This window comes from Anticarsia gemmatalis, chromosome 23 (assembly GCF_050436995.1).
Source record: "Anticarsia gemmatalis isolate Benzon Research Colony breed Stoneville strain chromosome 23, ilAntGemm2 primary, whole genome shotgun sequence".
In the NCBI taxonomy this organism is placed as follows: Eukaryota; Metazoa; Arthropoda; class Insecta; order Lepidoptera; family Erebidae; genus Anticarsia; species Anticarsia gemmatalis.
Window position 1 is genome coordinate 3,509,962 of NC_134767.1, and position 144,179 is coordinate 3,654,140.

General features: G+C 34.3%; 1 protein-coding gene and 1 non-coding gene across 2 annotated transcripts; one reads left to right on the top strand and one right to left on the bottom strand.

Annotated features, from left to right (window-relative positions):
* The first annotated feature begins 1,637 nt into the window (after positions 1 to 1,637).
* On the top strand, positions 1,638 to 95,332 carry LOC142983173 (cell adhesion molecule Dscam2-like). Its single transcript, XM_076130055.1, has 32 exons — positions 1,638 to 1,824; positions 11,747 to 11,804; positions 20,621 to 20,685; positions 23,302 to 23,387; positions 24,270 to 24,361; positions 25,800 to 25,951; positions 27,235 to 27,325; positions 29,932 to 30,352; positions 30,615 to 30,750; positions 37,849 to 37,968; positions 42,654 to 42,830; positions 46,973 to 47,117; positions 47,459 to 47,607; positions 48,916 to 49,081; positions 50,797 to 50,933; positions 52,183 to 52,335; positions 54,517 to 54,607; positions 54,988 to 55,070; positions 60,238 to 60,372; positions 60,922 to 61,074; positions 65,155 to 65,284; positions 66,313 to 66,497; positions 67,924 to 68,103; positions 69,165 to 69,362; positions 70,494 to 70,694; positions 72,841 to 73,001; positions 73,380 to 73,572; positions 80,318 to 80,435; positions 80,796 to 80,950; positions 81,517 to 81,630; positions 88,320 to 88,397; positions 92,751 to 95,332. The coding sequence occupies exons 1-32, from the start codon at positions 1,785 to 1,787 to the stop codon at positions 92,777 to 92,779; spliced, it is 4,392 nt and encodes a 1,463-aa protein (XP_075986170.1). The 5' UTR covers positions 1,638 to 1,784; the 3' UTR covers positions 92,780 to 95,332.
* Positions 95,333 to 130,919: 35,587 nt separating this feature from the next.
* On the bottom strand, positions 130,920 to 130,991 carry TRNAD-GUC (transfer RNA aspartic acid (anticodon GUC)). The gene has a single exon. It is a non-coding gene; the product is annotated as a tRNA-Asp (tRNA).
* Between the last annotated feature and the right edge of the window lie 13,188 nt (positions 130,992 to 144,179).

The window sequence follows — 144,179 nt, forward strand, 5'->3', positions numbered from 1 at the left end:
TGGTTGAGGAGTTTTATTTCTTTATACTAATCTAAACTAACCTCCGATCTTGTACTCTTACTACCTCCATGATACTCCGTTGAACCTCGACTAAATTTATACAGTAAAATTGGTTAAGCAGTTTTTGGTGTAAAAATGTAACAAACTGACAGACTATGGAGTAGATATTTTGTACACCACGATACCAAAGAACTCTAAAGAAGAACAATATTTTGTTCTTGCATTGCAGAACAGAACGCAATTATTGAACCTATATAAATAGCAGGGATTCTTCCACACACTTCTTTTGAATGATTTACCTTTACGAAACCAAATTCACCCATTCCCGGAATACGAAAGTATTTTATAGCATTCATGAATGAATGGCTTTAGTTCATATTTTAAAAGCACACAGCGTTGATTTCCAAGAAAACTAACGATCATAAATTAAAACTGTGTACGAATAAAGAGATTTTGGTTTCCAGATAAAAATAAATCTGTCTTTTGCTATCTCTTGGCAAAGAAACAATTTTAAAAAGGGCTTTGACAACATATGTATTTATGTGTGAAGAATTCCCAGAATAAAATGCTTCTGACAACATTCTAATGAATGGACATTAATTGAAGAATTTTGATCTGAATACTGAATTCTATGTTTGGAAGTTATCTTTTGAGCATTTTTATCCAACAACGTAAATATGTTTCTCGGAAAGCCTATTCCCAGTACGATTTCAAGGCTTAAAAAGTTACAGTAGCTGTATCTTTGTATCTATGTAAAATAAGAGAGCGACACCAATTATTCAGGAAAGCACTTTTTTTTTCTTTTATATTACAAACTCAAAACAGCTTAACTTTTACCAGCATTCCATGGTCTTTTTCAAAGGAAATATCAGAACTTTGAAAAAATCTAATTCTACATCTTTACAACAAAGGTGAACCTAAACATAAACATCAAAGTCGGTTAAAAACATTTTACGCGATGGCGTCCTTTGCTAAAGCAAGTCTAATATGAATAATTCTTATTACTGGATGCCAACTGTCTTGTCCATTGTGTAGGCGTATGGGCGGAGCAACTGTATGGGACATTCCATTGTACAGGACCCATGTCGAAAAGTGGGGCACTATGGGATTCCTTGATAGATTTATTGGTAAGGGATTTTTGGGCCCACAATGCCGAATTTATTAACAGTTGTTCTCAGTATTTCATTGATAATAAAACTATTGTTACTCTTTTTAATTCTTTTTCCACAATATATACTGGCTTTTTCACCACAAATATTTTTTAGGAGTGCAGCTAAGGTAAAGTGCAAAACCGCATTAATGACATACATTTTTTAACTCTGGAACTAAGCAAAAACACGTCAAAAAGAAAACTCTTCAACCATCAATACTTTCTGATGAAAACTTTCAAAAATCACACTTTTATCGTATTAACAAAGGCAGTACAAATTGCAATAACGATTTTGATTACCAATTTTCGAACCGAAACCACTAAACCAGAATCTCCTATCGTACACACCTATTCCTCTCCATTTTCGCTGCACTAAATACTGGCTCACATCCGAGCACTATCACTTCATTAACCACAATATTCCATAAAGCATCGTCCGTAGTAGAAGCCCGCCCACCCTCAGTTGCCGTAAGACCACTGACGAGAGCAGACGTACGCTCTCCACACCGCGAAAGCCCGCGAACTTAATCTCGCGACTTTGACGAACTGTGTTGCGCAAAATGACTTTACGTTTTCAAGTGACTTCTTTGTGACTTTTAGTCGATTTGTTTTTTGTTGAGTGAGATTCTCGAAAATGGATTTGTTGAAGCGAACTTTTTTGTTGTTTTTTATTGGTGAGTACATCATCATTGTTTTACGTTTAGAAATATTTCTTTATACATTTTCATTGAACATAATTGCAGTAATAAACGTTTTTATTTATCGCACCCTGGTACATCCTGCATAGTTTTATTTTTATTTTCAAGACAAATTTTTGAATCAGTTGTTTCTAATAGAGCTTTATTTGTGTCTGTAAAACGAAATCAAAATGAACCAATATAAAAAAGCAGACTACAAATTATTTCAAGCACTATTACCTTGGAAATTATTAGAGAAAGCATACCTAAAATCACATAATATACAAAAAGGATATTTACTTCATTCATCATACAATCATCCTACTTTTATTATTCTTCCAAACAATTTCTATACTTCTAAGAAGTCTTTAAATTAAGATAAATATCATCCACGTGTCTATCGTATCAATAAGGTAAATCATAGAAAATTACTCTCGTTATCATCAATACATTATATCTTATTACTAAAAATTTTATGATATCGGCTAGAGTACTTTGATTTCTGATATAACTAGTTTACTCTTATATTCGCCAACAATAACATAATGTCTTTAAATAAAAATATTTTGTGATTGAAACGGTTTATCGGCCCAAATAAATATTTTAATCACATGTTTAAAATTGTTTGTCCAGATCTTTGAAGAGATGTACCTACGAGTTTTATTGCAATTATAGACATAAATTTGTAGGTTGCTTTTTGCGCAAGTTGCTTAAATAAAATCTAGCATGAACATATTATTATGTAAAAATAATTGTGCTTATTATGTGTTTTTGTTCAAAACAACTTGTTATTTATTGCACGTGACAAAAACTGTGAATAAAACTTAAATATTGACAAAAATAAAAACTTAATTTTTCAAGAAATATTCAAGAAAAGCTTTTTGTTTTCCGTTTTGAATTATAAGTAAGAGTGAAGTGTTTGTACAATAACATTTCACAAAAATGCTGTCACAGCAATGTGAAACCTGTATGCCTGAAATCTTGAAAGAATGCCAAATACGCGTCGAAAACAAATGGTTATTCCTACTATAACTGTCAGCTATCAGCACTTATTACAGAACGTTTGTATGTAATCCGTTACTGTTCTCACTATACAGGCACTAGGCAGTTGTTCCATGTAAAATACTGGTATTCAGTCATCTGGTGAAACTAGAAGCCAACTTCAACATAGTTGGAAGAAAGGCTAGGCTGATGATTGTCACCACTATTCAGCATGAGTTTTAATATAAATAATGATTTTCATTACATAGTCACAATTATTATTATACCAGTCATATTATTATATCTGACTCTGACTTTGTCCGCGTGAAAAAATATAACAGCTTTCGAATATATAATACTAGCTGACCCGCGCAACTTCGTCTTGCGTCCAATAAGAGAAAATGGGTGAAATTTTTCCCCGTTTTTTAAATATTAATTACTCTACTCTTTTTGGTCGTAGCGTGTTGATATATAGTCTATGTCCTTTCTCTGGTATCAAAATATCTCCATACCAAATTTCATGAAAATTGGTTCAGTAGTTTAGGCGTGATTGAGTAGCAGACAGACAGACAGACAGACAGTCAGACAGACAGAGTTACTTTCGCATTTATAATATTAGTATGGAAGTATGGATATAGTAAAGATACTATTGCGTAATCCCGTAATAGTCCCATGGGACAAGTTTTTCAGTCCCGTAGTCCCATTGCCGTCAACACTACGGGTCCTTACTAAAGACTCTTTTGGGACAGACCCAGAGAATGGACGTGCTTTAGTCAATCACTTTCGTATTATTTTTTGTACTATATCGAATAGCTTAAGCATTCCGAGGTATTTACTTTTTGTTCGATAAGAATTGATATAAGTTATTAGCGGCCGTTTATCTTTGCTGCTTCAGTCTTATAAGTCAAAGTAAATAGTGTATTATCATTATATTTCTTCTATTTGAATCAGTAGTTCCTAAGAGAAGCGCGTTCAAAGAAACAAACTCTTCAGCTTTATATAATTAAGTTTTTACAACTTGTTTTTACAATTGTATTTGTGTTCTTTGTCTTCTTAACATTATTAATATCGACGAAATTGTTCCTGCCCACCCTTACAGGAAAAGATGATTTTGATATTGTATGTGCATAAAATCGTACAATTGAGCACGTTTCTAGCTTCCCTTGACTTATTAATATTATCAAATTACCAAAATCAATTTCTAAGGTATCATTAATTCATTTCTAATTGACATATGACCTAGTATTTTAGCTAACGTTATATTATTTCCTTTTCGTTTAATCAAACAAAATTCCTATAACAACTATTTTTAGTCTACGTAGGAAGTTATAAGTTAGCTATCATCGCGTGGGAGTTGCAAATAACGGATAGATTACGTCGCTTCAGACAAAACGTTTATTGAAAACTATATTTAACTTGTTTACTAATATTATATGAGATTGATGTTTGACGTAGATATACTAGCAATTATAATGGTTTAGAAGAAGCAGTTATGGCCAAGTGGTCTAACGAAGTGGACGATTCGGACCCGAGGTAACACAAAAATGACATCAAAGTTACATAATATGTCATAACTTTTAAAATCTCGCGTTGCATTTTGTATAATAGAAGACGGCAAATTAACGCGAACAGGCATTTTAAAGTTAAAAGCGTGTTCGCGTAAGTTACGTGTGTTTTAGAAAAAATAAAATAATTCAAGTTTTGCATCTTTATGTTATAAACATACAAGCTACTTTCCGCGATGTTGATCGCCTCGAATTATATCTTGGGAAACAAAGTATTTAATGTGTTTGTAGCAAAATATCTGCATGTATCAAAACTTGTTCAGTAGTATTTGCATGAAAGAAAAACAATAACCAACCGAACATCCAAAATCTTATAATATTAAAAGGACATTTAAAAAATTGTAATGCCAAAATGTGGGTGTATTTTAAACACAGGCAGAGTCTACACCTGCGGATATAAAAGGCAGGCAAGACAATAATATAATAAGGCTAACTTCCTTATTTATCGTGAATCACAACCTACACCAGAATAGCAGTATCAAACCCGACATTTCTAATGCATCTTACGCACAGTCAAATATCAAATTACTTACCATAATTTGTCCGAATTCCCCGAACCTTTCTAGTTACATGAGAACATTTTATACTATTTCAAAGGAACAACAAATATGTACTCTACTCATATTATACAAGATACTTTTTGACATTTGATATAATACGTATTCACAGAAAAATCTGTATCTGTTAGAAAACTCTCCTTGTTATTTCATAGAAAATACAGTGTACTAATGGTTTGAGTTATATGCTAATGTTTTCTGCATTTTCTTTGAGAATACGAACGTTTTGTCAAACTACTATTCTAGATCGTATTTCTTTATTTAACAGGAAAGGCTTAACCTTAAAAATAAAAAAATGGACAATTTACACACGGTCAGTTTGGAATTATATGATTCCAAACGGAACAAAGCTTGTATTATAGTAACCAAATAACTAATAAACATACTTTTAAACGTCTAAATAAATACTTATATAGATATATTTACAATAGATTCCGTCTATTGTCATCTGCTATACCTAATCCGCATCACATTAGGCTAATAATAATAAAACAGTTTCAAATTACATCGAAAATAGCCACCTAAAATACTAACCAATTTATTTCAACTCCCACAATCGAAATCGAACACGGAAAGGATTAGCATTCAAGCAATTCCTTTTCAATTCCAAAATAAAATAGTCGACAACAAAACTCATTTGGAAACTCATAAAATCCGAAAACAATCTTGAATCACTATTTTCGAAAACATTCAAAAGCGATTCGACGAAAACGAAAAAGAAAAACTTATCTGGAGCCATCAAAAACGCGAAAAAAATAACTATAAACTTTTAGTATTATTGTGTTTCTGCCTGGCTATTGTGAGTTCTCCAAATGATATTCATAGCCCTGCGGGGTCGATTTGGCTAAACATCGGCTAAACGTCTGTGGGGCTATAAAATCTTGGTCGGATTTTAAGATTGTATGAACAAAAGTATTTGGGTAATCTTTTTTTTCTTCTACTTTTATTCGCCAAACCTTTTTATCATATCAAAAGGGATAAGATTTGAGGATAAAACTTTGTAATACAATCATCTTTACGCCGTCAACTTTTTAGAAGCAACGTTTTATATATTATTTTGTTGTAAGCGACATACTCTGTGACGCAGTGGTTCAATTTACACCTTGGTGCAATTACGGCGCCCGTTTTTGTGAATTCAATACCTATTATTTTAGTTACAAAAATGCACGATTTATAAATTGTTATATCGGGTTGAAGTGTAAATTTTTGTAGTCCTAAAATTGATTTCGAAAGGAATTATACTATACCAGCGTACCGTACCCGTCTATGAAGAAAATATAGAGAATAACAAAAAACAACCATTTTTTTAATCCATCAATCACGAGTTTAAAAATCTCATTACCAAATTCCTAGTATCACAAGATTTTCGGCAATACATCTCAACAGCTCATATTTGCGTGAAACGGTGAAGGCTTTTAAGGTTCTAAGAGCACTTTTCAATGAAGCACGAGAGATGTAACCTAGATAACGGTATTCAGAAAACCCTTTGAGACGGAGGGGCGACGTCAGTTTTGGTACAAAGAGGAAGCCTTCCTAGTTGGGTGAATTGGTTTGAAACTGTGACGGCGATGCATGGAGGTATAGTATGTACGAAAAGTAGGACATAGACTATTTGAAGTTTGTGTTCTATCGAATATCGATCGTGATGTTTAACATTATCATCTAAGGAGGAAGGCTTTGTTTGGAATATTATTACAGAGCCAAGTTGTTGAGAGTATGTGACGTGTATCAATTTTGCTTGTAGACAATTCTATTCATGTAGCTATTACATCACGACATAGAAATAAGTGTATGAGATAATAATATACACTCACGTTTTGTCTAGACTATTTCAGTTCCATTTAAAACTGTTGTCATATGACAACAGCTTAGAATGGAACTTGGTGGTCGTGGCAACGTGCCCTGTATATACAGAACACGTAACCAAACTTCGGGTTACTGTTTAGAATATTCCAAGATAATTGAAAAAACCTAGCAATGCAACCACGGGAATGAGCAAAAGATATCCAAACATTTGTATTTCTTGTAAAGTTTACAACAGCTGTACAGTTTACATGCAAGAGTTCAAATCCCTTTGCAGACAACACAAATAGTTCTTCTTACTCGAAATCGAACGTCATCTAATGAAAAAACGATGTATAGAACTGTCCAAAATCATATTTTCTACTCGACTGAATACGTCATAATTTCCCACATTATTATCTAAAAGTGGCCACGTATCGTATTAATACATTTGCAATGAGATCACAACATCTAGGTCAGTGAAGTTTGACGGAAATTCCTAGTACCGTGTATAATAGTTTGAGTTTCAACTAGTTTGTTTCGGAAATATGATGTAGAAGTATTTTCTGGACGAAAAATGTAGCCTTGAAATAAAATTTTAGTTATAAGTTTGACATGATATGCATAATCATATTTATTTTTGACATGAGACTGTATGAAATATATGGAACATTGGTTAAAACGACCATAACAATGAGTGTTTGATTCTCACTTGTGCATACCTCTATCAGCATATTTTTTTCAGCGCCCACGATTTTTGCACTAAATGTCTTGCTTAGGCTGCTGAAAATTTACTTCTAAAAGAGGAATATTCCTCTTTTGATCTGGTCAAAGATTGTAACTTATTAATTCCGAGATTCAAAAACTTAAGAAGTATTTCAGTTCGATTACCTATAAAATAAATCATAAATATTTATATTTGCTGCTGCACATTAAAACTTAAAAATATATTCGTAAAAAAAATGATAAATATGACCACACGATTTTGACGACATTAACATGCGTGGCATAAGCAAGCTAACCATCGGAGGAACAGTTATCTTATAAAAAAAAACTCGTAACTTCTGAAATATCTACATCACTCTAATAAATTTGTTCAAGGTGAGAATCAAATCCGTTTTTGCCGTCTAGATCTGCCTCAAAAAGACTTATTCGTCATTTATTCACTGTCCACATCATGTCAGGCACAGCTTTTCCTCAGAAATATTCAGAATATACTTCGTTCGTCAGGACTTGAGACAATTCATGCATATACAAATGCTATACATATTTATATTTTATTTTCTTTGTTCTTGAAACTGTGCTAGATTTTCTTGTATTTCGTGTTGTAGTCGTAGCTTTTTTATTGTTTACAAAAAGATTTTATCAAAAGTATTTGTTTTCTGGTCAAAATGAATCTTGAGAATTTAATCAATTTCTAAATCATGCTTACGACCAACGGACAGGTCTTCGAGTCTGTTTTACTTCAAGCAAAAAGTTTTACCAAATATTATAATTTTATTTTGGTACTCAAAATATCAGGCAAACTTTTCAATTAAGTTACACTGCTAAAACTAAATCCTTACTTTTTTATTAATCCCTACCTACCGTTATATACGTTAGTATGTTTATCCATCTTTCCTTCACGTTCGAACGGCTGAACCTTAAATGGTTCACAATTAACGGCACGATAAAATTTGGTACGTACATTGATTATGGACCGGAAAATACCATACTACATTTTAAAGCCAAAACAACACCAGTAATTCGTAAACTAGTTAGTCATACATTATCCCTATCTGTAATTTTATCCGATAATATTACCAACAAATTATTTACAAAACACACTGTGCTAATTGATATCCAAACCGAGTGAAAACCGGACCATATCGATTATGACAATATTTACTTCATTTAAATCATCCCGTATCGGAAATACACTGAGGTTCGTTATAATTAAGCCGCCCACACACTGTCCACGATATTACTGTGTCAATACTCCTAACTACGTAGGTTTCAAGCGGTAGAGTATCAACAGCAGGTTTGATTTCCAAGATAGGACAATCTACAAATTTTTCAATTTTTCTCTCGGTTTAAGTTATGTTCCCGGTAGATATTTTGTGAGACCAAGAACGTAAACGCGGATCGAGAGTATATATATTTCTGTCTACTCCTCCGGCTATCACAAGTGTGATATTATACGAAAGATTAAATCGCAACTAGCCTCGAAAGTATCATATTTACTAATAACTGCACCGCGTATGGTGGGTTCGAGTCCCACATAGGACAAATCTTTGTATGATGAGCAGCACGATTATTTGTTTTGAGCCTGGTTGTCAATTTATCTATATAAGTTTATATTTAGAAGTATATAAATATGTTTATCAGTTATTTGGTTACCATAGTACAAGCTCTGCTTAGTTTGGAATCAAATGACCGTGTGTGAGTTGTCCAATAATAATATATTTCTCAAAAGCCTTCAAAATCTATTGAAATCGCGGCATCAAAACTGCTGCCCTATTTTCGATATCGACATCAATATACGAAATCTCTAGTGCAACTGCACATGATTGATGAATATGACGCAACAGAACTGTGACGTCACGTGCCTGTGACGTCATTAAAACAAGGTTTATTATCGAGAGTTGTTATTAACTGGGTATATGGTGTTTGTTGGCAGTAACTGATAGCTTATAAGCTCTATTGACAAGCGGTTGGAATTCAAAGTGAGTTTAAAGAATTTAATGTAATTAAAATGAGATTGAGGGTTGGTGTGACGCAATCTGCAATTTATAGTATAATTCTTTGTTTTTTACGAGTATTATATGGTTCCAATATGAAACTTTAATCTGTACTAAAATACTGCTTCTTTTGTAGTTATTGATCGTTTAGTGGTCTACCAACATCTGACATAAATATCAAGCCACCTGAAGGTCTTTCAAATTACTATTTTAATTACACCATGCCCTCCGAAGTACGTAGACACTAAGATTAAACTCTTAGCGACTATTCATGGGCTGTTTGGGGTTTACCAACTGGCTTAGCGCCTTAAGATATAAAATAAAGAATAAGAAAAAGACCATGTTAAAAATAGCTTGTCAGAAAAAACAGGACTTAGACGCTAATACTTAAAAGCGGAGAAGATGTTTATTAATTTTGGATGACGTAGGTTTTATTAAAAAAAAGACAGCTCACGCACTAAATATGTACGTCCTTATGTCGCGGGGATTTTACAAACATACAAACAACGGACACAAAGTACAACCAAACCCGAAACAAAAATTTCAATGATCGCACAACCCACGACCTCTCTACGCAATTGTAGCAGCGTTCACCACTGCGCCACAGAGTTATTTTTATAATATTTACATTTATTTTCATTTCTTTTATAATATCTCTCAAAAATTACGAACACAACTTTTCGAACAACACAATCTCAACTCATAACCAGTTCCTATCGCACATAACCAGTTGTGCTCATCGGTCCTTAAACGATCTGTGGGTTAAGCAACCGTTGGCGCGGTCATTCTATAGATGGGTGACCGCATAGTGGTATTTGAACTGAGCGTCTCCGTGCTTCGGAGGGCACGTAAAAAGTCGGCCTCGGTTGTTGTCAATTAAGATAACAGTCGTTAAGCCACGTCAAAGGCTTTCGGGCGGCTTGAACAACTTTGACACTAGGTTGACCACTAACCATACGATAAGAGAGAGAGAGAATAATTCTTCCAAATATTACGAACACAAGATCTCGAACAACAATCTCAATCCCAACTCATAACCAGTTCATATCGCAGTGACGCAACAACGCGCATGACGTCACGATGCGAGTCGTTAAAACTTCGACAATTGTGATCAAGTTGTCTCGCTTGAAGCTGTTGGCTGGAACTCGAAGATGGTGTTCAGAACTTAGTACAGTCCGCTTTTAGTTTTAATCTTTATACTTTGGGCTACAAGGAGCTTGTGGAGATTTTGTTATTAGTTGAAATTGGTTTGACAATATAAGTAAGAGGAATGAATCTGCAATCAGAATCAAATTTTGATACTGATTGATTGTGATTATGATTATGATTCTGAAAGTGAGTATTGTTTTTCGGTTCTCAATGATAGCATGTTTTTTATGAACAGCTATTATCAGATAAAAAGGGTCAAGTTAAACATAATTTTCAAATAGCGTTGAATTGGTTAGCTAGTGTTCCGTACTCATAATTCATATGATAGAATATTAATTTTCTGTACGACATCGCAATAAGCTCGTATTACATGAGGCTAACGTTGGTAAGGCAAAAACTGAATGTAATTCATACAGTACTACATACACCTTCGGGTATAACAGGCGATCTTATGCATTACTTGGACACTATGAAAAAAGTATTTCACAGTAGGTGGAGTTCCATGAAACTGACCGCCGAAACCAAATATCGGTCAGAAAGACATTATGCATATTCCTCCAATTCCACATCTTCTCAAGCAAAACTAAAACGGTTCGACTACTAATATCTAGAAATTAAAGTGTGGTCGTTATAACTTGGTCAATTAAGACGGCAGTCACAGCCGCATGTCATCTGTTCGAACACTTCAAACTTTACCATTTGTTTCTGCTAGTTCTAGTGGTTCTAGGTTTACTAACATCTGCTTAGATAGTTTGATGTAATCGTAGTTAGGAATTACGATAATTTTGAGGGTTGTGATCGGAATTCTCGATTCGATTATAGAGGCCTTGATTTATCCAATCAATTCTATAATTCTGACCACAAGACCTAAATTATTTTTTAGCATATCTTTTTCATTAAAATAAGCACTTATAATAAAGACAATTAATAATTCCAAAAGCACCACTCCGTTTAAGAAGCAAAGTGCTACAAAATTCACAGAAAAAATACTTACATATTAAAAAGCATTACTTGTTTCAAGAAAAACAATGACACTTACTCAAAATTGCACCATACTTTCTTAACCCTTTGACACTTCTTACAGAGAGTTTCCATCCATACATCGTACATTCAAAATCCTTTACGTAACAGAAATGATTCTAATTCAGTAATTTCCTTGTTTCAGTCGCGTTCCGAGATTCGGACGGAGTTCGATTTCCTGAAGCCGCTCAATCTTATAAACGGTAAGAAAATAACATCACAGTGCTTTGAGAATATTCCGGAATAATTTAGAACTAGCTTATGACCGCGACTTCGCCTGCGTGGGGGGTTTTCCTGCATGCGTATTGTGTATATCAGTTGACAACTAGTGTATGTTAATTTTTTAACCACTATGCAATACATTGCTGCTTTGATATTAGGTATTACTTGCCATCATTCTAGGAAAGACACAATGTACAGAATTATGACAATTGAATTGTTCTAAACTGGTTTACACAATAGCCGATGGAATAAAATACATGTAGTTTTCCGGGCTTGTGTATGCTAATTTTCATCGAAATCTTATCAGTAATTATATAGACGGAGTAACAAACATAGGTACATCCTCACAAATTTTGAAATATTCCGGAATATTTGGCAAGTTTGTTTGAAGGTCAGGAAAGTTTTGTAAGCATTTAATAATTCATATAGAGTAATGGGTTCAATTCTCAAGGTGTTAAAGGTATACTAGATAGAATTATGACAAAATAGACCTGTGAACGATGATTGTAAATTAACTTATATGAAGTTTAGAATAGAGAATAAAGGTTTTCTAATAATAACGTTGAATGCTTAAAATTTTAGAGATTTATAGGACACTTATTAGTCTTGACATAGTGACGTCTTGCAATGATTTCGAGATTTATGGAATGTGTTTTTTTTACATGAGAAAATTATGCCAAGTTTCGAAAGACTAACATTCAGTTTTTTTTTATATTGCACAAATAATTGTTCAATATGCGTAAAGTAGTATCAAACGTACATCGTCCAGTGCAGTAAAAGTGACTCGAAAATACATTTTTCGGTGTATTGCCTTATTATAGTCCGAGCCTTGGCGCGCATGATTCACCTCGAGTAATTAATAATTCAGTGTATACCCAAAATTAAGTAGTTGTAGCATACAGACAAACGTCCACTGCGAAGCCTCGTCTTCGCCGCTATCTTCTTTCTTGATCACAACACTACGTTGTTGGAATATTTCAACTTTTGTTAATGCGAATCTACGTCATATAATTTTCCAACCATGGTTTTTGCTTAAAGCTGTGTAGAGGAACATATTACAAGAAAAAACTGTAGCATTATATAAACGAAATCACGTTGTTTGAGCAAGGTAGGCGCTTTCGTGCTTTGTTAGAAAGACACGTAACGCTGCGTCCCCAGAAAATGATCGTAAAAACGATTACGTGTGAATGACAGTCTCCACCGAGCTACTTTCATTTAACTTTTATAATGGAAAAGTACAATGTTCAAGTTCTAAACTAGTATTATTTCTGATTGAGTACTTCGTGACGGCTGAAGTTACGTCTTGGATTCGATTTAGAGATTCACTGAAGTTATTCTTGTTGGAAACTTTAAAATTAAGATTTTTTCTTCTTTCTGCCGGTTATGTGCCAGTTATTGTATATTGCTGGATAACCTCAATAACCGGCATTTAATGCTTTTCACTTCTTTTTTACATTTAGTTTATCGGCATTTATATAATGATAAGCTAATTTGAAAGACGAAACAAAGTAGCCGCTACTCCGTCCAAGCAATGAGGCGAAAAGTATAATCAAACTCGTAATCGTAATAAAAATAAACCATACCTTTTTAGAATGTATTAATAAAATAAAATATTTAAATGTACTCTTTCAAGCTACGTACTTTACATTACGGTATTATCAAATTCCACTAAAACATCGTCATATTACATCATATCCCACATTCACTCATTCAACTAGCATGTCCACCATTCCAAGAATTTCAAAGCTGTACAGCAAACTCATATAATATTTTACATAAGTACACCAACAAACAGGCGCAGTGGTCACTCGTAGCCACAACGCCTGGAGCTACGGTAAAAGCGGTTTCAGACTAACGTTTTATACGCGCGTCTAATGCGATACAAGTCAGAGCTTATACAGCCTACCGTGTATGCGGTAAAACAGTAGCGCGATTTTAATTTCAATATTCGACAGTACCGTCTGTAGAGGTACTGTCGAATATTGAAAGTTTGACATTTAAAAGAACTGCCAAAATAGTTCCTACTACGCCTTCTAGAGGCACTGAAGATTGCACTTACTATTTATAGCACAAGAATGTAAAAAAGTTATATCTTATGTAGACGCGTTTTGGCTAGCCTTTTGCGCTTAGAAATGCGTAAAATTCATATTTATACTGATTTACCAATATCGGTTTAAGCGAACATGTGCAAATGTCCCTAAAACGAGCTATATGAAGGACGTTATGTATATTCAAGCAGAAGCGAGCGTACGCGCGCGGAAAAAAAGCTCTGGTCTGAGCTGGCTTTTACCGACGTTACAGAAACGTCTCCTCTCATTCATAATGCACTGAAAAACATTAAAAACCTTGTGTATTTTTAGAATTAATGGAACAGGTCGTATTTTATGGCGGGTAGGCGTAAATATTGTTGCCATGTATGCAGTTTTGAGGGTACTTTTTGCTGTTTTGGTGTTTAAAAAGGGGGTTAAAATCATGTGTTATATGTGCCACGTTCTAAGCTGATTATGATCAGAAGGCCTTCATGACATGCAATATGAATAAAATACTGCTAAATTCGTCTTTACTTGATATAATTTTATCAATTGCTAAGAGTGAGTAAGAACTTGCGACAGAGTGTGTGTGGAAAGGAGGCTATTGACCGAAGACGATTTTTTTCTGGTTTGGAATAAATTATGATGTTCGAAGCGTGACAAGCCAGTCGCGTCACTACGGTACTTTTAATTCGATTAATTTATAGTTAACTGTGATTTATAGCTTATCAAAGACACGCTGTTTTCAATTAAAGTATCATAATGTTTGCATCAATCTGGTATTATTCCTTGATAACTTTGTAATATATAAAATAGAATTGCCGTGTGTTTCTTACTAGCTTTAAGCTCTTGTTATGAGGCTCTATTCCTTTATTACGAGCAAGTGGTAGATTCAGTAATTGTAACGACATTAAAAATTAAAATTTGTAAAAGGTATAATTTTGATTTATTTTGTTTTGATCAAAAAAATACTATGTCATTGGTATACCTCTGATTCGGGAAAAAACATGTTACGAAAAATAACATTATTTTTCACCTGACGAAAACCAAACAGGAGATGTCAAGACCATCATAGTCTGACATATAAAAACCTCCTTCCCCATTACGTCACTCAAGAGAGGTAATAAAGCGGATTCCTATATATAACGCGAGAGGACGCATTATAACAAGTGGTAGCGAAAGTGGGAGCACTCTAAACATCAGCAGGAAGAGGCCCTACTATGTGTTTCTAAGATTGTTCGAGTTTAAGTGAGATTGTCGCTGTAAAGGTGCTAGATGACGACCGTCGATTTGATCTTAAACGGTAACTTTGGCATAAATGTTTTTAGGTATACGAGTATGTATAGTAAGATGTCAAATAAATTGTATGAACTTTATAATGAGCATTTATCAGAAGGTTTAAAAAAGCCAAAACAACATCCATTTTGACACAAATATGAAAGCAAATTCATCTCACAACTCACTTGGAACACTAATATTAATGTGTATGAAATGGTCCTAGAAAATGAATTATGAATTTGTTATAATTTATTACTAATAATAAATTAATGTATTTGTTAGTTTTGTTACCAATGATTTTCTAAACTAAATATATTTTTATAGTGAACACATAAACAGATAAACCTGTTATTTATTATCGTTCCTTGTTCATTTATTACGAGAAAATGGATTCACGGTTCTTGGAATAGAAAAGAACCCAACTTTATAAGAAACAATCAATCAAATATTTACATCTCAAATCTATTAGTATTTTTTATAATAAATTCCTGAAACTCATTAGAATGTTTTCACACGGTAAAAGTTTGTTCAGTCCTTATATTTTTATAGGTCATTGAACTCGACTTTTTTTTTATTTCGCTTGAGTACTTTAATACAATTCTTTACATGCTTTTCATTCCACGTCACAAAAACATTTTTTTTCGGTAATAACTTAAACCATTTGTATTTAACCTTTATCGTCCAAAAGAAAACTGAGATCTTTATAAATTGCATTCCTCTTTGTTTAATATTTTACAATTCTGTTTTTAAAGTCTAAAACGTCTAATAACTGAAAATACCAAGCGTCACGAAATTTTTAACTCGAAAAACAAACTCACTCTCTAAACTCGACTCACTTCTTTTTCTTCTTAGCGTGTCGATGGCAAACAAATTATAGTATTAATATTTAGTAACTCGACTCACTTTGAACTCCTTAGTAGTGGTCCAAGAAGGAACCTCAGTGAGTTTTATAACAACAATAAAACAAGTGACATACATTCACGGCTGTGCTTACACCACCTTACACACAGATAAAACTTGCACACTTAGCACGAGACAAAGTAATATTGATGGCCGCCATTGTTGAACGCGATTGTCGTGGAATGTGTTTTACTTGTTGTTTTGAGATTACGAAATTTAGGAGTATTTTGCGAAATTTCTAAAGTTTTTTTTTGATAGGCCTGATTGAAATCTGTACAATGCTAGAATTTGTTAGCATGATATTAAAGTTTGTTAGGAATTTTGAAAAACAAGATTTTTTTGTTTTATTGCGGAGAAACCCTTAATATAATAAAATAAATAAAGACACAGTAAGTTATTTTATATAATTAATTCGGTATTTTTCATATGACCATGTTTTCCTGACAAAAAATATGCAAGCATCTTAATTTCATATTGTTTTGCGACAAATGACTATCAAGGCTATCAACGTAGTAAGCGTTAAAAAATCTAAACAGTCTTGTTCATAGTAAATACCAGAGAAGAATAAGAATAAAAATATATAAATAAATAAGAAGAATCCGCTAGCAGACTGTCGATAAGTTTTGTATAAAACTTATCGACAGTCTTATCTATACTTAATATCTTATATACGCCTCTAGCGGGCGTTGAAGCAACCAATATTTAGTTATATAAGTTTTGTACTGTATAATCTATACTAATATAATAAAGCTGAAGAGTTTGTTTGTTTGTTTGTTTGTTTGTTTGAACGCGCTAATCTCAGGAACTACTGGTCCGATTTGAAAAATTATTTCAGTGTTCGATAGCCCATTTATCGAGGAAGGCTATAAGCTATATAACATCACGCTACGGTCATTAGGAGCGGAGTAGCAACGAAAAATGTTACAAAAACGGGGAAAATTTTGACCCATTCTCTTAGGTGACGCAAGCGAAGTTGCGCGGGTCAGCTAGTATGTAATAAAATTCTATAATAAAGTAGCAACCAATTTTAAATTACGTTTTTTATGTCAAACTCTTGGAACTCAATAGCACAGACTATAAAAAATCGCGCTACAATAACAATATCCTACCAAAAGACCTCCTTATCGTCTTTTACACCTAATAAAGTTATATTAATATAAACCATTGTTCTCAAATCTCGACACCCACGGTATAATGTGTTCTCGTCGACAAGTTTACCAGTTGTTTGAGGTGTACGTTCTTGTACGGCAATAAAAACGATTCTTAAGTATGAGTTGTGGAAGTGACGTTGAAACTTGTTGTGTTAAATACGCAATAAAAAGGCTCTTGAGTGAGAATTGTGTTAACATAGTTGGGTATTGCGTAAGATAGTAAGATTAAGTACCGGCATTATTCTTACAAATAGTACTCCTTCAATAATACTACACAGCGCTATCAGTTATTTGGTTACCATAGTGCAAGCTCTGCTAAGTTTGGGATCAAATGACCGTGTGTGAGTTGTCCAATAAAAAAAATAAAGAAAATAGGAGGTTATATAGCATAGAGACGATATAAAAGTATCTACAAAAATATACAGACGTACATAATATCACGCCATTTTCACATGGGGGTAGGCGGAGACCAAAGAACGCCATTTGGAACGGTCCTTACAAACTTCCCTTGCTTCGTTCACATTGATACATCTCGTCAAAAAAGACTGCTGCTTACGAGTATTACGCACCTGACCTTTTTTTGAAGACTTTGTCGATGTGATCTAATACTAAAACAAACATACAAATACGTGCTCTGAACTAATTTATGATACAAACAAATATTTGTTCCGTGTGGGAGTCAAACCCACGAATAGGACCTTAACTGCTGTGCCTTGGAGACAAGTGTGTTTATATGTCCCACTTATACTCGATCTGTATATAAATCGAACCCACACTTTGAGATAGGGATAATCTAATAGACATCAAAGCTTTAGTGCTCATTATTTTACCTCACCTACATGAAATACTTAAAATTTACAAAGCTAATGAAACAAAACAAGGCACCGTATCGTAATTCAATATTATTCTAAAATTTGAAAACATACCTACTCAACTCATATGGAGTGATGTAGACCCTATTTTTAAGGCTTCAGAGGTCTATAATTTCATTACATGCCATCCGATAGTAGAGGCTTCCTAGGCTTTCCAATTTACCACCTCTTTAATGAAATTTCAAACGGTGCTTTTAGCCGCTAAAAGTGAGCTCATAGGGACCTGAAAATGGGACACGTGGAAATTGTCAATAACTTTTTTTTTACGCTTTTAGAACGGAATTTTTATTTTTTCATGATACTTTATCAGTTTTCTTATTCTGTGCCAGAAAAGTTTTTCAATTTTTAATACGTAATTTATAGTAGGACTAGACAATCGTATAGGTTTTGATACTCGTAATTTATCGGAAAATATCTATTCTATACTATACTAATATTATAAAGCTAAAGAGTTTGTTTGTTTGTTTGAACGCGCTAATCTCGGGAACTACTGGTCCGATTTGAAAATTTCTTTCAGTGTTAGATAGCCCATTTATCGAGGAAGGCTATAGGCTATATATCATCACGCTACAACCAATAGGAGCAGAGTACCAGTGAAAAATGTTACAAAAACGGGGAAAATTATGATTCTCTTATGTGACGCAAGCGAAGTTGCGCGGGTCAGCTAGGTTTGAATATACGTAAAAACCACGCTTTACTTTGTGACGTAACATTTGTAGAGTTATCCCTTAAACGTTATGTTATTGAAACGATCTGTGCTATTTCAACTACGTGGTATGGAATATACATTTATGGTATGAAATAAGTTTACTTCATTTGTATATTAATAAGTAGAGTTCATTTCTTGGAATGTTTGAAGTGATGAATGATCGTAATCAAGCATCACGACAGAATAATTTTCTATTTTCTTTGATTTTCTACCACTATCACCCATCAAAACACGGCAAGCTATCAACAAATTTCAAAGATGATGTCCAGACTAATCTAAACTAATATTATAAAGCTGAAGAGTTTGTTTGTTTGATTGTTTGTTTGTTTGAACGCGCTAATCTCGGGAATTACTGGTCCGATTTGAAAAATTCTTTCAGTGTTAGATAGCCCATTTATCGAGGAAGGCTATAGGCTATATATCATCACGCTACAACCAATAGGAGCAGAGTACCAGTAAAGAATGTTACAAAAACGGGGAAAGCTATGATTCTCTTATGTGACGCAAGCGAAGTTGCGCGGGTCAGCTATTTTAAATACAAGTACATTTTAAATCTAAACTAATATTATAAAGCTGAAGAGTTTGTTTGTTTGATTGTTTGTTTGTTTGTTTGTTTGAACGCGCTAATCTCGGGAACTACTGGTCCGATTTGAAAAATTCTTTCAGTGTTAACCCATTTTAACCGTATTGTTTGCAATGCAACATTGTGTGTAAAATAATCAAATTAGAAAGAAGAGTCATTATATTAATATATTAATGAACGTAGTTGAACTAAATAAACACGGGTAGAGTTTAAATTCAAATACAACCGCTCTGAAATAGTAGTTGTTTATAAATTACTAGCTTTTACTCGCGACTTCGTCCGCCACCTGAGTTTTCCCATGGGAATGCGTCATTTTCCCGGGGTAAAAAGTAACCTATGTCCTTTCTCGGGCATCGAAATATCTTCATACCAAATTTCATGCAAATTGGTTCAGTAGTTTAGATGTCATTGAGTAACAGACAGACAGACAGACAGAGTTACTTTCGCATTTATAATATTAATAGTATGGATAAAATAATAAATAAATTATTTATAGTATGGATAGAATAGATAAAATAGAATATAGTATGCAAAAAGTTTTGATCTACCTAATATACAGTTTCTAGAAGTAAATGTTTACCATAACACCATTTTTATACATACATTAATAAGTGTGTTTTTATTGTCTATTACTCTAATGAATAAGGTATAGCCACTATAACTGTATAGAGCACAGGATGTTATGAATGTGAGTGCCTTTTATGGCTAGGTTCTTTAAGATGTGTAGGTGCCTAGTTATAATACAAAATTGCTAACGGGTCTTAGAGCCTTGCCTCACTAGGACGTCATGGCGTCGTCGCTGGCTACTTATCCAAGCAGTTAATATCGAAATGAATGTCATTTAACTCACGTGGTGACGGTGTGGCAAGGTGACATTAAAATTTCAATATTAATGCTATTATACTTGGATAAGTAGCCAGATACGCCTAGTGAGGCAGGGCTCTTAATCTCGACACAATGCCACTATTTTCAATGTGTACATTAATACGTTACGCAACATTTCCTTTTAAAATATGTGTACAGTGTTTTGTTTTTTCAATTTAATAGACAAATATCTACGAAGCCAATTTTAGTCCAAGTCCCTATTAGAAAATTATTTCACGAAATTCTATCTTTAACATAATATCGTCGATATTGATTTCGTTCATTCAATATACTACTAATTCATAAATCTCAAATAATAGCCAAAATTTCACGTTCATTATGTTAAAATTTAAGTAACAGGTCGTTAAAAATAATTGGAGTCGAATGCTGACGTGTTGTTTTTTTTACAGATCGAGTTTCGGCGAAGATAATACACTTGGGGTTAGGGAATATCGATTCAATAATATATATGATGGTAAGTAAATACATTTTTCACTTTTGTAGTGAGTAGTGACTAATACCTAAACCTCCGTGGCGCAGTGGTTTAGGTCACCACGCCAACACCACTGCGTCGGGAGGTCGTGATTTCGATTCCCACACGAAGCAATTATTTGTGCGATCCACAAATAATTGTTTCCGGTCTGGTTATGCTTTGTGTCCGTTGTTTGTATGTTCGTAAAAGTCCCCGCGACACAAGAGCTATTCTTAGTGCGGGAGTTGTCTTTGAAAAAAAAAGGAATAACTGCGGTGCTTGCCTCTGTTGTATTTTTAATGAGTAAATTGCGTTACCATTTTCCGAAGAACCACGCAGTTTCTAACGTTATTCACTACGTACAGTAATGTAATTCTTCACCACTATTTACTATTGACAAGCAGCAAGCTATAAAACAATCTTGTAAGCACCTCTAGCGAGAGCCATAAGAACTATTTTCGTAGTATATTTTAAACTAGCTTTTACCCGCGACTTCGTCCGCCACCTTAATTTTCCCATAATGCCCAATTTTTTCGGGTAAAAAGTAGCCTATGTCTTTTGACGGGTATCGAAATATCTCCATACCAAATATCATGCAAATTGGTTCAGTAGTTTAGGCGTGATTGAGTAACAGACAGACAGACAGAGTTACTTTCGCATTTATAATATTAGTATGGATGACAAACTCTCGATACTCGATAGCACCGACTACATTGGACTACTGAGGTCACCGCAAAATTTATGAGATTTCATATTTTTAAAACATTGTATTGTAACATAAAAATGGTCAACTTTGTTAAAGTTTATATGTCACATTAATTTATGCTAGTTTTCTAATACCTGTATTAAATTCAACTAGTAAAGCTTACTAGGACTTTGTCACATCGTAAGCTGTCTTTATAACTTCGTACTGACTTTCTAATAAACGTCATGTCAGCTTTGATTAGTTATACAGTGTTTGTATTTTTCATTCATTTTTTTTTAACCCACTATTGTCCCACTGTTAGGCAAGGGTTTCCTCCCTACCGAATAAGGGTTTAGTTCACCACGTTTGCTAAGTGCTGGGGACTTTTCATTTGCCCTAAAGAAACGTATTAAAAAAAATTAGGCCTACAAGGTTTCGTCACATTGTTTTTCTTTACTGTTAGAGCAATTGATAATTATACCTACAGTTGTCATCACTTGCTCTAACACTGCGACGCAAAATCGATTTATTGAAATGACCAGACGACTTAAATTATTTGAGTGACAAGACACCGTACAACTCAAAGCTTACACTACGTTTATTAGTAAGACGCAATATTTTACTAGAGAACTTTCCACTAAAATATAATACTGAAATATGAAATTCCCGATAATGTTGTATGATATAGTGCCAATAAATATTAAAGAGAATATTTAATTTTAACGACTCCCATTTCAATTAAATTGAAAATTTATATTCATTTCTCATATTCCTTGCGAAACTTCTTGGAAAATAGTACAAAACTTTTGCGATAAATATTATTTGGTTCTTCATATATTTCTTGGTGACTAAATTCTAGGTACAAACGAATGAATTTGGAATAAATATAAACGTCACTTAATTTGGAATAGCTTTTTTTACTTATTCGATAATTATTTTTAATTAGTAATTTTTACTTTTGTGTGGTAACACTTTTACTTTCAAATTTAATTAATTTGAAATATATTAAATTTTAATATTAAAAAGGAAGTTTAACTCAAGGAGTGAAATAATGTACATAGATAAATTGTAGTGACACAGAAAGAATCATGATGGATGATTATTATAATTGAGTGACAATTTTAGTTAGTTATCATTCAATATGATTCAGTCAAAACTAGTACTTGTTTCACCAATAATGCTTCGTTGAATTAGTTGCAATTAACGAAATTTTGGAGCAGATATTCTATGAAATTGCATGAAAAACCTCATGATTGAATTTATCCGGTTTCAGTGGTTTTAATAGTCGAATTAGTAGTAAGTTGAAAATTTTTTGTTGTGTTGTTGTGATGTTGATATCGAACGAAATTTTAATAAACAATGGTATTTTTTATATATTACCTAGCAGTTCTTTTATTATAATTCGTATAATGTTGGTCAGGTGCTATCCTTTTTAGTAAAATTATGAATACTGTGTTTTTCTTAAACTCAGAAATATTTTTTGGCATATTTTTATTTGCTCTTAGAGCATCTTTGTATCGTTTCCAATATAATGATGGCTAAGATATCAAGCCATACACGACATGTTATTATCGACATTGTTTCAAGCTTTTTAAAATTAATTTAATAATCAAGGCTAGTTTCACAATTTATAAATAAGTGTCACTATCTACTAAAAAAAGTGGCAGCAAATGTACAAAAACAACTGTTAAAATTTCATCATATAAGCTATTCAATAGATGTTTAGAATTGACGAAACTGTGCCTTAATCTTTTAAAAATAATCTACTTTAAAATAACTTAGAATTATTAAGGAGATTACATTAAATCTACTACAAATAACAATAACTAATTATTAAGTAGATTATTTATATAAGAAGCGTTAATTGTATCAACAGTCAAACGTAAAAACATCTTCCATTTAACAAGAATTCTGATGCTCTTCTATACTTCCAGATACGTATGTGGTCCGCAACAAAAGGAGCTTACAAATGATCATATCACAACACTTTAGCGAAACAACCGTGATGCCCGGAGTTGATGTGAGTATACGTTTAAAAGGATAAGATTTATTTTGAAATATTATAAAGAATTAGAGAGGACGGGTGAGAAATGAAAGAGTAGGTTTTAATAATTAACTATACTTTTGAATTGAAGTATCTATGCGCGTATTTAATGTAGATAATTGGATGTTTTAAAAATTGTTAGATTTTTCTAATAAATAAATAAATATAAAAATAAAGTAAATAAATGATAATAATAAGTGTGAGACAACAAATTCAATTTAATTTTTTTGTAAATCGATTAATTTATGATAAGATAACTATTTGTATAATAATGTAACGTTTCCATAGATCCTCTTAAGCCTATTTCATACATATAATAAATACCTGAATACAATTACATTGAACAAAGAGAAGATGAAGCAATGATGTTTACCCGTACTTTTACAATTCTCACCATAAAATCTGTAATATGTGGTAATATAAGTGGAACAAGAAACAGTTATAACACCATAATATTTCAAATCTAAACAATGAAGACTTCTAGACTTTTAAGCTTAAAATAAACGGTACGTGGGATCGGCACTACATATTTTCTCTCAAAAACATGCTTTTCACGTTTTTACAACCAGCCACCCGCCTGACTTCAATCCTCCTTGAGAATAAGCTTAAAAGAATTAAAACAATACAACATTTTACATAGATAAAATAGTACCTATCTCGAAACCTAGAGCATAAAGCGAAATTATACAAGCAAAAGCAAACAATTTAAGCTTACGTCTTCAATTCAAGTGCCATTTTAAATTCAACATTGTATTATATTCAGGGGCTTTGTTTCCCGATTTCAATTTTATACTATTTTATTTTACAAATGAAATGTGACTGTATTTCGTTTGACATAGAGTTGATTTTTCTACGCAGGTGAGTCTACAATGTACGCTGAATGGACCACATCCAGGCAGATTTGTTTGGGAAAGGGACGGCATTGTTATATCGTCTAATACGGATTCCAGGTGAGGTATTATAAAATGTACTTTTTGTTATAATTTTATTGGGCTGTTTTAATTTCTTTTGACGTGTGTGTAGACTGAGCCAACTTAACCCTTTAAAGATCGTTATTGTGATGTCACTTGTAAATCAAAGGTTAACGTTAAGGTTTCTGAGTATATTTAGCGGTAGTTTATCTATTATATAGCGTTTCAACTCATATGAAAAACGCTAGATAAACTCCCGTTAAATGTACTCAGAATTATCGTAAAAATATTAGTTGTGTAGGAGTGTCAAATGTTGTGGGAAAACGAGCGGTGCGCCACACAAAAATTCTTGTAATGTGGACTGACTTACGAACATAGAAAGAGCGCGCTTCTTAATTAAATTTGTGCTCGTCCCGTGTTCTGCTTATACTGGGCTCCTCCATGTGTAAACGCACCTTTAGAGTGAACAGGCCAGTACTGATTGATGTTTCATCTCATTTTTTTCATTTCATTAATCTCTCTCTCTCTCTCATTAAAAAAGTGACAACTTTTTAATAATATAGTAAAAATAAGTCAAAATTGCTTACTATTTCCAATGAAAATTATCGATAATAAATTTATAACAAAACAGTGCAGCAATATATTTCAAATATAGCATTTTGTAACTCTTGCATGCATTATAGACTAAAATGTTAATAATTATTCCATGAATTTCTGAATGAAATCGACAATCTATTGCCTGAATTACGAGCACGTGAATGACTGAATATTTCAGGATTATGTTTATTCGCTTTTCAACGAAACGCTTATTAAACTGCCAAATTGTTTTCAAATTATATATAGTTGTGTGGAATAAGAGGATTACTTTAGCAATATTAATATTAAATAGTTTATATATTTTTAGGGTTTCGTACCTATAGGATATAAATGGGGCACTATTACTGAGACTTGTTGTTTGTCTGTCTGTTCGTCTGTTTGTTCGTATGTTTGTCTCCAGGCTGTATCTCATGAATCGTGATAGTTAAAAAGTTGAGTTGAATGATGAATAGTTGTATGGAATAAGAGGATTATTTTAGCAATTATGTGTAAAAAATTTAAATTATTTCACCTATGTTTTAATAACTTTTGTACGAAACTACCAAATAACAATCACTTTTCCATTGTTTTAAATTTTTACATGCATGATTATGTTTTGCAATCAAAAAGTTTGGTGGAATATTTTCAAGAATTTAACTTAATCAAATATCACAAAACCGATTGAAAGTCACTCATATTTTGTTGCGATCACTGGTCGGTAAACGTATACTAGGGTAAGCAAACTTACCGCGAACATTCTTTAGATTGGTCACCGCGTAGTTGTTTATGAGTTTAGCGTTTCCCGTTCTTCGGAGGACACGTAGTAAGTCCCGGTAGTTGTCAATTAAGCATCAGCAGATGAGGAATTCAAGCATTTTTCTAATATACCGTTTCATTTTAGGTACACCATAGGTCAGACAATGGCCCCAGATGGCGGGGTGATCACTCAACTGAACATATCACACTTGAGGGTTGATGATGGAGGTCTGTTCTCTTGCGTGGCTCATCATGGAGACAATGTGGTCGCGCATCACGACAGGCTCAATGTTTATGGTAAGTTATTAAACCAAAACTTAGTTAGAAAGAGATAGCGCTATACAGATCGTATATGTATGTATAGCTATCCGTTTCTGACGTAGAACTTGGATTGAAGCAAAAAGCGTCTTCGAATGAAAATGTTTTTGGACTCTTTAAGCTTTGCGCGAAACGTTGTTAATGATTTTCGGTATAAAGGATTGTTAGAAATGAGTTTGCTGCCCACTGCTGGGCAAGGGTTTCCTTCCGAACAAGGGAAGGGTTAGGCCTTGGATCCACCAAACTGGTCAAATGCGGGTTAGGGACTCAAATGTTAGGAAAACTTATTTCGTTTATCATTTTATACCTGCAAATATTGTAACAACATGAGAATAAAATAAAAACCATTTTTTTTACTTTCCAACGTACAAAAAATACTTTTTCTATACAAAAATATAGTCAACACCTAAAAAGCCACACAGGTTTATTTTTAGCTATGAACATTGTACAATATTTCCATAAACTCAACTCATTGTTCTCGAAGCTCAAAGAATTTAAAACGATATTGTTATAAAGGAGAATATTTTAAATATCAGAAGCTTATTAGCTTTAAATATAAGGGTTTCACGTTCGCATTACAATGATCTGGACTAACGACTTTGAGCTAATTGGGGAGAAACACGAACTTTATAAGGCAACATGAACCTTAATTATTCTTAGACTTAAAATTAAATTATAGAATTTTCTTCCTTCTTTAACCTAATTTTGTGGAGATATCTTATTTCGAGAACTTATATTTTCACTAAATTCTGGGCAAGACTAGTATAGTAACTTCTTATTGCAAGGTTTGTTTTTTGTCACGAATGGCAATACTAACTTATGAGGATGATTAAGAGTTAGTCAATCGGTTTTAAAATTAGTTAGCTAGTTATTACTTACATACAAACTGATTTTCCCATAGAGATAGAAATAAGTATAGAAAAAAAACAAAATATGTTCATTGTTTTCTACTTTGAAACTTTAGAATCATTAGGTATTTCAACTTAGTTGCAGTGGTCTTTGTATATTTGTATGCATTTTATCGTGATACGTGAAAAACCACTCCAGTCTTTGTTACACTCATTCGGAAAACGAGTTCCATTTCATTTTATAGCAAGCGACTGTTTAACTACAATGCTATCACATTGTTAACAAAATGAAGATACGATTTATTTAAAATTTACTCTTCTAAAACATTGTTCTATCTATTCCACTTCAATAAAACTGAAAGCAATCTTCGTAGAGCGTATAAAGCTGTAATATAAAATGTATTTATTGCGCAGGACCGCCGTACATCCGTTCGCTGCCACCGTTTAAAGTGCAGAGCGGACAAAGTGTTACACTGAAGTGCCCTTACTATGGATATCCTGTGAGGTAATGCTGTCAACTTAATTCCTTTATATCTAGACTAATGCATGCACAAATAGGAGAATAAGGATATGTCCTACTCTTTTTTAGACCGTAGTATATGACCTGAGTGTTTACATCAGTTCCTTTATAGTAATGGAAACATACAATAAGGAAGATATAGCAATGCCCAGTAAAGGACACATAAAGAGCTAGTAAAAAATACGTTGTGCTAAAGTGTTATACTAAGTACACTTTTTAACTAAAAAGTCAATCATTACATCACAGTTTTGAGTTTTTTCGCAAGGTTATTATTCTTTATTCTCAAATTTAAATGGTTTTTAAGAAGCCTTGCTTAATCGGACTACCTATATAAGGAGGAACTGATAGCTTATCTACAGAATAAGGGTATAACTCAGATCCTACAATTGTGTTGGAATATGATAATTCTTTAGATATGACGTGGTTTCCGAAGATTAAGCGTCATCGATGTCTTTATATAGTCATATGTCATTTCACTGCACATTAAAAAGAGAAGATGAAATAAATAGAATAATAATTTTGTAACGCTCGTACAACCTGGAGAACCAAATAAATCTTAATTTTATTAAACGATGATCGGTCTGTTTCAAACTTCGAGATAGGAAACGAACCTAAAATAACAAATCTCTCGATACAAAATTAAATCAATAAGGTAGCAATAACCTTTCATTCATAAAATAATTGGAAACGTTTTCAAATTTCTCTCCCAATAACTCAATTGAAATCAATTATTTCTTAGAAACTTCTATAACGATTAATTATTTTAGAAAACTTATTCTTGTACCTTTGTTTCTCACATTATGATGCTCTAAAATATAATTTATAAACGATAATATTCAGTACATTTACGGGAAAATACTTTTAGCTTTTGATGTCATTTTTATGATCTCTTCGGGGAACTCCATCAAAATATTTTATAGCGAATAAAGAACAGACGTGGACAATTTCCACGAATTTTTGAATAATAAAGTTTTCTTTTGTTATTTCTTATAACGTTGTAGCGAAGCACAAAAACTTGTTGTTACTTAAGACCGTGTCCAGAAGGGGCTAATTTGCCGCGAATCGATTCGCGCGTTGCCGAGATACTAGACGCCCATACATTGCGTCCACAAGCTTCGCGCAAGTTCAAATTCGCGCGAAGCTCACGCTCCTTGTGGACGGAACGTTCGAGCGAATTACTCGCGAAAAAATCGCAAATGCGCTGCTTCTGGACAAGGTCTAAATCTTGATTTCTATCTACGCTGACATCAGACACGTATGTACAAACAAGCACAATGCTTTATGGGGCACCGCACGACGCCGTTTACGTGCGTCGCAGATGTTTCTGCGGAATATGAATCCGATGTACGCGACCGACGTCAGCGTAGCAGAAATCTAGGCCTTAGTTTCAAACATTTTCTCACGTAAGAGGGAAAGTTTTTCGTGTACATTCGTCGTAGCTTTAGTATCTCCTTTGTGAGTCAATGAAGGACCAAAGCCTGTTTTGCATAGCCATATGAGTTAATGTATTTAGTTCATCGATGCACCTTTTATTTTTATAGCTAGGTTCCTACATGTATCTATATACATCCAATTAAATTCATGTACCAAAGTCAATGCATCAGTTTTCACGTTGGGGTCGAAATCGACTATTATCATATTGGTAAAACAAAAAATCGTTTAAATATCTTGAGTTTATCCTTCTAGTCCCATTGACTTGTGGGACAAGTGGGATAGACCCGACACAACCCAGAGTGTCCCACCGTGGGACAACTCAATGAGAATAATTTAAATCATCAATCTACTACTAGCTCGTGAAGGAGGTAGAGCCTTATGAGAAGAGCTAGAAAGAAACTCACGGCAAGTCTTTTTAAACGCAAAACTACTGGATATACGTATGACATTAAAAACAACGTTTCAAATGAAAATATGCAGGTCAATGATCACTACAAAAATCAATTGTAACAAATATGTCCTTTTCAACATTCGGGTCACGAATCCGTTTTTGATATAACTGGTTATTCGCCTTTATCAAAAACAGACAATATATTCTATAGAACTACTGGACTATGGAGTGATTAAAATCATACCGGGAATTGTATGAATGGTCGTGTCCGCATTGAAATGATTCCATGAATTTGAATATTGGGAATATTGAACCATTTTATGTTAGACTAAAAGCAATGATGTGATGAAATTGTAAATTTTGAGATGGGATTCACATGCATTGTTATTGTAATAGTTTCTATAATATAGTTAGCATTTGCTTATAACTTTGTTTTTTAATTTTACTTCTCTGGTGATTTTAAATATCAAAAGCTAAATATTTATTCTACTTATAATTCGTATACAAAGTTGTATACAGGGGGGATTACTAAATGATTTTTCTACCAGTCTACTTTGGAGATGAAGTAATAAATGGACTGTGTTTTATACAAAGCTAAGAAAATATTCTTTAAAATGAAGATACTCAGTATCAGTACAAATATTACCAAGATTATTTCTTTTATAGTATCTAGACAATACCGAAAGATTTGGTTAAAACAGTCTCAAACAGCTATTTCAATAGTATCTAATAAAGCCAACAGAAATTCAAATAATCATTTTCACAGGGAAATAACGTGGGAATACAAAGGGAAAGAAATAAACCCGGATATAACAACACAAGGTAATCGGTACAAACGATCTGTTAACAACACGGCCAGTATAGAAATATTTGGAAGGAAACCAAAGTTAAGAGGCAAGAGAGACATACCGATGGTTTCCAATGATGGCCTTTTGAATGTCCCGAAGGTTTCGAAGGCAGATAATGGGGCTGGTTACTCCTGTATAGTGAGAAGTCCTTCTGGGGAAATGGCTAAAAGATCTTTTGAACTGCATGTGGTAGAAGCGCCGCAACTGGAAGAGATTCTTCTCCCGACGGATCTGCAAGAAGGACAGATAGTCCAGATACATTGTAATCTGAAGAGCGGAGATTCTCCTGTTTATTACTCTTGGTTGAAGGATGGGAAGAAGATTCCTACTCATTTAAAGGTGACTGACTGTTAATTCTCGATTTATTTTCCTATTACTAGGTTGTTGTTTTCCAAGTGATATTTTTATTTCGGTGCTATATTTTTCAGAGCAACTTTTATGTAATCATGTCCATAGCCCAAGTATTTCTCCCGTGAGATTTTATACTGCTGATAATTTTAAGTTCCACTATCAAACCTTTGAAAACTTGGAAAGCATAGTTTCTACAATTTCCTTCTTAATTTCGCTTATTCGAGTGGTTTAAATAGTTGTAAATTTTCAGATTGTGGAGCGAAGTTTAGAAGTGTTCAGTGTGCTTATTATAAAGAATGTGTCTTTGGACCATTGTGGCACTTATACTTGTGTGGCTGCCAATCACGTTGCTAAAGTCAACCGGACTGTGAATTTGTATATAAAAGGTAAGATTTTAAACTGTTTTTTTATTTTTGATATAGATGTTTTACAGCTACGAGTGCTGTCACCATAATCGGAGTGCAATAAGTATTGATATAAAAAAAGAGTAAATATTGTCATTATTTGCATTGTCTGCGCCTGTGGCGCAATCATAAATGTATTCGACTGCTGATCGCGACGTCTCGCATTCGATTCCCGGGTACGGACAAAATTAATTTCACTATCATTTAGCATCATTTTTTTTGGACTTAAATTCTCATTTTTGTAGTTTTCCTGTCAACATATACGCCGAATCTAGAGGGCTATCAATATGGTGTTGTAATACATAAAATCTGTAACGAGTACAGTACGAGTATTTGCGTACATATAAATTTTATTTATTTATTTATTTATTTATTTATTTAAACTTCTTATACAATTTGTATAAAGGCGGACTTAATGCCAAAGGCATTTTCTGCCAGTCTACCTTGGGGTGATGCAGAGATTAAATGAAGTAGGTGTTTAAATTATAAAGGAGGAAAATTTAGTTGAGAAAAAGGTTTACAAATAAATAACAATGTGGTCATGTTACTACATAAATATAGATGAGTATATACATACATAATTATTTACATTTATAAAATATTAAATACGAATAATTCAATATATTATATAAATAGATTATATTAAAGACATATAATAAACTAAATATAATACTTATAATATATACATACAATACTTCATAAATACAAACTAAGATAAGTGTGACGATTCTGCAACTTGTTTTAGCAAGAGATCCCGAACTTTGCTCTTAAACGTAAGACGGTTAGTGGACATCCTGATTTCAAGAGGGAGCGCGTTCCATAATAAGACAGATTGGACAGGAAAAGAAGAGTTGACAAACCCAGAAGTGTGTGATGGACAGAGAAGAAGAAGATTATTAGAGGAACGAAGGTTACGGTTGTGATTATCACACAGATATTGAAAGTAGGGAGTTAGGTAGGCTGGGGGAGTAGAAGAAGTGAGAAAAGAGAAGAGAGTCGTGAGTGCACGTAAATTACGGCGCTCACGAATAGGCAGCCACCTAAGCTGGGAGCGATAAGTAGATATATGATCATACTTGCGGAGGTTGAAGATGAATCGAATGCAGTTGTTGAGAAGGCGGTCAAGTTTGTTGAGGAGATCTGCATTCAGGTCGAAGTAACATACATCACCATAGTCGATCAGTGGAAAAATTAAGGTCTGCACAAGCATTGCTTTAGTCGTGGATGGCAAAAAGTTTTTGAGACGATACAGAGCCCGCAGTATACCAGTGACCCTCTTGCAGACGTTAGATACTTGAGCTCTCCAGCTCAAAGTTGAGTCCAAGTAAAGGCCCAGGTCTTTCACAGTAGGGGTCAGTTCGATGATGGAGCCATTAAATACGACCGGTGGTACTGATACCTGACCTAGCCTACTGATGCTGCGATTACTGCCTACGACTATAGCCTGACATTTGTCAGGGTTAACAGCTAAACCGAACTGCCTAGACCAATACTCAATGTGCTGAAGGTCACTGTTAATCATGCCGACAACTGACGCTATACAATCCACTGTTCCTTGCGCGTAGAGTTGCAAGTCATCAGCGTACAGATGATACGCACCCTGAAGATTATCGGTTAGAGGATTAATGAAAAAAGAGAACAATAAAGGAGAGAGGATGCCGCCTTGTGGGACGCCAGAATCGAGTTCACGCCAGCTCGATGATAAGTCACCGATGTGAACCGACTGTTGGCGTCCTTTGAGATATGAGGAAAACCAATTTAGTGCACCAGAAGATATGTTAAGGTGAGAAAGGATGGAAAGAAGGATATCATGACTGACGGTATTGAAGGCGTTCGAGAAATCAACCAAAGCCACCACGGTGACTTTAGTATCTTCCATGCCCGCCCTTATATCGCCAGTCACTTTAAGGAGTGCGGATGTAGTGCTGTGACCTGGTCGGAACCCGGATTGAAGTGGGTTAAGCAAGTTGTTGTTTAACACAAACTGTGTTAATTGCTTGTGCACACAGGCCTCAAGCACTTTGGAGAGGAAAGGGAGAATTGATATGGGTCGGAAGTGGGCTGGGCTCGAAGGATTTGGGATTTTAGGTAACGGGATAATGTAGGCTTTGCGCCACAAAGAAGGAAAAGAACCAGAGGTGAGTGAGAAATTTATGATATGGGAAATGGCGGGGAGCAGGTGATCCAATGCCGTGACGATCATATGCCGACTGACATCGTCAGCGCCTACTGCATTGGACTTAATAGACAGGATTACCTTTTTAATATCTTCCGGTGTTACTGGAGCAAAACAGAAGGGATCAAAGTTGGGTCGGGGTAAATTATTTACGAAACGGACAGTGTTGCACGTGGTTTGGTGATCAAGAGGTACTGTGGAAGCAAAATGGAGATTAATGTCATCCAAACCAACAGTGCAGTCTGGAACGTTACTTCGTTGTTTGCCGATACCTAGGGTCCCTAGGAACCTCCAGATATCGGCTGGGGAAGAGGAAGAAAGATTACTGAGAATGTGTCGGCGTTTAGCGTTGCGTACCATCTGATTGCATCTGTTCCTTGCAACTTTGAACTGAACCCAGTTGTCGTCACAGCGGTCTCTGCGGAACTTTGCGAATGCCCTATCCCTACGCCGCATGGCAATGCGAACTCCCTCAGTCATCCAGGGAGCAGGCGGTCGTTTACGTCTCACCCTTCTGACTGGCGCGTGGACGTCAAACAGCCTAGTGACAGCAGTGTTAAAAATTGCGATTTTATCTTCAATCGTAGGCGCTGACTTTAGCTGCTCCCACTCGATGTTAGCAGCATCCGCACACAATTTAGCTTTGTCCATGCGCCCAAAACAGCGCCTAAACAGAACCTTAGGATGGGGTTTGGGAGGTTTGAGGATGTAGGATAGGTATATAAGGTCGTGATGAGAAAAACCGGGAGCAGGGTATTGACCAGAAAAGGAGACAAGGGCGGGAGTAGATATCATCATTAAGTCCAACCAGGTATCATCGCCATCGATATTGTGATGAGTGGCATTCAGCGGAAGAATGTGTAGACTGGCGGACTCAATGATGTCTAGGAGTTTACAGGAACGGGGTGAGCCAGAGGAAAGGAGATCGGTATTAAGATCGCCCATGATGATGTGATGTATGTAATTGGACCCTAAAGATTCCAGCACTAATTCAATACTGGAGAAATAATCGATGGATGGGGGACAGTATATTACGCCAAGGAGGATTTTTGCTCCTTTGACCCAAACCTCCAGGAAAAGAAATTCGGCCGAAGCAGAGTAGTTGGGACAAGAAGAAGTTAGAATTTGGTAAGGGAAGTCACTTCTGAGGTAGATAGCGACACCACCCCCTCTCCTGTCTATCCGATCATTACGGATGAGAGTAAATCCAGGGAGCGAGTAAGAAGTTGAGGGTAGGTGAGGTTTGAGCCACGTCTCTGAAATCAGGATGGCATGAACGTCAGCATCAGCGAATGCCTCCTGCAGGTCACTATAGTGGCTAGGGACGCTTTGCGCATTTATGTGACAAACGTTCAACAGATTATTCGTAGAGCAATCAAAAGTCCCTCGCACAAAGTCGCCAAGCGTGCCTTTCGTGGAGCAAAAGCTATCGCTCGAGGATACACTAAATTCGTCAGCAGAAACAAAAGCATCATCATCATACATAGTAAAATAATAATAAATATTATATAATATATTAAATAAATATCTTTAAATAATTATAATAATGAAAAAAGTGAAAAAAATACGGTGCAAATTGCATCTCTGCACCACCCGCCAGCTAACATTGGAAGAAAAAATTAAACAAATATTCAAGAGAAAAGAAAAGAAAAAAAAAATACAGTAATCAAAATCTCACATCCAGACACACGTTTCTGAACGAACAGTTAAAAGTCAAACGCTGTCACTTTGACAACTGGCAACCATTCGAGCCCGTCATTGTCATGTGTCAAAATGTGAGTGTAAGAAACATTACGTGTGTGCCTAAACCAAAACAATTATGATGAGGGTATACATAAAATCAGTTCCAAGCTATAAGTTACGCAACATACGGATCGTAAGCAAATACTATACCGTACAGCTCGGCACCGTTTCACAATTGACACAGTCAGCACTTAAACACTCAAACACAAATACAGTTACAACTTGCGTGTCTTGGAGTTAGCCACAGAGCCCGTGCTTGCGCTAGCGGTCTGGGAAGAATGGGAGCCAGAAACATCGGTCTTCTTTGGTTGCTTGGCCGTCAACGCGTTCAGCTCGTCGGTCGTTATTACCTTGTGGCGGCTACCGTCGGCGACTTTTACCACAATGACGCCGTCCTGGGTCCAGCAGTCTCTCATGCCGAAGTGCTGGCGTGCCTTGGCAAAAACAATTTGGCGGGTCCGCGTCAGGAACTCCTTTACGGCCATAGACGTTCCACGCAACTTCGCCTTGGCACGCCAAACAGCGTTCCGGGTATCAGCACTCGAGAAGCGCACCAAGACGGGACGATGATGCTTACCACCAGAGGCTCCAATTCGGTGGCACACTCTTATGGAGGCGGTTGATATGTCCGGCAGGCCCATCTTGCTGTTGAGAATGGCCGACACTATGTACTGCTGGTCGACCTTAACTGACTCCGGGATCCCCAGGAACAGAAGATCCTTTCTCCGGTGTCTGGTTTCAATGGAGTCAACCATTCGGGCACATTCGGTGATTTGTTGCCGGAGCAATCCAAGGACACCGTACATAAGCTCCCGGAAAGTGCGGAACTCCTCAGCAACTTTGGCCACCGTGTCTTTGGCAGCACCAGTTTGCAGTTGTGCTTCTAGTTCTGCCATCCTCCTGCTGAATGATTCCTCAAGTTTTGCCTGGGTCGTCTGTATGTCACTTAATTGAGACATAGTGTGTTTCTTACTGGTGTAGTAGTGACTTGCAGAATTTGATTTGTGGTCAGCTGGCAGGTGGTGTATAATTATACACTTAAACTACATATACTATGTACTACTTGTAGTAAGTGATAAATTTATACTTATATATATTAATAAACTTAAATAAAAACAATTAAACTGATAAAATTTCGATAAATAAAGCTAGAGTGATTTCTTGTGTGTCCACTTATTTTGACACCTACCGCCCAAAAAAACGACGCGAGCTTGGTGATAAATTTTATTTATCACCAAGCTCGCGTCGTTAAACAAATATCAGTAAGCCATTTGCTGCAGTTTCATATTTTTGTATTTCTATGTATCTATTTTGTTTAAGTATTTATGTGGGTTTAAATTTTAGTAAACCCAGGTTCACCTTTCACTACTTTATGTCTATAAATGTTAACAAACATTTTTATTTCCGCGTTTTTGTTAGATCCAATACTGAAAAATAAAAGATCCAGTTTGGATCTTGGTCCAATTTTTTGTTTTAGATTCTAGTCAATCTAGAACGAATTAATTAAAAATACATAAAACATACCTTATTCCAAACTTTTATAGAATTTATTATAAACAGTCTTTCAAATTACTTACGTTTCTTTTATATTCAAATCTTAACGAGTCTCTAATGAATATTTAGGAACACAATATTTATATATTCTCAAAGTTATGACGCGGAAAACACTTCGCAAGACTAAAACTTCTTAGAAAACCTCTTCGCATAATGAGTTTTTATTATTCAGTTATAATGGCTCTTCAAAGTAAATTATACGTCGCGATCTTAACGACTCGAATATATTAAGATATATTTTATTTTTTTATCTTCTTACGTGTATTTGAAAATAATGATAGCCGAGTGATAAAAACATCGGCGTGTAACACAAATAGGGCTCCAATGAGGTGTCCAAGCTAAAGCAACACACTTTAAAAAAAATATGAGTACCCTCTAATGTCCCACTGCTGGGCAAGGATCTACTCCTGGGACAGAGGGAATTGTTTTAAGCCATAAGTCTCCACGCTGGCCAAGTGCAATTTGAAGATAACACACTTATAAATTAATATAATTTTGTTTCGTGAATATAGGCATTCGCTCAAAACGTTAAAATCAAAATCGGAACTGAAAACAGAAATGACTTTTTGAAGATTTCTGAAAGTTTCATCCCACTAATACCTACGGAAACGATCTAAGGCGATCATCAGATTTATTTAGTTTTAAAATAAATATTTAATACTATTTGGTAATAAAAAGTTCTCTCGAAATAAATCTCAAATAAAATATACCGTAACCACGGACCGTAAAAGAGTTTATTTAAATCCACTATTTCTCCGAATTGAATTCAGAAACCAATATTGTATTAACCTTGATCCGTATTTTAAAAAATAATGTTCGGAACAAAAAACATTCATTTTAAAAAGTTCGCTTTATTCCTGCGGATATTGAATTTCATTATTCGCGAAGCTAATTAAAATTCGCCGCTTTTAATAATGGCTGTGTTATTTTTATTTTTGACGATGTTATAAAGCTTCTGGTTACTTTATAGCTTCTTTTAATGTTTTGTTATATTTTTTGTTAGTTACTTGTCGTTTTAATTCGAAGCAATTGTTGGTTCAAAGAGGACAAAGATTTTTTAAAAGACGAATATAAAATTGACTTGATTTAATTCAATTCAAATTCACAATTTTCATTGTTTTGCAAACTCCGTACAAAGGATTTGAAATACACAATCAATTTTTGATTGCTCAATAGACTAGTAAATATCTTATTTTCTTTTAAGTTAAAAGACATAATAAAATAATATAAATAGTTAACAGAATAAAAGCATTGACAGAGCACAGCCAGAATATCCTTTCATTATACACATTATAGAGGTATTAACGAAGACAGGTTAAGATTCAGCATTCATAAACATTAAAATTTCAGTTTACATATATTTTTGTTATCATAAATTACATTCAACGCGATCGTGTATTTTGACTTTGATTTGCTAGACGTTTCGGCACGGGATACACTGACCTTGTCTTTTTAGAAAGATTTTTTATTACATTACGGTATTAGATACTTAATTCTCTATTATAAGGCACTGACTATACCTTAGCCAAGATATTTTTATTACATAACGATATTGCTACATTTAATGCTTTGTAATAAGATCTAAAACATATATGTTTTGTACACAGTGGCACCTAAATGGAGCGAGGAACCGCAGAACTCGTCACTGTTGCTCGGACGAGGCGGGCACATCTCTTGCAGTGCTAACGGCTACCCGCAACCTCAGACACACTGGCTCAAGAAAGATAGTAAGTACTATTTATATCATTATAATATTAAATTGTATTAATAGTATATTACGTACCAAATAACTTTGTGTGTCATATAGTAGCAAGCCGCGACTTGTAAGGCAGACACGTGAAGATATTTGGCTTGCACTTTCTTTTATTTATAACCCCTGAATGTTGATCTCCACCCGAACGAGACGGAATAGTTCTTGAGTCCACCACACCAAGGACCCATTACTGTCCCACTGCTGGTAAAGGATCTTCTTTTGAACGAGGACCAGCCCTTAAGTCCACCACGCTGTACAAGTGTGGGTTAAGGACTTTACATGCTCTCAAAAATGTGTTATAGGACTTTTACCCCTGCAAGATTTTATCACAACGATTTTCTTAACCGTTAGAGATAGTGATAATTCTTGTTATATACAAATAATTACAAAAATACGCACATACTTGGCTATCACTGTGATTTACTGATGAGTATTGGCTCCAATAAATGATCACAAGATCCAATAAATGAGCACTTTACTACTGAGTATTAGGTAAGGTATCACTGTATCAGTACAAAACAAATCTAGAAAAGTGCAAATAAAACTAAGCACTCCACTTATAAATTACAGGCACTTTAGCGCAAGTAGCACTCATTAATTCAAAGAGAGTAACGTAGAATTGCGCAAAGAAATATTCAGTTTCAGTAAAGTAAAAAAGCATAAATAAAAATATCTTGGCTGTTCGTTGGACGCAATGGTTAATTTTCTAACATTGCTACTTAGTTACCTCTGTTGTGTGGTTATAGTGTATTCAACTACTAATCATGGGGTCCCGGGCTCAATTCCTGGATCAGCCAAAGTCTGCTTTATTTTTTACTAGCTGACCCGCGCAACTTCGCTTGCGTCACATAAGAGAGAATGGGTCTAAATTTTTCCCGTTTTTGTAACATTTTTCACTGGTACTCTGTTCCCATTGGTAGTACCATAATGATATATAGCCTATAACCTTCCTCGATAAATGAACTATCTAACACTGAAAGAATTTTTCAAATCCAAGCAGTAGTTCCTGAGATTAGCGCGTTCAAACAAACAAACAAACTAACAAACAAACTCTTCAGCTTTATAATATTAGTATAGAAGTATAGATGAGATACTTTGACATTGATGTATAAAGTGGACAATCATGTTCTTTGTTCTTCTATAGCGCGTAGGGCGTAAATTTTAGGTTGTACGTAGTAAATCAACATTGTGCAAGTTGTTTGGTTGTTACGACGCACAGTCGGTATTACAGAGTATTGTTTGGCCACAGATTGCGTGTGTAAACTTATGTTACCGACCGTATCGTCGGCTAACAACGGCTTATTGTTATGGTTAGCATAACCGCGTTGCCTAGTTACGCCTCTTGTTGCAATCATTCGCGGTTCGTGCGGTATTTCGCTTGCTACAAACAACACTGCTTCTTCGTTCACTCGAAGCTTAAATTCCTGGGAATAAGGTCGGCTTTACCAAACACTGACACTGATATTTAATTGTAAACGCAAATACCTAAAACAATTTGACGCGACAAGCAGTCTTTGTGTTGACTTGTTTACACCGCCAGTTGCCATTTTGGAATTTGGTTTGTCACTTATTTATGTACTAGCTGACCCGTGCGGCTCCGCTCGCGTGAATTTCGTACTGTTGCTTATTCGTTTGAGCACGCGAATTGCGAAGCACTCGATACACATAAAAATGCTAACAACTCTTTTGTCATCTAATGGTTATATACGAAAGGGACCCGAAGGGCACACAATGTGACACAGGCTCAGGCAGGCCTGATTTCCTGTGATTACCTTCTTTTCCGCTCTCGTCTGTATCCGTACCAGTTTACAGTGTAAAATATAATACCTTATTATAGACTGACCATTGCTTACCCGTCTGGATTCAGAATATTATAATAGGTACAGACAGACCTATCTGCGCCGGAGCTCTTCACACGCGTAATAATGTTTACTTGCGATGATACGTCCGAAACCGCGTAACCCGTAATTATTTTTTATATATCATCCGTTGTTTATTTTTTAAAACTTACCACGTAGTCTGTTTCATAGCTATACAATTTATTTCCTTAATGCAACCAATTAATTTGGTTGTGTTTCGAACAACAACGCCATCTGTTAGTTGCGGCGAACAACAAACGAAATTACTCGGTTGCCATCTAGGATATCCCGACCGCACCGGACCCACGTAAACCAACATTTTTGTGTAATATATCATACAACATTTATGTTTAAAAATCTTATAAATGTATAGCATGTTTCAAAGGTATTTTTTTACAATAAAGCCATCAAAACAAATTAATTAGAAAAAACATGCTTTGTTGCGAGCTATAACGCCATCTATTGGTTGGTGCGAACAACAGGTATCGATACGGCAGGCGCCGCGTTAACTTTATGCGAATGTTGTGAAATGGATTGTAACGCCATCTATGGTCTCTATAGGGAAACGCAGGTTCAAACGATTTCTACGTATATTTTTCAATTTTCTAATTTTTTTTAAATTTTATGCTATAAAAAGTATCCTAGGAACTGCTCCACTACTTAATCTATGCATATACCAAATTTCAGTGCATTCTATCCGGTAGTTTTTACGTGATAGCGTCACATACAGACGGAGGACAGACAGACAGACAGACAGAAAAGAAAATTATAAATTGCAGATTCGGTATCAGTATCCGTTACTAAACATCCCCCATTGGTTTTCTTTTAAATATATTCAATGTACAGAATTGACCTCTCTACAGATTTATTATAAGTATAGATTAAAATACTAGCGGACCCGGCAGACGTTGTCCTGTCTACACGTCTTTAATTTGAAAATTTTAAACTTTTTTACATTGTCCAGCGGACAAAATTGTGAATCTAAACCAGTCTCAGATCCCCTTGAACACACACAAAAAATTTCATCAAAATCGGTCCAGTCGTTTAAGAGAAGTTCAGTGACATACACACTTACAGAAGAATTATATATATAAAGATGTTCAACAGTAGTTCTGAGTTTAGTAACGTGCCCGTTTTAATAGTTATAGCGCCCCCTTAATACATGAAACTAACATTATTAATGACGAAAAGTGGGTGTATTTCATACATCTTCTGGTATAACAGGAGTGTTATTTTGTTTGCATTTGCATATTATTATGTACATCTTAAAATTCTCGTATATACTATGTATCTACTCGAATCACAAGATATCGAATGTACAAAAAATGCGATTGTAGTAAAAAAGCATTATATTTAATTCAGCTCTTTGGTGTTGAAAACACGCTTGGTTATTGTAAAATGTAATGTGTTTGTTGCGGTTGAAACATCCGAAACGTTCAACCGCATAAGTTTTTGGTCAGACTTGCGTTACAGTTTCAGATTTATTGTATTTTTTGTAGGAAATATATATTTCTTGTTTTTGTTCGTACTTTTAACAAAGTAAAATATAAACTTTTTCTTTCTCGATCAGCAATACTGTTCAAATAGTATACGCATTCACTTCCTATGCAAATGGTTTATTAAGGCTTTAAAATTAAGCCTTAAATTAATGCTTATATAACAGATATTTACTGCATTTGAACTAGACAAACGTGATGGACTCTATCCTCTATCCTTCTTCTTCTATCATTTTGGGAGGACATATTAGTGCCCATGATCAGCATTGTGATATATTTGAGATCTTGTAGATACGTGCATCTGTGAGAGTATAGAACGAACGAAAGTTTGATCGAAATGATCACACAACTCATAATCTCGAGTGTTAGCGCAGTGGTTTAAGTCGCCACACCGATACTACTGCGTCGGGAGGTCGTGGATTCGCCTCCCACACGGAGCAATTGTTTCGGGTCTGGTTGAACTTTGTGTCCGTTGGCTGTATGGTTGTAAAAGTCCCCAGACAAGAGCAATTCTTAGTGCGGGAGATGTCTTTTTTAAGAGTAAGAGTTAAAAAGTAGTGTAATGATGATTCCCACTGATTTGGCGTGCCAGATGTATCGTCACTTTTTATATTGTATTTATAACGAAGGATTAAGCATACTGAAAAACGAACGGTCCATTGTCATCGGATTAACTTTTAATCCATGAAACATTCAATATAGTATACGATGGCTTTGGCGCATTTGAGCGTAATGTTTTCATCGCTTAGAGTAAAAAAACAATTTGAATATTGTCGTAGCAATATGCAGTTTTTGATTTAGTTGTTTTAGATGCTACAGATTTTCTTTGAACCATTATTACGCCGTAAATTATTAATATTAATGCTGTGATGGCAATAGATAATATATTAACATAGCATAGGGGAAAAAAACTGATTACTATTCAAACGTTTAAAGTAATTTCAAATATTTTTTAGTGCTTAACTTCCGATCCGCTTACGTTACGTGGTTACGTAAATTAGACGATTGTTTGACGGCAGGGAGAAAGATGAGACGGACAGGATTCCACTCCGTTCCGATATGTCGGCTGTGACCTTATATTATTTCAATTCTGACTTTTAAAAATACCTATAACTAGAATTGACAGCAAACAATATTTTGCGGTGAATACGTGACAGACAGACAGGCCGACTTTCACATCCATGATTTTAATATGAATACCCACTTTACAGTACTTAAAATACGGCCACGATCTATTAACTAAATTGTGGTACTTTTTTTTCCTTTGTAGTAAAACAGCATACTCATTTATTTTTCTTTTCCAGTTGTATCAGAATCCTGGCGGCCAGTCCTCGAAGTGGCTGGTGGGGGAGTACTAAGCCTGTCTAACGGGTCTCTCATATTTGATTCAGTGGCACTATCTGATGCTGGACTATACACGTGTCATGTGGAGAATGGAGTAGGAGAAGCGCTCAGTAAGACTGTGTGGATCTCTGTTAATAGTAAGTGCCTTTGAATTTGTTAGTTTATTTTTTAATCTTGGGAATATTGTGTCCTAGACTTTTGGAAGTAAGTGAAGCTGAATCCTACACCTAGACGCCGATAACTATTTTAATTTATGAAGAGTAGCCTTTAGTATAGTAGGTTTTAAATCAAAAAAATTGAGGAGACACGATATAAACCGAATGGGGAACCGAAAAAGTAGGAGGTTAAATTATTCTTAGGACTTAGATCAAAATAAATTTTCCATAAACTTAACTAAAAGTTCACCATTTATTTAAGCTAGGTCAATTAATGAATAATAAATACAGTTATATACATAATTTTCAAACGTGCCAATGTTTTAACACAGCAACAGCAGAAGTACATAGAGATATAAATAACTTAGAATGAAAACCGTAATTTGATCACTGACGACCCATTCTAAATTACCCACTACTCGAGCACTGAATCATTAAAAAAACGCAAAATTTCACATAGCAACGAAACCTCTCTAGTCTTCTTGATTTATCACACAGCAATAAGCAGAATTGGAACCTTAAGAGCAGAGTAATTCCCCATAATTTAGTTTGGACCTCAAATAATTCCTAGTAATTCTCGGAAACTTAATTTCCTCTTGAATCGTGGAACTCCTGAATTTAATTGACATGAAGTTTGCGTACATAATCATCTCTGAATGTCGGATATGAATATATTATTACGGTTTCACTGTAAATCAAAATAATGGAGAAATTTATATTAGGCAGTGATTCTCAATCTTGTGATTATAAACTAAGTGATCGCAGGAATCAAAGAATAAATCATATGTATATAACTGACTGAATAAAATATTGGTATTCTATTTTGGTATTCCAGAAGTTTGACAAAAGATTACCAGTGGCGGTGGTATTTAATGATAGCACAGAAATCGTTTCTACTTTTAACAAAACGAATGAGATCAAATGTTACTGCACATCTTGCCTTGATTATCATAAAAAATTTAGGCTAATTTACAGTCAATTGTGAATTGACTTTAGCATTGTTTTACCTACGTTTTTAAGTAGACGGGTTCACCATCACGGATTCCATGTTTCTGTGGTTCCATTAAAAGGTACTTATTTTTGTGTTATTACACAAGTCAATTTTACTGGGCATGTTTAAGGAATAAAAAGTTTAAAGTTTGAGAACCACAACCCGTAGAGATAAACGTTGAATACATTTATCATTGTTATTACAATTATCGAGGTTCAAAAGACAGACATAAGAAAATTGGGCTCTGTTCTGTTGTACATCGTTTGATGTTATAAAATATCTGAGAAAAGGTTCGTTGCTTGAAATTTTTATAACACGCAGAAATATCATATTTATTGGACTTTTTCGGTCTGACTGTAACGCTTTCTCGTCTAAACAGACCATCTAATTTTGAGGTGCCCCTAGCCAGTTGCGCTTATCAGTCGGTAAACAATCTGAAGCAACTGTTGGTTCGTTTATTCTATGAATGGGTGACCGCTTAGTGGTATGTGAGCTGGGCGTCTCCCGTCGGTCCCGGTGTTGCTCCCGTCGGCGTCGGTCCCGGTGTTGTCTACTACGATATCAGTCGTTTAGCGATGTCGTAGGCATATGAGGCGGCTTAAATAACTTTGACCCTAGGTTGACCACTAACCATACGATAAAATAAAATCTAATAAAATTTTGATATTGCAAAGGTAGCTGAAAACTCAGGATCATAGATACGCAGGCTACTTGAAACAAATATATTCTTTCTTGAATGATTACCAGCGAATTGAGCCATGCTAGTCCGCTAAGTAATAAATAAAATACGGTAATAACTGTTTCTTGACAATAAATCCTGCAGAGACGACCAGGTACTGTGTAAAATAATCCTTGCTTCGTACTACGTATTACTTGTTCACCGGTCGCTTTTTGTGGCGCTGTTTTTCAGATTTCCACTTTTTTGTAATAATCATGAAAGTTGTTTTTCAAGTTAGTTAAAAATAGTGTGTAACTGTTACTGGTCTATAACAGTAACGCATTTTGAAGTGATTTTTAACCAGCGGTTTGCGGACGTATGTCAGAGGATCCACGGCTTTGCCTTGGAAAATAGAAACGACCTTTTTTAGTAAGCCTATCAGTAAGCTTCAGCAAGTAACGCTGACTTTTCTTAGTAGCTTATACTTTTTTTTTTATTTTTCAGTGGTCCCTTGAAATTGTGTTCGATTCTCTAAGGATCTGCGAACTGGAATAGGTTAAGAAATGCTACTGTATGTTTGTTCTTATTCTACTACATTGATTAGTATTAATCATTCGCACATGGTTTTCTTGAGTCTCTATCTGTTTCCGAAAAAGCGATACTTTTATTTTGTATTGTATGTAAGGAAAGGCCTGCTCGTAAAGTGAAAATACCTACATTTCGAAAGTAGTCTTTAATATTCCGAAAGCGTAGTGAAATTAACAACAAAGTAATAACATTGAAAGTTTACAGTTTACATAATAATATCTAACATCCTTTAATTAAATCCGTTGAGAAGAAAGATTCCTATCTTTCCAACTTTGTTTTTCTTCCATTGCTTACTTCAAGTATTTAAATATAATAATAATGAAGGCAATATTATCATGTTAGTGAAAAGATTGGTTTTACTACTTTCCTTAGTTGACCCGTTATACATGAACCGTGTGTAATATAAGATAATAAAAACTTATTTTGAAATAACTAATCAATTTTTGTGACTTAGAGTCGTCAAAAATCTCTTTGATCATTAGTCCTGCCGTCGCCGTAGTGTCGCCTGCTCTCGCGCCTATCGTCTTAGATACCGTTACAGTGGACGATAGAGACGCAACAAATTTCTGCACAGTTGACTGGTGTCACTAAAACTGGCCACCCGCGTCGCAGGCGTAGGTATATTGACCAAAGGACGTTATTATATAGGCAACGTTTTATACAAATACCTCTTTGCATTTCCAATACAGCTTCCTAATACACTATTACTAAACCAGTCATAATTAGTCATTAGTGTTTTAGGCTAATTTGTCATTAGTTTACTAATTAAAGAGCGGATATAAGCTGCTATTTCAGTGGCTCTCGGATTAGTTAATATTTTATCAGCCGGCAATCGTCACTATTAATACGATTTATTCGAACGTCCGTTTCATGACCTATATTCATTATGTAAATGGAAATTATTCTTTATTTCATCGTGTTTTTATGTCAACTCGTTCGTGTCGAGGTTAGGGTAGTCACCGCGATATTACTGCGAGTGGGGTTGCAGATTTAGAATAGGAAATATTAATATGATCCATAAAAATTGTTTGGGGTGTAGTCGCACTTTACACATTATCGTTGTCAATATATATAATTTTTTTCTGTTATTGAGTCTCTGACTGACTGATAGACAACGCAAAGCTGAACTTATTGAGCATAGTAAGTTGAAATTTGATAAAGATTCCTTAAGAAATGTAGAGGAGTACTAAGAGAGAATTTTTGGAAGTTCCACCCCAAAGCGGGTGTAACTCTATGCGGTTAAAACTGTGGTCGTGTTTTATAAAATTCCACGTGCTTTTACGACAGTTGTTTGTGATAGTCCTAAATGCAAAAGTTAAAAAAATACCTAGGCCTAATAATACGATACACAAAGTCGTTCTTAATTAAGTGTACAGAATCGTAATTATACTTTGAGGTCTGCAAATGCAAAACGAACTGCGACAAACAGGGCACTGTGCCAAACACCAAATGATACAGTCGTATTTTGCCCATTTCGGTAATTCTGATATCGTGCATTGAATATCGGCCTTATAAGGATGTAAAGATGTTTATCAATAAAACATTACTGAATTTACATAATTTTTCCTTATACCTCTGAGTAGTAGACACGGAAGATAACATATTCTGGTCACTCAATAACGGCGCTATTGATTCATTTTTAGCAATCTTAATAACATATTTGTCACTTTATCATGAATTGCTTTGATTATTTTAAAAATATTTATCATAATGAGCAAATCGACCTCTCCCGTTATAAAACTTAACGAAAATAATGTAGTTCCATTGTTTGAAAGAGTACTTTTCTCATTGCGGCAAACGTAGCAAGGCATTTGGTTTAATAATATGTTCAACAACAGTTACAAATACCACACAAATTTATTATACTAAATAAGCATTTATTTTCAGAACCAGTGACTTTCGACGTTATATCAAGGAATATGACGGCAAAACTTGGACAGCACGTGACTATAGAATGCCAAGCTAAAGGAGACGATCCTATAAGAATTATGTGGACAAGAAATTCTAAACCTATTAATCCGCTAACGCAAAGGTAAAGTCATTTGACTAGAATAAGAAAAATTTGTCTTAATCCAGAAAACTTAAAACGTTGCCTTTTTTCAGTTGAATTCTTTATTACTATATTCCGTACGTTTTGTACCGAAATATTGACTAACAATATGATTAAATTAATAACAACTGTAGCCCACTGGTTCAGACTTTTCTTACGCCAGAAGTTCCACTGAAATAATATTTCTATATTTCACCTCCTCCTAAGTATAACTCGATGGGTACACAGCGTTGCTTGAATTCTGTAATCCGCAATGATAGTAATTTTTACAATACAGAAAGTTTTAAAAATACCAAAATCATTAACAGTCTAATTTTCCTCAGGGTTAAAATATCCGAAGCTAAAACCGACGATGGTATGACAAGTATACTAGAACTACTACAGACGGAGACGAGTGACGGTGCCTTGTATCAGTGCAGAGCTGGCAATCCGTTTGGAGCTGATGTGTTTAGCGTACATCTTACTATACTGGGTGAGTCATTTTATATAGTTTACTCTATAGTGTGATGTATTTCGTATATGCAATTAGGAAACTAACTTTTACCGTTAGTCTTATTATAAAATCAAGTTTGAGGATGTACGGATGAGAAACAAGCAAGATAAGTTTGTTAGGATCGTACTAACCCCCGGTTTCTGAGGTACATTTAGTTCTATTGAATAGCGTTTAAACTCATACGAAAACAACGCTATTAGATCGATAAACTACCGCCAAATATACTCAGAAACCAGGCATAAGTAGTGTTGTCTGGTCTCTGCTTACCCCTATAAGAAACAAGCGTTATGTTATATGCGCATTTTTTTAAGAAAACCGTGCCTGTAGCGGTTTTGCTACGAGTGTTGTTGTTAAAAGATTTTGATGTTAAAATGTTGTTTTGTTGATTTTGAGATCCGTGTTGTTGTATAGTCGATTACCTCTTTCTAAGAGATTATCCAGCTCCTCTTTATTCAGCTCATTATTAGCACCCGACACATTATTCCTCTATATACATAAGAATTCATAGACTTCAATGTCCATAACGATATCAACACATCAAAACCACATTACCATAATGACGCAATCCAATCAACACTGTTTGTTCTTCCTTCAGCATTACTCGCACATATTACGTTTTGCTTCTGTTCAAGTGCGTCTTGCCAAATGTGGTAATTATGCATTCGAACTGCTCCTATATCCTCTTGGAATAATTTATGATAGTCTTCAAGTAGACTAGGTTGTTAATGGAGATTGTCGAGTAAAGTACTGTTCTTAATAACGGTTCGATACGAATGGGTGTAGTAAATTTCACCTGGTTTTGCATTAGTGTAGTTTAAATACAAAGGTAGGAACGACAATGATAAAAGTTTAGGTAACACTTTTATTGCTTTTATAAGTGAGAATTCACAATTACTGCCGCTATTAAATAAGGAATGTTATAAGAAAGTCATATTGTATTTTTTTCCGACGACTACCCAAGCCCATCTATAACTTGAATATACTATCTTAAAGTTACAAATGTACTGTATTTACCTTAGATCGAGATATAACTATTACCCTGAAGTACCGGGTACAGTAGTACAGACTTTAAACAGACATCATTTATTTTCGAAAGATAACCTTAATTTTCGAAGGATAATGGCTACTCATGATCGACTTGGTTTAGTTCAAAACTTTCTGTATACCTTAGCCTGAACTTAGCTGCAGTGACCTTCACTTCTAATCTTACCCATTATTTTAGAAGCAAGACTGAACTAGGAAGATGGCAGTATTCTTATTTTCTAATTGAATGACACTTTCTTTTAGAACCTCCTACCCCACCAACGGATTTATCGGTGGACTCCATCAAGAGCCGATCAGTGAAGCTCTCCTGGAGAGACATGGCTCGAACCCTCGCTCAGTACTACAGTCTGCAGATCTCTAACAGTCAGAGATTGTCGTGGAATAGCGCTAAAGTTATCAATATTACCAGGTAAGTTGTCTTTGCCGTGGTCTATTTAATACGCATGTAAAAATTTACTGTCTTAAGGCAAGTTCATGATCTATTGTTGCAAAAAGCTTTATCCTAAAGTCTTCTAGTCTAAAGTCTTTGTTCCATAATATAAATAAAAAGGTTGCATGAAGCTTGTTATCGGACGTTGCAGAAAAACTGAACTTTATTGAAACTTACTTTCTAATTGGCTGCAGTCTTTTATTGATTGTTGTTTTATTATCGGCTATTAAGCATATCTTTTACGGGGTTGATGTTACACTCAGCATCCTTTGATAAATATTTAGAATGTTCTGTAAATTCATAACTTTTGAGTCTTTTTTTGTTATTTTCGAACGAGCTGTAAACAGACTCCTTAACACGTAACACAGTCTCTAGAGATCGGATCTACTAAAAGACTTTATTGTAAGATTTACTTCGAAACGAAAACTACCAGTTCAACATGAAACTTTATTCCAATTTACAAGACTACACCAAAGTTTATCTTAAAATACAATTCCAAACTTCCCCGTATGAGAAAGTATCCATGAATATGCAACAGAATACTGGAGGCAAAATAATCACGGCAGCTTATTTACTCAGTTCCCAGTACAATGTTATTGTTATAATAAGTTTCTTACGCTAAATATCTTTACAAGGCATTTACTTAAGATCAAAAGAACGTTTTTATTATGTTTTTTCCTCAAGACTGTTTGTGTAGCAACACGAAACTTTTGAAAGAATGTACCGTTGAGAAAACATTTGTATATTTCATGGAATTTTTCCACGGATTGTGTATTTTTTTTGTATCGTTTTTGTATAATTATTGTTCTTCTACTTGAAAAAGCTTATTTTAGATTTTTGAGTACTCGTGATAACTGCTAAGTTTCAGCCAAAACACAATTAAGACCTATTATGTATCTCAGTTGACAAGTATTTTAAAACCAATATACTGTTCATTGTTTTCTCTCTTAGAATACAGTGATTAACACGTTACGTCAAAGCAGCAATGTACTGAATAATGACTATCAGTTTGACATACACAAGTTGTCAACTGAGATATGTGATTCACGTACTGAGCATATTTTGCTCATATTATTATTTCACTATACTACTATTTTGAAGCTACCATACATTTGTTGTACAACACAATATCAAAAATGAAAATAATATGACCCGGAAATTAAACAGCACTCTCCGGGAACAAAAATAGCTCAGTTTTTCGCATCGCATGATTACTATATGAGTCTAATATTAGACGAGACTTTACATGCTCATGTTCCCTTGCATGTTTGACAGTTCGGTCAGATTTTATTGCCGTAGTTTTAAGCTGACTAACTAATAGTGTATCCAAAAACGAAACTAGTATGATTCGTCAATAATACACTTTTAAAATTCTCGCCTGTGTTAATTATCACAAAAATCCAAAAGCGATACTTGAGGGGCTATTTTGTCGATAAAATTATGTAAGTGTGACATTATTACCAAATTCTGAGAAGAATATCATCTACAGTTAAAGTGGACCTATAAAACAAAACACCCACGGTTCGCAATAAGCAATCAAAGTGTTAGAGTCGCGTAAAAGAGAGCAAACCTATTGTGAGATAACGCGGCGGACACGTTAGCAACCCCCCAGCTTTTATTATGTAAAAAAAGCCTAATAACACTTCGACTTCGATAATCAGAAATCGTGTAAAATAATGTTCTGTATAACCCAGGTTAGACGAGATCCGTCACACAATAGAAGTGGAAGACCTGCTTCCAGCAACCAGCTACACTGCACGAGTGGCTGGCGGAAACCAGGCAGATCTCAGCCATTACTCCACGCCAGTCAGATTCACTACTACTGAAGAAGGTAAGGCGGACTTCTACTTATGCGATAAACTTACTTTGTGAAAAAAGAAGATGAATAAATGAATTCGGTTTGACATATAGTTGGATGGTAAGTGGGACGGTTAGTTCGTTGATTAGATGGATGGTTTGTTAGTTATTTGTTTACATTTTTTGTAAAAAAAACGACATTAAATATTTTTGGAAGGTATGATAGATATGTGAACAAACTTGTATATTATTTTATTCCGGGAAATCTGTCCACGTGTATAGAATTACTGGCAAAAGTTTATGAACCACAAAACATTCTAAAATTCAGCATTGCATAACTATTAACTTAAATTAGGTACACAGGAATAAACGCATTTATACGCGATTTTCTTGACGTTTCGGCCCAGCGCACTAGCATCCAGTTTCCTACAAAAAGCGGAATAGCTACAAAAAGCGAATAAACAAAAAAAATGCGTCAAATTGAGAACGTCCTCTTTTTTCCGTTGTCGGTTAAAGATACTTGCATTTCTTGCCTCGCCTCATCAAATTCTAAGATCTTGTTACACTTGATCATGAAGCTAACTATTTCACAACAATATGAAAGCCTAACAACTATTCCCATATACACCCCGGGATTACAGCGTACAATAAACCCGTATAGCCATAATTGGCAAACTTGCCAGCCAAATTATTGACCGCATAATCGTTATTGCCGTTATAGATGTTACCAATACTGTTACAGTATATTAGTTGGCAATTGTTTTGGCCATGATATTGAGTATGTGATGTGGTGTAATGAGTTTCGACGATTTTAATAACGATATACTTTAACTGGGGATTATTTTTAACAGAATTTAAGATGTTAACGTTTTAAGATGCGTCCTTGGTAATGATTTCTTTCTATTCAGTCCACTTTTACTCACTGTTGGGTATAGGCCTCCCTCTCAGTACGATATTTTTTATCGTCGCATCCACTGAATAATGACTTAATAGCCGTTGTTGTTTTAATTGAACACATTAATTTTAATCATCAATATTATCTAATAGTTTGCAAAAATAGATCGTTTTACAATTGAAGTGTCGAACATCTTTCTTCTTTTCTATGTATCGATCGTAATGTATGTAACGCTGAAAACCTGACAACATTGATTATTATTTCTTTTAGTGATAAGTGAGTGTGGAAAGTGAGACATAATAACATGCATCTTAAAGTTCATCAGCAGTTTTAGATTCCGACTATGTAGATGCTACGACCATTTGAATAATTACCTTTTTCCCTCTAGCACCATCATCCCCACCACTAGGAGTTCAACTGGAACAGACAGAGTCTCCCGGAGAGCTTCGAGTGAGGTGGCTGCCGCCCCCCGCGGACAGTCACAACGGACTCATAGTAGGGTACCGATTGAAGGCTGTACCGCAGTTGATTGGAGTTCAAGGTGAGAATTATTTATTATCTTCTAGTCCTATACAAGTACAGTCAACAAGAAAAGTCGCTAAAGATCTCGAAATGTTCAAAACCTCTTGGCAATGTGATTTTGATATTTACTTTACAAAATTACAAAACATTTCACTAGTGTTGCTGTCTCTGAGGCATTTCCAGCGGTAGTTTATATGAGCTTAATCGCCATTGTATAGGTACGTAAACTACCACTAAATGTACCTCTTTAACCAGGGATCAATCTGGGGGCACGGAAGTGCCCCCGCAAGTCGAGCAAAAAAAAGCGGCACGGCCGTACCATCTTTTCTCGAAGCAATTCGGGCTATTTTTGACACCCCTATAATTTCGTTGTAGATAAAGCTAGAAGCCTGGATTTTCAGCATCCAATAAGTCATTGTATAAACACGGTATATTTAAAATTTCAGTCAATTTGAACCAGTAGTTTAAAAATGACAACTTATTAAAATTTTGAATTTTGTCACTCACTGATTCACTGACTCACTGACTCACCGATCATCAAAAGTCTAAGGTACTTCTAGCAGACTTAGAAGCTTAAAATTTAGAATACAAATAGGGTTTAGTGTCTTAATCATGGGAAAAATTTAATATTTTCTAATTTCGGTCCAGTTTTCTAAATACACCAACTGCAACAATAACTTTGTAATCCCATATAAATGTATAAGATTACAAGGTTACATTTGCAGTTAATCAATTATTATTACTGTAGAAAATAAAATAAATAGGTGTAAATAGGTACCTACTATATGAGGCATAACGGGAGGGGGTATAGGGTGGGTAAGGGTGTTTAGCCCATGAAACTGAACAACATTCCCATAGGAAAATATGTTGAATTATGAAAAAAAAACGTCTTTCCATACAAATTGGGCTTATATTTGCTTTACAAAAAGAAGTGAGATGCCATCAAAAACATTCTGTAAAAACCTCAAGTCTCGCCGTAAAAAGTTGTGAGATCTATATAATACCAAGTCGATAATCTATTTAGTCTCTACTTAAAGGACCTTCTGTCATAAGTTATTACGTATGTTCTTATCATGCCAATAAAAAAAAATACCTTTTTAAACAAATAGATCGACTTGGTCATCGCAAGAAAACACAAATTCGCCATTAACATTTCAGGAGCATTAACTTCTCGTCGTGCTGTGTAGTGTGATACATACTAATAATTAAATCATGCGATGGCCAGGTCGGTCTATTTGTTTTAAAGGTATTTTTTTTATTGGCATGATAAGAACATACGTAATAACTTATGACAGAAGGTCCTTTAAGTAGAGACTAAATAGATTATCGACTTGGTATTATATAGATCTCACAACTTTTTACGGCGAGACTTGAGGTTTTTACAGAATGTTTTTGATGGCATCTTATATTTTTTCCTGAATATTCGATATATTGTACATTACACATAATTCAGATTGTATGGTATAAAAAAGCGCAGTTTTTCATTATCTTCGAGATCGTGTTTAAATTTTAAAATACTTCAGTTTTGAATTTGTGTAATTTGATTGATTGACCATTGCATAAACGTCTTTTATTTCAATAAGCACAATCGAATACAAATTCGACTGTTGGAAATAAAACAGCTGCCCATAGCCAACTTATTTCTAAAGCAAGTCCTTGTAACTGTACTCTCTAGTGTTAAACTTTAGTAACTTCTAAAGGACTAAGTTTGTGGTAGAGATGTCGAAAAGTAAGACTTACAGCTTAATGTTCTAAAATAACTTCAAATAATCTCGTTTCCTACAAACCAGTAGTGTACAGTTGTGAGCACAAATAAATATACACTGTCATTTCCAATAATTGTAATTGTGAAATTGTTTATTTGAAGTCACGTAATAATTTAAAAGAATAACAATGTAGTGGAAATAGTATTCGTTGGTTATTTGGATACACGTGTAATTTTTCGTAATATTATTTCGTTGCTTAGCAAGTAAGAAGTTTGGTATATTTTTTTATGTACAAGGTTTTATTATCTTATGAATGTACCTACTAGAAGATAAAACGCGTTTTGGCTTCCAACGTTACAACGCTTCACTCGGAACTGCTAGTAAGGCCTGTATACTTTGTATATTTGTGCTCACGACTGTACCACAATTTCTATCCACGTAGAAAGTAAAGAAAACTTTTTGTCGTGTGCTCAAGGCTTTCTTTTTTGTTTTAGAAACTGAAGAAACGAGTGATAAGACAATAAAAACAGCTTCACTTTACGCGAAACAAGAAACTATTGTTACTGGTCTACTAAAAGGAGTCAGGTAAAAACATCCCAAACACATTTTTTTTCATCTTATGTAATTTCGTAATTGAATCCTAGGCCTGTATACTACAAATAATATTGCATAAGACTGCTGCACAATTTTACTAAGTGTGGTCTTAGAGATATACTAAAAGACAATATTTCAAAGTTATTAATAAATCAATCGATCATCTTATAAAGGCATCGACGGATAGTGAAACTAATAAAACAATATTAATCAGTAGTTCTTATTACACCAAAAGTTCGATTAGCAGTCAAATAATAGCTTTCATTTACCTATATCTAATCGCTTTTTTCAACAATTACAAATAGCATCCTAAAATATTTGAGAATGGATTTAAATAGTCAAAGATCTTACTTGGTTTTTATTTCATTAAGGTATGCGGTATCAGTAGCTGCATTCAACAGTGCTGGATCTGGACCATATTCCGTTCCACTGTTCCAAGATACTCGGGAAGGAGGTAAGCTTTTAGTTTATTATAACATTTTTACCAAAAGTGACAAAAGTGACAATCTTACATTTTGTAGAGAAGTATAAACCCTTGTAAACTGTCGGGAAGGGAAAGATAAAGACTTATAGCATGTACTGGAACAGTAAATATGCTGACTCATTAATAATATGCAATAATAAACCACCTATAGAACAATTAATGATCGTGTAGTCCACTTAAAGTGATTTCAGTTCTGATTGCATTGCGTCTGTGACCAATAAAAGATTCCCTAACTCGAGGCGAATACGTTCATCTAATACGTTTTATTATTTTAAAGAGTAAAAGTAAAACCTTCTAAAATTATCTACCATTAAACATTCAAAGAGATTTTATCTCAATCATTTTAAAACCTTACGTAAACACATTAAAATAGATTTACATTTACACATTTTATTGTTACCATTTTGTACCCTTTCAAATTGTTTCTACTAACCAAAAATCAACTTGTACTACTAAAATAAACCTCGATAAAATCTCTAAGGTTTTTCACTCCAACTGTATTTTTTCAAGGGTACTTTCCAATTCAAATTGTAGGGTAAGTAAATAGATTTGATCTAGATTCCAATCCTTTTGGAGAATACAAGCTGATGTAAAAGTATTCTGTTCTGTTGTAGCAATTGATAAGGCACGAATTGTGTGTTTGTAAAGTTTACAATATACTATAGTCTAACAAATTAAGTCCTGAAATGAATGATTAATCTTGACTACAATCAAGAATTCTGTGTATTTAGAAAATATGCTATCTATATCAAGCAGCTTGCATGGAACTCTTCTAAGTTATTGGACTATACATTTTTTTGACAGTATTTACAGAGACGTTGTCTCCATCTAAATTTGAACCTAGTACAGACGTTGTTTTTAAAATGAAATAACTGCTTTTGGCTACACGTGCAGCCGTCATACAGAACTGAAACTGAATTGTTTTTCTTGATACGAATAAGGTTTCAATTAAACAAAAAATCGCGATGTGATAAATTATATCAAGAGTAAAAATATTTTTGTCCAAGACCCTACAAGCTAGTGTCTTATGAACAAAATTAATTCATCAACTCAATCGACTAGAGGCAAAAAATAATATCGTTCTCGAATAATCAGCCTCACTTAATCACCCAAATCCTTAATTAGCGATCTTTCTAGAACATTCCACAATTTTATCTACCATCAAGTTATCAACTATGTAAATTGGGCCGACTCGCCGTACAAACTTGTTCGCGTAAAGTTTTATCGCCTGAATTAACATCAGTTACTTGAACGTTGTTGTTATAATTAGTATCTACGTTTACACCTTCTTGAAGCTTGTTTTGAGTTTTATGGAAGGGTTAATGGAATGGTTGAGAAGATAGTATGTTTGTATTGTATTAGAGCTTATAGCACTAGGGCAAAGATAACTCATGGTTAAACTGAGAATAATCAACTCTGTGGAAATGTTGAATGGTGCTGTGTCACTTGTTATAAATAATACACATACATGATAATCGTTTGTTTCCGGTTTGGATCTGCTTGTATATCTTTTAAGTTCCTCAAAAGTACTTAGACAATCCTTCAATGAATAAAATATTTATCACTTAGCAGAACATTTAGTATTGAGGAAATAATTAAATTAAACTGAGGGTTCATCCCTGCCATATTTAAAGTTTTCAAAATTTTTTTTAATAGGCATAGCTTTCTACTTTTTGTTCAGTATCAATTAAACAGCGATAAAAATACCGATATGAAAATTTAATTATTGTAACCACATAATTCTCTATTTATTCAATAAATGAATAAAATACCACCGAAATACCAAAAGGTCAATAACATCCACTATTATATAAAATAATACAAGCTTTCCAAAAATAAAAGTTGAAAGCGGAATATTAAAAAATTCACGCACATTTTTCTTTTGTTTCATACAAAAAGCTATTTATAGAGGCGAAGGCACTCCAATAATGTTTTGGAGCCCATTCAAAAAATTACAGGTTCAAATTTTACGTAGCTCAATTATTTCGGTAACTTGATGTTTTATTTATTAACCTTTATTTATAGGCCTTGTATGAAAGTTGACGAAATGGAAAAAGATTTTTTAATTACGCTTCAGTTGTTGCTGGCAGATTTTCTTTGATAGTCCTCTTGTCGCTTCTGATAAGACAACTGACAGTTAAAAAATGTGATGTATTTACATCTATACTAATATTATAAAAGCTCATTTTACCTTATTTGTTGCTATTATAAAGAGAAAATGAGAATTTTGTACCTGTTATGAATGTAATATTAAGGTTAATCGCAAAGCCAGAGCAAGTTTCGCAAAAAAGTCTCATTATTTGGAAAAAAGTACAATAAATATATCAAATAGACTTTGTACCAAAAGTCGAGAAAAAACCAGAACTGGTTTATAGGCCCAGACCTAAAGAATGAAGAAACACCAAATAAATATCAACTTGTCCAAATAACGATTTTTTTTTAAATAAAGGTGTTTTTAAATTACATGTGGTAACAAATATTTTTTGCTTGCCAAGCTTACAAGCTTGTTTGCGAGAGTACGCTCTTAACATATTAAAAAGATAAAAAAATAATACCTACCCAACATTCATAATTACCTTTTCTTTAAATCTCACATCTTATGCCCCGTTTCTGAGTACATTTCACGGTAGTTTATCTATTCAATAGCGTTTTTTTATAATAATTATGAGTTTCTACGCTATTGAATAGATAAACTCCCGTAAAATGTACCTCAGAAACCGGGGGTTACAAACATTACTACACTCAAAGTAACTATCTATTAACTGAAACAATATATCCAGCTTATAACAGTTTCACTTGTAATGAACTAAATACCACTTATAGGCGTACTCATAAACAGGAAAATATTCAAGTACGTAGTTAAGAAGCAATTGCTCTTTCAAGTACTCGCCCTGTTTCGTATCGTCTTATTTATAAGCTTTTTGCTTGTATCTGTGTTAAAAAATACATAATTTTCTACAAAATGTAGTTAAATGGACATAATTATTACTATCGTTACTTATAATATATAGATGTAAAAGTTTGTAAATTTATTAGTTAGTTAAAAGCGGCTGGGCAGATTTGGTTGAAAGATATACGTTATATCTGCATTAACACGTATTTGCACTTATTAATTTATAAATAGTTGGCAATAATCCATGCGAATGAGTTCGTTTTAATTTTTTTTAACGCCAAACCAAGTGAACCAATTTAGATTATAGAGGTTGTTCGAAACAGTTGTAATTGAATCTGTATAACCACTGCAACAAAAATTAATAAAATTCCATAGAATTTTCCGGGAAAAAAATATTTCGAAAAATAAATAGCTCAAACGAGTTCTTGACAGTTTTCTTAACAACTCAAGATTTTTGCCGTCGGATGTTCATTCAACTTTGTTTAGAACAAAAGTTGAAAGCATTTTAACCTACGCCTGTTATTTTACGTCGCCTTTGTACGTACAGTACAACAACTTAGTAGAGAGCTTGTACAAATTTAGATTTTAATTAACTAGCTAACCACCCGCGGCTTTGCCCGCGTGGAATTTCACCCCATGTGGAATTTCCGAAAATCCCCTCTCTTTTGCACTTCCTAAGGAATCTTTATACCACATTTCAACTTCTTATACTCGGTAGTTTCAGCTGTGCCTTGACAGTCGGAAAGTTAAAAAATTTGATGATTGATAATAATTATGTGTATTTCCAAAATTAAGTAGTTGTATCAGGTCACCATCAGGTGCATAATCCTGCCGGTCGCTGAATATCTGAGTCTTGTATATTCTGCCAGCCGCGAATCTTATACACAAGGTTCACTACTAAGTTGTTAGACTATAATTCTCGTAAAATTACGGACGAATAGAAGTATTCTAGTGAAACAGAATTTTAGTTGCATATTTACTTTGACGTGAGTGAGCTGCTAATGGAGCTTGCTTTATTCGTATGTAGTTTAAAGTAAAATTCTTTCACAAGAGAGCTCCTAGAATAATGTTTTTACATTGCTCTAGAAATAATATGAGAAAAGGGTGTATATGGTAATTGTTTTTTAATTTTGTTATTTTTTGGTATAAAATAAGAAATCTTTTGAGTATCCGTGGATTCCATGATCGAGATTGATCAAATGGTTTAAAATTTGAATACAAATTTAGTTAATGTAATGATCTACACATTTCTTGAGTAGAACAGTCCCTAACCGACACTTAGCCCACGTGATAAACTCAAGGTTTAAACCCTTCCTCGTTTGAGAGGAAACCCTTGCCTAGCAGTGGAACCGTTAAGGGTTCAGTAAAGGACTTATACAATAATAGACTGCTTACATAAAACTATTTCTGGCTGAATTAAAGTTTTGGGGAAAATCTGCCACAAATTAGTTATTCCACAAAATCTCGCCTCCACCACACTTCCGTTACCACAAATTTCTTCAGTAACAAACTTTAAATAATTACTTCACTCCTTTACAAAAACACTTGAAATTTAAAGCACGCAATAACAGAATTCTCGTATTTTTGTTTAAACAAAAACTTTGTCTACAAGAGATACATTATTCGGAGCAAGCGTCATAAATTCTGAGATGTTGTTCTTGAGAGTTTGCGTTCTACACAAAAGTTTAAACTAATTACCATTGCTGTTTTGCTAGGAAACGACTCAACTGATCTCCATATGTATGAGTTAATGAAAACAGGGATTAAAGAAAATGTTTATGTTTTAACGCTTCGATTGTTTGTTATTATAATTGAGAAGAGCTGCTGCATTGCGTATTTTTAATAAATGTAGTTAATATTTTATTAAGAGTACTCACAGTAACTAAAAGATTTATGGACAATACAAACCTACTGGGTTAAGCAACTGCTGGTGTGGATAATCCATATATGGGTTGCAATAATTAAGTACCTAAATAATAGCGCTAAAAAAATATTGGAAAGCAAATAAACAATTTCGTCTTGATTTTTATTAACTAGATAACACTTCTGCAACGTCAAAAGCCTTCACAAGATTTCAACCACCTTTGGCGCTAGGTTGGACGAACTTGATAAAAAATTACTTCGTGATCCATCAATCTATGTCTTTTTAATGTCACACCTAGCAACTTGACTAAGACGCTCAAGTTTTTAACTTAAATCTTCAAATAGAATGTCTTTTCTCATTTTCCTTTTTCTTCCTCTTAGCTCCAGAAGAAGGTCCATCATCAGTAGAATGTGGTGGTGTGACGTCAACAGCGTTACGCGTGAGTTGGCAACCGATACCTCCACACAAACAAGCCGGAGCACTCATTGGATATACTGTGTTATATGCTGCTCAAGGTAACTACTAATGTAATAACTAAGATTTATTATACAGAATACGCTCCCGTGATTTTTTTGACACTTTTCTATAAAGTGACGAGAAACGAGACGACTTGATTTTATAGAAAAATTCTATGGAAGTGAAATGAACCACTGTCCCTGAATATTTTGTTTTAATTTTCAATTGTTTGGGCTTGCCTTTTATCAAATGATTAAAATAACATGTACTCTTTATTACGCACATTATAATCCTAAGTGTAATGTAGAGATATAATCATATTTGTACAAAAATACTCTACAACGTGACACAGAGTCTTACCTTAAAACACTCTCACCCAAGCATTCACTTTATTTACATAATTCAGTTACTCTCAACGAAGTTACAAACAGCCCGACAACTCAATTCACCATCTCTATTTATAGTCTCGTCTCAAACTGGAAAACAACTCTATATTAGCATTATTTCAATTCCAATGATCACATTGTCAAACAAACTCAAACTACAGAACTCTATGTAACTCTACCTTCAAAGTAATATCAGGCTCTATCATTATGCAAATCCTGCAGGTCGACAATGGTTGAACTCTACATCACTCGTGACGGAGCTACGGCTACAGGGACTCTACAAATTTACTAACTACACGGTCAAAGTGGCCGGCTTTTCTAACTACGGCCTCGGTCCCTTCTCGTTCCCTATTGTCTGCTCGACTCTACAAGATGGTAAGTTGATAGAGACGATTTTTTAAGTTCAACGAACCGTAAAATGGATTGTGTATAGCCTTATTATAAGTTCTTATTAGATTTAAAGTCCCGAGGCAAAAAAAAAGTGTTAAGTATAGATTTGAACTGTGAAATAATGCGTCAGTGTACTTTATTGTAATTTTTTTTAATGTGTATGCATCTGTGTGTTCGTGATTATCTGTAAAATTGTAACTTTCAAACTAAAATATTAATTTTGATGCAGTTTTTGTTTCCTATAGCAATGATCAGGGAAGATTTATTTCAGCCTAACTTCTAAAGAAACTTCTTGGAAGGGTCCTTAAAAAGCCTGACAAGACTGCATGTCACTTTATATTTATAGACATACTTTGCTGTTATTTCAATTATATATCTAACACAATGTTATTAAAATTTTCATTTTGTATTACTATTTATACAAACATTGACCGAACCGTGGAAATGGATTATGCACATAGCTTCATGATAAATCCTACCTGAAGTTTTTATAACTACTCGTTGCTAGAGAATAATAGAGTAATGTAAAAATGTGACCTACTTTGCAACAGCTACTGTAGAGGTAGAATACGATTACAGTGTTATTTATTCAGAATTTTACGTAATATTTTTAAAACGATTTAAGTAAAGATAATAATATGGTATCGTGTTTGAGTTGCCATTTGAAGTTTTTTTTAACTTATTACTTTTATTCTCACTGCTGGGCTAGGGTCTCCTCCCAAACGAAGCCCCTAGTGTCAGGCCTTGAGTCCACCACGCTGTCTAAGATATCAAAAGACCCAATCTTTTGATATCTTATGGATTGAAATTATAATTTTAGCAACTGCATGGAACTATTTTCCCACCAGGAGACACGGCGTTTTCATCTGACAGTTATTAAATTTTTAGGTACAATTTATAGTGGTCTAGTGTAGATGTGTTCACGATTTGAAGGATTTATTTATGAATTTAGTAACTCAGATGTAAGATTGAATTTTGATAAGTACTACATTTCAATGATGCTGGTGATCGCAGATTCTCAATAATGTTTTTAGATTTCCACTGCATTAGTAACTAGTATATTTCCAACTTATATCTATTACACTACTTATCTTTTAAAGGCCTATTTTAAACCATTGTAATATTCGCGAAAGGAAAACCAGACTAGACAAGTAATTAAACCAAAATAATATTTTTAAATTCTACAGTACTAGCTATCCGCCCACACTTTCCCCGTGTGGAATTTACTCTCTTTAGGAAGAAAATTCCAAAAATCCTTTCTTAGTGCTCCTCTACACTTCCTAAGGTATCTTCATACCAAATTTCTTTTTACGCTCAGTAGTTTCGGCTGTACGTCACCCATCAGTCAGTAACTCAGTAAATAAAGAGTTTTATATATAGTAGTTATGTTTTATCGACCATCAATGCAACTGAACACCCCATTATAATAATAACATACATTTTAGCGTACACTAGGCACGTAATTATCATGCATGACCAGTACTGACCGGCAAAATACACGGTCTCTAAATAATTACGTTCTATGCCTCCATTGTGAGCGAATTAATTACCATTTCATTTTCAATATGGCCGCTCTAATGATCGCATCATTTATGTATGTTTTTCGATTGTTTATTGAATGAGTTGTTGAAAGTTTAGTGGATGTTTTGATACCTTTTTCTATAAAAACTGTAGGCCTCCCGGGACTTTCGAGTGGGCCTTAGTTTTTTCCGTTTTCAGGTCATTTTTGTTGCTGTTCCACCCATATTAGTCGTAACGTGATGCTATAATATGGCCTATGTCCAGCAGAGGACTGCGATAGGCTGATTGAGATTGATTGAGATTGAGATATAGCCAACAAGCTTTCAATTTTTTTTTTTCATTTCATACCAATAAAAAGAAGCCAGTAGTTCCAGAGATTACCGCGTACAAACGAACTGTCAGCTGTTGGTAGATAGATAATAACAGAGTTTACAGTCAATTTTCATATTTTTGTGTGGTATAGCTATAGGTATAAGTGCACACAATGTCCGAAATGAAGAAACCACTACAAATATTATCGAATCATAAGTTGAAATAGTGATTTGGATATTCATTTTAATAAGACTTCGATTAAATTGATAAAATGAGAACGTTGTGTCTTGCGTAAAATTTCCGCGAATTCGTCGTATAGAATCTCATAGTTATAAAATCCAATCAACAGCTTTATTTTATGAAAATAGACTTTCAAATTCTCATTTACCATTTCATAACACTAATAAAAGTATATAATACTTATTATACGAGTGATTTAACGATGTTGCCCGCGTAAATAATAAACATTTTATGATATTTGGGGTCGCAAGAGTAAAATTTTAACGGTATATCGATGTTGCCGTTTGCTTCAAAAGACCCTGACAAGTTCCATTAAAATTATGAGTGTGATGTATTATTTACAAGGTTTTATTTTACTGGCAACATTGTATACTGGAATGTATGAAAATGTCGTTAATTTTGAAAAGTAATGGGTTTTTAAACAACTGTTTTGGTGGTATGCAATGAATATCGGTACTCACGATCACGTGATAAGAAAATCGTTTCCATATTAGGTAAAATGACTGTCTATTGAACTGAAGTATTGGAATTTTCCCAGTAAATTCAAATCCCAATTATGTTGGTTGGTTGTTTAAGAGTTCTCATTGAATTGAGGTCGTAATAAATAAATCAGCTTTACCAATACTAAAAGATTTTTCACTTTAAGTATTTAGCTGAGAAAAACTATTAAGATATTTTTCTTAAACTTGTTTGATACCAGTTTCAGTGCACAAAACCGTTAACAAATCTATCTAAACAATTTCATACAATTTTCTGGATGTGAATATTCAATTCCGATATTGCAAAGAACGATAATGTATTATTCAAACGAATTTATCTATACGTGTGGGTGTCAAATATATTACTTGTATGCCCAAACGTATTGAGAGCCGTAAACGTTCTCTTATTTAGTTTATATAAATAGTTCCTGAAAGGTCAGCTTCTAAGTAGTGTCAATTTACTTTATTCTAAGTAAAATAGTTCTCACATTTTATGTGCTACTTTAACACCGCCCACTAAAGACTTGAGTTATGTGTGGATTCAAAATATTTATCACTTGTTCTAATCGGTGATAAAAAACATCGAGATGATATCTTATTTACGTGTTCTGGAACATTAGCTTAACTGATTGAATCCTCTTTCGTTACGGCATAAACTTCTCTGCCTTGCGGGCTTATCATGTATCTCAGTTGACAACAAGTGTACTTCAAATTGATAGCCCCTATGAAATACATTGCTGCTTTGAAATTATGTGTTGATCACTATATTTTAAAGGAGAAAACGATGTACAGCATTGTGGTTTTCAAATCGTTGTCAACTGAGATACGTGATAGTCCCCCAGGGGACAAGAATTTCTTAGATTGCCTTCTTTTCTACTTAAAAGAGAGTCTATTAGTAAACTGTCCGTTAACTATAACTCTATTTAAACGGGTCGTTCATTAAAATATTTTACTGAAATGAAATATAAATATTAAAAGTTTATTGAATTTCCTAGAAAACGATTTATTCATTCGGAAGACTTTACCCGGTAGTCATTAACTTGCAGATTGGACGATGATAAAATGATTGATTGATTTTCGTTTATGATTAAAATATTGCAAAAATCTGGGAAACGAGTGATGGATGAATAAATACCAGAATTTCTGGAAGGACCCTTCGAATATCCCCAAAAAATATTATTTTCTTGCATTTATTTATTTTGGTACAGGAAACAAACATTAATAAAGTAAAAACAATAGTCTTATAAAATGAAGTTACTAATGATTTTACCAGTAAAGTTTATAATGTCATCAAAAACATCCTGTAAAAAACCCCAAGTCTCGCTGCTCATTCTCTCTGCCGTAAAAAATTGTGAAATCTATGTAATATCAAGTCGATTAATCTATTTAGTCTATACTTAAAGGACCTTCTGTCTTAAGTTATTACATAAGTTAATATCAGGCCAATATTCAAAATATAGATAAGTTATATGCTTCGTATTCCTCTTTTTAATGATAATTTTCTCTTCAATAGTACCAGAAGCGCCAGCAGAAATAAAGCTACTATCTCAATCTTCAACCACTTTGTTGGTCAGTTGGAAAAGACCAAGACAGCCGAACGGAAGACTCCTGCATTATACCGTCTACTGCAAACCTACGGCTAGGTAAGAATATCTTTGCTAGATTTTAGGTACATATATATTTTGCGTGTATACTACATTAGTTACCAACGGAAGGTAACAAGCCACGGTACTAAGGTAAGAGTTACATGTTGTGGTAGCAAAGCAAGAGAATTTTATGAACTATTACTATAACTTTAAAATTCAGTAGGCTGAATGGAGACGAAGGTTCTTCTATAAGTGCTGCAACTATATGCGAGTAAAAATGGTAATAATAATAACTCGTAATGTCTGTAAAATTGTTTGTGTTTTCCTAGGATTTTAACGATAAAATTAACCGACTTGAAGATAAACAACACGTATACTAACCTTATGAATCATAACTTTTAAACTGCATTGCATATTTACTATCTAATTTCAAGAATTAACGCGAACTAGTGCTCATTCGCGACGGCGAGTGTAAAGCCTAAGTTAAAATATTTGAAAAATTGATTTTTTCTGCTCATTTTGTACTGCAGTATACCAAATTGTACGTGAATAAATATTTTAGTCACTTTAAGCGTGTGAATGGCAAAGATGCCCTTCGTTGTATTTATTTAGGTTTGGTCCAAACGTTATGGTATTTTCTCACACCAAACATCAAGGGACACTTGCGAAAAGGTCATGTCGAAAGTGATCTTTTTTCAGGCGTAAAGTGTAGACCGGAGACGCTATAAATATAAAACCCGCCGTAGACATTTTATTATAGAATAATATAATAACATGTTTTTAAAATTGATATTAAAATAATATAACGAAAATGTTTGACTGCTAGCTCACGAATTACACACTCACTTTAGTCTAGTCTAGTCTAGTCTCAAAAAGAAATGGTTAATTTGCTCTTAAACAATTACTAACCGTCTTTCAGTTTACAATTAACCCTGCTATGCAGCACTTAATTGGAATTTTGAAACACCAATCTCAAAATAAGTTAAATTCTTATGTAACTAAACTACATTTACTTCTCTTGATAATCATTTGCTACTAATATTTTGCTCTACGACAAAACAGTAAAAAAGTACCATTATTCCCAGCAACGACGGGCCCCAAGCCATCAGAGTGGACGTCCAAAGTACTACAGAAGCCTACGAAAGGTCACAGACCTTAGAGCTGAAAGGTCTGAACGAAGGTCGTCAGTATGACGTGTGGGTGACAGCTAGTACTGCCGTCGGTGAAGGGCCTGAAAGTAGGAGAGTTACTAATACTAATTCTCCTAGAGGTAAGTTGTTATTAGATCAATAATCGCAATTTTATGACGTTTGTGACAGATATTTTAAGTCGTTTTATTCGCAAAGTAATGTTTTTCCAAGATAATGATAACAAATGATGAGTTAATTGTCATATTTTTTTTTTAGTTCTTTTCACATATGTATGTATATTTTGGGTCAAGTTTGTCGCAATATCTTTTTTTTCTTGACATAAAGTTAAATAATGATAAGTTAATTGCTATTTCTATTTTGTTTTTTTTTAATAAGAAGTTTTAGTAGGACTAACTTGCACATAGCGTGCAGACACCGATAGTAATATGACAATATATTATGTTTCCGTAACTTTACGTAGCACTCAGTACATAATAATATATTTATTTTGTAATTTTATACACGGATACAACTACAACAAATTATGAAAATTTATTGTGACAAATCATTAAGCAAAATTACGTAACCTAACATCATTTTGGTACCGCAAACAAACAGAAAATAAAAAGACGATAATTGTACGAAAAAGGAAGCAATATGTCATTGATATCAGCAAAATGTTGTACAAAATAATATCAAAATTCAGCAAAATTATGTTCAAAGCAACCTTTTACAAATGGATATTTAATGACGTAGGAACCTTGAACAGAATCTTGCAAATTGCTTTCTTTACAAAACATTTCGGTGTCAATGTCATGAGAAAAGGCTTCATGCTATTATTTCATTTTATCTTAAGTCAAATTAAAATAACTCCCAAGAGTAAATTCTAAAGTGAAAAATAAATATAAAAGCCCACGTAAAAGGTTCGGCTCTAATTTCAGGGCATATACTTTTAGCTTTTTATGCTTATATTTGAAATTAATTATCTCTTAAGTAAACATAATCATGACGCAAAGTAAATAAATTGCTCAAACCATTAACTATACGCGGCAAGGAGTACGGAATTTTTATTTTTTTCTTTTAAAAAGACAACTCCCGCACTAAGAATTGCTCTTGTGTCGTGGGAACTTTTACAAACATACAAACAACGGACACAAAGCACAACCAGACCCGAAACAATTATTTGTGGATCGCACAAATAATTGTCCCGTGTGGGAATCGAACCCACGACCTCCCGTTGCAGTGGTATTGGCGTGGCGACCTAAACCACTGCGCCACGGAGGCAGGCAAATAATTTAGTACTAGAAATTCCGGCTATGCCAAAACAGTTTAATCTTTTATTGATCTATACTATAAATTGTATCGCGAAATTCTTAATATTTCACAATTTAACCTATTCTAAGATTGAACAGCAATAGCAGACAACTTTCGAGTTTCATATTTAATAATATAGTAGGATTGCGTATTTGCGTTATTTCCCATATCCCTTTATAGATCTAAAAAACTTTACTACTCAGAAAACTTAAACAAAACAACAACAAAGTTATAGTTAAGGTTTTATTTCAGTGGTAGCCGGAGTAGCTTCTTTAGGTGGAGAAATTACTGTAGCCGTTCGGAACTCCTTACTGCTTGAATGCCGAAGTGTTGGTATACCACCACCGAGGACTGTGTGGTACCATAACCAGAATATCATCACGCATCATCCCAGGTTTACGAGAAACAGAGATGACAGCTTGCTGATTAAAAGTAAGTTTTATTTAATATACCTACTATACTTTTTAGTACTGCGGGTTGTTCATAATAATATGGTGGTAGATAGAGACGTGGAACTACCAAATATTGGAGCAACTAGTCGTAGCCATTAGACGCAGATAGCCTTCAAAACTGGCTTGTCACTGAATAAATATTTTGTTTTTAAAACATTTATATATAACACCGTACTAACTCATCCGATCTTTTCATTTCTTCATAGAAGTTCAAACTTTTATATTTCATTCATTCTTACCCTAGTTCACCATGACACCGTAGTCACTATACCATCTACGCCAATTAGCGTAAACAGCATGAATGCAATCTTCTTCGTCAATTAACTTAACAACCAAACACTTTAAAACAAATTATGCGTAGACTCTAAAGCGACGCATAGTAAAAAGACATTTCCAATGCATTTTTTCCATCTCTCCCCTTCCTGACACCCCGTTTAATGCAGCAGTAGCACACGTTCGTACACTTGCACTCAACTGCGACCTAGATTCTCAACAAAGTTGTACAAACCTTGTAAATATCTCCTGAGGATTGAAGGAGAAACGTTTGTAAGATTTTTACCGCACATATTTGTCCTGGAGGTTATTTCTTTTGTTTCTAAGAAACTTAACCCCTGCCGTTTGAATGGTCGTCTGCTAATCACAAAGTTTTGGGAGCGAATCTCGATTCTAAAAAAGTGCCACTTGGTTTTGTCTAGAGAGTGGTAACGTGACAATAAAATTTCCAAAAAATAAAAATCTTTACTGATATTATAAAATTGTAGAGTTTGTTTATTTGGTTGAACGCGCTACTCTCAGGAACTACTAATGCTAATTGAAAAAATATTGTAGTGTTGGATAGCCTATTTATTGAGAAAGGCTATACAACATTACGCTACAACCAATAGGAGAAGATTACCAGTAAAAAAATAACAATAACGGGGAAAATTTTAATGAGTCGTAATTTTCCCCGTTTTTATATTTTTTTTCTTATGTGACACAAGTTGCGGGGGTCAGTTAGATGTTTTATATTTAAGCTAAATTAAAATAAGATTTTTCTTCTAGGTATAGACCAGTCTTTAAGTGGAAACTACACCTGTCTTGCCAAAAACCTATACGGTTCCGACTCAGTGGTCTACACAGTCAAAGTTCTACCACTGCCTGATCCACCATCACTAAGAGCTACTCCGTACAAAGACTACATCGTTGTTGAGTGGGATGAGATCAGGTCTTACGGCAATGATTCTTTTGGATTTGGGATAAGTAAGTATTTGAGAGTAACTAGTATATTATGCTGTAATGAAATTCTGTTTAGGGATGTCTGTATCACATAGCTTCTGTTTAGGGATGTCTTTATCACATAGCTTCTAGACCCTCTCGTTACTGGACCCCCGAGTCTCCTAGACGACGATGTATTTTCTAATATTTAATAGTTAACTCAAATTTACGATAAGGGAATATGATGAAAGCTGTCTTTAGTTCAAGAATGATATTTACTAGTATCCTATGGCATGTATTTTAATGACATACTTCATAAGGCAGGGCATTCGCCACAGTCAAAAACTTATCTCTTTTATAAATTAACAAGTAAAATGTCTATAAGTGTGTAAATGTGACAAAGAGTTCCAGCAACAATGTCGCTTAATTTCAGCTTTTAACAAGTAACTATCAAACGAAGTACTGTCATAACTTTGAGTACATTTCAACAAGTATTCCTATTAACTAGTGTTATAAAAGTTGACTGAATCTTTAAACTGCAATGACCTAAAAGTGTTGCGGAAAAGTTCTACAATCTACTTCAAAACTGCATACCCGAGAGGGAATAAATATCTTTCCACGAGTTTGAGTTTCATTGAGCTTATTTTACTTGTAGTTGTGACTTTATATTAAATATTAGAGGCAATGTACTGAAGACGAACGAAGTTTGTAATTTTATTTAGTTTTGATTTATTTGGCAACTTTTTATCGTATTAGAGTTTCGATTAGTTTTGCTGCAACAACAATGTGACCGCGCTGCTGCTAATTAAGGCCGGCTATTTGTAGACAGTTTAATATTAAATCAGAGAAGCAATATCTGCCCAATCAGATTGATTATTGGATAAAAAGTAAAATTTTGTACGTCAAAACATATACGACGAGCGGGTTAGAATAATAAAATCATTTAGGGGTGTATGTATAATCTACATATCTACTATTAAGAAAAAATTTGCTCATTTATAGTCTAAGGACTTAAATAAATAAGTCCAGCTATCCATTTTGTGTTGCATCGGCACGAATAAACAAGCCGCAAATAGCAGACAATGGCAGCAAAATAGTTTATATTCAATACTGCAAGCTAGACTCGATTCTAATTGAAATTCGTCGTTCACCAAATCAATAAACAATTGTGTTCAGGTTATAATCTGACTTGGCGTGAGAACGACGGTCTTTGGCAAGAGGCATGGCCGGTTGCTCGAGAGAACCGTCTTCCTGGAATCCAGCAACATACCCTGGCTGGGCTAAAGTGCGGTACCAAGTACTCCATCAGGGTGACAGCTACTGACAGTGTTGGGACTTCGGCACCAGCTCATGTTGATGTCACTACTCTGGGCGGAGGTAAGATGGCAATTTTTGATGGTATAGTTTTAAAACCAGTAGCGCGATTCTGTACGGTTGGTACTGTCGAGTATCGAGGCGCCCGCTAGAGGCACTTATCAGATTTTCGTACAAAATTTCTCGATAGCCGATAGTGGTAGGGAACCGCGCTACAGGGTATTGACTTTTCAGTATAAAATGGTTTGAAGAACAGAAGTATACCAACTACCTTAACAGTTATAAAATGACCAACCACCTTTATTTGTTTTATAAAGTATAGTAATAATGATCTCGGTAAGTACCAAAATGCGACTGGAATAATCTGAACTAGAATTAAAATGCATTTCACCGGTAATGCCAACCGGAACTCTTACGAATATTAACTGCCGTGTGAGGTTTTAAATTTGAATATGTAGAAAAACATCGCTCTCATAATAGCGGACTACTAAAACCTGAATACATGCACCCTTGTCATTGTTAAAGCTGGGATCCTATGTGCAATAAGCCCAGATGGGGAGCGGTGGACACCTGCCGCTCCGCGTCATAATAATTCACGAACTGTCATGGCATGATGGACTCGTCTTAGGATGTAATATGTCTCATACAATTAAATGCCACAAAGTTATTCCCAGCCTGCACTGGGCCAGCGCGGTGGACTCGAGGCCTAACCCCTCCCTCGTTTGGGAGGAGAACCCTGCCCAGCAGTGGGACAGAAATTGGTTAAAAAAAAGGTATTCTGGATGCCTGCTGGCCCATTGCTCAACGGCTCGATTTTTTTAAAACTTGGAATATTCCCGGAAGTTTGCAACGTACTCTGTATATAATATTAATTATTGTTATTTCGTGTTCTGTTGTACAAAATGGGCTTAATCAACACATTTCTGACTACATCTTTGGGGTTTAAGCGGCGTGAATAGAAACATAAATGATACTCAATAAATAAAAATACTATTTACACCTAAATGGACACCCAAACCAATCGCTTATAACTCCCAATAAAGTCCCAATACTCGTATCACATACTCATAATAAAACGAGGAAACCATATTTGTACATAAACAGCTATCTCTAACATTAAATATGAGTTATTTTCGTACGTGCTAATCGTCCGGTCAGTGAAATTAGGCCAGAACGTTTATGTGTGGTCCTACATCAACATCATACACCTAATAAACGGAGAGACGAGGCTTATAACATGTCCTCTATATTAAAAAGGTGATTTGGTGCCGAGAGAAGTTTTTTTTGCAAGTTTCGTATTATTTGTACAAGTTAAATATTTTTAGCATTTTCGTATGTGATTTGGAGTTCGCGATAAAAACATACGATATTATTAATTAATCTTTGTACAAAATTACTTGGTTCTGATTTACTGATTGACTGACTAATCGTCGTATCGTTTCATATAATCATAATGCATATGAATAGACTATGCGACACATTAAAAGTATGAAAAAGCAGAAATGTATGGAAAAAGATGACCAAACTCAATCAATCAAACAATGTATCTATTCTTAGCTTGTGTTACCGGCCGCCATTTAAAAAGTGCTATTAAGTTTTTAAAATTTATTTCATAAGACATGCTGAAAAGAAAAATACTCAGCAGTATATAAAAAAAATGTATACGTATTTGTTCAGAAGATTATTGCAACCACAGACTGCTACCTAACTAAATACCTAGGTACGACTTAAGTGGCTTAACTGACAGAAAGTCACGTCCAGTAGCCAAGCAAAGCTTTAATGTAGCAAGCAAACAATTATTGCAAACCTGTCTTTATTAGAACACAGACGATATAGCGGGGGATTCGACATTTGTTTTTATAAAATCAAATGTTATTTTCTTTTTCTAATTTATGGAGTTTTATTAAACGGTAACACGAGATATTCTTTTTGTAAAAATTAACACAGAAAAACGCTCCTAGACTTCTCCACTCAATCAGGAACAAAAAGTTTTCGTACCAAGACCTCAGACAAAAGATCCAAACCTCAAAAACATTTTAGAAGCCTTCAAATTGGTTACAGAGGTGATTTTAACAAATGTCTAAATTATGTTTTTTTAATCAAAATTGTGTTTACCAAAATTATATTAGCCAATTAATAATACTATTTTCATCAAAATCGTGTAAAACCTTCAAAGAAAATGAAGACAATGTTTTTTTTATTCCCCTAGCACCAGTTTCCCCACCATCGACTGACTGGTTATGGAGCAACGCAACCCACATCTACATTCAGCTCAGTGGCTGGGATGACAGCGGGTGTGACGTCACCAGGTGGGAGGTGGAGTACAGGCTGCTTGGTTCCAGTCTTTGGCAAAGAGCTGAGAATAAAGCGGTATGTCTTTTCGAATTTGTACATTAGTACGTCTAAAATGTGTTCTATTTTATTTCCATAATATGTAGAGGATTATACCTACATAATTAATTGTCTTACCAGTTTTTGTATGTTTTATAATACACAAGTTTGTAGAAAACTGAATGTTTTCGCACTAATGAACATTTTGTAAGATTTTTTTTGAATGAAATTTTATACTGACCAGTTTTTTTTCTTACGTATTGAAGGCTTTCCGGCAATTTTCGTATGTCAGCTATTCTTGTTATCTTGTCACTCATGTTGACGGCTTTACGATACATTTTTACCATTAATTTGTTTTTTGAGCAACGTGAATAAATTTTGCAACAGCAAATTTCTACGCCATTTTTCTCTACCTAGCCCATGGACCTAAACCTCGGTTGGAGCTACATAGAAGGCCACTACCAAGCACCACCACTTCGCTCCATCCCCACATCATATGCAGTCGGATCTCTCGCTCCCGCTAATTGGTATCAGCTGAGAGTGACTGCGATAAACGATGCAGGATCTGCGTCAACTATTTATACTTACGCTACCAAGACGATGGATGGAGGTAAGCAAAATTTGGCACTTTAGTATAAAAATCTTTAAGGTTTAACGAAAATAATTACGTAGTAGACAGTTCATTGGTGGTTTTCTTTAGGTTGTAAATGTAATATTTTTGTAAGGGTACACGAAACATTTCCGATTGCTTATAAAATTATTTAATGGAGCGACTTCTTTACCCAACTGGTAAATTTTAATACAAATGTTACTCTCTTTCTGATGGACTAACGTCTTACCCGCAGTCTAAGCCAAGACAAAGTGTTACAAAATAATGAGATAAATCCTAAATTTTACGAAATTATTCAATTCAGGTCATCCAAGAAGTTATGTAGAACAGACAAACAGAAGTCTGAGCATACTTTGTGTCCATTGTTTGTAAAACTCAGTGAAATAAAAATATGTGATAATTAATAGAATTCTTAGTGCAAGAGCTGTCTCTAAAAAACTTACTGCACAATAAAAATACTCTATCAATCTTACAAGACTGCAGCGATAAAAACTGCACACGCTAATATATTGCGCTTACTACAAACATTATCCATTATTTCGTTACCCAACGACAGCGATAAACGTATGCCAAACGATTAATGGGCATTAGCTACTAAGGAATTTAGCTGGCAAACAATTTATTACTCGCTATTGGCCTATAAGTCAGTAATAAATTGCGATCGTAACTAATTGTTGCTGTCTCGCTCGCTCAATAGTTTTCCTTGTGTTTTTACTGGGATAGATCGGTTAGCTTGATTTCTAGTGAACGAGCATTAAAGTTCCGTGGAAAAGTAAATAGCAGATAACTTTACGCCTTCTACACACAAAGATGTAGAGGTGTATGAAATACAACCACGTGTCGCGTTTCGCCATTATCAACGTTAGTCCCATGCAATAGGGGACGAGCCTATTACTATTTTACACTCATTTACCGAACTCCTTGAAAATTGAAATTCTAATATAAATTAGAAAATACCAATACCGCATTACTCCACCTGGGAATCTAACCCGGGACCTTACGATCAGCAATCGGATGCCGACAGTGCTGCAGAGGCAGCAACGAAAAATTTGCAACAATACAATTTAATTATTAAACTGGACCTTATTGTCCCGCTTCTCTTTCTTACAAGTTTATCAAGAAACACAAAGTATTCTATACCCTTATCTATACTAAAATTATAAAGCTGAAGAGTTTGTTTGTTTGTTTGAACGCACTTATTTCAGGAACTACTGGTCCGATTTGAAAAATTCTACGCTACGACCAAAAGGAGCAGAGTGCCAGTAGAAAATGTTACAAAAACGGGGAAAGTTATGACCCATTCTCTCTTATGTGACGCAAGCAAAGTTGCGCGAGTCAGCTAGTATATTATGTGCTGTCAGTAATGAAACACTACTATAGTACGTATAGTATCTCATTATCAAACGACTTTTAACTTACCAACATCAAAGCCTCGACAATAAACGAAAATTACGTCGCAAATTCTTAGCAGATAACTTCCTAACAAGTATTAACAATCTATCTGAAAGTTACAGTGTAAATGATCGATAGTTTACAAGATGTCATAGTTTAGTGCTGGAGACATAATTATTAACAAATGAGTCAAGTTTGATAGCAAGTGTCGGATCACAAGTTGGTATCAAACGTACCTTATTACATGAGACTATATCTTTATATATATAATTCTTCTGTAAGTGTGTATGTCACTGAACTTCTCTTAAACGACGGGACCGATTTTGTAGAAATTTTTTGTGTGTTTTCAAGGGGATCTGAGAATGGTTTAGATTATTAAAAAAAAATTAAAATTTTCAAATTAAAGACGTGTAGACAGGACAACGTCTGTCGGGTCCGCTAGTAGACTATACAGTTAATGACGAAACGTGAAATATTTCATACAACGTTGCCTAGACCTGTTGGTAAACAGGCGTAATATTATGTGTGTATGTATGTTTGTATGTATGTTTGTATGAATGATTTTAAATATGTTTGTATGTATGTACGTAATACTAATTATAGTTAACTCATTATCATACGACTTTTAACTTACCAACATCGAACGAATATTTGTATCAAATTTGAAGCAGATGATTTCCGAACAGGTATTAACAATCTATCTGAAAGTTACAGTGTAAATGATCGATAGTTTACAAGATGTCATAGTTTAGTGCTGGAGACATAATTATTAACAAATGATTCAAGTTTGATAGGAAGTGTCGGATCACAAGTTTTGGTATCAAACGTCGCAGGCTCGAGATGAAATTGTCTTAGTCAATAGGGTTACCATGTTTCGAAGGTAGTTTATTGAACATTTTTGATTGTACGTAGGAAATTGTATAAGGATTATTACTATTTTATTATTGTTTGTGGAAAAAACTTACAAGTAGTTACTACGTGTTCTTATTGGTAGTTAAAACCTGTCAGTATGGAATCTATAAAATATAAGACCAATATTAAATTTAGTGATTCCTTTTGTAGACTTCCTACATGAAGATTTAATACCCTTTGTCAAGTATTTTACTTAAATTTTGCCTAGCCCGGGAATCAATCCCGAGATCTCAAGATCAGCAGCCGGATTCAATACAGACAGCGGCACAGTGATCCTACACATACCTATAACATTAAAAAAGCTTTCTGTTTTAACTTGTAAGACTTTAATGGTAAAACTAAAAGTTTAGGTTGTCGCCATCATGTTATCATGTAGCGGCTCGCTACATACAGCGACATCTACTGGGACCAGCGCGCAACCAACCACCACGCGCAATGTGACTGACGTCACAAGTCCTAGATCGCGCTATCGAAGTTTGCACGGCAACTGACTATATATACAAGTTCCCGACTACAACAGTCGGGCAGCCTAGGCCCACCAGGCATGATCACCTCGCCTGGTCGGAGGATCCTCCCTTTGTGTTGGAGGAACACGATCACCTCGTTCCTCCACAGTGGTGACCCCGACTTGATTGGAAGCAGCCTTCACGAAGAGCAGACCAGCAGCAGCAAACCTTCGCACCCTCATCACTCCTCACTCCTACAGCAGCAGTTGTACAACTCCAGCCAGCATCTTCGGCCACACCAGGGCACTCCACGAACATGTCGCTCACGCACATGACTGGCATACCCTACGGCCTCAGCGGCATCCAACCTGGGCATCATCGTCACGCTACTCGGACGCACCCAGGGCACCGCAACGCTTCGCCCCGACTCACTGGGGACACTTCACCGCATACCGCACACCGCACACCGCACCTCTCCGACTCACTGGAGTTAGCGGCATACAGTTCCGACTCACTGGGACTAGCGGCATACAGTTCCGACGCACTGGGACTAGCGGAATTCGAGTTCCGACTCACTGGAACTCATCAATGTATGGCACTGGAGAGACTGACTGACATGAAGAGAAGATCGACCTACGGTCTGAGGGGGAGTGATGTAGCGGCTCGCTACATACAGCGACATCTACTGGGACCAGCGCGCAACCAACCACCACGCGCAATGTGACTGACGTCACAAGTCCTAGATCGCGCTATCGAAGTTTGCACGGCAACTGACTATATATACAAGTTCCCGACTACAACAGTCGGGCAGCCTAGGCCCACCAGGCATGATCACCTCGCCTGGTCGGAGGATCCTCCCTTTGTGTTGGAGGAACACGATCACCTCGTTCCTCCACAGTGGTGACCCCGACTTGATTGGAAGCAGCCTTCACGAAGAGCAGACCAGCAGCAGCAAACCTTCGCACCCTCATCACTCCTCACTCCTACAGCAGCAGTTGTACAACTCCAGCCAGCATCTTCGGCCACACCAGGGCACTCCACGAACATGTCGCTCACGCACATGACTGGCATACCCTACGGCCTCAGCGGCATCCAACCTGGGCATCATCGTCACGCTACTCGGACGCACCCAGGGCACCGCAACGCTTCGCCCCGACTCACTGGGGACACTTCACCGCATACCGCACACCGCACACCGCACCTCTCCGACTCACTGGAGTTAGCGGCATACAGTTCCGACTCACTGGGACTAGCGGCATACAGTTCCGACGCACTGGGACTAGCGGAATTCGAGTTCCGACTCACTGGAACTCATCAATGTATGGCACTGGAGAGACTGACTGACATGAAGAGAAGATCGACCTACGGTCTGAGGGGGAGTGATGTAGCGGCTCGCTACATACAGCGACATCTACTGGGACCAGCGCGCAACCAGCCACCACGCGCAATGTGACTGACGTCACAAGTCCTAGATCGCGCTATCGAAGTTTGCACGGCAACTGACTATATATACAAGTTCCCGACTACAACAGTCGGGCAGCCTAGGCCCACCAGGCATGATCACCTCGCCTGGTCGGAGGATCCTCCCTTTGTGTTGGAGGAACACGATCACCTCGTTCCTCCACAATCACAACGCGTAAAGAAAATTACATAAATTCTATTCTAACATAGAACAAACATTTATTAGATCTACGAATTTTTGTAAGTTTGCGGTACTATAATAAGTTTCTCATTTGTATATTTGTAAGAGTCGACAATAATATTTATCTTACACTATAAAACAGTTGTCTCATAAAAAACAGGAAAGTTCATTCACCCCAATCCCATAAAAAATGTTCATCAAAATAAGCCTAGTTCTAGCTATACTTAATGTATGGTGACTATAAACGGAATTGTTTCATAGAACAAAAGTTTTAGCTTAGGGCAAAGTTTCATATGAAACTGAGCGAAAAGCGGATACGACTACTGAATTTAATATAGACATATTAATTTTGTACTATTTAATAATATTGTGTCGTGTAAGTTCTAGAGTTAGTCCTTGTTTCTTTGGACAAGTTAGTGGTAGAAAAACGTCGTATTTCAAGATTCATCGAGAAATTTGAGTTTTGAGCTAAGATACTTTAAGAATATCGGAATTTAACCTTAAAAATTGTGAATTAAACCAGAATAAACATGACTCTAAAGTTTTATTATATTTGTCATTACTATCATAACTATACACTGAAACACAGTCCTATCGTCTAAATATTAAGGTGATAATACATAAAAAGTACAAGAGTTATATTTTTATAAAGTCTTTCTAAGTCTCAGTCTAAATAATATCTTAAACTAGAATCATTGTGTACATCTTTCTCAAAATTCTAGATATCTAGAATCTAGAAACCCTATCTCGTAATAAATAAGTAAGACATTCATTAATAACCATCTACATCGTTGTAATAAAACTCTTATTGCCATTAATATTTCGTTCTTCGTATCAGAAGCAAACTCCAATACGTAAGTCATTAATCACGGTTGTTATATCAAAGATATTTAGATATCACAATTACTAGAAGGTATTGGTAAATAAAGCAATAAAGGTAAAAAAATAACGGTTTATTTTTCTCCGATATGTTGTAGATTGGATGTTAGGTAGTAATTTTGGGACTTTATTACTTTTCAGTGCGAAATGAGTTCAGTTCTGTATAATATAATTGCTTATGGATATGACTCTAGCGACTTCGCACGACTTAAACAGTTTATTTTACAAAAAAACTGTTGCAACTGTTACACAAAAACCTTCGCCTTTAATCACCCTATCTATTAAAATAAATACATACATACAGACATAGTGACAGACGTGGAAGCGATTTTGCCTTATACTATGTAGTGAAAAAGCTGCTATATGAGATAAGGACCTATCTCGTCCTATAGTAGCGTCAGAACTCTAGAAATCGTACGTCGTGGAAAATTTAGACACGTGTTGAAAGCTAAAAAACTTATTTTTTTACTAAAATCGTATAGTGAACTGAAATAATTAGTACGATACCATACACAAGCTTATGAGGCGGAATATGACCACAAAACCAAGACGGAATTTAAGACTTCCTACTTCACGAAATATTTCGTAAACCTCATTAATTTAGCAGAAAATACTTGAGTAGAAGAATTTTCTACAACATTTTATAACATTTAAAACGATCTTTAGTAATTAAGACAAAACTTAATCTTAAATGTAAATAGCTAAAGGTCTTCAATCAAGTAACACTACAATTTCGATAAGAACTTTGTCAAAGTTCGCAAGTATCTACGGAAACGTTAACGACAGTTTCTTCAGTGTAGTCGAGCCTTTAGGAAATTGTTCTCGAACTTTCTCGAATGTTCTGACGCGTCAAACATAAATTGTTTCATCAGAATTTTGTTGTAAAGCTGATTATGTTCCCTGCCTCGTGACTTCGAGCTGTTTGAATGTTTTTCACAGATTTTGTCGTTGTTTTTTTGATAAATACTTACGTATTACGTGGTTTCGTAAGAGGATTTGGTGATTTTGGTAATGAGTTCGCGTTCATACTTTGCTTTGTTTGCGAGATATTGTGTTGCTTGATTTTTTAGAGATTTGAAAAAAAAAATCTTATTATTTTAATACGTAATTAAAATTACAAGCGTTCATCAAACGCAATAGCTTATTTCTGATGCAAAATAATGCAATATGTAGGTACCTAAAAGATGTTGATATAAACAAAGTATTTTCATCAAACATCTATATCACATCTTATAAAAACACAAGGACGAAATCAATAGGCTGTGGCGTGTATTATTGTAATATAGAGTTAAGGCTAATCGATTTGGGAAATAACTTTTCTGCCCTCAGAAAATAAAGCAAACAATATTGCCCTACACAGTTTTATTTTTATTATAGCTGTCTCACTGCTGGGCTTTGAGTACCCCACGCTGGCTATACGAGTGTTGGGACCATAATTAAGTAGCAAGTACTAACGAGATTTTCATTGTTGCAGAGGAGATAGGTCCACCATCAGAGTTGTTCGACCTGAACATGTTGGTCATCGTGTGCAGTTCCGTGCTCCTCGTCATTTGTCTCATGGCCTTCTTCTGTATACTTTTCAGAAGACATCGGTAAGTCTCTTTAATCAAGCATCTTTAGTGATTTCTGAAACATTCAGTACTATTATTTAAGCCGCATCTCTGTACCGTCGCAAACATTTTAATTTTTCTTGACTTTCAACAAAGCTTTTCATATTTCTATGATAATAAGCTTTAAGAATTTAAACTGTTTCATTATGTTATGGATAAGGCTACACTAACTTTCGGAAAAACTGACTTCTTAACACAACTTCTACAATTTTGAAATACCTTAAGTTTCCTACGCTTACAATAAATATATTATTCAAAATTCAAGATCACAGTGTAACAGTAAAATCCAAAAATCTAGTTTTCTTAGTCTTACAATATTATGTTATAATATTCCTCCAACAGGCAAAACTACTCATCCCAATACCGCCACTCCATAGCCGACGAAGTAAAGTCACGCAATGAAAGCGTGGCTTCTCACTCTGAACATAAGGAGAGATACGCACACGCACCCAGGATTTACACCTCCCCTGTCCACAATAGGAAGAGCAGTAAGAATGGTGAGTTTACTCAATCAATATTTTAAACCATTTTCTTTTGTTACTGTATCAAAGAAAAATCGCATTGGATTATAAACTGCACGTGAATTAAAGACTAATCTGAACGCGCCAATCTTTCCCTACCCATTCAGTAAATGTATATTATGTATCTATCGTAACAATACGTTGTTCGATGAATTTGGTATCCAAATCGTAATTATTGCGTCTCTATATTATTAGATTAATATTGAATGTAAAACCGTTCTAATGATAGCCATTAAAATCCGTAAGTCTGAAATTAGGATTTTTAACGGAATTCCATGACTAAATAAATTTAACCCATTAATGTCCCACTGCTGGGCAAGGATCTCCTCCCTTAATGAATAAGGGGTAAGCCTTGAGTCCACCACGCTGGCCAATTGCGGGCTGGGAATTTTATGACTAGATTACCTTTTATATTTGATAGATAGATATAAATAATATTTTCACGATTGAATCCAAAACATTGTGGAGTAAACAGCTAGTCATATTACTCGACTGAAAAATATGAGGATTGTGTTATAATACTTTGATATTTTCTTTCCTAGAAATGTTCGAGATCAGTCCTTACGCGGAGTTCGCGCTGGGCTTCAGGACGTTCGATCACGTGGAGAACCAAGACCTGCCTAGTAGGCTGCCTAGCAGACCCAGGTTCGATACTGGTAAGTAAACCTAATAATAGACTTAACCAATTAATGTCCCACTGCTGGGCAAGGGTCTCCTCCCGTAATAAGGAAGGGGTTAGGCCTAGAGTCCACCGCGAGGGCCAAGTGCGGGTTGGGGACTTTTCATACCCTCAATAAATGTATTAAACAATTTTTAGGCATGCAAGGTTTCCTCACGATGTTTTCCTTCACCGTTGGAGCATGTGATAATTATTTCTAATACACACATAACTCCGAAAAGTCATTGGTGTGTTGCCTTGGGTTCGAACCTGCAACCACTTGCGTGGGAGGTATCAACTCATACCACTCGGCAATCACTGCTCTTCAACCTACTAAATTATTATTACACAATTACCAGGAAATTTTATAAACAGTTATGATGTTTTATGTTTCTTTTTTGTAGCTCTAGATTTCGCAGGTTCGATAATCCCAAAACATCGATCGTCCGGCTGAATTCGGGACCTACTCATACAAATTTAGTTAAATTACGAGAACTAAATATACAAAAGCTGTTCAATATAACATAGTATTTGTGTTAAATCATCAACGAACAATTCCTATTTGAATTTTCGTTTCGAAGAACAGGCAGTTCAACCTACTGGGGAACGCTCAGTAACTAAAATAACCAAAACACAAACATTGAGAGTATCTGATCAAATATTCATATATGTGCATAATTAGGCTTTTGAAATAATATGATTTCCGTGTCCACGGCAAACCGGCTTGTTATCGAAACGTTCCTATATGTTTACTGGTAAACAATCTAAATGAAATTTGATAATAGACTCGCAAACTGTTCTGGGAATACTGTTTCAAAGCTTTTGTTACTGAATAGTGATTTCACAATGATTGCTTTAGTTTGAATTTGCGTACGGTAATTCGATAACGCGGTAATTCTAAATGTGATCGCGACAGATGTTTGTTTTATCTGTATGATTTGTGTATACATTGTTTTGTATTGCAATACATAAATTAGTTTATGCCTCGCTCTATTGGACCCTAGCTGTAGTATATAATAGTAATATTATATCTTGCAGCTCAAACTCGAAAAAGGTACCTTTAATTTTCACACGATATTTGTGAACATCCAGACTGACCCGTCGCCAACTCATCTAATACTAATTCACAAATCTAACATCTCTAGCTAGTTTGAAAAATTTTGTTAGTAATAAAACTTTCGGTCTCAAATCCAAAACCATTGCACTAAAGTTTTAAAATAAAAGTAGTGTTTCCGACTGTTTCGTATAAAATATCTTGCAAATAAATACTACTCCCACTTTCCACTTTTGTTGAATAAACAAATGCGTCCATATATTCGTTGATATTTATATAAAGTGTGTGTTCGTTAGTTCGTTACACAACCCTCAATAAAGAGGTTTCGGAAACGACCTGCGTTCTGCGAACAGATTTATTTCATCCGGGAATAAATTATGTAACTTTAACATACCTACTATTTGCTTTTGTTTATAAAGACCTGACCTTTATACTATTATTTTGTGTGAAAGTTTGTGAAAATGTATGTTTGTTACAGTTGTGAAAAGTTTTGAAGACATTTAAAAATATATATTTTTGATTTATTTCAATTAGAAATAATATTTTCGATAAACCATAAGATTATTTAATCCGAGGATTAAAAAAAGATATATCTGCTGCTTTTTTTATTTACTTTCTCAAAAGTTTGCCTGACTCTCGAGTAGATAAAAAAAAATGACTAAATAGTTTTCCAAATTCTCTAGACCTCCCTAGACTATGACTTCACTACTGGACAAAGGCTTTTTCTTTTCAAATGTCTTTTTAAAGTTTAATTAAATTTCTGATTTACGATTTTACCAAACGTGGATTTATATTCAGCAAACAGAATCATTTTCATAGAATGTAAGATCATATAATATTCAATACTAACATAACAAAGTCATTTACATCCAATAGAACACGACCGATAATACAGATCGGATTCTCACCTGTACCTATTCAATATAACACCGTACAACATAATTCAACAATTGAAACGTATCTTGCAGTCCACCCCGTGTATTGTCACTATACATTGAGGTATTTGAACTAGATGAGCCAGTTTACTACTAAAGGAAATAACACTATTTTGAGTAATGGTTAAATCGTAACTTTTAAACTTTCGTAACTGTTACATCAATATTTATTATTTAATATTTTATAGGAATTATTTATAAACCGTGTCGAAACACCAAGAAAAATATACCAACAGAGAAAGTGGGTAAATAAAGCCTTCCCGACTTTACACACGCTCATTGCGCTGTTTTCCAATAGGATAAGGCGAAGACTAAAGAAAGCCACTTTACACAATATTATAATAATATGTACGTTTACAGTTATACAATTAATAATAATGTAATTTTTGTTTGTTTCTGTAAATTTATTCCCGCATTTATTGTTCCCGAGTCAACGATTTTAGAAACCGACTTGTTCTCAAAATCTTTCACTAACAATAAGAAGGTAATAATTAAAAAAAGAACTTTTAACGAACCCACAAGTAAACAAGACTGAACTCAGACACAGAAACTATTGATTGCCTTAAATCACTACTCAGCACTACGCTATCCTATTAAACACGTATGCACTTTCCGTGCCATAAAACTCGCACGCTAACGACCGTACTCATTGATTACACAAATTTTAATTGGTAAAATATGGACTAATTTCGGACTTTATGTCTACCTTGCTGTTTAAAATTACCTAGTTCTTCCTTTTACTGTATACGAGTTACTTACTGGTTCAATTTAGTAGTGTGATTTTCTACAGACGGTAGTCTCGAATATCGAGTGCTTGACATATCAAATGTATCGAAGAATTAGTTCACACGTCACCCGCTAGGGCCGCTGATTTGGTGTTTGTGCAAAATATGTCGATAGCTAGCCGGTTGTAATAGTCGATAGTACTAGGAAATCGTCCTTCAGATGATCCTCTGGTACGGTGCCGATGGCACATTCCGTTATACACTAGTGGAACTGCGGACTAAATATGTACTAAGTATATTAAAGCATACATAAAGAAAAAGAAATTGATATTTCAAAAATTGTCTAGTATTTAAATGTGAATGTAGATGAATAAGTCACCAGTTGTCTATTTTTTGACAATATTCCAAGACAAACGGGAATAGTATCTGAGTTTTGTGACTTATACACTACTTACTACTAAATAAAATCTAGCATAACACCAACCAAATGCGAGCACCGAGCTAAAGTTTATAGTTCATTCCTTCTTTTTGGTGTCTATTCTAGTTTCTATACAAACTGTCTCCAGTATCACGTTTCGTTTGAATTATGAGACAGCCCCCACTCGTATATTTCGGGCTGACAGCTCAAATGAACGGAGACTATTCAAATTCTAGACGTTGTTGCCATTAATTGAATTCCTCTTTAGCGATATTAGTATTTAGTTTCAATGTTTTGAGTTAAGTGTTATCGTTATAATTGATTTAAGGCAAGTCAATATATTAAATTTCAAGCTTTCGAGTTACACTACGAGTCTACCCAGAATAGTGCCAAATAAAGAACCGAAACGAATTTAATGAATTATCACCCCCGATTGCTAAGTACATACGGTAATTTATCTATTCAATAGCGTTTTTTTTATGAGTATTACGCCATTGAATAGATAACTACCGCTAATTGTACCTCAGAAACCGGGGGTAAGACGTGGCCATATTTACTTAGCTTTTATTCGTTTGAAAACAAGCGGTTATTTTTTATGCCTTTTATATAGAAATCTCGTATCGGTATCGGTGATGGTCTCTGCAATATCCTTAATATGAAAAAATACTTTTTAGACAACTAGAGGTTATACATATATTATTTCTCTATAGGTAGCCCTTTCTGAACATAGTAATAATATTATCCTGGAACTAACTCCTTCCGAAACATTATTCATAGTTGACAGGCAACTGAAATTGAACTGACTTGAAATTCAAACCAACTAATATCGTGATCATATTAAGATTGTCCTATCCCTACGAAATGTAGCCTAACCTATCCACAAGTATCATTATCTAATATAAACTGTTTTAGAACCGGTTTATATTACTGTTATTTGCAGTGGTTTAGGTCGCCACGCCGATACCACTGCAACGGGAGGTCGTGGGTTCGATTCCCACACGGAGCTATTATTTGTGCTATCCACAATCAATTGTTTCGGATCTGGTTGTGCTTTGTGTCCGTTGTTTGTGTGTTTGTAAAAGTCTCCGCGACACAAGTGCAATTCTTAGTGCGGGAGTTGTCTTTTAAAACTAAAAAAAAAAACTAACTTTCGGACAGACTTTACAACACTTTTCTTTAAGACGTTAAACAGAGCAGTAGTTCGTACTAGCTCGATTCTCCATCACTATAGACTACCGGCAAGCTAGTTATCAAAAAAAATTGCTTAAAGAAGTTATCAGCGCGAACTCCGTTTGAACTATTTTGGCCGTACATTTTAAACGTCAAAGTCTCGATACCCGACACTTTAGACTGTAGAGAATCGGGCCGTAAGGATTTGTCACTTCATATAAATATCTCTGGCAACGAAATGTCGATCCAGTGGACGCATTATGTCACAGACATTGATACAGGACCAACAAATCTTCTAAGTCCGTACGCTCCGATTCCGACGCAGCGGACGTGGAGTTTTAGTCTCATTTTTAGCACTTTTGAATAAGTATTAATTTTAACAGTTGCTTCCCATACATTTGCTGCCACTTCACGCATCAGAGAGGTTATCAAAACCGCGAACCGTGAACTCTATTTGATCATTTCTAAATAATATTAAAAATACAGCTAATCAGATGGGATTTCGACAGGTGCTTTCATACATTTGCTATCAATTTATTTAACAGATAGGTTATCCAACTCTTATCGATAAGTCATGAAAGTGGCTTAATGTTATAATTTACATAAAACACGGTTACCATTTTTCCTTCCCAGTAATAATTTTCAAGGAACATGCCCAATTTTTAACAGTCAAAACAGTTTTACCGTTTATGTTAATCAATTTCCATTGTTAAACTTCCGTCATTCTTTTTTAATTACAACGAACAAAGTTAGATTGCTTCCTAAAATTATTAATCAAAGTTCGTTGAATGTTGTGTTCTTTTTAAATTCTGTCTGTTGTGAATTAGGCACACGGTTGCAGGCGAGGGCAAGATGTCAAATTAACTTGATGATTGAATTGTGTATGATTTTATTCGTTTATTTAATCATAACATTTTTTTTAAATGGTGCCTTTTTAAAAATAAATTTTTGTATTGACCTATTTTCTAATGCCATCTGAATTAATTGTTTGCTATTCTCAGTATAGACTATTTTATTAGTGCTACGTTGATATTTAGGTTATACTTAGTGAGTATATATAAATAAGTTAAAAGCTAAAGTTGAATATAGCGAAACTTTTCAAAATTAAAAATACATTCATTTATTCACAGCTAATTAAAAAATCTGGCAACCAGTCTTACCAAAGGGTGTCGTGTTATAACCCAGGTAACTGGTATGTGAAGGTACGATAGGCAGTCGCTCCATGTAAAACACTGATATTCAGCTGCATCCGATGAGGCTGGAAGCCGACTCCAACATAGTCGGAAGAAAGGTCAGGCTGACGATGAGATACGACGACGGAATCACACTTTAACACAAGCAAACACACATGTCACCCTTTCCCAATACAAACATAGTAATTGAAATAGATTACATACAAAAACGATACAACTCGACCTTCTATAACACGACCCGAACTACTGTCACCATTAATCTTGATCTAATTTAACAGAATTGATGTTCGAAAGTATCAAGAACAATGGAACCTTCTAGAAATTTAATTGATCTGTCCCGCAGTTGTAAATGTTCGGGAAATGGCCTCTTTATCTTGCCTTGTGATTGTTTAAAGCCTTTATAGGAGTTTAAGGCTTCTAAAGTTAGTACTTTGAAGTACAATTTTAATGTGAAGTGCTTAGTAACAAGAATAGGGGACGGACATTTGAATGTTAAAGGCAATTGAACAAATAAATTAAATCTGTAATTAGTGTTTCAACTCTGTTTTGAGTTTGAATTTATATCTTCATGCTAAGTTAAAGTTATAGATTTTAATATAGTCACCTTAGCTAGACTGTTCCCGTGATTTCACTTGCGTGTTTTAAGTAAGTTGGCCAATATTACATAAAAATATCACCCGAAAGTTTTGGCAGGGGTGTATAAAATGCACCCCTGTTTCACCATTAACAATAGTGGGTGATGTTATTTACCGAGCACGTTACCACACTACTACTATTGAGAAACATTCTTTTATATAAATCAAAGAAGATTAATAACACTTTACCCGACGCGGAAATCAAATCCGATACCTCATGATCAGCAGTCGGATACACTACCGACTGCGCCACAAAGGCAGTCATTTTCCGGAATACAATTAATCATATCGAATTTCATTTAAATAGTTTTGTTCGTTAAGACTACACGGAAGAACTCATTGAGGTTGTTATTTTCTGTTAGGTAAAACCGAATATATAGACGTAAATCGAAACCAATTCGCAGAAATATACCTGAATTAATTGTTTTCCATCTCCTGTTTCTGTAAATCAATCAAGTTAGTTTCAACGAGTTCTTCAGTATTCTATTGTTATTGTTCTAGAACCTTTAATTTATTGCCAATGAATATGATTTTAAACCTTATACTGTTGTTCACAGAGACGAGTTTCCAAAACCGCTCAGAATCAGATGACAGTGACAGCACATCAAAAGCTACAGTGTCTGCGATGCCTAGACGTAAGTATTTTAGGAACTCAGTCAAATCAATAGTCCAAAATTATTTAGACTAAAGAAACAGTGAGTTTGGGTGATTGATGACTTCATACGAATGTTATAAAGGCTATAGAAGTATAAAAACAATGTCAATTGAAGTTTTACCCATTACGCGTACATTTGGGCACAGACTCCTCTCAAAGTGAGAGAGAGAGAAACGAGCTTTTGAGTTCACAGCGCTAGCAAGGTGCAGGTTACGGCCCTTGAAACCCTTCAGTTAAATTAAAAAGTATTGAATATTTTTTTACAACCCTCCGAAAAATGCAAGATTCTTCCTAAATTATTCATAATATTTTTAATTTATAATTCACACTTAATAACAACAATTTATGCGATACAATATCTCTATTTCAATATGCCGTTGAATCAGAATTATAACAAGATTAGAAACTACCGTATATTCCACCGCATTTGATATACAAACACGAGTAAAAGGGATATCCATGTTGCGTGCTAAATCCGAATCGGAACCGGACAGTCTTGACGTCATCTAATTACGTTGGACACGCGTTCAAAAAGCCCAAGCATTTCCTTTACACGTACACATTGGATATTCACATGTTTGCTACGTCACGTGCCTTGCGTGTTTGTTATTTATGTAACTGCAAAATAACTATATGTATTTCACGAATGTAGTATGAAACATTAATTGTATCGGAATATAGCAACAAGCTGCGCAGAAGGCGAAAAAGAACATCTAAGCAAGGAGTGCGTGTTACTGAATTCTCCGTAATTTAAGCGTTTATGATCAAAAAGTGGTTTTTGACTTAAACTTACAATTTAACTAAGTTTTACTAAGACTATTGATGGTTTTGATTTAACGTCATCATACTATAAAATAGAGTTCTTCAATGTTACCTGGCTTTCCTTCTTCAAAAAAGGTTTTTACCAGCTGGTTAAAACATTTCTATTACATTTGGTTGAAACCAATACGGCACGACAACGCAAACAAACTATAGTTTCGCTTACTACCTTAGTCTGGCGCTCGTAATAGTCATTTTGCTCCAAAACTTATCAAACAGTAGATACAATACCTAGCAAGTTCCATTTCATCCGTACCATGTAACATGTAGCATACATAATTAAATAAAATCCGTGCATACGATCCGTTCGTATGAATTCTGATTGGAAACTCAACACTCGCTGACGGCTTGTCAACTACGTCTGTAGCAGAAAAATACAAAATAAATTTCATTTACGAAGTGTCGAGAAACAGGACTGACGGAAGTATGATATGTGTAATATTTCGTAGAATATTTACTTAATAAATCAACAACGTGTTTGAAATAACTTGGCATTGTTTCAGAATAGGAAAACTACAGGTCCTATCGCAAAACAGTTTAACAAGCACTCAAAAAGTGTTTAGTCTTGTTTACCAGACGAAATACGCGTTGTAAATAACAATAACTAATTCACAATTTGTACTAACACCGTATAGTAAATAAATTAAAATTCATAATTCTGTGCCTTTACAAAATAAGTAGCTGTAACAGGCAAAAGTTAGCGGTCTAGCCCCCGGTTTCTGATGACATTTAATGGTAGTTTATCTATTCAATAGCGTTTTTTTATGAGTTTTGACAGTATTGAATAGATAAACTACCGCTAAATGTACCTCAGAAACGGGGGGTAAGACAGTCAGTCAATGAGATCCTCAATTCTTTTTGTACGTCTACTAAGTTGTTGAGCTGTCATACTATCATGTGTCTTCATATCTTTAGAATAGCAGATACTGTTGGTTGAGAAAGTCTGACGGTATTCTCTTATCGAGAGCTCTATTCTTTTGGGCAGTACAAGTCACTTGATATATCTATCATCATATTCCAAAACTGATATCACCGAAATCAGGTTGAGGTAAAGAGTTCGGTAATACGGTAATATAAGAGAATATCATCATCTCATCAAAAGACTAAGCCAAAATCAACACACAAAATGGTTAATCCTAACAAAGATCAGACATAATTTAAATATTAAAGCAAAAAGGAAAGACAAAAGAAAACTTTTCATTATATTTGAGCTTAATTTAATCAAAATCTTCCACTTGAACTCTGTTCCGTCAACATTACTTTGTTTCGTTAATTAATGCTAATTTTATCTTTTTACTTTTAGATTAAGCCAAGGGTAAAAGGTCAAACAATTCGTTTAATTAATATAAAAACAAAGTTGTTTGGGAATTGTGTCAAGTTAAATATTAGATTTATTTTTAAATGCTAATTTGATAAAGATAGCTCTGGTACGACCTTTTCAACTTGTAAATTGCTGGGATCTGTGGGTTACGCCCACTTTTGATGCATAAATAATTAGGTTATTTCAAGCCACTTTTTGAATATTTTATACACCAGTTTCACTTCACAATTTCTAGATAATCTATCTGACAAATAAAGTAGTTTCATCATCCGATTATTTTAAGCCTATACGACACCGTATGTGAATTACTATTAATACGAATAAGCTTCTGCGAAAGGCCTTATCCATTTCGATGGAAGCCGATATCATTTTTGTTTTATTTTTTTATTTGTCGATAGTTTTTAAAGTCCGTTTGAGTAATACTAGAGGCTTATAATAACTTGTGTTCAGATTTAAATTTGATATATTAATTTTAAAAGCACACCCAAAAACTGATCACGTTATATTTGAAACCAGACCTCACCGGATATTCGTTCCGGTCGGTATACTATACAGAATATCCGGCTAGACATCGTAAACTATCGAAGGTTGACAGTTTTACATTCATTGGATAAGCCATTTTATGAGCAAAACTCACTCTAACCTAACCTTGTGGAATAAACTTCAAAACGGTTGCAATATCTCTTTTATTTTTGTCCGAATTTTATGAAAATACTGATCCAATATTTATATAATTGAATGAAGCATATTACTCCTTTTATAAGTTTCGTAAAACAACGCTGTAGTCTAGCGGCGTTTTTGAAGCTCAGCATCACGAGGGGTATTTTGCTGAACATTTAAATTAGGTTAAAAAAATAATATCTCTCGATTAGTTAAATCAAGACCTAATCCTTTATTCCTTATATATCCTTTTTAAAAAATAAACGATTATATTAAGACGTTCCAACACACTTTGTTTTGTTTGAAGAAAAAGTCTAATAAAAGCAACCACAATTTTTCTTTCATACTACTATGCTAAAAACATACTGTTTCACAAATTCCATTCTACACAAACAATACTTCAAATCAAAAGGTTAATAATGGCCGATGTTATTAAACAAAAGCATAAACAAGTAATGGGCATGTCAATTAAACTTCAATCATTAAATGAAGACGAAACAATTATAATTGGAAGCCGAACAATATATAAGCCGAGGCCGAACAAAATGAAGGCCGAATTTAATTTGGACAATGATTTAAAACGTTATTTCATATGTTTTCGTTAAAAAGCTATTAAATGTTATAATGAGTTGATCTGTTGGTAATGTACGGTCAACAAAAACGGAAAACATTTAATGAACAGAACATTGCAATGATTTATTGTAAAAGGTATTGTATATGTAAATGAGTGTCAATGCGTAGTATTTATAATTATGACTAGATTTAACACTTCAAAAGTATCACTAACTTTTTCAAATATAATTTTGACAGTGTTTTCTTATACATTGATCACTTTGATCTAAAATGTACTGGTTGGGCTATCCAATACTTAAGACTTCTCGGCAATCATTAAGGCTTAAAACTGGTCATCTGTCTGTTTTATGATAAACACGACAACAGATAGTTGAAGACTAATGACTTAATAACTGTATTTGGACCAAGGTAAATCAAATACAGTATTTTTTATTAGTAAAACTTGAAATACAAGGAAAGCCGCGTAAATGAGCAAGTAAGAAATAAAATAGTAATTACATGAACGTTGGCAAATACTAAAACTAGTACAACCACATTACAACAGATGTTACAGGTCACTGACCTGCGTCACATTTTCCACTTTACAATTTATTTCGTAAAACAATGTAAGTTCTAACATTTAATTTTAAGGCGTCGTTACTACCAGTTGCGGTCACTGGTTAGTTAACGATCAGTAGGTTAAGCAGCCTCTGCCCCAGATGTAATTAGGGAAATCGTTAAACAATGGCAGACGCGCTGGTTAATAATAAATGTGTATGTTTGCTGTTTATTGCTTTTGTGTCTAAACTACTTAACCGATTTTGGTGAATTTAAACACAAAGACAGATAAAGACCCATTTTCAATAATCACACCTAAAAGGCTGACAAGGTGATAAAATTGATAAGGGAATAAAACTGCGAGTGGAATCACGAGAGTCAACTAGTAATAAAAATAACGTATTTTTATCTTTTTTGTTTCAGGTCATTGTCGAACCCCACACCACAGATAACAACGGAAATACTGATAAATAAAAAAATAGAATATGTATATCAAAATATTATATTGTAATTTTTACGATTTCAGTTCATATTATTAAGCATATCAATAAATTGTATCCGTAATATAAAGAAAAAACTTGTAAAAATAATTTGTAATAGATTTTAGTGATATTCTAACTGTTCAGTAAGTATTAGGTACTTATTTAAATATCCAGAAGATGATATGTTTTTTTTTTCGACGGGACATTAAAAGGTAAGCTCAGGTATCTTTGACTAGGTTGTTTCTCTCTCATTTGTATTCAATGGTACTTCATATGAAAGAATGACATGCAAGATGTTTTTAAGCTCCCCTATATTGTAAGAGGTTGAGTGTTGCTCTTCTTCAACATTAAATGAACAATTATTTTTAACTGCTAATATACTGCCAATTTCATTTTATATACGCAATCTTTCATAAAGCCTGTTTTTCTACCTACCTACATGTGTTCTACTATAAAAGTATTCAAAGCATTTTTTTTTAATTCATTTATTTTCTAACTTCGCCCAGCTTGACTTTTGGATAAATTTTCGCATCACAAGAGCTAACACATGATTATGACGAACATAGAAAATCCAAATATCGTTAAGTATTAAAACGAATATCGTCGAAAGTCCTACTTATGCCCAATGCCTCTGTAAAATAACAAAGAAGGTTCATAGTATTTATCAATTACTTTTATACTTTAACGTTACATTTTTGTAATATAATACGGGAATTAAAGCAAGCACGCATCACCTTTGAATGCAACCAGTCAGCTTGCAACCACGGCCAGTGCAACCTGCGCCGAAATTTCAGGCATTTCAAGGTAAAATGTGTGTTCGTTATTGTTGTTGTATTATAAATTAACTGGAAAATTTTGGGACAAAAATCATTGTGTCAGAAATCGAAAAAAAAACTTCGGATTTCTTATGTTCGTCTTCAAGTTTGTACTCTTTTAATTCATACTTGTATAAGAAAAGTAATTCGTCTCAAAATATATTTATTAAAAGACTGATGTTTTAATGTAGAAATAAGTTATTGTTCGAAACTAATTGTAAAACGTAGTGACATATTTTGGCACTTATTAAAACGGCTTCCATTGAAACTAATTGTGTTGCCAAAGTTTTTGCGTAACAAAAGCGGGGTCTCTACTACGAGTATTATAGGTAAATTGAAAAGCCATGGTTGTTTAAATTTTACATGCAATAAAAGAGACGCAAGATGGCTGATAATAGAATATTCAGATTTCTGAGCTGTATACAATATAGGTAAGCTGTTATTTCTCATGGATGTGAAGATATTTTTTGCCCAGAATATCATACATCGCGGCTATGAGCCCCCATTGCCCCCAAATATAGGTTTTCAATAAATTTATATAAAACTCTTGCGTTACTGAGTGGCTGACTGATGGACAACGCACAGCCGAAACTACTGAGCGTAGAAAGTTGAAAACTTTCTAAGGAATCTTCATGCCAAATTTCAACTGAATCATCAATGCTCAGAGGAGCACTACAAAAGGATTTTTGACAATAATTACCTGCGGGGAAAACGTGGGTGAAAAGCTATTATAATCATAAAAGCGTGCTAAAAATCGGAAAAAGCATTCCAATATAATTGGAACGTCCCAACCCTGTAATAATAATAATTATACAATCGCATTGAAACAAATTAAACACAATGCGTTTTCATATCAAAATTGATGTTGATTTACAATATAATTATTTTAATAATTCCAATCATTTTCCATTTAGAGCTTAACCGATTTGGCTCATTATTTATTTAGTCATTTCCAATGTTGAATTTAAATTGAATTGAGTATTGCATATTGTTATTAATGAAAGAATTATAATTATGTCTAACTTATTTCAGTCGATTTTAAGTAAATGATCAATGTTCCACAGTTTTAGATGCTGACCCACTTGGTCGAATCGAATGATTGCCATTAGGGCTACTTTTAGAGATCGATTTATTCAAGACAATTGGTCTTGATCCTCAAATATTACGGCTGAGTCAGTAAAAAATTGTTGCAGATATCAATTTCGGTAGAAATTCAACCACATATTGCAGTTAAGTATTTTTAAAACTTTACTTGGCCATTTGAATATGCTAGTTGTCTATATTCGTTCTGTCTCATTTCATCCCAGGCAAGTAATAAGAGACAACATAACGAATACACAAACGACAGAGACTATTTCTACTATAATGATAATAACATTGCGAAATCAACTAAGTTAGTACAATGCCATACTTTCACAAGGCAACCTTTCAAACAACAGCGCGCATTTTCATTGAAAACTAAAAGTTAAAGCATCAAGCCTGAACGAAAGCCAATAAATACCACAAACTACATCAAGAGCATAATTGCCAAAATATGTCGCAACAGATTAGGAGTAACTGCCAAATTAATTTTAATAGGAGTTCTAGTCGCAAACTATCTCCCAACTTAGAACAAAATTGTTCGCGAACTATTCCAACTGTTCGTAGTTCGTAATGGGAGTAGAGTCTTTTGTTAATCTAGTCATTGAATTGTGGAATAAATGTTTGAAGTATGTTTTGGAGTTTTATTTATGATATTATTAGTATGATATTTTTATTTTAAAAGTTAAGCGCGACCCCCAATTTCAGCAGGTTAAATATAACTATGAAGTTGCAGTACTTTTGTGAGATGAATAATAATTTTCAAGAAAAATATTGGCATAAAGGTAAGTATTGTTAACAATGGTAAATATTAAAATAATCGCAGAATATGCATTTTAAACCACTCTCAACTAAGGAAAGCTCCATATAATAATGCAATATTATTACTAGAATGGCGAAGAAAATAATCAAGTAAAATGAAATTAATGTTAGTTAAGAACTTTTACACCGTACTATTGTGTTTTACAATTTATATAAGTAGTGGGACTTTTGACATCTTGTTTACTATATTTCGCAATAAAACCCGACAAAAATAAACCTACAAATAAACACAACAAAAACAAGACTTCAAACTTCCAAACTACCAACATTTCTTATCGATACCTTTCACCCAATAAGAACAAACATCGAAATACATATTTCAGACCCAATTTCGGCTACCAAATGAATTATTACTATTTACAACGGTTACAAAGTGGAGTTTTTTATATCGAAAACTTGGAGTCGGAAGGCCAGAATCGTAATTCAAGTGAAGCAAGCGTAGGCTCTCTCTAAACTTTCACGGGGTTAAGGTACCGTTTACACTTGTGCACGCGACTTGACTTTTATAAGTACTAATTAAGAGTACCTGATTTTATTTTTGAGTTTGTTAAGAGATTTTAAAAGTAAAGTAGTATTCAAGTCGTCTGACATTTTGTTTTTTTTTTTAATTTCTAAGCTGAATTCGGATGTTCCGTTTGATAAAATGCTTTACTTTCGCAGGCAATTGAAGTACGTGATATTTTAGGACAAATCTATCTGCTATGATACGTAGTGATTAAACTGAAAGCAGGATAATTTTTTGCTCATCATTGAACAGCTCGAACAGAAGTGGCTGTAGCACTGTATTTTTGTTTGCAAATGGACCTCAAAATATTTATACTACAGATATATAACAGCGCTTAATGTATATTTATATGTATATTAATAATAATAATAATGTCTTCCTAGCCGATATACGGCTACGGCGGTCAGTTTCATTGAAACTGGCCATCTGTGCAGGACTTTGTTTATAGTGTCCACAATACACAGGTACACTCTCTATTCCATCACTCTCATAGTCTGGTGGGACGGATAACCAACACAACCAGTGAGAGGTCAGGCGCAGGACCGACGGCTTTACGTGCTCTCCAAGGCACGGAGGTCCTCGACCTCAACTTCCCAACTCCAGGCAATCTCTAAGAAATTCTATACAGAAAATCTCAGAAACGTCTTTTTGGCCCGACCCAGGATTCGAACCCGAGATCTCTCGCACAGCAGCCGCATATACTACCGACCGCGCCACAGAGGCAGTTATATATTACAGTGTTAGTGAACACGATACCCACTGCGCCAAACGTGCAGTTAAAATACACAACACTTGTTTTAGTTCGAGAATCTACACTCAGTATAAACACACCTTAAAACCCTAGGAAGTTTAGTGAATAAATAAATTAAGGTGCGAGCAAATTTATGTTTACAGTTTCACCCGAACCGCTGGACGTGAGTTTACAATTTTAACTACTATCTCTGGGTTTTGCTCCCCAAGGACGTTTTCAGGACACAAAATAAATACTGAAATTTACCTGCCTATGTATGAAAAACGTAGGCGTTTTTTATTTCCCTTGGTATTTGATAAATTCTTGGGATAAGTTTTACTTTCAATGTATAGTTCGAATTTATCTATTTACAAAAATCCTGTGGGACAGTTTTCTATGTTAGTTTACAACTTTTAAAATAGTATTAGATATTATATTTCTGCATTGGTATATACATTACAAAACTTTTTAAATACAACAATTTGTTTTCGGAGATGTACTGGGTCAGAGTTTAATTAGGGATAAGATTTCTTCCTGCACCCTAAGTACAAATCGAAGAACTTAGACGGAGAACACTGCAGGCTTTTACTAATGAAAGAATAATTACAGGTAAAAAATCAATTACCTTTGCGAAATTGGGGTCACTGTTTTTCTACCAGAATTTTCTTTTTCCATTTACCTAGTACATATATAACTGCTTAATCAACAAAGTTCCTTTTAAACCATCGTACCCAACAAATAGTAAAATCACCATGGAAATAAATTCCAAGCTGAACGTAACTTGGAAACACCAACCGCATACAGTCAGCTACAAAAATCTCTTTACAAATTCGTTTTTTTTTATAAATGGTAAGTACAACAATTTTTGACATATTTACTTGGCTCTTAATATCTACTTATACCCACGGCGGCGGCTTATATGCGGCGGAAATATACAGTCAGCTTTAAAAGTCGTTAAACGTGGTCGGGGAAAAAGTCTTTTCGCATTATAGTATGTATGAACTTGTAATAAAATCTGTTTTCTACACAAAAAATCTCGACATTTGGGTACCTCACGAGCTCACTGAAAGAAACCTAATAAACTGTGTACTCATTTGTGATTCTTGAAGCCAAAGAGATTTTATTACAAGTTCATACATACTATAATGCGAAAAGACTTTTTCCCCGACCACCTTTAACGACTTTTAAAGCTGACTGTATATTTCCGCCGCATAAACTTCCATATTTATAACCCCATACTTCCCCGTTTTTTCTCGTCAGTAATCCATAGTTTGAGTGGTAAGTTTGACTTTAATCACGTTAAATTTTAACCTGTAACACTGAAGAGCTCTTGCACGGATCGTGGGTAAACACCACTTGGCAGACGTAGGATTGCTTTTCTAGTTTGTGGAGTAAAATCGTAATTTGCAATTGAAATGTTTTGAGTGTGATGTTCTATGTAGAATCACATGTAATAATGTCTTGATATTGTTTGAGAAATAACTAAAAGCAAAAGTGAAGTGTGTATGTGGTAAATGTAAGTAAACTTATTAATTACCAAAGCGAAGGGTCTTCTTAATCTATTATTATACATATATATTGATCATAATTTTTTTTTTTTTTTTTTTAAAAAGACAACTCCCGCACTAAGAATTGCTCTTGTGTCGCGGGGACTTTTACAAACATACAAACAACGGACACAAAGCACAACCAGACCCGAAACAATTATTTGTGAATCGCACAAATAATTGTCCCGTGTGGGAATCGAACTCACGACCTCCCGACACAGTGGTATCGGCGTGGTGACCTAAACCACTGCGCCACGGAGGCAGTCAATAAACCAAATTAGATACAATAACACTTAAATAAAAATAAATTTAACCCATTAATGTCCCACTGCTGGGCAAGGGTCTCCCCCCGTAATGAGGGAGGGGTTAGGCCTTGAGTCCACCACGCTGGCCAAGTGCGGGTTGGGGACTTTGCATGCCCTCAATAAATGTATTAAACAAATTTTAGGCATGCAAGGTTTCCTCACGATGTTTTCCTTCACCGTTGGAGCATGTGATAATTATGTCTAATACACACATAACTTCGAAAAGTCATTGGTGTGTTGCCTCGGGTTCGAACCTGCGACCACTTGCGTAGGAGGTGCCAACTTATACCACTCGGCTATCACCGCTCATTAATTCAATAACTCTTAATTCAATTAATTGAGAGTATTTTGTCACACCTACAAGATGCTTTTATGTTAAACCGCGTATAAAACATGCATTATAGGATACCATTAGAAAATATTGATGTCTTACATTTGCTTTTAAAGATTTTTGCCTAACTAAGCCAAAATCGACATAATATATAATATAATTAATACATTATTCACACACGTTACTACGGTACTAGTACCTATACTATCAACGGTACACTATCAACGGTAGTCACAGTATACTATCAAATAAAGAAGTATACACAAAATAATCCAAAAACAACCTAAGCCTGAAACTAAACCTACTGCCGCAATAGTATTCAAAATGTTAATTTACAATTAACTTGGAGGTTAAAACAGTAACAGTTTGGAGTCGGCACCGCAAGGCGATATTAGAATTAATAAAACGTTAAACAAATGTGAGGACAAATTGAAACAGCTGCAGACTTCACGCAAACTATGAGTAAGGCTTTATATGTAGTTAAAGCTATAAGATTTTCACAGCTGAATCTATACTTAATATTATAAAGCTGAAAAGTTTGATTGTTTGTTTGTTTGAACGCGCTAATCTCAGAAACTACTGGTCCGAATTGAAAAATTCTTTCAGTGTTAGATAGCCCATTTATCGAGGAAAGTTATAGGCTATATATCATGACGCTACAACCAGTAGAAGCAGAGTACCAGTAAAAAATGTCACAAAAACGGGGAAAAAATTGATCCATTCTCTCTTATGTGACGCAAGCGAAGTTGCGCGGGTCTGCTATACTGAATATAAACCGAAATTCACGCCTTTTACTCATGGAGGTAGGTTGTGACTAAAGACCGCAGCTAATTTATTTTCTTGTTTTAATCAAGTTTTTCGAATGTCATACTGACATGAAGTCGTGCCAAAGTATTGTCAGAGTTTTGTTTTTTTAAATTTTTATTAACGTTTAACATAGTGCTTGGTTTTTGGGTTCACAAAAGTGTTTCACTTAGATGAGTATTAGCGTTTTTTTCTGGCATCTTGCATGATACAAGTCAACTATTACGTTCGATATCAATAAACACTTAATACGACGTTATATTATTATTGTGTGTATCTGTCATTAACGTTCCTGCACACAAAGAAGTTTAATATTAAATTATTATGAAAATTTAAAACAGTGGTCTAACCTTTATGAGAGACTAGTTGACCCGCGCAACTTCGCTTGCGTCACATAAGAGAGAATGGGTCAAAATTTTCCCCGTTTTTGTAATTTTTACTGGTACTCTGCTCCTATTGGTTTTAGCGTGATGATATATAGCCTATAGCTATCCTCGATAAATGGGCTATCTATCACTGAAAGTAAGTAAACTAATTTTTTTCAAATCGGACCAGTAGTTCCTGAGATTAGCGCGTTTAAACAAACAAACAAACAAGGAAGGAACAACAAGGAACTCGATATGTATAAGATGGTCACCCATCCACGGAACAACCTCGGCAAGCATAGCTTAACCTCAGAGATCGTTCCGTGCGGCTAGTATAGATAAGTTCAATGTCTTACTTAAAAAATCATTTATTTTCTCAATTAAAACAATCACGCTTTGACGTCATAGTCTACTTCAGACAAAGAATAATTCACACCGACTAGTCAAAGACCTTCGATAAAAAGCACTTACAAATACCTTCACAATAGCTACATAATAATATTATTAAATCTATCAAAAGGTCACAAATTTTTCTTCAATACCAAACGGCTTACTCTGAAAGTGCCTAAAGTTTTCCAATCTTCAAGTTTTAGCGACTAACCGCACTATGGACCGCCTATAAATCACTTTATAGCCTTTGTCACCTAATTTCTTGAGGACTTTTATTGATTTTCTTTGTTCATCTGATTGAGTGTTTTTCTGAGGGAAATTATACGTATTAATTTAGGAGCGTTATACGTTACAAAATTGGTATTGGGTAATAATGCGGCTTAATGGCGGTCACCATACTTGTATATGTATGTTTCACGAAAAATTCGTTCATGTCAGTTGTCCTTTGTGTTCGTAGTTTGTATGTTTGTTAAAATACCCATCGTGACAGGACTAGTTATTAGAGAGGGTAAAAAACTGGAACGAACTTTAATTATTTCAATATTGAAGGTTTTGACAATATGACGTCTCAACACCAAACGTGCCTCCAAGTGGTAGCAAATCGAGCGCCTCCAGGCTTCGAAATGTACCTTTAAAGCCCGCCTCAGGGTGGCTATCATGTATCTCAGTTGACTTCTATTTGAAAACCACCATCCCGTACATTGTTTACTCGCTGAGATTATAGTGATTTACACGTTACATCAAATTCTGAATAATCAATTTGACGTGCAATAGTTGTCAACTGAGATACGCGATAAACATACAGGTTGTTGTCAATTGAGATAACAGTCGTTAAACCATGTCAAGAACTCCGGATGGATTATAGAACTTTAACATTAGGTTTAAAACTAGCCATACGATAATAGCATAACAATATTTCCTCTACAGCTGGTACACAAGGTTTTACAACCCGATAACAAAGTTACGTTGAACGGACCGCAACTGGGGCATAAATCTTACAACTGCTTGTTTTGTCTGTATGTCTAAATGATTTTGTTGCATAATTTCATATACATATATGTATATCACAATGTGTTTTCGAACTTTGAACTGAGTATTGAAGTACAACTATGTGAAAGCAAGGCCACTTTACTGCAGGTGTATTCTAGATGCGTGACAATTTGTGAAACGTATTATATCTCTTTGGTTTTGTCTCCATCTAAAACAATGTAACTTATGTTTGATCAATATGAAAGATGTTGAAAATGGGCAGAAACCTTATTCACATAGCAAAAGAGCTTAATAGTAATCAGAGCTATTTCGGAGACAAAAAATTAAAAAATCGTATGACCAGTCTTTACGATTCAATTATATCCAATACTAATTCAATAGTCACGATTTATGGCACCCATAGAAATTGAATCAGTCGTTAGTGCTTGAAATAGTTTGAAGCATACATAAAATACAGGCTAGGTGTAGGTAGACCTGGCAGGGACGGAAGGGCCACTTGGTACGAAACTTACGAACTTATTTTGCTATACAATATATGTATATACAATAGGAAAGAATGTACTTAAAGGTAGTATTACCAACATATTAAACATACACTAGTTTCATCAACATATTACACAACCTACATAGAACCGAACATCAGCTCACATAAAACCCCGGCTTAAACTTCAAAAATACATACATTTGGGCTCTAAATTTAAAGTGCTTCAGTCTTTCGGTGTCGGTAATAAAGTGGGCCAGTAAGGGATTAACCCAGTCACAATAGATTTAAACAGGTCACCCTGACATAGGACCTTCGTAGAACACTTCCCTTTTTTAAACCCGGATTAAAAGTTACGATCTGAAAATAGATTGAGTTAATGGATAGTGTTAAAATCAAGTACCTGTAAGTATAGCCTCTATACATACAGGTACTTGATTTTAGCACTATACTATAGACTAGTAGTCTATACTATAGACTATACAAATAATACAAACAAAAGGCTGGAAAGTTTATCTGTTTGATTGTTTGTTTGAACGCCTTAATCTCAGAAACTACTGGTACGAATTGAAAAAATATTGTTGTTATGAATAGTCCATTTATTGAAACTACACCAGCATCTTACGAGTAGTTGAAAAGGAGCTGAAAAGTAAGTCCACGTGGACAATGTCGTGGGCGGCTGTTAGTTACTTAATTCTACACAAGCACCACCCACGATTTTGTACGCGCAAAAGATTCCCCAGGAAAAAAATCCCTTCTGCTTATCCAGGTTATAAACTTACCTTACCTATTAAATTTTAATTCGTTAGTTTCAGTGTATAATGTCGAACCACCAATCAAACTATCATGTTTGAAATGTGAGAATCAATTGAACTCTGATTAATTTAATTAACATTAGGTATTAGCAATATTATATAGTATCTAATATCTATACACTGCAGTAATAACATAATTATAACTTTTCCCGAAATAAGTAGTAAAAAGTTCTGTAATACGCAACAAAAATAGTTTTGACGTAATTATCCGCCATTCCCTCACTACACTTTCAACTAATTCGTTTAAGTTGTCATCAATTTATTCAATCAAAATACTTTACGTACTTATCTAGCAATCAAATAATCAGATCCCAATACGAAAAGAAGTATCAATAAAATAACCAATATAATAAGGAAAACTCCAATACAATAAAGATTAGTTTACATTGCATCGCTAACACTTCGAAACGACCAACTAAGACCCTCTACAAATAAATACCCAAAAGGAATCTAATAAAAACAGATATACGAAGCAAGCGTTATCTTGAAGAGGCTCCCTCAATCTCGAATAATATTAATTTATCCTACAAAGTAGCCTCTTTATCGGGCAATGAAATGACTTAGCACTGATTACGGTGCGTGCCTTCACAACCCACCCCTATAGGCAACCCACCGAGGCTTTTAATTACCGAAAAAACTTTGTAAATAACACAACAAACATTATCCATTGCGGGTTCAACACCAACAATTGTAGATACGTCGTGAATGTAAGCGTCAATGGATGTATTTTGTGAGTTGTGTGCAGATGTACCTAAAGTTTATTGGTGGGAGGATAAGCGGATTAACTTAATAGCTTCTCACAGGTTCTTTCTATTGAATGGTGAAACAAATCGGCCTTCTTCGTGCCAACATTAAGGGTATCAGGGTATTTTCTTTTGCCGTTTAGTTTTTATTGGGATAGGGAATCAATTAGAGGCCATTTTTGTTTCGCCATGTGTCTTGGTAACGGCTTTGTTAATTAAATAGCAATCAGAGTAATGGACGGCTTGATATTAGATTTCTGGAATGTTTTTGGGGAATTCTTGGAAGTGCGTTAGGTACAGAAGGTTTTAGGGTGAATATGATGACGTTACATTATAATTTTATGATGAAAAAAATTTTACCGTGAAGAATGTTCTAATTCTGAATGTTTTATGCATCCTTTAGCCACACACTTTGTGCCCAAGGCACTTTACTAAGTTGTTGGAATATAGGTGTAAACTAACACCAAAAAACTAAACCAATTACGAATGAATCTTTTACAAATACACGCAATAGTGACGTATTAGATGATTACCTACTGTTCTTATAGATATGCTAAGATGTAGAAGTAGATTAGGATGGAATTTTAAATTAATTTCATTTGCAAATCTAATATATAAAATTCTCGCGTCACAGTTTTCTTTACCGTACCTACTCCCCCGAAACGGCTTGACCGATTCTCATGAAACTTTGAGAGCATATTGAGTAGGTCTGAGAATCGGCCAACATTTACATATTTTTCATGCCCCTAAATGGCACATTTTTTGTTTATGGCAAAACATCGTTTGCCTGGTCAGCTAGTTGCTTAATAAAATCATGTTAAAAATATATAGTTTAAAGGCATTGATCATTTTAAAACATCTATCCTGTTTTAAATACATCATGATGTTACCTTAGTTTCAAAATGGCAGGCGTTCCGCGTGTCCCATTATCTTCTGAAACTTTTAAGCTTATCCCCAAGTAAAGTCATAAAGCTTAACAAGATTACTTGTAATGAGCATATCATTATACTAACACTTTACTATGGCTTTCAACATTCTTTTTTTACATACATTTACTCGGTTTTTAAACGAATACGAAAAACTATTTTTTTTAAATTAGACTGAAAAGATTTAATTTTTTTTTTAATTGAATTGATTGATTTTTTTTTTAAATTGGAATTTCACAATTGTAAAAATCTTTCATACGTGACAAGAGTTGTTTAAAATAGTTCTTTAAGGTATGCAAAGACACCAACTCGCACTAAGCCAGTGTAGTAGACACAAGGGGTTAGCCCTCCCTGTTTCCGAGAGGACACCAGCAGTGACATAAATGGGTTTAATTAATTAAAATAAACCATCAACATAGTAAAGTATTCATTCAAGCATTTAGAGACGTTCATAGCCAGTTGCGCTTATCGGTCGGTGAACGATCTGTGGGTTAAGCAACTAAGATGGGCGACCACATAATGGTGGTTGAACTGGGAGTCTCCGTGCTTCGGAGGGCACGTTAAAAATCGGTCCCGGTTGTTCTCTATTAAGATAACAGTCTTTAAGCCACGACAGAGGCCTTCGAGCTTGAACAACTTTGACACTAGGTTGACCACTAATCGTACAATAAAAAGCAGACTTAATCATTCACATGTCACTATAGCATAATGTATTTAGATTTCATTCTGATGAAAGACCTCTTCGAAATAAGTTAGAAGCCACAACAAACAACATAATATTCATGATCGAGAGATAACATAGAACCCACTCATATTGGATTATTACATTTCCTGTCAATAAATGGACCAAAAAATACTCACCTTCAGACTTCTCTCTGTCAGAAACTTGTATTAGTGACTATGTAGGTGTTAACACGAAACTGTATTATTTCAAGGCATCAGGAACTACGGATCTTCCCACGTAGCACTTGTATCGTATCAAATACTGTTTTGTTTTATTCACGTTAAAATAAAAGGATCTTGGGATAATATTTCACATCATAAACAAAAATATACTTTGCTACATTAATTTTTACTAACAGTTAAGTTAATATTAAATACAATACTCTACATTGCTCTAAAGAATTGCAGTTTCAGAATAGTACAGGGATGCAAGATCCCTGTACTATTCTGAAACTGCAATTCTTTTTTATTCCAAATATTCTTTTATTGCCTTCCTGGCTTGTCTATTGAAACTACTGGGCGGATTTGAAAAAAAAAAAACATTAGGAAAACACTTTACTATATAATAAATTCAACTTACATTTATCCCACTGCTAGGCAACGGTCTTTTCTTAGAACGAAAAGTGTTAGATCTCGATTCCATTTCGCGAACCAAGTGCGGTTTGGAGACATTCCATTTAGTTACAAACTATTAAAAGGAACTCTCAAGCATGCAGAGCCCCACACTAAGTATATTCGAATATTACTACCTAATCTTCTAATATTTGTAGGAAACGAACACAAGATAATTCTGTCTGTAGAAAAGTAACCTTAAAAGTACAACAAAATATTTAATCCATAACAGAGTCAGAAAATCACAATCAAACTAATTAATGGCACCCATCTTTTAAAAGCAAGAGGTAAGGGCCAAAATGCACCCTTGTATTTTCGCAAAAAGGGATTAAAAAATTAGCAAAGCTTAATCAAGGAGGATTTACTGACGAACTCCACAATTACCAATCTGCTTGTAAAGCGTGTTGATTAGGCCTTTGTTCTATCTAAATTGTTACTTGTAGGCACTTTATTGGGAAAATATATGGACGAGAATTTTAGGCTTTGACTGCGAAACTAACAAGATTAACTTTGGTAGATTAAAAGCGATTTTTATTGGCAATTAACTGTGCGCGTGTCGACACTGAGCTTTGCGAATTTTACATTGCATAGTAATATTCAGTCTATTTCTATCTACTGTTGAATACAGATTTTTAACCGCCAGTTGCTTTTTGTAACCAACCAATATGTAATCAGTCTATTGAAAATCTGGTGTTAAACATTACAGAAGTCTTGAGGAGATTTGACTAAGTAACTGTTATCATAATTCGCTTTCTCTATCTATTACACTTTTACGGATAAACCGCGAATCCTTTTTCAAAAATGGAGTGTTATTTTTAAAGACGGGCAGTCAAACATAGGCTTTTTGATTATTTAAAAAATATATATATCCTACTATTTTTATTTTTCGAATTAGTTATCAGCAGTACCACCTAGGTTCACAATATTTTTTTATTTTTCTACGAAGCTCAAACTTTAATAGAAACAAATCTTTATATTTAATAATTTCATAAGTTACATATTTCGTTCGTTTCTCCGTAACAAACGTACCATAATAATCATATCTAAACAATTCAAATAAACCAGTGGCCGTGAATAAAAAAGGGCTCCAATGAATAAATGGTATCCTTCGATTTATTGTCCGCAGTGGCTGGGGAGTAATGAAACTGAATAATGCATGTCAGTGAATATTGCTCACAGGGCTGCCTCGATAGATTAGATTTAGGGTAAAGTGTTTTTTGATAAATGATTTAGATTCTTTTTAGAATATTTGAGTATTACAATATGCATTTTTAGATCAGGGATTTTTTTTAAACCAAACTCAGGTAGGTACGATATTTTTTGTACCATTCTTAGGTTAAATTATAAAGTTATATTCTTTATTTTAACATTCTGTGGGTACTTGAATATAAAAACACGCGAGACACCAATACACACTTGTTCAGCATAAGGTTTAAAATTAGTGTCAAAAGTTTTTTAACAAAATCGAACTTTTGTTTCAGCATGATTCGTTAGCAATCCTAATAATGCGACTTCAATCATCATTCCTATCAAGCTAAATGAAGAAGTTTTTAACATTAAGTTGGTGTTCATGTTTAAGAAATACCTCCTGAAAATCAGAATAATGAAACCGAATCATCATCATCATCATTGGCCTGAATACATCTATTGCAGATGATTAAGGTGGCGTCAGGTAGAATTCAACATTGAATCCGAATAAATACAAAAAAAACACTGTAATATTATTTCACACAGACTTATTTACTAAACCTATTTACTTAAGCAGAGCTAGCTTAAAAATAGTTACATAGTCGGGCTCATAATCAGTGCTTAACTTGATGTAGGCTAGCTATGAGAGGCTTAATTATAATTACGCGGAAGGCTTTCCATTCCTCCGAGACCCACAGGATTGTATGTAAAATACTCGTGTAAATTCTGAAATGAATGGACGGTTATATTATTACGAGATGAGACGTAAAACTTATTTTAAAATGAGAAATTATAAAGAGATATGCATGCGTCTATCTTGTCATTTTTTATTTAATTAGAAAATGAATATACTCTAATTTAGTAATTATATAGGGTGAATAATTTTGTGTTATTAGTACTTTTCTTAATTATATTACCTATGACTTAAATTTGTCAAGCAGTAGGAAAGCGGAAGCTGTATGCTGAAGTCTCCAATTCAAATCTCGGGCCAATAAGATTATTGCTTTTCTAAACTTTCGTTCTTCTGAAATTAAATCGTCTGCGCTACTATTACGGTCAGTATTAGTAGTTCAGTACCATATCAAAATTTCGTCATCTGTTAAATATTTAGTGGTGAAAAAAAAGTAAAAGACAGCTTTACTGTCATGACAATTCGGCCAAGAAGACACCACCATTATCAAATACATCAAAATAAAATTTTCTAAACCAGTTGTAATCCCAGTACCAACCCTATGATCACCATAGGAGATCCGTGATCACACAACGATTAGATTTTCATGAGGCTTTGACTGGTTGATGCGCTTTTTGAAACGATCGATAACAACTATAGATTGAAACTCTTTTATAAAAGGCATTCTAATGGAAATAAGACACGTAATTTGATTTGAAGTGTTTTATATTAGTTTAAAACGATTTTACGATGCATGGGAGTTCTTGAATTAAGTTTACATTGCATTAGAGTGATGTAAGGATCGTTTGCTTTTTAATCTTTCCACGACATCTATTAAACCACGGCATTGCCAACTTTGTTTGAAATGGGATCAGCATTTTAATGATGGAAAATTGTTTATCAATACAGACGGTTGGGCTTTTAACTATATCATTCGGTAAGTAAATACATACTGAACAAGCTAGCTAGCATAATGCACTAGGACATAGACTAAGATTTACCTGTGACTTCGTCAATTTCTTTTACATTCCAGTAATATTTACCTTTTCCTGGACGAATAATAATATGAGCATTATATTACTCAGAGACTATTTTTGAATTATTATACAGTGTTAACAAAAATTGTTTCTAGGAAAGAAACTAATAAAGTTTCCATCATAAGTTATAATAGACAAAGCTTTTCAGCAGTTACGTAAGGTGTAAAAATTGATTTTCTGCAAGCGACGCCTGATGCCGGGGGTAGATAAGGGGATGAAAGAGGCGAATGTTTTTATCATAATTAATATCTTTCAACTGAGCACGATTTATTGAAATCAGTTGATGGTACTTTAATATTACGGTAGTTTGTTTTACACGGAACTAATAGAATTGCAATATTCGTTGAGATAAATATGAACGATTTTTTTTGTTATGGCCGTGTCGCAAAATTGTTAATGTGGTATAAGGTAATGGTAAATGTGTTGCGCCCTTGTTAAGGCTCGTAGATTCCATCAACACTTAATTGTAGAATTGACTAATATTTCAATATTTTTTACTGCCACCTTGTCGCAGTGGTTTAGGTCGCTACGCCATTACCATTGCGTCGGACAGTCGTGGGTTGGATTCCCACACAAAAATAAGTGCGGGAGTTGTCTTTTAAAAGAAAAAGAAGAAATAAGTTTATTTATATAGACAATTATTTTGTCTGAAACATGAATAAGTAACTTAGTACCAAAGCGAAGAATAGAATGTCGAACGAAGTCCGGCAACATCGGACCACCTCACCCAAAGCATCTTGCAATAACAGGACATGTGCCCATTTGTCCCATAGTGTAGCATAAGCTTTAAATCTGATAATGAATAAATCCAAATATCTCAGAACTCTTATTTAAAACTCATAAAAAAGGTAAACATTGAAACATTTCATTAATATTAATAGGTTTTAAATCCAGCGCGTACGGGCGCAATAATCTCACTTGCATGTTATTTGTTTAATCAATTCTCATATTTAATATTGCATTTACAGAGTAAATAGGTACCAATCATGTTGTAAATTTTCATTACTGGATAAATACTTCAGATCAAAGAGATAATCTTTAATGTATTAATTATATGCCATGTCTATATTTTGATTTTTATGTTATAATGTTTGATGTATAATAACAAGAAAAGCTTAGTTCACAAAGATCTTGGTACCTAGCGTGATCTTAGTACTATGTGTACAAGCCGCCATAGTTTAATATACCTAAATCTGTCTGATTAAAAGGAAAACCATTTTCAGAGTTGAGCAATCAATCTCTGCACCTAATTTTTACAACAGATTCCAAATCATATTTCAATCTTTTTTCTACATTTATGGATATCAAACCGATTTTATCTTTCGTTAGGTTGTTTATCTCAAATCTAATTTACACTTCGATCTTTTTGTACATAATGTACATCATATATACAATTCAACTGAAAACTTTATTACACTTTATCAAGATAATAATTATTGGTAATATACCGTAACACCACCCGCCTTTATGAAGGGAAAAGAATATTAATCTCACAGAATTCATAAAAAATAAAGAACTACTTTTCACTTTACATTTTGTAAATGTATAAAAAACCTTCAACGTCCATCTTAAATCTGAGTAAAAAGGTAATGTAACCTTTTTAGTCTCAAGTAGTTAATTATACTGAACTTACAGTTCCTTTGCGTCAAAGAGAGTTCGTTTATAACACCGACGTCTAGATTTTTACTCTGAATCTTAAATTACTTAATTATGATTCTTATTGAGTAAGTAGATCTATTTAAAAGTCACATTTTAATAAAATCTGCTATATTCTATTATTTTATGATCTATTATTTCGTATTAAAATAATTACTTCGATTAATGTTACTAACGATTTCTTCTTATCGTATGGTTAGTGTCAAAGTTGTTCAAGCCGCCCGAAGGCCTTTAACGTGGCTTTAAACGATTCGATTATTGTAACTGCTAGGCATGGATCTCCTTTTGAATTTAAAAGAGTGACCAGGAGTTCCTTGCCGGCTCTTCTCATCGGCCCTACCTTCCGAACTGGCGGTAAAATCACTCTCTATGTAACATTAACTATCATAAAAGTCAGCATTTGACCTCAATGAATTAATTATTTGATTTTGATTGTGAATAAAAGGTGCTAAGACCAAGTTTAAGACACTGCTACAGTGCAGATGAAACGATATAGTTGAGTATGAGTTACTATTCGTTTCTAAAATGTGATACCTAATTACATTTAATATGAAATTCACATAACTTCAACTAAACATGTCATGTGCTTTTAAATAATGATCGCTACAAAGTAATTTCTTAAAAAAATAAGTGGTGTCTTTTTTAAGTTTATTATCACAACATTTTCTGTAATGAATTATTTTAAATACATTTTTAATCACACGCAAATTATTAACTTCAATGTTATTATTAAATTTTATAACCCACCCACATTTCTACAACTGATCATTACAAATAAATTTCCACAAACAGTTATTTATTAATGAATTTGTAAATAAACAAATCCGATACATAATTTATTGGTGGTGATTTTAATTAGTTGTACAAATCCACTGACGGAATAACAAATGAACGTCGAGCTTACACATCAATTATTTTACGAGTTTTTTTTAAAGTCATTTCGTTTATAAATTATTATTTTTGGACGGCTATAAAAATTTTGATGTATTTTTTGTGCATCAAATAAAAAAATTGGAACTAATAATTTAATTTGGAACCATTAGCAAATGTTAACAGCATAAACATTTTCGGCTTTTATTTGAAATAGCTGACCCGCGCAACTTCGCTTGCGTCACATAGGAGAGAAAGGGTCAAAATTTTCCCCGTTTTTGTAACATTTTTTACTGCTGCTCTGCTCCTATTGGTCATAGCGTTATGATATATAGCCTATAACCTTCCTCGATATATGGGCTATCTAACACTGAAAGAATTTTTCAAATCGGACCCGTAGTTCCTGAGATTAGCGCGTTCAAACAAACAAACAAACAAACAAACTCTTCAGCTTTATTTAGTATAGATAGTTTATTTATATAACCGGTATATTACAGAGGTTTTATATAATAAAGGTTAATATTTTTGGAAACCTACTGGAAAAACATCTCTATTGAAACTTCTATGTTAAATTTGTTATTGACTAATATTTTAATATTAAGTTGCTTTTTAAGTAAATACGCCAGTCTTTAATACAGATGTATTAAATACAGATGTATTAAAGACTGGCGTATTTACTTAAAAAGTAACTCAACTTTAGTCCAGCAAGGCCTTGCTGGACTAAAGGAAAAGATTGAAATCTACCACTATGGAGTCGATCATTGCTTCCCGTTATCTTTTTAAATCATACCTTCTTATAGCTTTAGACAATTTCTGGCTACATACGATGTTTTAGATTTTGCAACTAAACTCTCGTACTTAATTTTTATTCGAGATATACTATCTAATTCGATCTATGTAGCAATTTCGTACATTACCTCATAACATAGAGACTCAAAATTTGCTTCTTTGTCTTTATTTTCAAGTATAGATTAACTTCTATAATAGCCAATAATAAGTATTTCAGAAGATCACGCATAAGTCCGAGCTCAGAGCGTTTCAATTTCCTCGCGGAAATATTACCGTTATGAGATGCGTTGCAGAACTTATTTCATTATTCATAAACACAATTTGTAGAAGACAATGTACGAGGAAGTTTGAGTAGTCCATTTTATACGTACTCTAAGTTTAAAACTTGGATAGCTTTCTTCTAAAAAGTTGATACCAACATACACTTAGCTAACTACTAAAATACTTTACAATTTGTTATAGCATTGGAATATGAATACGAGTTATTTAATTTTAAAGATAAATTTATATTTTATTCACCGTTGTACGTACAACACATCACTACTACTTATAAAGTAAAGTACTTAACTAAATTTAATTGACAGAGCAATCCAAGAACTTTTTTAAGGTAAACATATATTTGCAAAAAATGCAAATAAATCTGCCATGCTTAGGCGTCGAACCACATGACCAACAGTAATGTATCGGATCATAAGCTCAATTCTCTACTACTATCGACTACAGACAGTTGGCTAGCTATCGAGAAATTTTACACAAAAATCTGTTTAGCGCCTCTACCGGGCTTCGTTAAAACTATCTTGGTAGGACATTTTAAATGTGAAACTCTCGATACTCGACATTACAGACTGTAGAGAAATGCGATACAGCTTAAGAACCTATCAACCTTCTAGCTATCTACACAATATTTTTTTATATTTAAACTATAATACACATTTTTATTTTATTTTTTATTCTTCGCTTATTACCTTATTCCTTATTTTTCCTTCCTTCCCATATTCCAACATTTTCATCATAATACTAAAATGTTTCTTATTTTCTCTGCTTACTTTATTTTATCTTTATTCTGCGCAAAAAAGTACTCCTTAGCTAATAGTGTTCTAGTAATAACGAAGGTATCTTACTAAGTGGGTACTATCAACTCGCTACATCTAGGTCAGCTCTGTGTATGTTCATTCACTATGCAATTATTAAGAGCCAGTGACCTGATTAGGTGGCTTAAGGAAGTTATAGGTTGATGCAGATGGGTTGCGTGTGCGTGGCGAGAGCGTGGCGTTTGCGTGACTCTTGTGCTCGTGGTTTTATGAACAATACTTAGAAAATGTGTGTAGCTAACCCTTTTGTCTGCATAACCGCCTGTTATAACCTAAGATGTAGACATAGGTGAATAAATTGCCATTTACCAGACGCGTTACCAAACTCCGGGCTACTATTGAGAAATATTGATATGAATTAAACAAGACCAATAATATCTTGCCCGGTTTTGGGACCGGAGATCTCATGATCAGCAGTCAGTTACACTAACGACCGAATAAAAGCTGTCATGAATAAATACTTCCATAATATTCGGTCGGGGACAAAGTCTTTTCGCATTATAGTATGTATGAACTTGCAAAAAAATCTTTACTCTACACAAAAACGCTCGATATTTGGGTACCTCACCAGGTCACTGAAAGAAACCTAATAAACCGTGTACTCATTTGTGATTCTTGAAGCCAAAGAGATTTTATTAAAAATTCATACATACTATAATGCGAAAAGACTTTTCCCCGATCTAATATATTTGCTTTTTTAACAATATGAATCTTCTGTAAAACATCTGCGTAACGTCGTCTTGTGTTAAATAACATTGTCTTGCGTAGAAATAATTCACAAAACGTTAATAATGAATAATGTAGTTTCTCTAAATTGCTATTTGTTTACACTCGGCTTGTTCGTGAATTCTGATTCGTCGAATGATTGAGAATGATTTTTGTCTCGGAATATTACAAGTCTCGCAATCAATATTTTTCTTAGTTCAGATTGAAATGGTTAATTTATTATTTTTTATATCACGTATTTCATAGATAGTTGAAATATTCTACTAAAATAAATAGCTGTAGTCGGTTTCTCTAATCTTATGAGCATTGGTTAGCTTACCGAGTGAAATAAAGACAGACGTTAACTGTTACTTTACATGTCGAATAGGTTATGCGATATTTATCCATAGGCTGTTTAAGCCTCTGAACGAACTCAATTCTCCGACGATTTCCAAATAACAGTATTCCGAAGGTCGACTACTGCAATCACACACAAAATCTTCATAAGCAATGGTCATCTTTACCTTTACATAATAAATTAGGTCACTAGGCAGATAATACTAACTTTTCTTGTTTATTTTGTAATTCAATAAAGACTAATTCAAAACGTGATAAAAACCAAACCCTATTTCGACTAAAGGCACATCACAGACACGTTCAAAAATCAACATTTTATCTCCAAAAAATACGGCAAAATTTCTATCCAAACATGAAAGGTTTAACAGATTTTCGCGCTCAATCTAACTGTTTACCCAGTAAAGATACTTAAACCCTGTTCATAATTAAGGCAACGCTGTGTACAATAAACTCGATCAAAATATATTTTACTAATGAATTCAAATTGAAATTTGCAAACAGTATCAAAGGGAATACCTTCGAAAGCTGAGTTTAGACAACTTTTAACAAACCCGAATTTAAACCACTGAAAAATACACTCTAACTTTAAATCATAGAGTTCAATTTTACTTGTTGGATGTCCGAAAAAATATGGAAAAGGAATTTAATAAAGTGTACAAAGTGTAGAAGGAATTTGATCATGAGAGGCCGACGAAAAAATGCATGAAGCACTTGCTCGCTTTTGTTTTGATTTGATTAGAAAGAGGCCAGTTTTTGACTTTCACTTTTTAGTTATTTGAAGCGTAAAGCTTTGTGATTGTTATCTGATGTTTTAATTTATACTGTGTCGTGCTCTTCAGTGCTATAAAGGCATAAGACAAAATACATACACACATGCATGTTATCTCTTATACTCGAAGAAGAATGTATAGAATACACCATTTTACCTTTAACAGTATAAGGCTTATGTAATAGAGGGCAAACTCTGCGCTAGTACTGAAAAATATTTTAATATCACTACATAGTATAAAACAAAGTCGCCCATTTTGTCTGTAGTCCCTTCGTATGCATAAAACTTTAAAACTACGCAACGGATTTTGATGCGGTTTTCACTAATAGAAAGAGTATTTTCTCCGACAGGTTTTTATATATAATTGAAATACATTGAAACTATATTAGCTGAGTTATAGCGATTTATGTCCAAGAAGTCAGAAAAAAAATCTAATTGAAGATTGCATTTGTGCGTGCGCCGCTTATACCGTTGGATACAAGTAAGAACAATGTATAGCAAAAACATTGGTCTTTATTAGTTCTACAAAAAAGTCCGCGATGACATATATCCAGCTTTTTTATTTAAGTCACAAAAACTACTTTTCTGTATTAAAAAAACATTTAATTCGTTGGGTGATGTTTAACTGGTGATATAACCAATAATACATACATCCTTATCAAAATAAGTAAGTTCATCATCACGAGCATTTAATTTAGATTATTTTTGCAGTTTGCAGTGTGTTATTTAGACATATAGTTTAGGAGATATCACGATATTAGTATTGCGGCACGGTACGGGCCGGCCGCGGCGGCGGGGGCAGCGTCCCTATAAATAATTTAAAAAGTAAACAAGAAAATAATAGTTAGATGTATATAACAAAAGTAGGTAAGTACATAAAAAAACACAAAAAATATAAAAAAACGGTACATAAAAAATAAATAATATTAAAAAGTAGGTACTACGACTTTGATCTATACATATAAGACAAAAAAAAATCTGTACGTTACTTAAATATTTTTTCCAAAAACTGATAGGGGGGGCGATCAAAGAAGAGTCACAGAAACCAAAAAACATTTTAATATTTTAAACGCGGTTAAGGGAAAGAGAAGTTATTGTGAATTGAAAATTACTATCCAATATGTGTTGGTGCGTTGACTGTATTTGTCGAAGTAGCGGGATACACGCAAACGAAGTTGCGCGGGTCAGCTAGTTAATTATAAAGTACTCATAGTGTCTAGTTGCCTGACCGGAGTTCAAACCCAGGACTCAGGTTAGCAGTCAAATACACTTCCGTCCACGACACAGAGGCGGTCAGATGCACAAAATATGTATTGTATTTAGTATCTTTTTCCACTGAAGACTCGCGGTAAAGATTGTTTCGTTGGGCATTGCTGTAACAAATAACAACCAGTCGAAGCCACTATCGATGGTCAACTAAATAACAATATCATGTATTTATACCTGTGTCAGCACTGAAACCGCATAACCAAATGTAACCATTATTAGTAGTTAGCCATGCCCTATTAACCACAATGATAAACACTTTTTGTTACCACAACTATTGTAATGCGTATGTTGGAGGATTGATATCAATCATACTAGCGATATTAATACCTGAAAATGATAATTTCAGAGGTAGTCTGTTGTAGTTTTCGCCTATTACCTAACTAGTTTCAATATTCTATCATTTTTTCCTTTTAAGTCCGGAGGTCTGCTGCCGCTAACTTAAATTCCATCTTGAACAGACTGTAAACGTGCCCAGAAAAGCGCATTTTCACCGTTCAATAATAATGCTAATTATAGCATTTGGAAACAAAATTCTAATTAAACACAAGCGAAATTAAATTGTATAAACTACTTCTTGATTCAGATGATTATTCAATCAGAACTTTAAATGACGGGGTAGCATAACAAGTTTAATGTAGCGAAAAAAGACGTACGTATTTCAAGTCAACTACGAACAATTATAAATGCAACAGATGAACTAGTTTCATCGCTAATTAACACTGATTCTGAACACTCTCGTTACTGTCAATGCGTTCGATAATATGGATTACTAGCTGACCCGCGCAACTTCGCTTGCGTCAAATAAGAGAGAATGGGTAAAATTTTTTCCCCGTTTTTGTAACATTTTTTACTGGTACTCTGCTCCTATTGGTCGTAGCGTGATGATATATAGCCTATAACCTTCCTCGATAAATGGGCTATCTAACACTGAAATAATTTTTCAAATCGGACCCGTAGTTCCTGAGATTAGCGCGTTCAAACAAACAAACAAACAAACAAACAAACAAACAAACAAACAAACTCTTCAGCTTTATAATATTATTAGTATATTAGTATATTAGTATTAGTATTAGTATAGATAAAGGATTGGGAGATTAGTACTATAGAGCTGTTGAGTTAAGTTAAAGTCTTTGGCAAATGGCTGGCTTAAGATAGAAGGTTAAGATGGATTATAAGTCTGAATGCCAAATACTCAAACGACAATTTGAAGCAAGTGTTCCGTCAAGTTCAAGTCTCCTACTTGAAGGTATGTTGTAGCGATAGATTTAGTTTTAAGTATTAGGCTGAGTAGTTTTTGTTCGAGGGACTGCAATTCATGGAATTTGTTTTTATGAGCAGTGTTATAGAATTTTTCAGCCTTATTTATTTTAGTAGCTTAGCTTAACTATTGGCTAAACTAATTATTGTAGGCATGGTAGGGGACTTGAAGACTTAAGATTGTGCACCAAAAATCTTAAACGGAAACCATCTTCTTTGACAGCCGAAAGGCTGTTGAAAGTTGTATTAATAACTTTGCATACACTTTTATAAAAAAAAGACATGATAAAGAATAAGTATCATAAAATTTATGTTCGTATCACTACCTTTTATGATAGTTAGACAAATGGAAATATTTTTAAAGAGCGCTTCTATCCGTAATACTCGCAACAAACGAGCACGTTTGAGTATAGAGAATGAAAGAGAGCAAGCAAAACAACTGCATACGTGCTTACTTAGCTTTGAATATTATTGCAATACTTTTATATGTTTTATTATGCATATAATATCAGCAGTAATAACAATATAACAGCTTAAAAAATATTACTGTTTTACTCTATAAGCATGTGAGCTCTAATAAGTTAAACAGTGTTTTGGATTTTTTATATTGATTGATAATAAGTGATGATTTCCTGGAGTCTACTCTAAAAGGTTTGAATAATACAGAGTTTTCTGACCCACATTTGGTAAATACAGTTGAGATGAGTGACTGCTCTTCCTCTCAGATTGAGTCCAGCAGCAGTAAAATACAAAACTAATACAAAATAATACTTCTATATAAACTGCAGTACAAAATGTAACGATCTTACAACATAACGAAACATTTGAACGTGTACCTCTACTAAACTTTGTCCGTTGAAACAAAGGTCATTTTATAGCAATTAAGCAGGGTTTTACAAAAAAGACGGTAAATTTGCTCCCACGGGCTGTCCTGTAAGCAAAGCACTTTAGGAATATTCGCGTTACATACCATTAAATTTACCTTTTAAAGGGTAAAAAGTTTTGCGTAAAACTGGTGGTTTTTAAAGGTTAGATCTCAACACCCACATTTTGACAGCTTTGTTAGATGAAATTGAGCATGACTAGACAGTTTTAGATTATAATAATAATTTGATACGGACATAGCATCTTGATAGTTTTAAATAAAATAATGACCCCCTTTTTAGGTAGGTAGTCTCCTCCTATAATAAGAGGAGGGACTAAGGGTGGGTGTTGGTTTTAGATAAGAAATTAAAACTATAGTAAAAGGTAAAATTAGATACTAAGCAATAAAAAACAGATTTAACTTTAAATAGTTAACTTAAACTAAAGTTTAAAAGTACAGGCTTTTGTTTACAAAGACTTTCATTTAGATTAGATTTAAGAAGCATTTGATGAACCTAAAGTAAAAGAACAGTAAATGCGTTGTACTCGTAGTTCTATTTTTAGACGGACACAATTTTTATTATAAAGAGAAATCCTTTTAAACAAAAGACTAATCGTTCAAACACCAAAACTGAAAACACTACAAAATTCTACAACAAAATAACTCATAATCTCAAATATTATACTAAAACTTTTCTCTCAAATCACCTTCCATTATACAAAGCGTCCAAGCCACTCACGTTAACGCGAGCTCTGATGCTGCAGACTAATGACCGAATTCACTGAGTGGCGTTTCCATATTCATGCGGTCTCCATGACCAGCGCGTAATTGATAGCGTGGGATAGCCACGGTGCTATTCACATACCGGTATTTTAGTGCACGAATTGTTGCTAGCTTTTACTAGGTGAATACATTGTGTTGTGGCCCGTGTTAATTTTTTTTCTCTTTTTTCAGAATATTCGCAGTCAAATTTCAAAACGAAAAAAATGACTATCAAGCTATGGAACAAAAACTTTATGGAATATGGCGACTTTGTAGCTCGTTGAGGTAAAGGAACGTCTAAAAAACAGAATTCCGATTGGTAGCCGTTTTGAGCAGCCTATTTACTTGTCCGAGATTCAAAGTGTCGCAACTTGATAAGACCCGATAAAAGAAGGATAGGGCCTTCAAATACTGTGATTAGCTCTTTGAATTTCTTAATAGTAATAGTTTATTCGGTATGTCTAGTTTTCCATCATATTCATGCGGTCTCCATGACCAGCGCGTAATTGATAGCGTGGGATAGCCACGGTGCTATTCACATACCAGTATTTTAGTGCACGAATTGTTGCTAGCTTTTACTAGGTTTAATACATTGTGGTGGAGCAAAAAAAAGATTATCAAGCTATGGAATATATAGATAGCCTTTAAAGCTCGTTCAGGTAAAGCAAAGTCTAAAATGACTGAATACCGTTCGGTAGAGTCTTTATCTACGAGGTAAAGTGACAACTACAAGGTTAAGATTCGGATGGAAGACCGTTGTGTGTGAGATCATTTTGTATACTACCTTAAAGACCTACTACTTTTGGAAGATTGACCCCTTAAAAAGTGCTTAGTTAGTTAAGTTTTTCGTCACATTCATGCGGTCTCCATGACCAGTGCATAATTGATAGCGTGGGATAGCCACCGTGCTATTCACATACCGGTATTTTAGTGCACGAATTGTTGCTAGCTTTTACCATATACTATTATTACTTGCATGTGGTACAGCGTAGCACACTAAAATAAAATAAAATAAAAATTTCGTGTTTTGTTTCGGGAAACATTCAAAATCTCGGTGCATGTACACTGTGGGGCAAAATCGACCACATGATGTTTTATTATTAAGATAAAGCCATGTTCTTGAAGGCTAAGATTGAGGTGGGTTGTCGTTTTTCGTAAAGTGGTTACAATATATTTGATAAGATCTTAAAGTTTTGAAGATAGATAGAACCTTCGCCTTTGTTAATAGCCCAAGTTCTATAAAACTTAGTATTTAGAATTAGCAAACATCTACAATACAGCAGTCCACAGAAAAATACGCATTTAAAAATATATTTCACAAAACTGATACACTTTTAATTAACTATTGAATACTTTCTAAAGCCCTAATTAAGGACAAAAACAAACAAAAACTACGCTTCTCGGTATTTCACCTTTTGTTTTTAAGTCAAGGAAACCGTTGAATGGGAGTTTCCATTCAAAAATCTGCCTTGGGGTGCAACAATTATTATTGCAGCTTGAACAATGAAAGTGTTGTGAAAAGCCTTTGGAATTAGCGAACTTTATAACTAAATTCTGTTTCGAATATGAGTTGTTTGGGAATAGATTGGGAAAGAGTTTGTTTTACGCATTCTGCAGTTGATTTTAAGATCTCAGATAAATTGTGCGTAATTTAGGCTAATTGGTAAAAAAATAGGTATTTTTACTTGCCTTGCGATATACACTATAACCCTCGCAGCTTTGCTTGTGTTATTACAGTAAAATTAAAAAATATGAATATTGTAAAGCTATCAGGTACCTTATGCTTATAAAACTTCTAATAATATAAAATATGTCTTAAACGCGATAAAAAGGTTATGTGGTTATACATTTGATTTTTTTTTCAACTATATAAGGCTGGCTTAAAACTTTCGTTTTAAAATTTATAAGCCCAAAAGTTGGCTGGTTGCCAGCGAATATTACATTTTTGTACAGAGCTCCACTATCAAACCACAGTCACAAAGACCATCAGTTTCAACAACAGCGATTCAACAACGAATGATATTAGCTCGTCAATAAAGTCTTAAAAAATATAGTCATATAGTAAGTACATAGTAAGTACAGCCCACAAGCATTTTTAAATAGAGCGTCAGTTTCACATTAACCACGAACATTCACTCGCGATCATTTCGTTCACTTACAAACGAAATGATCGCGTAAAACAAAATCCATCTTTAATACCGTCTTAACCTTAACAGAATCCAAATTGGTAAAGTTCGAAAAGCTTTTGATTCTGAAAATAATTAGCAAGATTATGAATCCCGGGGTTTTAGTAGAAATTCCTAATAATGATGAATGGAGATTTTCTGTATTAAATTTTAATGAATTCCCAAGGAGTTTTGTGGTTAAGAAACTTTATAATAATGTTGACTTTGATATTTACTTTTGTAATGCTCTTGAACTGCTGGAGCAAGTTATTGAACATATATTTTCGTACTAAGTTGTAGTTTCCATTCGCATTTCTAGAGCAAAGAAAGATTTGGAGATTTCCTCATAGACTTGTACTCAGCCTTGTGAAAGTTTTAAACGCTGTACGTTCTAACATAATGATTCTTAAAAGTAGTACAGTTTATGAACAATCTAATAATAAACGTCGTGTAAGCTCAGATGGCTTGTTATGTCAGTATTTTATTGCATTAACTCTTTTACAGTTTTCAAATTGATTAATATTGACTGAAAATAATGACTCTGTTACTAATAAGAACTTACATGAAGTGTATTACTAAGACAGCAAGTTGATATCTGATTATACACTCGTCTCCAATGATACAAGACTAAAATATTAAAGCAGTAAAGTATACAATAAATCTTTTTATAATCCGTTTAAACAACTAAATACCAAATGATATTAAAAATAACAACACAAATAAACAGATCTACAGAATCCTATCAATTTAATTCAAATACTGTCTAAATAAAACTTAACACTCAATTTGTAAGCTGGTATCAAATATCATAGGCAAGCAAAAATAAATAGGTAGTAACATCAAAAGTCGATAGATTAAAGGGCAACCAGAACAGCGGCTAATTAATCTGAAACATTTAGTTGTGCTACTATTGGAACTCCAATATAATTTTATGAGAATCTCACGCATCACGATAACAATAGACAGACAGATTCAAAAGCTTAGAGTACATTTTGGCAGTAAAAAACGATTATCGGGAGAATTTCGCTGAGGTTTTAGTAAAGTACTCTGAAATATATGCTTTTTCTAAATTAACATTACACTGCCGCGGCCGCTAGTTACATGATTACAAGGGCGCCTAACAGCAGTATTTCTACATAAGACTCCCTTAAAATAAAAAGGTCACGCATAAAAAAAGAATAATAGCGAGAGACTATGCGTTGTTAAGGCTCATTTGCAAATTACTTATTGAACACATTTTAATAAGACAATATCTGAAATTCCTATGAAACTTTGTACGTACGTGTTACACACACGCTGGCGTTATACTTTTAGGCTTATTCTAGTATTGAAAAGTCACAGATGTGAGGAAATCTCGAACATTTTTTAACGTCCATACAAAAAGTAGGGGTAAAATACATTCAATTTATTAAAGGAGGAGGTCTCAAGGATGCTTACTTAGCAATTCGTTGGGCTTATCCTAACGGAGTTTTAAGAAAATGAACTTAACATAAAGGTTAGTACACGGCATCTACTTAATTGGCTCAGTGTTTATACTTCAGAGTGTATGAGATTATAACAACATTCTATATTTGGAACTCCTTGCTTTATGAACTGACGAGGAATAAACGTTTAATATTTAATGAATATTACTTGAACTTGAAATTTCTATAAATAGTTTTTGCGGAAGATTAATTAATTAAAATATGAATACTTTTACGGACGGACATTTTTATACGGAGATTATTTTGAGTCTTTTTTGTTTATATATCGGTAAACAAATTAGCTATTGGTAATGTATTAATATATTAAAACTGAAATAAAAACAGGTTTTAGAAAATGTAATAAACGTGCTATCAGAACTAGTGAATACTCAGAAAGGAGATCTTTAATATCATTGCAAAAGTCTCAATAAGTAACAAAATACAAAGATAGGACGAAAGTATCAAACCCAAGATCTTGGACCTAAACCCGTGTCAAATAGCTTTGACAACTTCAAATTGCAAGTATATACCTAAGAATCTTTAGAATGTGTAGAGTAACTTTTTTACCCTTAGATAGCTTCATATTTGGATCTGCGCGATACCCAATATAATAAAAACCTTAAGTGAGTTTAGAAAAATTTCGTTTCCTTAGTTTTTCTAAAAAGCTTTTAATGACGTAAAAAAACTCAAAGCGCAAATATTTGGAATACTTTATTATAAATTTTTATCTCATCACTCTGACGAAGTCTTACTAAGAGTATGTACTTTTCAGTTATAGCTCCAGGCCCGCTGAACCCAAAGATGTAGGCAGAAGAGTATGGAAAACACTCACGTTTCACAAATTATATTGTTACTTTTAAGTTATAGGAGAGAGCCTATTGGCATATACCGAGCACTTTACCAAGCTTCAGACTACTACTTAAAAAGAATCTATATCTATATCTATACTTATAATAAATCAGTAGAGGGTCAAGGTCAGGTTTTTTCCTGTCTGTATGTTACGCTATCACGTAAAAACTACCGGATAGAATGCACTGAAATTTGGTATATGCATAGAATAAGTAGTGGAGCAAGTACTGGGATACTTTTTATCGCATATAATTTCATAGATTTTTAGAAAATTACAAAAAATACGTAGAAATCGTTTTGAACCTGCTTTTCCCTATGGAGACCATAGATGGCGTTACAATCCATTTCACAACATTCGCATAGTGAACGCGGCGCGTGCCGTATCGATACCTGTTGTCGCACCAACCAATAGATGGCGTTATAGTCTGCGACAAAGCATGTTTTTCCTTATTAATTTATTTTGATGGCTTGTGTAAAAAAATACCTTTGAAACAGGCTATACATTTATTAGATTTTCAAACATAAATGTTGTATGATATATTACACAAAAATGTTGTTTTACGTGGGTCTGGTGCGGTCGAGATATCCTAGATGGCAAACCAAGTATTTTCGTTCGTTGTCGTTGTTCGCCGCAACTAGCAGATGGCGTTGTAGTTCGTAACACATAACCAAATTAAATTAATTGGTTGCATTAAGGAAATAAATTGGATAACTATGAAACAGACTATGTGGTAAGTTTTAAAAAATAAACAACGGATGATATATAAAAAATAATTACGGGTTACGCGGTTTCGGACGTATCATCGCAAGTATACATTATTACGCGTGTGAAGAGCTCCAGCGCAGACAGGTCTGTCTGGACGTATAATAATATTCTGAATCCAGACGGGTAAGCAATGGTCAGTCTATAATAAGGTATTATATTTTACACTGTAAACTGGTACGGATACAGACGAGAGCGGAAAAGAAGGTTACCACAGGAAATCAGACCTGCCTGAGCCTGTGTCACATTGTGTGTCCTTTGGGTCCCTTTCGTAAATAACCATTAGATGACAAAGAGTTGTTAGCATTTTTATGTGTAGGTGTATCGAGTGCTTCGCAATTCGCGTGCTCAAACGAATAAGCAACAGTACGAAATTCACGCGAGCGGAGCCGCACGGGTCAGCTAGTCTAATATAAATTAGATAAGACCAAAATCACTTTACTTCGACTTGGAAATCTAATCCCAGACCTCGCGATCAGCAGTCTTACTCCATCCAAACCACAGAGACAATTTACATAACTTTCATTCAAATATTAAAGTGTAAATAGTTGAGACGCCCATAGCCAGTTGTGCTTACCGGTCGGTAAACGATCTGTGGGTTCAGCAACCGTTGGCGCGGTCATTCCATAGATGGGTGACCGCATAGTGGTATTTGAGCTGGGCGTCTCCGTGCTTCGGAGGGCACGTAAAAAGACGGTCCTGACTGTTGTCTACTAAGATAATAGTCGTTAAGCCATGTCAAAGGCCTCTCGGGCGGCTTGAACAACTTTGACACTAGGTTGACCACTAACCATACGACAAACAAACATACATTCAAATGGTATAAAAAATTACCACCTACAAAGCATGGTGACAATTTAGTAAAATCGAGCGATAGAACCTGAATATTTGTACGGGAGAAGCGCTCTGAACACAAACACTGCAGTTACAGCGCTGTTCAAATACAACGACTTGTTTGTATGCAATCGTAGCGTTCCTGTATATTCCTAGCTTTGTATCATATACGTAGATTTGTTACTGGATTTTGTTTGGTGTAAATTTTGTTTGTTTTTATTGTTGTAGTATCGAAAAGGCTATAATGTTTAAAAAAAACAGTCTTCAAACCATTACAAAGGTTTTAAAGTGGCTTGAACTACTTTGGGTCGAGTTTGACTACTAACAAACAATACCTACTACAGTTATCAGAAAATATAATAATTCACCGGCAATTTATTACATTAATTACCTTTGTTGAGGTCTTGGGTTCATTTTCTATGCCCATCAATGTGTCATTGCATTTTATTCATTTAGTTTGGATTTAATCAATTAATATTAATTATAGCCAAGGGTTAATATTGTGATCCGTGAATCGATCCTATGAAGTCGGTACTATCGAGTATTGGGATTTGACATTAAAGATTCATCGCAAAAATTGTTCCTACAATTCCCAACAGAGGCGCTGATCAGATTTTTATTCAAAATTTCTCGATAGCTAGCTGGTTGTCGATAGTCGATAGTGATAGAGAATCGTACTAAAGAAGAGGGAAATGTATAATATTTAAATTTGAAACGTCAGCTATTCCTAACAGACATAAAGTCAAGTTATCAATTTACTGCACTACAAATTGCATACAACAGTTTCATCACATAATAGCCTTCCAGAGCTACAGTACCTTTATATATTCATACGTTGCCACATCTCTATAATTTGTACCCAACTTCATACAGGTTATAAGCGCCTAATTGCTCTTAATAGTTTTACAGAGCTTGATAGAGGTGCGCCTTTAGTGTGGTGACGAGAATTAGAGCATACATGTATGGAACTATTAAGTTATGTTGTGATGTATTTTCAAAGAGTATGATTGAAGTGATGATAGTTTATTAGTGATCTTCTCTTTTGGAAACAGGCTATTTGAAGTTTACTTTCAGATGGTTAAAATTAAAACATTTATTTCGTTTCCTCTCTGGAATATTTGAGTACTGTTTTGGATATCCATCTTTGGTCATAAAGTCATTTTATGACCAAAAGATAAATAACCGAAAGTAAGCAAAGGCTAACTTTCGGTTATTTGATAGTGCCAGTATTGCATCGGTATAAAAAAGTAGCGGTGTCAACATTTTAAAAAGAAACACAAATATTATATTAAGATAAGAAGACATCAAAGACGTAAGTAACAATCGTGTTAATTTATTTAACCTCGAAAGTTTGTCCCTAGCAGAGCCGGTATACGAAGGTCGATCATCTCAACAAAAACCTTTAGACAAAAGAATAACCCTTCACTACTTTTAACCAATATTACACCCAATCCGTCTCAATCCAATCAGAGTTCAGGCGAAATTTATGGAGCGAAAAATAGAGGCTTCGGATTCAGATCCTGACCTATATTCGGTGTTAGGTGTAAAGCCGTTTATAAATCCCATTCAAAGCTGATTGCCACGTGCTATGCCGTTTGAGTGTCTTGCGTATCGAGCGTTCAAACAAAATAATCGGATTACCTAAATCTAACGGATAAAGTTTACCTAACGCTTTTTGGTGATGGCGATTTTTTGACGTTATCGGTACAAACGTAGCTTAGTTAACACCAGCCGGATTGATCTCTGAGATTAAGCTTCGCTTGCCGAGGTTATTCTTTACATGGTCATCCTATAAATATCGAGTTCCTCCGTGTTTCGGAAGGCACGTTACCGGGTACCGACTGTCATTTTCAAAGTTAGCAGTAGTCAGAAGCTTGAAAGTCTGGCACCCAGTCTTACCGAAGGATATCGTGTTAGAACCTAGATTACTGGGTTGGGAGGTCCGATAGGCTTTATTGTCTAGATATACGAAAGAATCACTAAGTAACCTCCGTTTAAAATTATATTTTTCATTCCACGAAGTTACATGAAAAGCGTAGCATAAATAACAAAGCCTACATTTTAACATACTAACAAACTGTCACATTGATATTCCATTGGCTTAGCTGCATCAAAGACCCTTAACTTTAAGTGGCATTCAATACTAAAATGTAAGCCGTATAGAGGCATGGACGCTTTACCATAAAATGCACCGCCGTTCACGCAAGTTGTAAAACTCGAAGTACGTCATTCTGTTAGACGTTTTTTAAAGACCCTCACACATAAACGTTGAGAGCAGAATGCTCTTTGCTCGAGATGCTAAATTAAAGTTTAGCATAACGAAATAGGGTTTGTTTTCCTTGGTGATACAATTTTAGGTTTTTATTTATTTAAGTTACATACGACTTACAGTTATTTAAACATGTTAGTAACAATAATAACTATTAGAAAGCCAATTACAAGTCATCACGTCTAGGGTGTGTACAAAATAATAGTAGTAATATTCAAAATCAGAATTATGTTATCTCAAGAATGTAAATTTCGTCGTATGTAAGTTCGTTCGTCGGCTGCGGCAGCAATGATACTAGTAAATGTTTGATTTTATAGTATCTAAGTGTGTGCACAACACTCATGTGCACCTACACGCACTATTCCATCATTCTCATAGCCCAGTGCAATGGGACGGATTACCGACACGACCAGTGAGAGGTCAGGAGCAAGACCGACGGGTTTACGTATGGTGTGCACTCAAAAGCGTCCCAACCTTCTAACTACGGACTATCATTGAGAGTTTATTTACAGAAATACCCAGCAAAACCTTTTTGCCTAGATCCAGGATTTGAACTCGAGACCTCAGTGAAACAGACGAAGACACTACCAACGTGTAACAAAAGCAGTCAAAAAAAAAATTACTTTCATACAACTAACTACAACTAAGCCAAAATTTACTTCAATACAACTATATCATATTTAGGCAGACATTTTGAACGCCATCAATATTCTCTCCCCATCAGTCAACGTGAAAGGACCTTAAGTTATAAAGTTTTCAAGCAACATACTTAAAGTGAATGTCCAACTTTCAACTTATTATAAGGGACGTGTTTTTAAAACTTTGAAATGACTTTCTTTACTTTATTGAGATTGGCATTGTACTTAATGTTTTAGGGATGGTGATCGATATAGCTTTAGTGACGTCATGATCCGTGAAAATATTGAAGTACGCTTTCGTATAGATTGTTTATGATTATAACTACTTATCTACCAAAGAAGGGTATTGTAACTTTACAAGTTTTATTTGTATGTGTGTCTGTCTGTGCGTGTCTGTCTGTTGAACCTAGACGTGTAAACCAATATGGATGCGATTGTATTCTTTAGACAGTTTTTTATGTGTTTATTGAATGGAACTTAAAGATAACTAAATATGTTATTGTTGCGTGCAATGTTTGGGAAGGGACTGGAATCGGGACTCGCTTAAACCCATTCGTCTGTGGATAGATAAAATAAATACATACAATGTAAAACTGACTTCCAAAATTTACTTGAATATTTCTTTTTTTACCCTTAAGAGAGTTTTGAAAGAATCTTGCCCAGGAGTGGGATAGCCCACTACTGGGCAAGAATATCTTCCCTCAACGTGGGAATTAGGTCTTCATCCCATCACACCAAGAACTTGAAAAAATATAAAATAAAGAACAAATCTTTCATTTTTGCCACTTACTTCATAAGCACATAAACATAACGGGTACATTATTTTTAAATTAAGATTTAGCACTCTAATCCCCAGTAAATATTATCTTCTCAGCGATGCCAAAACCGAAACATAATAAATATATCATTTTAATCTAAAACACATAATATAAACATCAAAACGGAAAACAGCAATAAAAACATCAGAAACAAACCACTAAATCACACCAAAAAAATAACCAGTCGTTCCCAAAAAATATATCATTGACGCCGAAAATTTCTTACGAAATCCTTTCAAGAAAGTATCCAATATATAAAATAAATTGACTCCTTCATACATAAACAGGTTTGTAAAATTATTCATTGGTCAGGTGTATCTCATGTTTTATTCTTGCGATGCTTGTTATAGCGGCCACAAGTAAGGTTCGAAATAAATCGGATACTGGTGTAATGCTTTTTAGAGAGTGGGTGTTACACCGTAGTGTTACGTATTAGATTTTATTCCTTGACGAAAACTGAGACCTATTATATGTTTGACATTTCTAACACTTGTGTGTGTTTGTTTGTCTGTGGGACTAGAGCTCATTAATTGGTTAACCCGAACCAAATTTAATGCAGTTTTTTTGGTGTTAATCACACTTCATGATGCGGTTAATCAATAGTATTTCTCTGAACAAGAATAATTTAAATTAAAAATCTTTAAGTTACTGGCAAAAAAATTGTAGTAAACTATGTATTATCATCACAAACACGCGGCATTTCTTTGATTATAAAAAACGAACTCCAAATTCTTATAAAATAATAAAAACAATCAAACATTTGAAACGTCATCATCTCAATATTCAAGTTACACTTCGGTGTAACAGTCACACCATTTGACTTGTAGAAAAATCTCTCGGCTGGAGATCCCGTGGTCCTCGGGAGAGGTGAGGGAGGGGAGAGGGGGGTCGATCAGGGAATTGAGCCGATCCCATATTTAATTAGACCGGACACGTTCCCAACTATCTCGTATCACAGCTATTGTTCCGAAGTGGCTGAAGATAAATTGTTTGTGGGATTGGACGATAGTTTGGTGAAAATGATTGTTGATAGATTTGATTTCAAAATTCGGTAGGCTTTATTATTGTTATCATAGCCTCTGCCTTTGTTAAGGTGGAAGGTATCACCGAAGAGAATAAGATATATTATATTTCAATTTAACGAAAAAAATGTCTTTAAAAGTGCATTCACCTGTTCAAATCTAGTCGTAATGTAAGTAGATGCTAGCAAACGCTTAGCAGTATTTCCCCTGTAACATTTTCATTTGTAAATTTAAGTATACATATATAGTCGAAACTAATTATTTTTCTTCATTAAAATACAGTAAACTTGACGCTGAAAAATAGTATTTCAAATAGACAAAATATTAATTACACAAAAAAGAAATTCATTTGAAATATTTTATAATTCCCCACGACACATGCATAACCTAATTCTATAAAATTATATTCCTCACAAAGAAACTCCTGAAACCTACTATATCATTCCAGCAACACTACATATACAGGACAGGTCTAAATGGAACATTGTACGGCTATAAATCTTCCACGCTCTGATTCAGAGCATACTGTATATTGTAGTTAACACTGGTCTGTAGTATTGTGGTCGAAATAAGATGTAGAATAGTACAGCATGTTATAACAAGCTGTTTCGCGGCTTCAGTCATAGTAAGCGTGATATAAGTAGCCTTTGTTAGGACAAACAAAAGCTATACGTTGGCGAGCACAGGGTGGTAAAACCCCTGAATATAATTTTGGTAACGATAAGTATTACTGCTCCCACCTTTTAGGTACCTATAGGGTTTTTGCGGAATATTAAAGGCGACCTACAATCTCAAAAATATAAATCAATATATTTTTTTTTTCGATTCTGCTTAAACCCGGAATTTAGCTTAAATAACTAAATTATGTAAAGTAATACACTTGTATACACTGCAGTTTGATATATAGTACAAAAATTGTGCTACAAAAATATTATTAAGTATTATTACAAAATAATCGCTAATAACTTCTACAAAATGCTTAAAGTATCCTTAATTACAAAAACAAAACACAAAAAGATTCTCTCCGGCGGGGAATCGAACCCCGGTCTCCCGCGTGACAGGCGGGGATACTGACCACTATACTACCGAAGACTTGTTTCTAAGTCTCGAAATTATTGTTCAGTACCTTTTGACAGATATTTGCTTATTGATTCAACTGTAAAAGATAATGTAATCGTATTTAGATTGGTAAATAATTTGTAAATTAGATAGTACCTAATTATGCTTGTTCAAATATTTTATAAGGTGTTAACATTGTATATCACTGTTTAATTTACTAAATTAGCACTTAGGTATAATTGATTACTATAAAATATAATTCTTACTTACTAAATAATCGTTACGGACTTGACGACACATAAGTAAAATCATTTTTTCTCCTTCAACAAACCTACATACTAACAACACAAAATGCATTAGGATTTCCTATAAAATATTAGTACGAAAAACTAAGTATTAACTAACTGGAGGTCCTTGTAGAACTGTCATCATTATAACTTGAAGCTTCGGCCATTAGGGTACAAACAAAGTTGGAGCTCTGTTTAAAAGTTCTCTGGTATAACTCGGGCGGCTAAACGATGCATATAACACGGGATAAGTGGAGCAAATATACGCAGCGCGTATTGCTATTATAGTTTAAATAGGCGTTTTAAGTTTGCATTATCTTTTAAATACTTTGGAGAATAATCAACATATAGCATTATTCGCGATAGAGATTAATGGTAATACTTTTATTTAGGTCATTTATTTTAAGTTTGGCTCATTTTAAGTAAGTTATTCGTATTGAATAACTGCACGTTTGGCGCAGTGGTTTAAGCGGTCACCTCGCCGTAACAACCGTAGCGCCGCGTGTGGTGGGTTCGAATCCTACCCGGGACAAATCTTTGTGTGATGAGCACGAGTATTTGTTCTGAGCCTGGAGCCTTGTCAATTTATCTATATAAGTATGTATTTAGAAGTATATAAGTATGTTTATCAGTTATTTGGTTACCATAGTACAAGCTCTGCTTAGTTTGGAATCAAATGACCGTGTGTGAGTTGTCCAATAATATTTATTTATTTATTTATTGAAAAGTAAAATATTGTTAACGCAATTAAAAATTATGGTTGAAAAACGGCTATTATATTGTTGCTGCAAATAAAAAGATTTAGGTTTTTATGTTCCTTTTTCTATTGTAAATATGCATAGAAAGTATTTAGGTACCTACTAGGTACCTATAGCTATAACTCGAAAGTAGAGATTATTGTCTTAGATTATACTTTATTGTCTCAAAAGTAGAGATCGGTAGATTATGAAATAAGTCCTGATTTTCTATCAATCAAACATAGTCCCTCTATTTCCAAGATACTTCATACTTCAAGTCTTCTTTATACTTTCTTTGCTAACGATGTCCTAGTATTTAATTGTTAAGTAATTATTTTTATTCTTGTTTTAAAGGAATGAACTTTAACCGTACAACTTGCTCCCAACACAGTTTTATGGGTGTTTCATTTGATGAGACTTTTGAGTTCGTTCTTTGAAGAATAAAAACTGTGGAAGCAACACGAAGATCTATGAACAAATTAAGATTTAAGAAGAAAATTTTGAAGGAATTTTGCAGATCTAATAAAGATTTTAAGCATACAAATGTTAGTTTTGAAAATGTATTAGCAAGCCTGTATAATAATATGGTGAGCATAGGAGTTTGAGTAGTATAGTTTGTTATTCATATTATTGCTATTACTTTCTACGCAGGCACCGCGTTATTTCATGAAAACATTCATTAAGATGAACTATAACCATTTACGTATTATGTCAACGTGATTTTATTCTAATTAAAGAACGTGGAACTAAACGTAGTTGGCAACAAAAGACAGGTACTAATTAAATGCAAATAAAGTTCGAAAAGCATCAAATCTGTTTAATTAGTCTGACCTTCTCTTCTCAAACACGGGATGAACTATCTGCAGTACGAAAAATTATAATAATATAAGGTACTAGGTATGTACTTAAACTATAGCCAATAGACTTCAAATTTAATAACCCGATATCGTATATTAGTATACCAAATAGACAGTCAGTTATTTTTCCAACCATCCATCTAAATGATTGAATCACGTAAGGATGATCGAACACCATCTTAATGTCTCATTCTACTCATCTCAGTCGCCATGTTTCATTTTTATAGTGTGCACTAGACGTTAAAAGGGTTCCAGTTGATGGACGACCCAAGAGTTGTATTTCCCAATTAAAAATCTTTTAAACAAGCTGAAGTAGACTTTATTCTGTACAACATAAGGTCGGTTTAAGCTGCAAACATATTTTTGTGTAGAGAATGTTGATACGAAACGATAACGGATTGGTTGTCATTGTCACTCATTGAAGATATTCGGTCCTGTTGGCATATTGGAGCCAATTTGGGTCAAACTGTGGACCAAGTTTTCACACGAAGGCAAGCTTGTCTTCCACGTAATAACGTGTTGTAAGCCTGTTTGTTTTAGATATAGAACAGGAATATGTTTGCAGTTACTGTTGATGCGAAGAAAATTGAAAATCAATAGAGATGAGAGGTAATTTCAATGTTCAGCGTCACAGCGCCTAGTAATTTTAGCATAGCAAATTGCATTAGAGCACAATTTAAGTTGTAAACAGATAATATATCTATATTTGGTATTTATAGAAACTAGTTACAGCGCTATTGATTTAAATATGATTAGCTAATAGCTATTTGATTCTATTTAACTGAAATGTCAACAAACTACATACTTTAGACATTGGTAAGTTAATAATTATAGAAATATTATCTATAACTGTCAAATATCTTTCCCATCCATAGTTTATTAAATTGACTGTTTCATGATTAACATATCATAAAAAATAGCTTTCAATAGCGTTTGGGCAAACTTACCCTTATATTAACATTATTAGCCAAGGGTCTCCTTCCAAGGCTCACAATCCCAGAAATAGGGCTTTTGTCCATGCTAAGTGCCTGCCATAAAAAACATAGCAACCACCTAATAACCATGAGTTCGATAGATATATAGTAAAATCCTTACTTTTGCTATCTAATATCGGCTGGAGGGTATTACAAACGTAAATTACCGCGGCCATAGCGCGCAGATGTATTGAATGGGTCGTATGGAGGTCGTTTTTACGATTTCAATTGACTTTTAAGATTAAACCGTCGTTTGTGAAGCGCGTGGTTATAAAGTTTTATATTTGCTGATATTGTACGCTTTTTGAATAAGTTCTGTCGTTGTGGCTGCTTAATCGGCTTACTGTTTGACTGTGGTTATGTGGTTTTAGTTGTGACATTAATGAAGAGTTTAACAAAATAAGAGTCCGTTATATTTAATGGAAAATAATGATCACGCCTTATTATTTTTAGCATTTCATGGTACTCTTAAAAAAGTGAATACTTTATCGCAGTACCATTGACAATTCTAGAAGCAATTAATGGTTGCAGAAATCATTTCCGATCACCCGTTCTTAGGTTTGGATCCCAAACCTGCCTCTTGACTTATAAAAATGTCCTTTTAGGACTTATCCTAAGATGACACTTTTTGTCCCAGAATTCAGTAGCCTGAAATTTATGAAGAAATGCTATTCTATACAGCATTTATTGAACAACATAATATATTATCTCCTTAGCCATAAACCAATCATAAAAATAAGGTTTACCTGTATACTTAACCGCTTAATTACCTAAACACCTCTTAAATCAAGTCGTGATGAGATCCCGTATCCCAAAATAGACCTTCCCAAATATATTATTAAAACCATTACACAATTTGTTGGAGCATTCTCATACGAAACATTTAATACTCGAGCAAGAATTTTAATTATACTTGGAAATAAGAGATTACTTGCTACGGAATGTTACGTTCGTATTCTGAGAGCGAGAATCGAGCGAGTTATGATATTGTGGTAATGTCGAATTTGTAGGTGGCTGATTGCATATTATTTTTGTTATACATTGATTGAAGCTACATATTATTATTATTATGTACTGTGAAGCAAAAAATAAAACAATTGGCCTGTAACCGGGCTCTGTTTAGATCAGAAGCTAAGAAGTCTTCCAAATTAGAGTTAATTAGATAACATTGAAACGCATTTTTATCATCAGGTAAATCTTTTAAGAAATCTTATCGAGGTTTTTTTTATAATTCTACATATTTTATCTGCCCATCAATTATTCGCCATGAAACTGTAATGTTGAGATTTATCAGAATGTTATTTTTAGAAAATTTCCCGAGATCGAACAAAAATCTGAAACCTCCCAAAATCACATTCTCTGTCAAACCAATTATAAATCAAATTTGTCTCTTCTGATGTTATTATAATTAACACCACACGTGTACAATAAAAGAACGTAAAAGTTCGCCACAAATCAGTTCGTACTAACGTACTCTCCGTGGTACGTACCCCCGCAGCGTGTGAGCTATTAATCCACTCATACCTAGTGCCGGATTAATTCATCAGCCGACCAATCCGGTGAGTGACGTCACTACGATAGTACCCAATGGAAAGTGTACCAAATGTAGGGTAGTATTTTTTTTCTTTGTGAAAAATATGGTGCATCTGATTTCTGTGGTCTAAGTAGTAGTGTATATTATTATGTTACTGTAAAAGTCCGAACAAGCCAGAGTTCAAAAACTATTACGATATATAAAAAAATCCTCCTTCATAACTATGTTTATAACTATTTCACGGTATAACTATATACTGTGACATAGTTATAAAGAAGGAGTTTTGGGCAAAGCGACATGGGTAGGTTAGGTTAGAGCCTTCGTGGTTATTTTTTTTTTAACCACCCAGAAGGAGGCGACATCTCGACATCATCAAGTGAATATAGGTAAAAGTTCGAAATAAAAGTATTGTTCGGACTTTTACCATTGAGAGTTGGTAAATCTTAGGTTTTACCGGAAAATCTTAGGATTTACCACAGTTCGGGCTTTTACAGTAACATATACAAAAACTGATTACGAGGCTCGATTCTCTAATCAAAGTGATACATGGTATTTCTAATGCTGTTTAAATATTCTTATGTGTGATGTCCTTTAAAAACGTCAGTTGCCTTAGTATTCGTAACCAGAGGTTCTTTATGATACGATGTTTATATGTGAATAAAACAAAAGGAGTTTAGAAGCGTTACAGTAAGTGGCGTTCTGCCTAGTCCGTGGGAAATAGAAATGATTTTATGTACTTAAGTTAATCCCGGAATTTGAAAACATGAGTATTATAACAAACATCCAAAACCCCTTATTTTTGAAGTCAGTTAACAAGTAATGTGTTTCGTTCACCTCTTCAATTTTTTATTTAACTTTGCGCATAGCAATGTAACTTCAAAAAAAAACATTTTGTCGTTTTTTTTGTCGCTTCCTGCTGCTATAAATCAGGGTAACATCAAAATGTAATGCGGTAGTGTAATTTATAGGCTTTCAAGGAAATCAAGGCTTGCATTTATACATTTAGCACTACAATTTTGTCATTGATTTGATAGCTTTCCTACTTAATATTTATTGCGTAGTAAAAGGGACTTTGGTGGGAATGAATTCGTTGTAGTGTGTTTATGTTTTAGATTGATTATTTGAACAAATGATAAAGTTACGTAATGTTGTCACGGCTTGATTTTTATGGGCTACCAACGGGTAATACCTTTTTTTTTCTTAACCAGTTATTGTCCCACTGCAGGGCAAGAGTCTCCTTCCAAACGAGAGGGAGGGGTTAGGCCTTGACTCCACCACGCTGGCCAAGTGCTGGTTGGGGCTTATACATATATTAGCTCGGGGAAAAAGTCTTTTCGAGCTTTTTTGTGTAGAGAAAAGATTTTATTACAAGTTCTTACATACTATTATGCGAAAAGACTTTTTTTTCGACCTAATATTAGTATATGGGGAAAACATTACCAGTTGATTATTTTGTTATAAGATGTATGAGATTAAAACATATTGCTGAGTCTTAAGATATAAGTACTAAATACTATAGGAACATGACCTTACAAAACGACTACCTACTACCTTTTATAAAATAAGTTTAGTATGTAGTTTAAGAGCCAGGCGTTGAAATTCTCAGAGCATAGTCCAAGAGCTCTCAGTTGTCGAACAGCTTTTGTGTTTCGTAGTATGTGATACTAAAAGCCTTTTGGATACATGCTCCTACGCTATTCAATATTCTGTACCTATATTATATTTGAAGTTCTTAAAGTCTTTCTATATTGACAAAGTTTTATTATTCGATACATTATTCATTTTCGAGGGATATTTGCAATTTAAAAAGTTTAGCTTCACTGTTTTCATATAAGTAATAGACGTAGTATAATAGGTAAGTAGTAGACATTTTGCGTTTGTTTTGGTTTTCAGGACGATGTGAGATTGATCTTTTCACGGTTTTGACTGTTCTAGAGAATTTACTGGATTAAGAAATTTAAAGGCATTTGATGCTCACCAGTTGGTAAATCGTCAGTTAACACACTTCTTACGATGATGTCGCTGAATAATGTAGGTACATCAGCTACACACATCTGTGCTTCAGAGAGCACGTTTATACCCAGTAGTTATCAACTAAGATGAAACAGTCCTTATGCCATATCAATAATCTTCGAGTAAATAGCTTTGACCACTGAAACAGCGAAGGAAAGAATTATTTACGTATTTAGCCCAAAAAAACGTAACTAATCCTCAAACAGTATTAAGAACCCCGAACACGCATCGTTGACGTGTTGGCCCACAAGTTGGAAAACAAGTTAGAACACAAGTTGGTACATTAACTTTTGAACAAGATCTATCCTTGATTAAGAACATACACCTATGTGTCTTAGTTCGAAAGTTTTAAGGCACTCGTCCATTACTACGGGATAGTTTCCTTGATGAATTTGGGAACAGAGTAGTGACTAAGGTTTACAGTTTCCTGTAACGCGATTCTCTACCTCTTTTGTCTTTCAACAACCAGCTAGCTATCGAGTCATTTTGTATGTAAATCTGATCAGTGCCTCTAGCGGGTGCTGTAGAAACTAATTTTACAGTAAATTTCAAATATCTAATTGTCGATAATTTTCTATAGTCGGTACTATCGAGTAACAAGATATTGATTTTTATAATGTTTTTCAAATCAGTTCTACGGCATCCGCTAGGACCGCTGTATAGACTTTCCTACAATATTTGTCAATTTGTCAATGGCTAGCCGGTTGTCGATAGTGGATCGTCAAACTAAGAATAAATAGAGGATAACTTTTGTTTTAATAAATAATAATTAATTAATAATAATTATTTAATAATAATTTATTTCACGTGAAAATCAAACTCACAACAAAGGAGAAACTGACAGTGCGACAACTTTGTATGTATACCTAGTATATTGTGTATTAAGTATATGGTTATTCTAAAAATACCATGACAATGGAAAGAACTATGTTCACTATTAGTAGCAGTAAAATGATCCATAAAAAATATAAAATTATGCATTTAAACTAGCATTTCTTAAAATAGACAAACGCTTTTAAATAAACAGTTTCTTTAGCTTTATAATAAAGTACCTTGTAAATCCGTTACTTCAATTCACAAAACCAATAGTGAACATTTACCTTTAAAAGCAAGTTGTCGGTAAAACGAATAAGATGTTTTCCTGGAAGCTCTAATTAATTGCAGCATGTTTCTGTTTTATACAGCACTACTACAGTGCTCGGAAATTAGATTTTTATTGTAAGAAGTAAAGGTACAATTAAGTACTGCAGCGCGTTTCTCCGGCACAATTGACAGTCGACAATCGATAAATATTGTATGAAAATCTGTAGCGTAATTCTCAACAGTCGGTACTGTCGAGTTTCGATAGTTTGACATTTAAAATGTGCTGCATAAATAGTTCCTACGGAGCCCGGTAGAGGCGCTTAACAGATTTTTGTGTAAAATTTCTCGTTGACTAGCCGGTTGCCGGTAGTCGATAGAAGTATAGAATCGAGCCACTGATTAGCTCCATAAGGACTATTTTTCAGTACGTTTTAAATGTCAAACTTTCGATACTTGATACTGACTGTAGAGAAAAACTTCATAACTTTTTTTAACGTTGAAGTACATAACAGCATTTCGATATTTTTACTTATAAATAACACTAACGAATAATTTATACACTTAAGTATATATAAGAGTAAAAATACAAATTACGAGTAAATACTACAACATTTACTGATCGTTTCCACTCTAGAAATTGCTTTTCGAAGGGAATTTGTCCCGATTCATCACTAGAGTACTCCCTAGCGGGCCATAAAGGAAATTTGGAGTTGGAATTAATGGATTATCCGATTTCCAATGATATCGATTTGTTTCTCCAGAAGTACCGGTAATGAATTTCCTTTGCCTTTCGTTAAGAAAAAAGTGTTAGTGTATTTTTAGAACGTCGCTAAGTTAGTCACGACTTACGGATCTTTTAAAATATGTTTCATTAAGTGCCGTCTGTTTTATGTTTGGCGCCGTTTTGGATGCTTAACTAATAGAATGAACAGAACCAAACGTTTTGTCTTTAGTGACATTTTAGTATATTTTATAACATTTGGGAAATTAAATGTTTAGAGTGTTACTTGTTACTTACAGACTGTGTGAAGTGTGAATGAAGCGAGGAAAGTTTAACGAACGTACCGAGTGGCGCTTAGGTACTAGTCACTGCCTACCCCATGGAAAAAAACTCGTTATTTAATGTATATATTTATGTAAATAATACAACTAATCTATGTTCCCTTTTACCCCGGTGTTCTAACACTTATAATACACTGTAAATAGAGTCAAAAATATTTCATAGAAGGTCAAGTAACTGAATCAATAAGTTCTGTAATACCTAAGTGGTATAATCTTTTATAAAAGCGCTCGAGGCAACCCTCTTAACGAGTATCAATCATTAAGAATTTTCTACCTTCACAAACTTTGACGTAGAGACAGAATAATGATTACTCTTTCTACTTTCCCGTCTTTTCTTAATAAGTGTAATTATTTTCTTTTAGACTTTTTTTTTGCTTTATTCAGGTAAAAGAAAACTTCTTAGCTAATTTTCTAAGTAAAAATTTAGGTACAGGAATAGCGAAGTAGAAAAGAAAAACAGTGGAAAAGGGTCAAAATCCTTGCAATTTACGTAAAAAAATGTTTCAATAAAGTACTTTCAATAATAAATAATAGAAGATATTTCCGTATAAAATGTATATTTTGCATAAATATATGTACATTTGATTCGGAAATAAAGTTAACTCTTAATACTTTGGAAAATTCAAATGTGTGTTCGAACAAACACATATTTACACGTTTACCCTTTAAAATAGTTTTCCACAAGGAATAGTTAAGGTATTCTCTACCAACATTACACCAGTTTCACATATATAAGCACCCGCTTTGCCTCCCTTCGTAATGTGTGACAATGAATCGTCAGCGACGCGACAAGATCGTATTCACTCACACATCACACAGACACACTGATTGATGGACCATTACTTTACTGTACGACAATATCAAAACCTCGCACATTTATAAACTAGGTAAGCTTTTTAGAACTATTTTCTTCTCATATTGCAGATTGAATTGTTGCTCAAATCTGAAGCTCAATCTTGCTACAGTGGGTACTATTGAATGTCTTGAGTTTGACATCTAGAACGTATTTGCAAAATTAGTTCCTTCGATATCCGCTAGGGGCGCTGATTAGCTTTTCATAGAAAATTTCCAACAGCTGTCATAGTTTTCAGTAGACAATCGCCAATCGATAGTTCAAGGCATGATCGTTTAAAAATAAAAACCTTACGTAATAGCTTCTTACAGCATTAAAGAGAAACAATAATATACATTTCTGGAACTTAAACGTTTCCTACATATTTAATTCTATAAGGAAACTAAGGGAGATTTTATCCCATTACCGTAATGCAATTTGCTTTGTTGTGACCATAAATTCAACTGGGACAAGTAGATTGATGGTTTCCGTAGCACGGACACAAAGGAAATATGTTGTGTCACTACTACCATGCTTGGGTCACTGGTTCGATTCTCACTCCAAATAGATTAACTTTTTACCCATTTAAAGTAATCCATATTTTTCATTATTATAAAACATCCCGATGACACTAAATTGATCATAATGGGGAAGCTGTCGTAGTAGAAAAACATACACTATAATAACCTTTCGTGTTTTAATACACTTTGTATTAAGGCAATGTTTAACACTTCTGGTTAAGTATTAGATAACTTATCAGATGGAAAATTGACAGTACTATTCATCCATTTACTGTCATTTTATTTACCAGCATATCCGAAACTTATAAGCTGTAAAACTGCCACTCACAAAACAATCTTAAAACATACTTAACACAAATAAACATAATCCCCAACACTTTCACAGTAACACCATCAAAATTCATAACCACGATTTCATACGAAAATAGATGATAATTTCTCCCCGATTTACGTAAATATCTATGTATTATTCAATTAATACGTGTTTTTGCCCTTCTTCCAAGGTATTTGGCCCTATGAATATGCGATGAGGCCCTTGCTAGGGACGTCTATCAAATTGAAACAAGACCTCCTTCATACAGTATTCATTCTCTATTGTATATAGATCACGGGAATTCCGAGGTTAATATATTTTATTTTGGAAGTAAACTGGTAGGATGTGTTGTGACTTACATATGTGTTTCTGCTTGAAAACAAATGGGACTGATTTATGGTTCCTGTTTGATGGTGTGTTATTTTTCTTTGTTTATTTGTACCACTACGGAAGGAGTAAGTCTGGAACGGCTTCTTTGTACGGGTTTTTTGAAGCAACGTTTTATTTCATAATAAATCTCAAGCGCTTAAAGAGAATATCGAGAATCTTCTGTTGAAAAGTATAATTTAATTTTGTCCTCTTAGCAATCATTCGGCTACAGCGACCAGTTTTATTTTGAAACTACGAAGGACTTTGTTTAGATATACTTAACTAGCTGACCCGCGCAACTTCGCTTGCGTCACATATGGGAGAGTAGGTCATAATTTTCCCCGTTTTTGTTATCTTTTTCGTTCCTACTCCACTCTTAAAGGCCGTAGCGTGATGTTATAATTCTAGGGTCGGCGGACTAAAGAACATAAGTCAAAAAGTCGAACTTATACAGTTCGACTTTTTGACTTATGTTCTTTATTATACATATATTATATATTATGGAACAATAAAAAACTTTTTTATTCCGTCTTGGAATTTTTAAATTGTGCGAGGCTGATAAGGTACACCACTTAGTATGCTGGGAATTATTTCTCAGTGACTTAAGTGCTTTAGTAAGATGGCGTATTGAATTATTTGAAGTCGAGAGACCTAATAAAAAAAATATCAAATTTTTTATACTTATGTTCTTTAGTCCGCCGATCCTACATATAGCCTAAAGCCTTCCTCGATAAATGGTCTATTCAACACAATTTTCTTTTTCAATTCGAAACAGTAGTTCCTGAGATTAGCACGTTCATACAAACAAACAAACAAACTCTTCAGATTTATAATATTAGTATAGATGTCCTAGTGTATCCACAATTCACAGTGTGTACAGAGTAAACTCTTCTTTTTGAGCCAACCCGGGATTCGAATTCGATTCCCGATAAAAAAGATCTCTATTACATCAACACTGCCGACCGCGCCACGAAGGTAGTTAGAAAATAACACCAAAATGACTACCCAACTAGCACACAAGCTGCTTATACAGTCGTTATACAGCCTGATAGTTGCATAAGAGTCGTTCAAATGCTGTACAATTCTCTATAAGTTGTATACGTGGGCCACTACTTATATTTTGAGCCTAACTATGAAAAACGGTAAACGTGTGAGTGAAAACTACTTTATCGTGTTCTCGGGTATTCTTATGCATGATCTAAATAGATTTTTATCTGATCGAAATATTTTTTTAATATTTTTTTTTCTTTCCCGAAGACCCCTCAAAAACAGGGTGTTTAAAAGCATAACCTATTTCTTGAGGCGATGAAAAATCAATGTTTACGGTATTTATTTTCGACTTTTTGGATCTAAATAAAATCATTTGATGTCAAACTGTAACGGCATTACAAGAAACTCATTAATTAGTTTTTTTCGTGCACATAATAGCTGGCTGTTTGGCGAGATGCGTTACGGCCGGCATTGTTTTTATTGAGCTCGACCTGTAGGATTTTGTGATTTTTCCATATTTTAAACCAATCTTTAGGTAAATTTTTGGTTGTAAATCAATAAGAATTAACCATTCTGCATTTTTCTAAAGGCACTTTTCACCGTAACAGAGTTTTTATAAAAAATCAAGGGACCATTTGTTCCGAAGTTCTTCAAGCGCGAATATTTTTTGCTGGATTTGGTTCATCTTAAAGCTTCCATAAAGTGGACTGGTGTTTATTTTTGGGCTCATGCGCATTATATCCTAGATCCCTGTTTTATCACAATTTGATACACGTATTTTGAAGCCAAACGATGGACTTTTCAAGCATTTGTTTGCACTTATCGGCGCGAGGACCTTATCGAAATGTTGTAAAAAAAAATTGGTTCATTTAGAAACAATCTTCTATTCGGAAATGTTGTTACCTAATATTGTATATCTAAGAGTGGAAATAATGTTTAGGATTGTGTCATTCTTTTCTTGTATCAGGAAACTAAAATGCATTATTAAATTTCACACAGCATCAATTTTTCCGGAGACAGCTGGTGACCTTGGACGACCTTTAGGAATTTCATTGGTGATGGAAAAATAATCATGATAGAACTCTATTTATTGGCGTTTTAAATTTTCAAAGGATCAAACTTTATCACCAAAATAAGAAATAAGTCGATATAGACACGACTTTTTCTATAAGTCACGTCGAAAGTCGTAAAAAATATTTGCACGAAAATGTTAACATCCTAATGCCATTTTCCCGCACACTTACAATTTTTGATCGACGATAATGAAAATATTTTCAGCGCAGTTTTCAAAACTTTCTTAGGAATGTAGTAGTCAAAAAGATCAAGCTTTACGATGAAAACGCCAAATAGGGTCTAAAACAATCAGATTCGTCAAGGCTCAAAATATAAATAGTGACCTAAGTACTAGCTATTTAAAAAACCCTTTAACAGCTAGGCGGGACAGTAGCCGTTTAGTAGGAAAGTAATGACTTATAGTGATATATGAGCATGTAGTTGCATCGCTAGACAGCCTAGGGAAGTATAACTGAGTTAATGGAATCTTCTATAACACCGTTAACTGTATAAGGGGACTTTAGGAGATAAAGGAGTTTAAACGGAGTTATGCGTTGCGTTTATAGCGCTCAAGAGCGTAAATAAGCTTTTTGTAA

Bases quoted from the DNA above. Each gene is read 5' to 3' on its own strand.
- LOC142983173 (XM_076130055.1), top strand. From the start codon at position 1,785: ATGGATTTGTTGAAGCGAACTTTTTTGTTGTTTTTTATTG. The intron at 73,573-80,317 runs GTAAGCAAAATT...TCATTGTTGCAG, and splicing joins TACCAAGACGATGGATGGAG to AGGAGATAGGTCCACCATCA. The intron at 88,398-92,750 runs GTAAGTATTTTA...TTTTTGTTTCAG, and splicing joins AGTGTCTGCGATGCCTAGAC to GTCATTGTCGAACCCCACAC.